The sequence below is a fragment of the Mastigoproctus giganteus genome, chromosome 4 (genome assembly GCF_048544385.1).
Source record: "Mastigoproctus giganteus isolate SK-2022 chromosome 4, ASM4854438v1, whole genome shotgun sequence".
NCBI classification, from domain to species: domain Eukaryota; kingdom Metazoa; phylum Arthropoda; class Arachnida; order Uropygi; family Thelyphonidae; genus Mastigoproctus; species Mastigoproctus giganteus.
The window spans coordinates 121,338,182-121,460,077 of NC_143578.1; the positions used below are offsets into that span (position 1 = coordinate 121,338,182).

Genomic DNA, 121,896 nt, shown 5'->3' on the forward strand with positions numbered 1-121,896 from the left:
ACATTTACGTCTGGCGATGGTGTTGGCCACTGAAGTCGTTGGATATCTTCAGTTTTAAGGTAAATGGCAAACTGCAGCCATTATCAATCCACTTCAGGATGGAAGCCTCCTCAACAATTCATGTTGGTTGAAATGGACCATAATCTGCCACGCTGATCCAGTGCGGGTTGGCATATTGATCGTGTTTAGCAGTCAGGGGCTTGAACCCCGGTATACTCAAAGAGCAGGTGCTACTGTACTTCCGCTCCTGACCACTCGGCTACGGAGGTCAGTTTAAAGGTATTCCTCCACTACTTGAGATCTATGTGCAGTGGCGTTGTCGTACATGAAAAGAAAATCTGGGCCTACTCACTCCTAACAAGTCGCCCATAGGGTTTCAGGATCTGTTCTCGGTATTTCTGCGCAGTTACGGTACCCTTATTAAAAAAATGAAGAGGGGTGCAGCCGTTGATCATTATTCCACCCCACACGACAACACCGCCTACACCATAAGTGTCACCTTCTCTGACGTTGGAGGGATAGTACCGCATTCCTCCTTGTCTCCAGATGAAATAACATCTAGAATCTGTTTGTAGGCTAAAATGAGATTCAACAGAGAACAGAATTGTACCCCATTTGTCAGGGCTCCAAGTCAGATGTCCATGGTGGCAGTTTTGTCGAGCTCTGCTGTGGTTTCGGGTTAATGGGACACAAAGAACTCGCTTCTTTACATAAAGTACACTTGAATTGAGTCTTAACACAGTCCGGTTGGAAAAGTTTTCACCTGTGGCTGCAGCAGCCTGAAGAGACAGTTGATGACAGGACATCGTAGGGTTCCATCTTACTGGTAGAGCCAGATAGCGGTCTGTTCTGGTCGGCATAACCCTCGAGCGACCGTGGCCAACTCTTCTTGTAATGGTTCCTGTCTCCTGAAACTGCTTTCATAGTGCCGAGATGACACTGCGTGACACATTAAGCCAGCGTGCCACCTCTTCCTGGGACTGCCCAGCTTCAAATAGTCCAACGGCCTGCCATTTCAAAGAAAATAATCTAAACGACGATGATTTGCCATCTTGAGTACTGAAGATGTGGCTGTCCCACTGAGCAAGATAAAAAACGGGAATGAAGTGATCTGGTTGCAACCCATGTTATTATAAAGTAAAAAAAAAAAAAAAAAAAAAGTAAAGTGCAGCCATTATTAACCCACTGCAGGATGGAAACCTCCTCAACAATTCATGCTGAGGGAAATGGACCATAATCTGCCACGCTGGTCCAGTGCGGGTTGGCAGATCGACCGTATTCAGCAGTCAGGGGCTTGAACCCCCGGTCTACTCAAAGAGCGTGTGCTACTGCACTCCCGCTCCTGCCCACTCGGCTACGGATAGGCATGAATAATATGCATAGTGTGCGGGTCTGTATGGTGATAGATCGATTTCTATTGGATACTCGCAATTGGCATGTCATGATGCCTATTATATCGAATATTCGCCTTCAGAGACACTGTTCACAATAAAATATTCATGAAAAACATTTTTTTCTGTTAATTTTGTCGAGCACTGTATTATAAAGTGCATAAAATAAACAATTTTATTTGAATAGTACCAGTATATAGTATTATATACTGGTACTATATACTGGTATATAGTATATAATACTATATACCAGTATATAGTATTATATACTGGTACATACGCAACATACCCACCATTGCATGTAACCAGCACATGGGCATTAATAAACAAAAAAATTATACTTAAAACATTACATATTATTATTGATATGAAATTAGATAATTTGATAAGATTGATAAAAGTTTCATATTAAGATAAACATGACCAATTAATAATCACGAGGATTCACGTATTTAGCATTGTTTGAATGATCACTGCCCTCCTCGCAAAACCGATGGAAACGACTTCAGTTAGAATCCTCTCAATGACGTGAGGCAATTTTTATGGCTGAGGCCTCTTTTTTTGCAAGCTGGCTGATTTAGTTGATCTCAGGAGAGGACTGCATTGTTTTTTTCTGTTCCGGAAAATGGGGTTCAGCAAATAGCAAATCGCCCACAGAACACACGCATTTTACAGACATAATATGTTACGGCAAAATATCGCCTGAGTTGCTGGTGTGCCTAGAACTCCAACAACCAACCAATAATCAGGAAAACGATTGAGAAAAAAAGATATTACATTAGTATATCCAATTTCTTGAATTTCTACTTCTCTCAGTTTGACCTGGAGTCTTCGATTTTAACAATGCCATGTCAGATTCTGAGTTTCCTATGACATAGAGTAAAAAATATGTGGAGGTCTAAAGTCTCGAAACTTTATTAGCGGGTCTCGACTACTCAAGTTGTCTGTCCAACTTGAGTAGTCGAGACCCGCTAATTTTCGTAAAATCGAACAAATGCTAATAATTTATTGTAATTTTTCTTGTCATTTCTCATACAATGGAAAAAATAAAATAAATTTCCATTTTGTTTTGAGGTGATTGTTCATATATGAGGAGTTGATAGCTTAAATAAATTCAAGGAGCAACTGAACAAACATTTAGAGGGAATGGTCGTTGATTTTTTTTTTTTTTTTTTTTTGGCTGATGCTACATAAGCTCATACGCTTGCTTTTTTGCATCACATGCCTCTATTACTATTACTATGACCGTGTCGCCGTCCCAGAGTATAAACAGAAGATTTCTTTATTTCATATATACTTTTTTCTTCGAATGTAATTTACAGAACTATGTAATACTTGTATCATATTACCACCTCCAGACCGGTGCAATAGTACCCGCGAGGCAGGGTACACAGTTGGTTTCGCGGCCCTTTCTATTTATTACATATCAATATTATAATTATCTAAGAAACATTTTATGGTCCACCTCCGAATTTTGGTGAGGATGCATTGCGTTCAGCGAACTCCCTTCCCACTTTTACGCGGTCCTGACACATCTTCCATAGCAGCTTACTTGGCACGAAGCATCGCATCCTACCACTCGTTTGGAGAGTTATGGGTTTGATTCCCGTCTGTGCCTGTGTTCCAGCCAGTATGTTTCCCACCTCTCTCTCTCTCTCTCTCTCTCTCTCTCTCTCTCTCTCTCTCTCTCTCTCTCTCTCTCTCAGTAATAGAAAGGTAATTAAATGAGATAATTAAATGCATGTATCTTGCAGTTCCTATCGTGTGGAGAGAATTGCGCAAACACATTGACGATTGCAATTTCTACAAGACAAAAATATCAGGAATGTTCAATAAAAAGCAAGTACAGCATCAAATATCCTAACATGTCATGTGCAATAAGGCCTGTTCCACAAAATGAAGACCTGGGGATTGCAGCATTAACATTAGTTGAGGCATATGATGCAAGAAAGAAAGCTTAAACAGCATCAGCCAAAAGAAAAAAAAAAAAAAAAAAAAAAACCCCTACTCAATTTCGCTCATCCAGTCACTACAAATGTTTGTCTAGTTCACCTTAAATTTATTTAAGCTATCACTTCCATAACAACAGATGGAAGTCTGTTCCAGCAATCAACTACCCGCTGACTGAAGGCCAACTTCCGCACATCTATTCTACAACTGTCTTTCCTTAATTTGAATTTGTGCCTTCTCAGGTGATTATTCTAAGCAAGCGGAAGTATCCCGTCAGCATTGAGCCTGCTCAAACTATTCAAGGCCTTATACACCTCAATCAGATCACCTCGCAGGTGCCTAGTCTCACAACTTGCAGAACCTAAGCCTTTCTTCGTAAGCGTACCCCTTTGTTCCTCTCATCAATCTTGCTGCCCTTCTCTGTACTCGTTCTAGCAACGCTACATCCTTCCTAAAATGAGGCATCCAGACTAGGGCTCACAATACCGGTCAAAATCTTAATACCGGTATTTTGGCATTTTTAATTTATGAAACCGGAATACCAGTATTACAAAAAAAAAAACATTTTTCGCAATAAATTTTAATGAAAATTAGGTGCAATAATGTAAGGAAAAAACAAGTAATTCTTGAATTCACATTTTTAAATAAAACTTTTATTACAATAATAAATATTCTAGCAAAAATTATTAAACATACAGTTATTCTAAAAACAAAAAAATAAGCATCCACGCTACCTGTCCGAATAAAGTGGAACAGGCCTTATTGTTCCACTTTATGGACGAAGTCCCCCTTCAATTTGATGTCCCAAGTAACAGAACTGTTGATAAGAAGGGGGTAAAAACTGTAACTGTGAAGACAAGTGGACATGAAAAGAGCCATTATACAGTTATTCTAGCTTGTTGTGCCGATGGAACCAAGCTGCCTCCTATGCTGATTTTCAAACGCAAAACAATGCCAAAAGAAGACATGCCTCGAGGAGTGATTGTCCACGTTTATGACAAGGGTGGATCAGGATGGGATGAAGATCTGGTTTTAGAAAGTTTGGAGCAAGAGACCAGGTGGGCTCTTACGCAAACCTGCCCTATTGATGCTTGATCAGCTTAGGGCACACAACAAAAAACACAAATAAGATTGCTGCAGATCAAAAAACGAAACTTGCCGTCCTGGGGCTTGACATCCCAGCTCCAACCACTTGATGTCAGCATTAACAAACCCTTCAAAGTTGCCATGAGAGATGAATGGAACCAATGGATGAAATCTTCTGGGGACAATTTGACACCAGCAGGAAGAGTAAAGAAACCAACTATAGGAGAAGTTTGTACCTGGGTGAAAAGATCCTGGGATAATATCAAGATTGAGATCGTTGTCAAGTTATTTAAGAAGTGTGGCATTTCAAATGCCATAGATGGAACTGAGGACGAGGCAATATATGAAGACAGTGATTCTTCATCAGACACAGATGAGGAAAAGCTAGTGGATGGGAGTTTTGACAGTGATGAGTTGTATGAATTTTATGATGAATAAAACTTGAGTTCAATAACTTTATGTAATACATTTTTTTTTTTTTTTCAAATTTCGGGCCCCAAAATTAAGGTGCGTCTTATACATGGGGAAATACGGTATATTATGCGTGAGCTGTCAGTTTCTCAAGAGCAATGACACAAATATAAAACAAAAGTCATTTTTCATACTGGTATTCATTTACATTTAATCTATTAATTTTTCTCATTTAATATGTTAATACATGCTATCATTTCAATAAAATTTTCTTTCAATCTCAACTCTCTCTACAGATTCAAAAACTAAACGACGAGTAAATTACTACAGTACAGTAAACTACGAGTAAACTACTACAGTACACTAAACTACTACAGTACACTGGCGCCTCCGTAGCCAGGTGGGAAGGAGCAGCAGTGCGTAACACACGCTTCTTGATTAGACCGGGGTTCCATCCCGTCACCACCAAATACGGAGGATGCGGAAATGACCACCGCGTATTCCCGGAGCAATATGGCCTTAGTTGCTAATGTTCCTAAAAACCAAATAACAAACAAACTACAGTACACTAAACTATAAGTAAACTACTACAGTACACTAAACTACTACTAGTACACTAAACTACAGCTTCAAACACTAAACTCGTAATTCAATCTTAATCACTTCTTCATATGTCTCTTAATCAGCAATATCTATTCTCTTCACAACAGCAATCCATAAGTCGCTAACTTAATGCTAACAATTCCATGTAATCTCTCTTAATTTAGCAATATCAATTTTTTTTACAACTTCAACCAATAAACCAACTCAATACTGAACATTTCCTTATTTCTCGTGTTTCTTCAACTTCAACCTTACTCTAAAATAATCTCCCACTTTATCTAAGTAACATTTCCAAAACAACACAGTTCAGATGACTTAACTTACCTTCCTTCACTTTCACGGTGGGATTCCTTTGTGCGGGTTCCTTCCATGGAGTGTGGTGATCTCTCTCTCTCTCTCTCTCTCTCTCTCTCTCTCTCTCTCTCTCTCTCTCTCTCTCTCTCTCTCTCTCTCTCTCTCTCTTCAGTTGAACTCTGCATCTCTGCTATATAGCTCTTCCGGTACTGTCTTATTTCGGGATTTCGAGAACAGTTCTCTGTTAATACTAAAGGAAATTACCACAGTAGTAGTAGAAACCAGGGCACTATCTGACTGGCTTGTTATTCAACTTTCGGATTAACTACTAGCATAGGAACATGCCCGGCGGAACCCTTCACTATATAGCTGGAACACCTCTAACATCAACCTTTCGCTGACCTTTGCAGTTTTGCCGTCAGGTCGTTGTTTGACCATTCTGACGCCAGTCCTGCTACACTTTAACAACGGTGGCTCTCGAACACCCCACCGTTCAGCCGTTTGGGAAATCCAGACACCAGCTCGTCGAGCACCCACAATCTGTCCTTTATCAAAGTCTGATAAATCCTTCCTTTTACCCATCACGCTCGGAATTTTACTACCTACTGAACCACTGACACCTTATCTATGCTACGTAGGTCGACTAACTCCGCACTCTCGTACCTCACGTGGTTAACGGGTGGCATTCAATTTTCATAGTGGTGGTCATAATTCAGTGATCACTCAATGTATATTATTATTATTATTATTATTATTATTAATGGCCATATGGTACAAGGAAGCCTGAGGCTTATGCTGCACCAGCCAAAAAAAAAAAAAAATTCCCAAGTTACCCCCTGAGAGAGAGAGAGAGAGAGAGAGAGAGAGAGAGAGAGAGAGAGAGAGAGAGAGTAGAAAGGAATCACCAAGAAAGAGAAGAATGATGATATCCAGCTCAGGACCCTGGGTTTGCCAAGCCCATACTCACCAGATGTGAGCCCCCGGGGTTAATTGTAACAGTATAGTGAGAATAAGAGTTGAATGACGAATTAGCATTTTGAATATTACTATATGAAACAGTATTGCATCCAGGAGTAAAGCAAGATGTAAAGTGAAGGTATAAGCGTTAGGAGTAAATTAGGAAATAAGCGAAGAAGAATGAATCATGTTTTTTATATAATTGTCTAATCAGATTAACTAGTGAAGGGGAAACTGTAATAAGACTAATATATGCTAGGTATCTCTGATCTAACTTTGTATGTTATGATTATATGATATCTGGCTCTGTTGTATATTATGTTGTTTATACTCTGTGCTGCCATTTTATTGGGTACACCCCTGCTGTGCACACAAATGGTTTGTCCCACAACGTTGCAAGTCACATAACTACAGTTGTGAATATAAATACAGCAGAACAATCTTTCTAGTATCAGTTAAGCATACAAACGTAGCAAGAATGGGGAAAAAGAGTGATCTAACGGACTTCGAACGTGGCATGGTAGCAGGCGCAAGACGTACTGGACAAAGTCTCTGAAACGGCAGTTCTCCTGAACTTTTTACGCACTACAGTTTCAAGGGTGAATCGAGAATGGTGCAACGAACAGAAAACATCCTCTGATCGGCACTCCTGTGGAAAAAAAATCGTTTGTTAATCAGAGAGGTCAGAGGAGGATGCCTAGAATTGAGCAAGCAAACAGACGAGCCACAAGGTCGCACATCACGTCAGAATACAACCTTGGTGCGCAGAACAAAATATCGCAACGGACCACTAGTCGCACTTTATCGCAAATGGGCTACAACAGCCGACGGCCACATCATGTACCTTTGTTATCAATGAAGAACAACAGAGCACGCCTCCTGTGGGCACAGCAACCCCTGCACCGGACTTTGGAGAATTGGAAAACAGTTTCTTGGTCTGACGTATCGAGGCTCAGAATTTGGCGAAAACAACATGAATCCCTGAACACGTCATGTCTGACGACTACTGTGCAACGTGGTGGGACGGTGTTATGGTGTGAGAATGTTTTCTTGGCACACGTTGGGTCCATTGATATCCATAGATTCACTTCTGATTGTCACATCGCATCGAACCTAAACATCGTTGCTGACCAAGTACATCCGTTCATGTTGACAGTTTATCCTCAGTCGGTTACTTTCAGCAGAATAATGTGCCGGTGCACAAAGCCCGAATCACTATGGAATGGTTCCAGGAACATGACAATGACTTTACTTTGCTGCAGTGGCCCGCTCAGTTCACGGATCTCAATCCTATTGAACATCTTCGCGATGAGCTGGAAAGGGCTGTTCGCTGCGGGCCTACACCTCCGTCGAATCTCAAGGAACTGCGTGACACACTCATGTCTGCACGGTATTCCATTCCTGCACAACGTTTTTAGCATCTTGTTCAATCCATGCCTAGACAAATTCGGGCTGTTTCGAAGGCTAAAGGAGGTTCAACACGCTACTTGGTAAGTGTACCTAATAAAGTGGCAGCACAGTGTATATAAGTATGTAATAAAATTCATTTTTTATTTCCACTTCGAGTCTTGTTATTCTAAGTAACACACACCTAGCTAGCTTAGTTAAAATTTGCTCTCCACAATGTCGCAAGTTTGTTTGTTTGTTATTTAGTTTTTAGGAGCATTAGCAACTAAGGCCATATTGCTCCGGAGATATGCGGTGGTCATTCCCGGACCTTTCCGCATCCTTCGTATTTGGTGGTCACGGGCTCGAAACCCAGTCTAATCAAGAAACTTCTGCTACGCTGCTGCTCCTGCCCATCTGGCTACGGAGGCGCCAATTTGGCAAGAGAATCATGGAAACTGGTGAAGTGGAAAGTGAAGAAATTACCCTCGTAATCCTGATAATCTTCTAGAAAATAAAACAGCATAGCAGTCAGATAGCGAAAGTGGGCCTTGGACGGTGTTAGGTTGCCTAAAATCTAGAAGAAAAAAAAAAAAAAAGATTTCCAAGGAAGGTAATAAAAAGGTAAAATATAAAACTCCTCCCCCTCACACAGGTAAAATGTGTAGTTAATGGAAATATGAAAAATCTCATATCCCATGGAAATGTAGGAAATATTTGGTGATCTGATAGAGGTGTATAAAGCCTTGAATGGTTTGAGCATGCCCAATGCTGATGGGATTCTTCCCCTTGCTCAGGATAATCACCTGAGAGGGCATAAATTCAAATTGAGGAAAGACAGATATAGGATAGATGTGCGGAAATTTGCCTTTAGCCATCGGATAGTTGGTTGGTGGAACAGACTTCCACAACAAGGGAAGTTGATAGCCTAAATAAATTTAAGGCTCAGCTGGACAGGTATTTCGAACGAACGGAGGGGTGAAATGGGAGTGGTTTTTTATTTTGGTTGATGCTGCATTAGCTTGCTTTCTTGCATCATATGCCTCTACTAATGCTAATGCTATTGCTAAATCATGCAAATGGCAATCATGACAACCAAACATACATTTTATTGCATTTACGTGTACAAACAGTATTATGTACTGTAAATCAGCAAAATAAGTCCTCAATATTTTTTTTGTTCCTCCTCAAGCTGCAATTACAGCCTTGCAACAATCTCGCATAGAGTTGATCAATTTCTGGATATATGGAAGCCCAATTTCGTGGTACTACACCCTTGCAATGCTCTCCTGCAGTTGAATCTTACTTGTTGATTTCTTCTGAGCAATTTTAGATGACATTATGTACTAGCAGTTTAACAGGGTTCAAATCTGTAATTTTGCCGGGGCAGTCCAACACTGTAATGCCAGCATTTCTGAGGTATGACTGCACCTCAAAGGGAAAAAACGATGGAACACATTGGTGTAAGTATGTTTTAAACCTTGTGAGACAAGAAGACAAAATCATTATTCAATCTAAATAGCATAAAACTTACCAATTTTGCTGTGTGGCAAGGTGCTGAGTCCTGTTGAAAAATGCAGTTTTGGACGTCTGTGTGGTGATCCCTAATAACGGGTTTCAGGCACTCTTCTAAGATAGCAGTGTAGATTTCTCCATTGAATTCGCCCCACACCTTTACTTGTTATGCATTCCCAGACCATCTGACTGGCGGAGAACTTTACAGTCGGTGTTATGCAGTCAGGATGGTCTGCCTTCGATTTTCGTGTTCTGACATATCGCTTCCTATCCGACCCATGCAGGTTGAATTTCGATTCGTCAGAAAAGAAGACTATGTCCCATTGCTCTTTTGTCCATGAAATATGCGTTTTAGTCCAAGTAAGTCGCTTCTTCCTCATTGGTTGGATCAACAAAAGCTTCTTCTTGGGCCGATATGCATGGAGATCACATTCTGAAATCCGTCTTTGGATAGTTTGTGTACTTGTTTCGACACCAGAGGCCATCTCAAAGTTCAGTTTCAGATCAGGAAGCCGTTTCAAATATCGATCTTCGGAAGGCGTAGTCATTACGGTCTGATCCAAGTATTCTCTTCACATAACGGTTTAACACTTTAATTTCAGCACCCAGGATACTTGTTGACTGGTGGTTGCCTATTTTATCAGCGCTAGCACGCGTTGAAAATCCCTTCCTGGGACAGAGCAAGAGCTACACTTTTTTTTTTTCTTGGTGTCAACTGAACATATGGCGCCATGCTTACACATTCGCAAAACAGGATACTAATGAGTGTGTATACCCGTCCAACGCCGTATTTATAGAAACAGCTGAGCCAATACCTTGTAATTACTGTATGATGCAATAGAAGCGTTATCTGACGCAATACCTTTGCTTTGTGACAAACAAAATGACTGTAATCAAACAATATCTTATATCTAAACAAGTGTCCCATTCACTACAAATATTACTTTTTTTTAAGGTGATGTAGTGTTTTTGGTCGCCACTGTGGGTATCTCGAAAGTTGAAATCACGTACATTGGCGTTAAAAAATAATTTTTCTATCTATTACAATTAATCGATAACTTCACAAAAACGGCATAGCGTAATATCTATAACGGAAACTCGATAATGTAATGTATAATATTATAATAATTTGCTTATGTTCCTCCAACTCCCTCTGTCCAAAACTCCCCATGAACTTGACTAACTCAAAAACTAAACAAAAAAAATCCAAAATATTTTCTGACCGATTTTCAAATCCCGAGAATTGACTTAGCTCCCAATGAAACTAACTTCGTTTACTTCGAAGAGAATATAATTTCTTAGCTTTTTCCATCTCAATCAACAAACCAGACGTTCAACAAAGTAGGCATTTTTGATCATGGACAACTTTACGTAGTAGGTTCGAAGTCCAGGTAATTTTTGTGAAATAATTGTAATTTTTAAAAGAACGATTTAGTAACTAATGTAAAACATTATCAAATTGCGCATTTGAGAGAGTCTGTTCCATTGACACCTTAGCTAGCAGCAAAGGGAGCTCAGGAAAAGGTTTTTGTAATTATTTCGATATTATCTTTATTTCTCTGAAACAATATTAGCAAAATATTCGCCACGGCTATTCTAGTACATACATATTTAATAAAAATACCTTGATAGTATAATACCTATTATTGCTGCTGGTGCATAGTGTTATTGCATTTTAGTATACACTGAAAGGACAGAATCCTGGGGACATCTAGTTCCTGGCCAATGCGACGCTGTCATCGTTCTCGCTAGTGGACGAACCCACCGCTTGGTAGGTATATAGGTACACTGCATCGCTGCATTCACGTAGACGGTAATTCGATGTCAGTATGGATAAACGTCGTGGGTTTATAGTGGGTGCCCGATGCATGGGTCACTCTATCGCGCAGGTGGTACAGAAATTGCACTGTCCCCGTTTGACAGTATCAAGAGTGTATCTGGAACACGCCATTTCCGGAATAACATCTCATCGTGGAGACCGCTGTGGACATGTGTTTTTGTAAAGGGCGGCTCCTAGAACGTGAGTTCTTCTCCACCTCGTATCTCTGTGAAGAACAGTATCACTACAAACGGGCCAGATATGTGTGTGACGGAGGTTTGTGTGTATTATGTGTGTGTTCTGTTATTCTGTTCTGGCCTCTTGGCTACCCAGAAGCATCAGTCACCTGGACAGATGATTCTGAGTACTCGTCCACACCACGGGAAGGTGGGCCAGTCCCAATGGAGCACGTACTGTCTCGATGATGCCTGATGTTGCCAAAAGGTGGGCCAGATTTCTCTGGGGGCCCACTTCAGAGAGGGAAAAAAAAATAAATAAAAAATAAAAAATAATAAATAAAAAGTAAATAAATAAATAAACTAAAAACAAAAACAAAATATATTTCCAGTGGTGAAAAAAAATAAATAAATAAAAAAAAAATAATAATGATAACTAAAAAAATAATAATAAAAATAATTAAAAATACTAATAATAAATAAATAATTATAATAATTCCCCGTGGTGAAAAAGAAAATATATTAAATAAATAAATAATTTTTTTTTAAAATAATAATAAAAAATAAAATAAATAAATAAATTCCCTGTGATAAAAAAAAAAGAAAGAGAGAGCTGTCTGGCACCAATGACAGCCCAAATCCCAGGTGTCAGAACAGAGCGCGAGTAAAAAAAAAAAAAAAAATTAAGCTAAGTAAATGAAAAAAAATAATAATAATTACAGAATAAATAAATAATTTTAATCCCACAGTGAAGAGGAAGATGTAAGTCGGGTGCCAGCAGAGAGAGAGTAAGAAAAAGAAAAAAAAAAAAAAATGGGAGAGTGGTTATCTATCCTGCACAGAGTGAGAAAGAAGAAAAGGTGAGCCAGGGCTGCTCCTAATTCCAGGGTAGGACCCGGAAACAGTGCAGAACGGAGGTTCGGAAAAAAAAAAAAAAAAAAACAGTCAGCAGAAGGAGTTACTTTCAGTTGGCAGTGGAATTGTTAATGATCGGCATTTCCACGTCGGTGATTGGCGATCAGTGTCCTCCTCCAGGCAAATACCTCAGCTGCAAAGGTCTGGAAGGCTTCGAGGTTGTTCTGGATACATATCAGTTGATGCAGATCTACTGGTGGGAAGTCCTGGACGGTTTCTGATGTCGTTGTAATGTACACACTCCAGAAGCAAGTGTTTCCAACTTTCACTTTGTCCGCAAAAGCAGTAGGGAGCGTCGATGAGTCCCAGCGTATGCAGTTTCTCATTTAGAGAACCGTGTCCGGTAATGAGAAAGGAAGATTCGAGGCTGAGGGAGAACCATCGGGCGTTATTTTTAGTGGTTGGAAAGGTTACCTCCGGAAGAAAACTCCGAGTTACAACCCCTACAGTAGAAGAATCCCATCTGGTCTGCCATACATTGAAGAGTTTATTGAGACATCGAGATTTCTCCTGCTTTATATCCGTAGTTAGTGAGAGTTCTATATCCAGGATCGTTGCCGGAATACTTTTTTTAATTCGATAGCAGAGCACCTTGTAGATTGTGTAATGGTCAAGAGGGAGGGTGCCTGCTATAACTTGGAGAGCTGCTGTAGAGACTGTACGGCAGATTCGATGGGTTGCCAGTAACATAGCTCTTTGTATAGAGTTTAGCTTTTCTTTCATCTTAATGATGGGAACTCTGTGAAACCAGACCCTGGCAGCATAGGTTACTATTGTGAGAAAGACAGCTTTATAATAAAGAAGGGTTCGTTTTGATAGTCCCCACTCTCTTCTTGAGATCCGTATAATTGCGGCGGAGAACTTTTTGGTCTTGGAACTCAGATGCTGTAGATGGGGGAAGAAAGACAGGCGGTTGTCTATTACTACTCCCAGGACTTTTGTCTGTTCTATGAAGGTTAGCTGGGTTCCATTGATTTTGACTTGGGGAGGCCTTCGTAAGTCGAGTTGGTTTTTAAACACCATCATCTTAGTTTTGGGGGTTAATTTGCAATTTGTTGATTGTTGTCCAGGTAGAGAGATGGTTGAGTACTCGCTGTGCTGTGGATTCGAGGGCTGCTCTGGAATGACCAGCGACCACGATGGTGAGGTCGTCGGCGAATGCTATGATTTTTGTTTTTTCAAAACTGCTACTGAGCCAGCTCTGGAGCACCATATTCCACACCAAGAGCCCCAGGACAGAGCCCTGGGGACACCCACGATGGATGGGTTTAAGAACTTGGCGTTATTTTGACTTAACTACTAATATACGTTGTGAGAAGTAGCTTCTGAACAGCCAGTAAAGATTGTTTGCACTTTCTGCTGTGGGAAGACGTTCCAGTGCACTTTCCCACCATACATTATCGAAGGCCCCTCGAAGTCAATAAACAGAGCGAGTTCATATTTGGATTGCGAAGTTTTCAGATGCAGGATCAAATCAGAGAGGGGCATCTTCACATGATCTGCCCTGGTGAATCCATATTGGGCTGGTGAAATTATACCTTTGGAGAGAAAGAGATTCGTGATTCGGATGGCCATTAGTCTTTCCAAGGTCTTGCCCAGATTTGCCAGCAGGGCAATTGGTCTGTACGAACGAGGGTTCGTTATTGGTTTATTTGGTTTTTGGTATTAGGCGGAGAAGTGCAACCTTCCAGGGCTGGGGGAACTTTGATTTTTGGAGGCATTTATTGTACAATAATAGATGTTCTGGCTTTAATTTGTGAAATCTAATGATGAAGGCATATTCAATTAAATCCAGTCCCGGGCACTTTTTGGTATTTACTTTTTTGAGGACTTGATTCAATTCCAGACTGGTGAAGGGTTCAGCTTGGGTCTGTGTTATATATTCGGCATTCTTCTTCCGGATACTTTTGTGTTCCGGCAAGTCATTCTGAGGGTTGTCGTCCGGGAAGAGCTTATTTATGATGGCACTGACAGAGTCAGTCTAGTTGGTGGTTTCATTTTGATCAGCCAGGACAGTGCCAGAGATATCTGTTGTGAAGGTTTTCCCCGTGTAATTTTATACAGTAACCCCCAGGGGTTTGACTTTCTAGATTCTAGGACGAATGTAGCCCAGGTTTCTCGCTTTATAGTTGCTATTGCCTTGGTGTATGTATTCTTTTTATTCAAGTATTCCCCTGTGTAGCCTTTCGACGTCTGCTGCTGGCCAGTTTCGTCGGTTCTGATACTGCTTTCATGCGCGGTGGACTTCCCTCCTTAGTGGGTTAGTGGGAAGTCCACGGCGCACGAAAGTAGAATCAGCTGTGGGCAGAGAAAGGTTGTGGATAAATGTGGCCGTCGACGTCTGTCTCGAGTTGTTTCAGCCACCTGGAGATCGACAGCAAATCTAATCCTGCTCCAGGAGCCCTATGTTCTCTCTGGGGTGATAATGGGCTACCCCTCATCATATAAAATTGTCCACTGTACAAATCACCAACCATGGGCTGCGATTGTCATCAGAAACCCTGATATCACAGCAATCAAGATCACCCCCACTATGCACTTCCATCAGTGCCTGTGCCCAAATCATGACACCTCTTGGATCACTGTTCATCCTCTCTCTCTACAGCCATCCAGGTGAAGACATCACTGCTGCGATCTCTCTGATTGAAATGGCACTCCAGCTCCTCCCGGGTGGGCAGCTACTGATAGGCATGGAGATCGACAGCGGCACAAATCAACGCCGAGTTCAATGAGGGAAGTGCCAGAAACGTCTCCACCAAGACCATCACGCGATCATTAGCTGTATTTAGGAGCCATTGACCCACCAAGAGTCCCATTGCTAACACTACGATACAGGAGTCTATGTTTCAACTGGGCAAAAAAGAACATCGACACTGGATCTTGAATGATTGGAGACGGATCTCCTGGTCCGATGAGCCTGGTTTCCAGTTATATCGAGCAGATGGGAGGGTGCGTATATGGCGGAAACTGCACGAAGCTATGCAACTGTCATGTCAACAAGGAACTGTTCAGGTAGGTGGAGGTCGGTAATGGTCTAGGCGTGATCAAGTGGCACACATTGGGACCTCTGGAACGTCTAGACACATCTCTGAACGGTCCAGGTTACGAGTCCATCCTTGCAGACCATATGCATCCCTTCATGGTCATCGTGCACCCACAGGGCATGAACTCTTCCAGCAGGACAATGCGCCTCCGCACAGAGCCGTGGTGACTAGAACGTGGTTCGAAGAGCATTCCACAGATTTTACCACCGGAATTACCTCCCTGTTCATTGGACATGAACCTTGTGGAGCATCTTTGGAAGGCTGTGGACAGGTCCCTTCGAGCTTTGGATCCTCAAACCAGGAATGTGACGCAATTATGGACAGCGGAGCAGCAAGCATGCATGGAAATATATGTGGAACGCTGTTGTGAACTAGTGGACTCAATGCTTGCGTTGTAACTGCCTTTATCTTGGCAAAAGGTGGATCTACCCGTTACTACGTAGGTATCCCATGATTTCTGTCTATTCGGTGCATTAGTTTAGTATAGAATTCTCAATTCAATAGAATTTAAAGAAATAATGGCTCAGGCCAGAGAAGCAAAGCAAAGTAGTGGGAGTGCTGTGGATTGGTGAATAACTAAGAGGGGGGGGGGGGGGTTGAGGGAGCATTGTCCTTCGAATCACTGCCTTACGAAGTGTACTACATGTTTGATGTTTATGGATCGAAAGACATGATACATCCAAGGGGGAAGTTTTTGTGTGTATCTATGTAAAGAGTGTGAAGGTATTAGGCATCAAATCAACTGATGAGCACTTAAAAGAGTTTGAAGAATAGAGTGGATAGCCCGAAAGAATTACACTGGGAACACATCAAGCTCTCAACTGCCCATCTGAACAACACAGTTTGCACTTGTGTATCAAGCAACATGGTGATAACCCCAGAGGCACAATGCACGTGTCCCACAGGAAATAGTTCTTGTGGGTGACTTTGTGCAAAAAGAATAGGTGGAATAGAAGCAGGGTAGGCCTACCAGGGGGAAAAGTTGATGACCTTGTAAAGCAGATATCATCTTTTAATGGCAAAAATGTGATATTGTTGTATACGCTGGCAATAATACCATTAGAGTAGGAGATCTGAGGTTGTTGATTTTGTATTGTTATCTGCGTCTAAGGCCTTATTGCTTCTTGTATACTAAAACTAAACTATTATACAGGGTGTCTCAAAAATATTGGTACAAAAATGTTTAGGGGAGGTAGGTAACACCTAAAGGAATGTGAATCGCTTAGGAACCCATAACCGTCCACCGTAAGTCGGTAGACGGCGCTGTTCATCAGTTCGCGAGAGGGAAAATTTCAATGTTTTGTTCACGGATGAGGCTTATTTCATTCGGCAAGGCTTATTCAATCAGCACAATGCTCATGTGTGGGCTCACGACAACCCACACGGTGTGCGCCTCCATGCGGCACAATATCGCTTCGCAATAAATGTGTGGGCAGGTATGGTCGGTGACTGCTTAGTCGGCCCATACCTGTTACCATCCCGCATGAACTCCGCTAAATATCGAATCTTTCTTGAACAAGTTCTACCAAGGTTACTTGACGATGTTCCAGCAAATGTGAGATGCAACATTTGGTTTCAACATGACGGGGCGCCTGCCAATTATGGAAGGTGTGTTCGTGACCATTTGACCAGGCGTTTTTGGCGTCGATGAATTGGCCGTGGTGGACCCGTTGCCTGGCTCCCACGCTCACCTGATTTATCGAGCCTTGATTTCTTTCTGTGGGGGCCCTCAAATCTATCGTGTATGAATCGCCTGTGGAGACGGAAATGAATCTTGTGGCGAGACTCGTCTGCGCTGCTGCTACTGTCAAAGAAACTCCAGTTGTGTTCGACCGTGTCTGACAATCCATGCTGTGTCGGTGTCACGCATGCATCGCGTCTCATGGTGGAACCTTCAAGCATCTGTTGTAACATCATGAAATGCATCCATCTCGTACTCCGTTGTTAATATTATGTCAAATAAATGTTTGCCATTAATTACTGTCTTGTGTCATTTCTGCTTTTTGTGCCTCTGCTACTACTTTCCCTTGACGTTTCCGGTAATGGGTTCCTATGCGGTTCACGTTCCTTTAGACGTTACCTACCTCCCTTAAACGTTTGTACCAATATTTTTGAGACAGCCTGTATTTATGCCACCCGAATAATTAAATTCATCTGCCGTGCTGTGTCTTATATCTGTTAATTGCGTGTGTTCTATGGCCGATTTGTCTGTTTGCTGAACGAAAAACCCCAGTTTCTGGGGAAAAAATCTTGCTATCTACGACTGAGACCGACTAACTCAGCTACAGAGTGCTTCTTATATACTGCATGTAAATTGCATGTGTTTTACTCGATTTTCTGTTTGCTGAAAAAAAAACTCGAGTTTCAGGGAGAAAGACCATGCTACCCTCGCCTGAGACCTACTAACTCAGCCACATTCTGAAAGGGCCATTAAAATTCCTCACTTCATAGTTGGGCCTCGAACTAAGGTCTTTTTCCCCCGATGTCGGGAGCACGGCGATTCTGCTAATTGTGCTACCTACGAAGGCTGGGATCTGAGAACTTACTTAACAAGAGTCCATAGTAAGCTGAGAAAACGTCGCAAAGAGAAGATTAATAGTAATAATAGTAGTAGTGGCAAATTATGCAAGAAAGTAACATTACATAGATCAGCCAAAAAAAAACAAAAAAACTACAGACTTCACTCTAAGAATTTGTCTAATTCTTCATTGAATTTAATCAAGCCATCCAATTTCACGAACACAAATGGAAGCCTGCTTCAACAATCACCCATCGATTGGCTGAAGGTAAACTTCCGTATATCTATCCAGCCAAAAAGGCACTAATGTTTGTGACATTTGAGGCAAAACCTCGTAACAGCGCCTCATTCATATCATATCTTAAAATGCACTGGCATTAGCATTAGTATTGGCATTAGTAGAGGCATATGATGCCAGAAAGCAAGCTTATGCAGCATCAGCCAAAAAAAAAAAAAAAAAACGCTCGCAATTCACCACTCCGTTCGTTCCAAATACTTGTCCAGCTAATCCTTAAATTTATTTGGGCTATCAACTTTCACAACAAAGGATGGAAGTCTGTACCACCAACCAACTACCCCCTGGCTAAAGACAAACTTCTGCACATCTGTCCTACATCTGTCTTTCCTCAATTTGAATTTATGCCTTCTCAGGTGATTATTCTGAGCAAGAGGAAGAATTCCATCAGCATTGAGCATGCTCAAACCATTCAAGGCTTTATACACCTCAATCAGATCACCTCGCAGGTGCCTAGTCTCCAGACACTGTAATCTGCAAAACGTACGCCTTTCGTTGTAACAGCAACCCTTTGTTTCATTCACTAATCTTGTTGCCCTTCTCTGTAGCTCTACATCCTTCTTAAAATGAGGCCTCCAGACCTGTATATAGTACTCAAGGTGTGGCCTGACCAATGGCTTTACAAGGGGACAATCATCTCCTTATCCCTACTAGAAAAATTCCTGTATATCATTGACAAGTCACCATGAGCTATTCTTGCAGACCGTCTGCACTGCTCAGAAAACTTCATATCTACCTGCACAATTATCCCCATGGGTCCTTTTCATCCTCTACTACTGTCAGTTTAGTACCACACAGTTGATGCGTTGCTCTAGGGGTTACTGCTTCTCACGTGCAGTACTTTACATTTGTCAATGTTAAACTTCAGTTTCCACCTCTCAGCCCATCTGCTCCAGTTTTCTAGATCCTGTTGCAGCAGCATACTGTTAATAGTGTCAATACCAACCCTGCCAACCTTCGTATCGTCTGCAAACTTGAACATGGAGCCTGATATACCATTGTCAATATCATTAATATACAGGGTGATTCACTACCAGTGCGACAAACTTGCAGGAGGTGTAGGGGACACAAAGACGAATCGGAATCACATAGCATTGCAGGGTCGAAATGCCTTCGTCATGCGGTAGAGGACGTTGAACGGGAGGTCGCGTGAACAGCGATCCCGCTGGAAGTCAGCATTTGCGAACCGTTTCTGTTGAAGAAACCAAGTAGCAAAAGTCCTCCGGAGTGCTCCGTGTAATCCGCAGGCTCCAATGATTGGACGCGTTGCAGATGGTATGAACTCATTTGGTCTGTTGACAGTATCCTCCATACAGTGGATTGGGAAATATCCAATCGTTGGCCTATCGCTCGAGTACCCGTACTGGGATTGCCTTCTGCAAGACGTAGGACATTCTAGTCATTGTTTGGCGTCCTCGTCGTTCGCTCTCGATTCATGGTACCTCTCGTGAAACAACCAGTCTCACGTAACCTTCTGTGCACACTTGCGAAAATCATATGATGAGGAGCACGCCTGTGCGGGAAACGTTCCTGTTACAAGCGCAGAGCGGCGCGCCCGTTACAGTCCGCAGCTTCATACGCGAGGTGCATGTCGGCCAGTTCAACGTTTGAATACTCGTCCATCCTACTGCCTCGAGAAACGGTTCGCAAATGCTGACTTCCAGCTGGATCGCTGTTCACGGGACCTCCCGTTCAACGTCCTCTACCGCATGACGAAGGCATTTCGGACCCTGCAATGCTATGTGATTCCGATTCGTCTTTGTGCCCCCTACACCTCCTGCAAGTTTGTCGCACTGGTAGTGAATCACCCTGTATACAGAAAACAACAATGCACCCAACACTGAACCCTGGAGGACTTCACTAATAACATTAATCCACGAAGAGCAGTGTCCATCAATTATCACCCTCTGTCTTCTCGCACTCAACCATCCCTTTGTCCATAGCAGAAATTTGCTTCCAATGACACACTGCTCCAATTTGTGCAGCAATCTTCCATGTGCAACAGTATTAAAAGCATTTATACGATCCAAATATATGATATCAAAATTATTCTTTGCATCCAGTTTCTTTGTGACCACATCATAGTATCCAATCAAATTGGTCAGACAAGACTTCCCATTAACAAAACCATGCCGGGTCCGACTTTAACTGAAGTCTTGGCTAGATGATCCTGCAGTGCTTTTTTTAACCAGTGCCGCCATTAATTTCCCTGGAACAGAAGTTAAACTAACAGGTCTGTAATTACTTGTGTTTGCCGGTGATCCTCCTTTGTCAATTGGGGTCACGTTTGCACATCTCCAGTCCATGGGTACCTCCCCTGAGTCCAAGGAAACTCTCATAATTAAAGATTTGGCGTAAAGACTCGTTTACGTCCGGTTCCTTTTTTCCTATCATCAGAACCAGTATTGTTGAGTTTGGAAAGAAATCTACTCACTGTCGACTGATTACAGCACACTCTATAAGCAATATGACGGGAAGGACATCGTTCCTCACGTTTTGAAGCGGTTATGCCTTGAAAACCGTAAAGCTTCTTTGCCTGAGCTGAAAATAGAATGAGAAGAACATACAGGAGTGGTAGCAAGTGCTGTAACAGTCAGAAGACGTCTCTTCAAAAATGGACTTGTAGCCCGTCGTCCTAAGAAGAAGCCCCTCCTCACAGAAAAAAATGAAAAAGCCCGATTATTTTGGTGTAAGGAGCATGTCAAATGGACATCCGAGCAGTGGAAGTCAGTTATTTTCTCGGATGAGAAGAAATTCAACCTGCATGGCTCTGATTGGGGACAAACGATCTGCCGTAGATGTGGTGAACAATATCATCTAGACTGTATGGTGTCTACAGCGAAATTCTCTACCAGCCAAATGATATGGGGGATGCTTTTCGTATCGCGGAGTAGGTCACCTGCAGTCTATAAAAGGTTCCGTAAATGCCAATGGATACCTGGCTCTATTGGAAGTCAAATTGCTGCCAACCATCAGAGACCATTTCTACCTGCCAAGTAACTTCATCTTTCAGGACGACTCTGCTCCTTGTCATCGGGCGAGAAGTGTAAGTAGACGCTTATGTGGTTATTTTATCTTCATTTCTGCATTAGAAGTTCGATAGTAAAGTGTTTACATTTGTTACAGTTGAAAAAATGGTTGCTAATAACTTAATAAAACTGTTTGGGCCATACTTGGTGTCAAAGAGTAGTAAGATATCTTACTTCTTTGTGTCATCACAGACCCAAAGCGAAATACTGTAATGCAAAATCTGCGGTGATGTAGTAACAGTAGTAGTAGTAGTAGTAGTAGTAGTAGTGGCATGTGATGCAAGAAAGCAAGTGTATGAGCTTATGCAGCATCAGCCAAAAAAAAAATCACACCATTCCCTCCAAATGCCTGTCCAGTTCCTCCTTAAATTTATTCAACCTATCAACTTCCACAACGACAGATGGAAGTTTGTTCCAGCAATTAACCACCCGCTGGCTAAAGGCAAATTTCCGCACATCTATTCTACATCTGTCCTTTCTTAATTTGAATTTATGCCCCCTTAGGTTCGTAATCTGAACAAGTGGAAGGATCCCATCAGAATTCAGCGTGCTCAACTCATTCAAGGCCTTATACACCTCAATCAGATCACCGCGCAGGTGCCTAGTCTCCAGTCACTGCAATTTGCAGAACTTAAGCCTCTCTTGGTAAGAGGATCCCTTCATTCTCCTCACCAATCTTGTTGCCCTTCTCTGTACACGCTCAAGCAAATCTACATCCTTCCTAAAATGAGGCCTCCAGACCTGTACGCAGTACTCAAGGCGTGGCCTGACCATTGCCCTATACAGAGGGATAATCACCTCCTTTTCCCTGCTAGCAAAATTCTCATATATCATTGACAAAACCCCATGACCTGCCCTGGCAGCCTGTCTGCATTGCTCAGAAAACTTCATATCTGACTGCACAATTACTCCCAGGTCTTTTTCATTTTCTACCACCTTAAGTGTAGTACCACACAGTTGGTACGTTTCTCTGGGGTTACTTCTACCCATATGCAGTACTTTGCATTTGTCAAGGTTAAACTTCAGTTGCCACTTCTTAGCCCATCTGCCCAAATTATATAGATCCTGTTGCAGTAGCACACTGCCATTACTGTCATTAACAACCCTGCCAATCTTTGTATCATCTGCAAACTTCGACATTAAGCCTGATGCGCATATTGATGTAATTTCTTGAAAATAATTGTCATAATTGAACAATTTTAAAGTGCCAGTGATTACGAGAAACATTTAGTCTTTTTTTTTTTTTAAATAATTTAAAAAGTAGGTATATATACACATTAATTGAATTTTAATTTTTATGTTTTGTTTTCGTTTTTCACATTTAGAATGACTAATAAATAGCATGAATGGATGCAATAATAGTATGAATTTTTTGTCGTTACAAGCGCAGATTTTAGTTTTGCCTTTTGTGATGCGATATGTTTATAGCTTTCTTTGGGTTCAAGGAGTATCGTCACGTTATATACAATAGAAACATTTTTTTATGAAATATGCTGAACGCGTTCATTCACTGTTAATTCAGATGTCGAAACGTGACTTCACACTACTCGAAGTCATTCATATTTTCGAGACATTTGCGCATTTATTGTTTGTCAGTAATCGTTAATAATTTTTTGAATAGGCTAAACGTTTTTCTTTCAAACGTTTAAAAAGAAGGTAATGAGTCCTTTTATAATTTAAAGTTGTGGCGATTTGTAAAAATATGCGAATTTGTTTAGTGTTAATTAAAATCTAAATTCATACTCGTTAGGCCTAGATTATGTTCGGCAAGAGGCTAAACAAGTTTCCTATTTTATGTATACATTGGTTGTTTTTGTCATTTATTGGTGAATTTTTGATCATATACACCGAGGTCCACAGTGTTGAAGAGCCAAAATAAACATCTTGAGGGTGGAAATATTTTTCGGCAAATTCAGTGTCGAGTGTCTCAAGAGAATTTTCTTTACGGTGATTTGGTATGTACCTGCATGGCTCTGCACCCACAAATGAACTTAATATGATAAACCAAAATGGAATTAAAAAGGTAATGCATACCAAGCATTTGTGTGATTAAGCTGTGCATGTGTGTAACAACGTAATGACTTTCTAAAGTATTTGACTTTGTACAGGTTTTAATAACCAAAATTATTTGTAGATGTAGACTAGTGTTTCTCAACCCTTTTTTTAATTATCGCCCCCTATAGGGCTTTTTTAGACATTTTTTTTTTTCCAAATCGCCCCCTCCCATTAAATTTTAAATAAGAAAATACTTTATACTTGCTCTTTTTATTCAATGGGATCCCTGAGCCTGATGCTTCTTAGCTAAAAGTTCGATGTTAGGTATGAAGTTAGTAAGTTTAATTCTGTCTTCTCTTGAACATATATCAATTCTATTTCTTTCCTCTGTTAATATTTTATTTACTGAACTAAAACCACTTTTAGTTCAGTAAATACAACCACATAAGACATTGGAAAACAAGGAGCTACTTTGGCCGTTTCAGACCACATTGTTGGATAAAGAAGTTTAGTTGTTTTTGATCCCCACAACTTAGCCATTCCACCTTTTTCGAATTTATATTTGCATTCTTCATTACATTTTTAATTCAATGAGTTCTCGAATTTTTTCACTAGCAGACCCGACATTGCATCTAACTGGATCTCACATCCATGGCTTCACTTCAAAAGAAAATAAATCTGAAAATCTATTTTTCATTTCACCTTTTAAAAAACACAAAGATCTGAATAATTCTTAAGATCATTTTCGGTGACAGATTCATTGATTTCAGCTAACTCTTGCATACCTATTATTATCTAATAATAATAATAATTATTATTATTGTTATTATCTTATCAAAAAGGTTTACAAATCATGTTAGACAGTTTACTTTAGAAAGCCATCTGATTTCTGTATGTAAAAGAAGCCTCGCATACTGTTTCATTAACAACAAAAAATTTCTGAAAAGGTGATCATATTTGCTGTGTGGCTTTATTTTATTGATGGCTTTAATAACTATACTGAGAGGTTGATAAAGAACTGGACTAATATTTTTTGCAACCGAATGATGTCGGTGCACAATGCAGTGTATTGCAAGAACTTTGGGATATACTTCCTTTGTCTTCCAACCATGGAGGTAGAACCATCAATGGCACAGGATACCAAATTTTCCAATGGTACTTGTTTTTCATCAAACCGTGTTTTTACAGCAGCAAAAATATATGCTCCAGTATGGTCAGTTTCTGTAGATTTTACAAACAACACATCTCTCCTTGTAATTTAAAATCATCAATGAAATAATGAACGTATGCCCTTAGAAGGACCTTATTGTCAGTAAATTTTCTTGTGTTTAGTTTGTCAATTAGCTGCTCTTCAATATCAGCTGATATCTCATCAAATTGTCTTTGAATTGAATCATTGCTCAATGGCAATGTTTTTAATATACTGGAAGGATTTTGATGCATCATTGTTGAAATTACAGTCTCTGATGCTGGTCGTATAAGTCTCAGCAACTGTATGAGCATTACCAGGTTTTGCAATCTACAGGGATGGGATACACTTAAATAGAAAGGGTGCAAGAATATTTGCTGATGCTATCGAGGCAGTGTTAGGTGGGTCGGAAAACTGCTAGCTTGGGGGGGAGACAAAGACCAATAGATTGACAGTAGCCACTGGCAGAGGTGAAAGAGATTCTTGCACTGCTTCTATTAGAATGAGCAGAAGCTTGAAAAACAAGATGCATGGTATTTCAGAGACTGCTGGGAGCCATTGCGGTACAAATAAACACATGGGTTGTGTTAGGGTAGCTAAGAATAGAAACAGGTGCAGGTATACTTGCGTTTACACCAATGCTAGGAGTTTAGTAAATAAATTTGATGAATTTGAGGTATTGCTCAAAACATCAAAGGCAGATATTGTTGGGATATCAGAGACGTGGTGTCACACAGATATAAGGGATGCAGAACTGCAATTTGGGGAGTACAACATCTACAGAAAGGATAGACAGGATAGGAAGGGGGGAGGGGTTATGCTATTAGTTAAGAAACACATAAAAACCAAGGAAGTGAAGCCAGTCGACATCGCTGGACAGTGCAGTGTTGAGTCAGTTTGGTGTGACATAAGCATTGGGAGATCAAAATTGAGAGTAGGAGTGTGCTATAGGCCTAATGACTCTGATGAGTATAATAAGGAACTGTACAGGGAAATAGAGTGGGCCAGTAAATCAGAGAGTCTTATAATGGGAGATTTTAATTTCCCAGATATTGACTGGAATTTGGGGGCTGGTTACTCACACACTAGCAGGGCTTTTGTGGATTTATTGGATGATTGTTTTCTACATCAGCATGTTCAGGAGGCAACTAGAGGGAGTAATACTCTTGATTTGATTATCAGCAGTGATTCTTCATGCATTAAGAATCTGCAGATAAATGAACCACTAGGTGGCAGTGATCACAGTGTGCTGAAGTGGGATTTACTCAAAGAGGTAACTACCATTAGGGGTAAAGGGAAGGGTTATTGCTTCCGTAAAGGCGACTACGATGGACTGAGACAGTATTTAAATTCTATACAGTGGAACCAACTGATGATGTTACCAACAGCAAATTCAAAATGGGAAGCATTCAAAGAACATATCTTGGAAGCTACTAGGCTTTACATACCAACTAAGAAATATTGTTCAAGGTTTAGGCCAAAATGGATGTCAGATGAACTAATGAGGCATATGGCAGAGAAGAAAAATGCATGGAATACTTACAAATTAACACATGACACAGAAGCCTATGATAGATACAAGTTGATATGCAACCAAATTACAAAGGAGGTTAGGCAGGCGAAGGCAGATTACGAGAAATCCTTGGCAAGGGATGCAAAGAAAAACAGCAAAGAGTTCTTTACTTATGTAAACTCTAGAAAGAAGGGGATGAATCAAATTGGTCCACTTGATATTGATGGGTCAACTGTTGATGATCCTGCTCAGGTAGCTAACAAACTAAATGAATATTTTGCATCGACATTCACACATGAGGAGTTATTCAGCAAGGGGAATGCCAGAGGTGTATTCAACTCTAGCAGTAAGCTACAGAATCTTGAAATAACTGGGAGTAAAGTGGAGGAGAAACTGTTGAAGATAAACACAAGAAAGGCACCCGGGGTGGATGGGATCTATCCAGTTATATTAAAGAAGGCAGCAAAGGAAGTAAGCAAACCCTTAGCCATAATTATGAGAGCTTCCTTGGACTCAGGGGAGGTACCCATAGACTGGAAATGTGCAAATGTGACCCCAATTCACAAAGGAGGATCAAAGGCTGACACAAGTAACTATAGACCTGTGAGCTTAACTTCTGTTCCAGGAAAATTAATGGAGGCACTGGTTAAAGAAGCACTGCAGGATCATTTAGACAAGACTTCAGTTATAGCTCAGACACAGCATGATTTTGTTAAGGGGAAGTCTTGCCTGACCAACTTGATTGGATACTATGATGCAGTCACAAAAGAACTGGATGCAGGGAATAACTTTGATATTATATACTTGGATCTTAGAAAGGCTTTTGATACTGTTGCACATGGAAGACTGCTACACAAATTGGAGCAGTGTGACATTGGAGGCAAATTGCTGCTATGGATAAAGGGGTGGTTGAGTGGGAGAAGACAGAGAGTGGTAATCAATGGACACTGCTCATCGTGGACTAATGTTATTAGTGGAGTCCCTCAGGGCTCAGTGTTGGGTCCATTATTGTTTTCTGTATTTATAAATGATATTGATGATGGTATATCAAGCTTAATGTCCAAGTTTGCAGATGATACAAAGGTTGGCAAGGTTGTCAAGGACACTACTGACACTACACTGCTGCAACAGGATCTGGAAAGGTTGAGCAGATGGGCTGAGAGGTGGCAAATGAAGTTTAACATTGACAAATGTAAAGTACTACACATGGGAAACAGCAACCCCAGGGCAACGTATCAACTCTGTGGTACTACACTGACAGTGGTAGAGAATGAAAGGGACTTGGGGGTGATTGTGCAGGCAGATATGAAGTTCTCTGAGCAGTGCAGACGGGCTGCAAGAGTAGCTCATGGAGTATTGTCAATGATATACAGGAATTTTTCCAGCAGGGATAAGGAGGTGATTATTCCATTGTACAAGGCAATGGTCAGGCCACACCTAGAGTACTGTATACAGGTCTGGAGGCCTCATTTCAAGAAGGATGTAGAGCTGCTGGAACGAGTACAGAGAAGGGCAACAAGATTTGTGAATGGAACAAAGGGGTGCTCTTACGAGGAAAGGCTTAAGTTTTGCAAATTACAGTGTCTGGAGACTAGGCACCAGCGAGGTGATCTGATAGAGGTGTATAAAGCCTTGAATGGTTTAAGCATGCTCAACGCTGATGGGATTCTTCCTCTAGCTCAGAAAAATCGCCTGAGAGGGCATAAATTCAAATTGAGGAAAGACAGATGTAGGATAGACGTGCGGAAATTTGCCTTTAGCCAGCGGGTGGTTGGTTGGTGGAACAGACTGCCATCCCTTGTGGTGGAGGTTGATAGCCTAAATAAGTTTAAGGCTCAGCTGGACAGGTATTTTGAACGAACAGAGGGGTGAAGTGGAAGTGGGTTTTTTTTTTTTTTTTGGCTGATGCTGCATAAGCTTGCTTTCTTGCATCAAATGCCTCTACTAATGCTAATCTCATCAAATTGTCTTTGAATTGAATCATTGCTCAATGGCAATGTTTTTAATATACTGGAAGGATTTTGATGCATCATTGTTGAAATTACAGTCTCTGATGCTGGTCGTATAAGTCTCAGCAACTGTATGAGCATTACCAGGTTTTGCAATGATTTCTGCAATTTTATAAGATGCAGTCATTCCATCGTCATTTCTTTGTGTGTTCTTCTTAAATAAGGAAGTAACAGTGTTACGTTGCTCAAAATTCTTTTTAAAATTTTTAAAATATTCAGTATGTTTACCAACTTTATCAGGATGTTTCCTTTTTAAGTTATCCAAAAGGCTTGATGGTTTCATAGCCTCATTTGAAAAAAACTATTACACATAAGACACATGGGCTGTCTTGAGTTGATTGGGCTTTCAATAAAACCATAAGCTAAATTCATCCAGATACTGTCAACACTTTTTCCTTTCAGCACTTGACATGATTGATGATGGGTTGAATAACTACAAAGAATTAAATAATAAAATATAGACTATTTTTATTTAACTCTCATAGCCCATGTCACTAACAAAAGCACTGTGGATCAAAAATAAACAACTTCCACAAGGAAACAATAAATCAATACTAATTGTCACTTAGAAAGTAGAAACAGTAGACTGAAACATTTCCTCCTTCCATTCATGCCTCATGTATTGACAAGCGAAACAAAAGAATAAATAAATAAACCACGTCCACCATGCTGCTGCAAAGGTCGCAGCTGTTGGAAAAGCACAAAGGCCAAGGATTGCAGAGACGGTACGTCTCTGCAATCCTTGGCCTTTGTGCCTGTGTAATCACTTAGTTATCTCTGAAAGCACTGAGGCATTTAATGCCTAAGAAAAGGTGGTTGAATTAAATCATGCCCACTATCTTCCTTTTATCAAAATTTCTCACTCACTCCTAATAAAATATACCTATATGTTAAAAATCAGTTGTCTCAGGGGAAAAGAAAACCCAATGAGAGAAATTAAATATTAAGGAATAAAATGTCGGGTTGGGTTGAACTTTGGAGGGGCCACAAACCATTGTAATACCCATGATTTTTTTGCCCCCCAAAAAACCAATTTTCACCTCCTTTGAGAACTCCTGGTGTAGACTAATTACCTGTAGAGCTTCTGTGTAGACAGTTTGAGCTGTTCTGCGAGAATTACCAAAGTATTCCACAAAATATTTCACCAGAAATTTGCCATTTTCTACATTTCGATTTTTTCTCTTTAAAGTGAAAGAAAAAAATTCTCAAAAGGCAATTCATATGAATTATTTTGTTTATTGACATGGACTTTTTTTTACTTAAGTTCACCTTCAGTAAAAAAAGTCTTCATGTCTATAAACAAAATAATACATTTTTTTTTTTTTTTTTACCTTTTCCAAAGTGTTCTACCAATGTCTTAAGCACACATCATTGTTATGAATTAGGAAAAATTCACTAAGAGTGATTTTTCTAGTGTTATCTAGTTTAAGCAGAATCTTAGTCATTACATAAAATACTGTCAGCTTCAACATTGTCATCTCCATCTTCATAATTATTTAGTTCCAGGGTCATTAATTGGGCTCAGTAAGGTTGTTGGTTCTAGGGCCCTAGAACAAACATCCTTACTGAGCCTTAAATACAGCCCACCTTTCCCCTCCAATCCCTCTTTTCTTTAACTCATTACTCTGTTTCAGTGCCCCTCCCACTCAATGTCCAGGCATAGGAAAGGCAGGCAGGTCAGGATAGCTGACCTGCCTGCCTTTCCTATGCTCATTTAGGTGTATAATGCTCATTTATGCTCATCTATGCTCATTTATGCTCATAATCTGTATATTCATTAATCCATTCTAGAAGTTTGCTCTCAGCACGAAAGTCACCTATTCTAATTCTTTTAGAATGCAGCATGATTGAGCAAAATGATTGCTCTGTAATCACTAAGTGATTACCACATCAAACAGCAGTGTTTCACTCTAGAATTGAATTGTACCAGAATAATAACTAGATATGAATAAAGTAATTGCATGATTATGCAGCAAACAAGAATGCTGCACTCCAAAGATGAAACTGGATTTATAAAGAGTGGTCATATGGATGACTGTTGTCCTCCAGAGCAGTTTGTTGCAAATTACTGACTCACAATTGTTTTGCAAATTACAGTGTCTGGAGACTAGGTACCGACGAGGTGATCTGATAGAGGTGTATAAAGTCTTGAATGGTTTGAGCATGTTCAATGCTGATGGGATTCTTCCTCTTGCTCAGAATAATCACCTGAGAAGGCATAAATTCAAATTGAGGAAAGGCAGATGTAGGATAGATGTGCGGAAATTTGCCTTTAGCCAGCGGGTAGTTGGTTGGTGGAACAGACTTCCATCCCTTGTTGTGGAAGTTGATAGCCTAAATAAATTTAAGGCTCAGCTGGACAGGTATTTCGAATGAACAGATGGGTGATGTGGAAGTTTTTTTTTTTGAGCAAGAGACAGAATTTCATCAGCATTGAGCATGCTCAAACCATTCAAGGCTTTATACACCTCTATCAGATCACCTCGCCGGTGCCTAGTCTCCAGACACTGTAATTTGCAAAACTTAACCCTTTGTTCCATTCACTAATCTTATTGCCCTTCTCTGTACTTGTTCCAGCAGCTCTACATCCTTCTTGAAATAACACTCTCCAGGATACTAGCATGGAAACCCAGCCATGGCTTTCCATGGCTACAGTACATATTGATAGACTTTTTCAGCAATGGGGAAAGAATAACTCCCCCGATATCAACATTAGACAAATACATATGGCTCACTCCACCGAATTTAGCAACTTCATTCAGCTATACACAGATGGATCCAAAACTGGTAATAAAGTTGGCACAGCTGTAGTACTACCAAATGCCACCATCTCCAGACAGCTCCCACCAGAATGCAGTACTTATACCTCAGAGTTATATGGTATTCTACTAGCCCTAGAGAATATAAAAGAAGCCTCGTACACTAAATCCATCATATATACGGACTCGTTAAGTGCTGTTAATGCTCTACAGTGTAAATCCTTCCCTAGTTATCCTCTGATACAGAAAATTTTAGCACAGTTATTAGCACTTCAATGACGTGGACAGCTCGTAATATTTTGCTGGATCCCTGGACACGTTGGAATCCTAGGAAACGAGCAGGCAGATTTAGCTGCTAAAATTGCTACAAATGTGATGCCCTCTAATTTCAGGACTCCTTATAGTGATCATAAGTCCTTTATCAAACAGACATATAAAGAAGTATGGACATACATGTGGAAAGATCAGACAAATAATAAACTTTTTGAAATCAAGAGAGAACCTAAACAGTTGCAATTCAGCCTGAGACGAAACAGAAAGGAAGAAACTATTCTAGCCAGATTACGCATCGGTCATACTTTCCTCACTCATAGCTATCTACTAACAAACAGTGACCCTCCACAATGCAGTAATTGTTTATGCCCACTAACAGTAAAGCATATCATCATAGAATGCCCGCAATATCAAAAAGAACGGAAAACAGCATTTTCCTCTAATTTTCATAATTACAATCATTTAACGCTACAGTGTGTCCTAGGAAATCGAGAGAACATGGATGAAATTTTTTTTTCTAAAATTTATTAATAAATATCACCTTATCTGAACTGCTATCTCCTGTAAGAAAAACGAAGGAAATACCAGACAGTAATTGGTGCATTATAGCCTAAGTTGCTGATGCACCAATAAACCTAAAAAACAACAACAACAACCTTCTTGAAATGAGACCTCCAGATCTGTATACAGTACTCAAGGTGTGGCCTGACCATTGCCTTATACAAGGGAGTAATCACCTCCTAATCCCTGCTAGAAAAATTCCTGTATATCGTTGATAAGACACCATGTGCTACTCTTGCAGCCCCTCTGCACTGCTCAGAAAACTTCATATCTGCCTGCACAATTACCCCCAGGTCCTTTTCATTCTCTACCACTGTCAGTGTAGTACTACACTGCTCTGGGGTTGCTGTTTCCCATATGTAGTACTTTACATTTGTCAATGTTAAACTTAATTTGCCACCTCTCCACCCATCTGCTCAACCTTTCCAGATCCTGTTGCAGCAGCGTAGTGTCAGTAGTGTCCTTAACAACCCTGACAATCTTTGTATCGTCTGCAAACTTGGACATTAAGCTTGATATACTATCATCAATATTATTTATAAATACAGAAAACAATAATGGACCCAATACTGAACCCTGAGGGACTCCACTAATAACATTAGTCCACAATGAGCAGTATCCATTGATTACCACTCTGTCTTCTCCCACTCAACCATCCCTTTATCCATAGCAGCAATTTGCCTCCAATGCCACACTGCTCCAATTTGTGCAGCAGTCTTCCATGTGCAACAGTATCAAAAGCCTTTCTAAGGTCCAAGTATATAATATCACAGTTATTCCCTGCATCCAGTTCCTTTGTGACTGCATCATAGTATCCAATCAAATTGGTCAGGCAAGACTTCCCCTTAACAAAACCATGGTGTGTTCAAGCTTTAACTGAAGTCTTGTCTAGATGATCCTGCAGTGCTTCTTTAACTAGTGCCTCCATTAATTTTCCTGGAACAGAAGTTAAACTCACGGGTCTATAATTACTTGTACTTGTGTCAGCCTTTGATCCTCCTTTGTGAATTGGCGTCACATTTGCACATGTCCAGTCTATGGGTACCTCCCCTGAGTCCAAGGAAGCTCTCATAATTATGGCTAAGGGTTTGCTTACTTCCTTTGCTGCCTCCTTTAATATAACTGGATAGATCCCATCCACCCCAGGTGCCTTTCTTGTGTTTATCTTCAACAATTTCTCCTCCACTTTACTCTCGGTTATTACAAGATTATCTAGCTTACTGCCAGAGTTGAATACACCTCTGGCATTCCCCTCGCTGAATAACTCCTCATGTATGAATGTCGATGCAAAATATTCATTTAGTTTGTTAGCTACCTGAGCAGGATCATCAACAGTTGAACCATCGATATCAAGTGGACCAATCTGATTCATCCCTTTCCTTCTCGAGTTTACATAAGTAAAGAACTCTTTGCTGTTTTTCTTTGCATCCCTTGCCAAATATTTCTCGTAATCTGCCTTCACCTACCTAACCTCCTTTGCAACTTATATCTATAATAGGCTTCTGTGTCACATGTTAATTTATATGTATACCATGCATTTTTCTTCTCTGCCCTATGTCTCATTAGTTCATCTGACATCCATTTAGACCTAAACCTTGAACAACATTTCTTAGTTGGTACGTAAAGCCTAGTATATCTTCCAAGATAAGTTCTTTGAATGCTTCCCATTTTGAATTTGTTGTTGGTAACATCATCAGTTGGTCCCACTGTATAGAATTTAAATACTGTCTCAGACCATCGTCGCCTTTACAAAAGCAATAACCCTTCCCCTTACCCTGATGGTAGTTACCTCTTTGAGTAGATCCCACTTCAGCACACTGTGATCACTGCCACCTAGTGGTTCCTCTATCTGAAGATTCTTAATGCATGAAGAATCACTGCTGATAATCAAATCAAGAGTATTACTCCCTCTAGTTGCCTCCTGAACATGCTGATGTAGAAAACAATCATCCAATAAATCCATAAAAGCCTTGCTAGTGTGTGATTGACCAACCCACAAATTCCAGTCAATATCTGGGAAATTAAAATCCCCCATTATAAGACTCTCTGATTTACTGGCCCACTCTATTTCCCTGTACAGTTTCTTATTATACTCATCAGAGTCATTAAGCCTATAGCACACTCCTACTCTCAAGTTTGATCTCCCAATGATTATGTCAGACCAAACTGACTCAACACTGCACTGTCCAGCGATGTCGACTGGCTTCACTTCCTTGGATTTTATGTGTTTCTTAACTAATAGCATAACCCCTCCTCCCTTCCTATCCTGTCTATCCTTTCTGTAGACGTTGTACTCCCCAAATTCCAGTTCTGCATTCCTTATATCTGTGTGACACCACGTCTCTGATATCCCAACAATATCCGTCTTTGATGCTTTAAGCAATATCTCAAATTCATCAAATTTATTTACCAAACTCCTAGCATTGGTGTACACGCAAGTATACATGCACCTGTTCTTTTTCTTAGCTATCCTAACACAACCCATGTGTTTACTTGTACCGCAATGACTCCCAGCAGTCTCTGAAATATCCTGCATCTTGTTTTCCAGGCTTCTGCGCATTCCAATAGAAGCAGTGCAAGAATCACTTTCACCTCTGCCAGTGGCTACTGTTAATCTATTTGTCCTTGTATCCCCCCCAAGCTAGCAGTTTTCCGACCCACCTAACACCGCCTCGATAGCATCAGCAAATATTCTTGCATCCTTTCTATTTAGTGTATCCCATCTCTGTAGAAGCAGTCCCTTCTGTTAACAAGTACAGACCAGGCTAAAAAAAATTCTACCCCTTGAGCCTTGCACAATCTTTCCAGGGCCGGATTGATCCACAAGGCTCTCATCATATACTCCCTCCTATCGTGTCTGGGCGGAATTGCAGACACTTTCAAATTCAACCCTAATTCACGGCTTTTTTTTCAACAGTGACCTGTACTTGTTAAGTAATTCTGCCAGTCTCCTACTCTTAATGTCATTATTAGCAGACACATTGTTTGCAGTGGCCTTCAAAACATAGATCTGTGTACATCCCAGTTTGCTTCCTAGTGTACATGAAAGCATAGATCTGTGGAATGTACTGTACTCATAAATGGGTAAAGAGTGATATGTTCTTTCTCCTTTAACATTGTAGTAGGAATGCCTGATGATGCCCTCACAAGGGCAACCATTTTCCCGTCAGTCAATCTTTTTCAAGCATATTGATTGAGAGCTTTGTTATATTTTGTTCATCAAATTTAAACAGTATTAGTTGGGAAAATTGTTAATCTGGACTGTTCCATTTGAACGTCTAGTGATGAGTTAGTTGAATTACAGCAGCTTTTTATTTGACCCTTTAATGGTGATCATCATTTATAAAATTGACATTAATTAATATCACTAAATTTCAGGGTAATTCTTTGTTTTTAAAAGATGTAACTTGTTTCATTTGTTAAGAGAAATTTACATCATGATTCATTTACAATATCGATGCTAATTAATATGAACTTGTTAAACAAATTGACTTTATTGATGGTGCTCCCTCTTGAGAAACGTGATGTAATGCTTAAAAATACAAATTATGGCTATCAAATAATAAGTCTTTTGAAATATTTTGTACCTTTAGTATTATAAGATGCAAGAAAGCAAGCTTACGCAGCATCAGCCAAAAAAAAGAAAAAAAAAAATGCTTCCAGTTCACTCCTTCGTTCGTTCCAAATACCTGTCCAGCTCAGCCTTAAATTTATTTAGGCTATCAACTTCCACTACCTTACAAGTTATTCCCTTCAAAATAATTACCTTGGGCTTGCACATATTGTTCCATACATTTCTTCCAAGCACAGAAACATTTCTGGAAGTTATCATCCGTAAGCATTTTTAACACTTTGATCATTTTTTTCTGAATGTCTTCAGTAGACTGAAAATGGGTTCCATTAAGTACACTTTTCAGTTTAGGGAAGAGAAAGTCACAAGGGACTAGATCTGGTGAGTAGGGTGCATGTTCACACACAAGGATTTGTTTTTTTGGCCAGAAATTGGGGCAAACAGAGAGCATATTGTGTGCTGGATAAACTGATGGTCATACAACCATCCTTTCACAATTCAGGTCTGAGGTTTTCATCTGATATTGAGGAAGTGGATAGCTTAAATAAACTCAGGAAAGAACTAGACAAACTGTTGGACAGGATGGATAATTGAAATAGAAAGGTTTTTTTTTTTTTTCTTTTTTTTTGGCTGATGCTGTATAATCTTGCTTTCTTTCATCATTTGCCACTACTAATAATACTAATATTATCCATTCAAATTGGTCTGACAAAATGCCACTTAAAAAAATCCGTGACAAAATGCCACTTAAAAAAATCTGCGTTCCTGTCTAATGATCATGCATTACTTTTTTAATCAGTGACTTATTTGTCCTGGAACAGAAGTTAACAGGTGACTGAATAATTATATAGCCCTTCGATCTCCCGCATGCAAATTAGAGTATGTATATTTGCATATCTCCAGTTCTTAGTAAAATAATAAGAGGAGTTTACCTCAATATAGTTCGTAGAACACTTCCCTATGATACCCTCCAGAAATTAAAACGGAAAAAAACGAAAAAATTGACAACTTACCCGTATATTAGAGTAAAATATAAATAATTAAATAATCAATTTAACACAAATCAAATCAATTTAAAACAATTAAAAATCAAATTAACGCAATTAAAAGAATCTAACGAAAATATTCAAAACGATTTTCCTTCCTGAAGCTGACAACGCTTTTCGACCGTATGTCGTGATCACAGGAATGAAAATTACCGAAACCTGTTTAACCTGATACTTAAATAGAGATTATTTGTCTTAGCGCATGCACGTAAAGTTCCACGCATTGGAGATCAAATCAAATATGGCCGCCGAACATTAACAGAATTCTCGTGTAATTTAATTTCAACGGTTTCTGCAATTAATAGTCACGTATAATTACGTTGAACGTTAAGTATTTTGGCCTCGTTAAATAAAAAAGTATGTTTTTCGTTAATGGCATGAAAGGCTAATTCTGACGCTGCTGAACGAGAAGCACGAACTGAGGCTTCATGTTGATTTACACGAATATTAAGAGAAAATCGGGTCGAACCTTGATAAGACAAGTCGCAATCACCGCAAGAAATGTTGTATACCAGATCATTAATTTGTGTTGCGAATGCTGAAAGAACCGAGCGATTGTTCAGTATAGTGTGTAACTTCCGTATTGGCCTAGCTACAATTTTAAATTCGGTATCTTTAAAGAATCTGTTAAGCTGTTTGTGCCACTGTTCAACATATGGGACAGAAATAAAGTATTTTTTGATATTACTATTGTTGATTGGTGTAGTATTTTGTATCTTATCCTTAGCTTGTACCCTAATTCGGTTTATTGTGGTAATGGAATAACCCCTGTTCAAGAATCTGCTAGTTAATATTTGTATTTCTGAGTCCAAAGCAGAATCCGTCGTTGAATATTTATAGGCATTAAGAAATTGATTAAAGATAATCATACGGTCGAAAAGCGTTGTCAGCTTCAGGAAGGAAAATCGTTTTGAATATTTTCGTTAGATTCTTTTAATTGCGTTAATTTGATTTTTAATTGTTTTAAATTGATTTGATTTGTGTTAAATTGATTATTTAATTATTTATATTTTACTCTAATGTACGGGTAAGTTGTCGATTTTTTTCGTTTTTTTCCGTTTTAATATTTCTGGAGGGTATCATAGGGAAGTGTTCTACGCACTATATTGAGGTAAACTCCTCTTATTATTTTACTAATATTATTATCAACGTAGAACATATTGAGCAGTACAGCTCTGATTCATACTATATCTTCAGTTCATAGGGATCCTCCCCTGAATCCAACGACACGCTCATAATTGAGGCAGAAGATTTGTTTGCGCTTTTGCTGCCTCCTTTAACATAATTGGATAGATTCCCCCTCCTCTCTCCCTCCCGGGCTCCATTTTTATACACATGCACACATATATATGTTGCATAAGCACTATTATCTTCACCATGTACTCAGCATATACTTTATATACTGTTTAAGATTTAGGCTTAAACGGATGTCAGATAAACTAATGAGACTCGTCGCAGAGAAGAAAAGTGCATGGGATGCATATAAATTATCAGGAGACAAAGAAGCCTATGGTAGATATAAGTTAGTCTATATTTAAGTCAAAAAGAAGTCAGGCAAGCAAAGGCAGATTATGAGAAACCTTTAGCAAAGGATGCAAAGAGAAACAGCAAAGATTTCTTTACTTATGTAAACTTTAGAAGGAAGGGGATGAATTAGATTGGTCCACTTGATATCAATGGTTCGAATCTTGATGAACCTTTTCAGGTAGCTGACAAACTGAATGAGTATTTTGCATCTACATTCACACATATGAATACTTTAGGGAAGTGAAGACCAGAAGTTTATCAAACTCTAACAGGGAACTAAGTGATATTGTAACAATTGAGAGCAAAGTGGAGGAGAAATTGTTGAACTTAAACATAAGAAAGACACCTGGGGTGGATAGGATATATCCAGTTATATTAAAGGAGACAGCAAAGGAAGTAAGCAAACCCTTAACCATAATTATGAAGCATCTTTGGATTAAGAGGAGATCCCCACTGACTGAAGATGTGCAAATGTATCCCCAAATCACAAGGGGGGGGGGGTCAAAGGGTGACATGAGTAATTACAGAGCTGTTAGTTTAACTTCTGTTCCGGACAAATTATTGGAGTCACTGGTTAAAGAAACATTGTAGGATCATCTAGACTAGACTGCAGTAATAATTCAGATACAGCTTGGGTTTGTTAAGGGGAAGTCTTGTCTGATCAATTTGATTGGATACTATGATGTGGTCACAAAGGAACCAGATGCAAAAAATAATTTTGATATCATGTACTTGGATTTCAGGAAAACTTTTGATACTGTCGCACATAAACGACTGCTGTACAAATTACAGCAGTATGGCTTTAAGGGCAAGTTGCTGCTACGGATAAAGGAATGGTTGAGTGGGAGAAGACGGAGTGTGATAATCAGTGGACACTGCTCTCTGTGGACTATTGTTATTAGTGGAGTCCACCAAGGTTTGGTGTTGGGGGCCCTTTGTTGTTTACTACATTTATCAATGATATTGATGAAGGTATATCAGGCTTAATGTCCAAGTGTGTGCAGATGATACGAAGATTGGCAGGTTTGTTAATGACAGTAATGACAGCATGCCACTGCAACAGGATCTAGAAAAGTTGAGCAGTTAGACTGAGATGTGGTAACTGAAGTTTAACATTGACAAAAGCAAAAGTACTGCATGTGTGGATGTAACCCCAAAGTAATGTACCGACTGTGCGGTACTACACCCAGGGAGGTGGAGAATGAAAAAGACCTGGGTGTAATCGTGCAGTCAGATATGAAGTTTTCTTAGCAGTGCAGACAGCCTGCAAGAATAGCTCATGGAATCTTGTCAATGATATACAGGAATATTGCTAGCACGGATAAGGAGACGATTATCTCCTTGTATAAGGTGATGGTCAGGCCACAACTTGAGTACTGCATACAGGTTTGGAGGCCTGATTTCAAGAAGCATTTAGAGCTGCTGGAATGAGTACAGAGGAGAGCAATGAGATTGTTGAGTGGAACAATGAGTTTTTCTAACCATGAAAGGCTTAAGTTCTGCAAATCGCAATGTCTGGAGACTAGGCACCTGCGAGGTGATCTGATTGAGATGTATAAGTCCTTGAATGGTTTGAACAAGCTCAATGCTGATGGGATTCTTCCTCTTGCTCAGATTATGCACCCAAAAGAGCATAAATTCAAATTGAGGAAAGACAGCTGTTGAATAGATGTCCAGAAATTGGCTCTTAGCCAGCGGGTAGTTGATTGCTGGAATTTCATCTGTTGTTGGGGAACTACACTCAGTCAATTTATTGAAATTGACAGCTTAAATAAATTCAGGGCAGAACTAGACAGACTTTTGGTGTGAATGTGTGGGTGAAATGGGAAGGTTTTTTTTTTTTTTGGCTGATGCAGTATAAGCATTCTTTCTTGCATCTTATGTCTGTAGTAATGAGATTCATCTTAATGTCTCATTAAGCTTTATGCTGTTCAAACTTTGAGTCTCTAGTAATGCTAATGTCCATCTGTCAGTTTGTCTGTCTGTCAGTCAGTCAGTGAGTCAGCATATAACAGAGGGACTTCAAGGAGTGGATGAATTTTCATGAAATTTTATATTTAAGCCTTTGAAAACTATTTATGAAGCTATTCCAAATTTCACTGAAATCAAAAAAATGGAAATTCTTTTCTTCATACAAATTTTATGGGATAAAAGAAATTCATAGATTAAATGTGTTTCACATGTATTGTTATCTTAGTAATTCACTGGAAAGGAGATAACTATGTTTACTTTTAACTTCTATAATAAATAGAAAGAAAATAAATACAATCAATAAATTTGAGGGAAAAAAATTTAATGTCTGAAATGTAATGCACTGCATATATTAACTAACTTGTTTACATTTAGCTTTAACAATTTCTCTTCCGCTTTTCATTTAGCTTCAACAATTTCTCTTCCGCTTTCGTTTCAGTTAACACAAAATCATTTAGCTCTCTAAAGAATTCCTCATATGTTAATGTAGATATGAGATACCTATTCAGTTTGTCAGCAACCTGAGCAGGATCATCAACAGTTAAACCATCAATATGAAGTGGACCAATCGGTTTTATCCCCTGCCTTCTAGTGTTTGCATGAGTAAAGGAGCCATTCCTGCTTTGTTGGAGACTTCTTGTAATCTGCCTTAGCTTGCCTCCTTTTTTGCTTGATTCCAGATTAGTTTATATCTAGTGTATTATAATAGGCTGTTAATTTCTATGCATACCTTGAATTTTTCTTCTCTGCCATTAGTTTCTTTAGTTCAACTGTTATCCATTTAGGTCTAAGCCCTGAACAGTATCTCTTGGTATAAAAAGCCTAGTTGCTTCCCTGGTTACTTCCATAAATGCTTCCCATTTAGAATTGCTATTAGTAACATCATTACTAATCATGGGGTAGAATTTTTCTCAGCGCGGTCTTTTCTTGTTAACAGGAGAGACTGCTTCTACAGGGATGGGATGCACTTAAATAGATGGGGTGCAAGAGTGTTTGCTGATGCTATTGAGGCACACATTAGGTGGGTCAGAAAACTGCTAGCTTGGAGGATTCACAGACTAAAAGGTTAATAGTAGTTGAAGGCAGAGGTGAAAGTGATTCTTGCACTGCTTCTATTAGAATGAGCAGTGGCCTGGTGGGCAGGGTGCTGGGGGTTAAGGGACTGGTGGGAGTCATCATGAAACAAATAAATACATCGGCTGTGTTAGGGTAACTGAAAATAAGAATAGGTGCATGTATAATTGCATGCACACCAAGGTTAGAAGTATAGTAAATAAATTTCATGAATTTGAAGTGCTGGTCAAGACATTTGCATCCTTTGTCAAAGATTTCTTGTAATCTGACTTTGCCTGCCTAACCTCCTTTGTGACTTGGTTTACAGACCAGCTTATATCTGTCATAGGCTTCTCTGTCACCCATTAATTTATATGTATCCCTTGCATTTTTCTTCTCTGCAACATGTCTCATTAGTTCATCTGACATCCATTTAGGCTTAAACCTTGAACAGTATTTCTTAGTTGGCATAAAAAGCCTAGTAGCTTCCAAGATTAATTCTTTGAATGCTTCCTATTTTGAATTGGCTGTTGGTAACATCATCAGTTGGTCCCACCGTATAAAATTCAAATACTATCTCAGACCACCGTAGTCAACTTTATGAAAGCAAAAACCCTTCTCTTTACCCCGATGGTAGTTACCTCTTTGAGTAAATCCCACTTCAGCACACTATGATCACTGCCACCTAGTGGTTCCTTTATCTGGAGATTCTTAATGCATGAAAAATAGTACTCACACCAGTTGCCTCCTGAGCATGCTGCTGTAGAAAACAATCATCCAATAAATCCACAAAAGCCATGCTAGTGTGTGAGTGATCAACCTACAAATTCCAATCAATATCTGGGAAATTAAAATCCCCCATTATAAGACACTGATTTACTGGCCCACTCTATTTCTCTGTACAGCTGTTTATTATACTCGTCAGTAGACCTATAACACACTTCTACTCTCAATTTTGCTTTCCCTGCACCTTATGTCACACCAAACTGACTCAACACTGCACTGTCCAGCCATGTCGACTAGCTGTACTTCCTTGGATTGTATGTGTTTCTTAACTAATAACATAACCCCTCCTCCCTTCCTATCCTGTCTATTCTTTCTGTACACATTGTACTCCCCAAATGTCAGTTCTGCATTCCTTATATCTGTGTGACACCACGTCTCTGATGTCCCAACAATATTTTCCTTTGATGTTTTGACCAACACCTCAAATTCATCAAATTTATTTACCAAACTCCTTACATTGGTGTACACGCAAGTATACATGCACCTGTTCCTATTCTTAGCTACTCTAACACAGCCCATGTACTTACTTGTTCCACAATGATTCCAAGCAGTCCCTGAAATCCCCTGCACCTTGTTTTCAAGGCTGCTGCTCATTCCAGTAGAAGCAGTGTAAGAATCACTTTCACCTCTGCCAGCAGCTACTATTAATCTATTAGTCCGTGTATCCCCCAAGCTAGCAGTTTTCTGACCCACTTAACGTTGCCTTGATATCATCAGCAAATATTCTTGCAACTTTTCTATTTAAGTGTATCCCATCCCTGTAGAAGCAGTCTCTCCTGTTAACAAGCACACACCATGCTGGGAAAAATTCTATCCCACTTGCCTTGCACAATCTCTTCATGCCAAATTCATTGACAAGGCTCTCATCATATGCTCTCTAATTCCACCTCTCACACAGATATAAGCATTCTGGAATTGGAATTTGGGGAGTACAATGTGTACAGAAAGGATAGAAATGGGAAGGGAGGAGGGGTTATGCTGTTAATTAAGAAAAACATAAAATCTAAGGAAGTGCATCCAGTTGACATAGATGGAAGTGCAATGTTGAGTCATTTTGGTGTGACATAAACACTGGGAAAACCAAGTTGAGAGTAGGAGTGTGTTATTGCCGTAATGAATCTGATATATTGAACAACTGTGTAGAGAAAGAGTGGGCCATCTTATAATGGGGGATTATAACTTCCCAGATATTGACTGGAACTTGTAGGTTGGTCACTTGCACACTAGCAAGACTTTTGTGGATTTATTGAATGATTGTTTTCTGTAACAGCATGTTCGAGAGGCAACCAGAGGGTAATACTCTTGATCTGGTTATCAGCAGTGATTATTTGTGATAAAGGAACCACTAGGTGGCAGTGATCACAGTGTATTGATGTGGGATTTACTTAAAGATATAATTACCATCAGGGGTAAAGGGAAGGGTTTTTGCTTCCATAAAGGTGAATACAGTGGCCTCAGACAAATTTTAAATTCTGTACAGTGGGACCAACTGATGATATCACCAACAGCAAATTCTAAGTGGGAAGCATTCAAGGAACTAATCGTGGAAGCTACTAGGCTTTTCGTACTGATTAAGATATATTGTTCAAGGTTTAGGCTTACATGGATGTCAGATGAACTAATGAGATTCGTCGTAGAGAAAAAAAATGAATGTGATGCATATAAATTATCAGGTTACACAAGAAGCCTATGGCAGATATGAGCTAATCTGTAATCAAGTCAGAAAAGACGTTAGGCAAGCAAAGGAAGATTACAAGAATCTTTGGCAAAGGATGCTAAGAAAAACAGCAGGGACTTCTTTACTTATATAAACTCTAGAAGGAAGGCAGATGAATCAGATTGGTCCACTTGATATCGATGTTTCAACTGTTGATGATCCTGCTCAGATAGCTGATAATCTGAATGAGTATTTTGCATCTATATTCACATATGAGGAGTTATTAAGGGAGGAAAATGCTAGAAGTTTATCAAACTGTAACAGGGTGCTTAATGATTTTGTAATAACTGAGAGCAAAATGGTGGAAGAAATGTTGAAGCTAAACATAAGAAAGGTACCTGGGGTAATGGAGGCATGTGATGCAAGAAAGCAAGAGAATGAGCTTATGTCGAATCAGCCAAAAAAAAAAAAAAAAAAAAACATCTATTTCCTCTAAGAGTTTGTCCAGTTCCTCCTTAAATTTATTTAAGCTATAACTACCACAATGACAGATGGAAATTTGTTTCAGCAATTAACCACCTGCTGACTAAAGGCAAATTTCCGCACATCTATTCTACATCTGTCTTTCCTCAATTTGAATTTATGCCACTCTCAGGTTCATAATCTGAGCAAAGGGAAGAATCCCATCATAATTCAGCTTGCTCAACCCATTCAAAGTCTTATATACCTAAATCGATCACCTTGCAGGTGCCTAGTTTCCAGCCACTGCAATTTGCAGAACTTAAGCCTTTCTTGGTAAGAGGATCCCTTTGTTCCCCTAACCAATCTTGTTGCCCTTCTCTGTACACGCTCAAGTAACTCCACGTCCTTCCTAAAATGAGGCCTCCAGACCTGTACACAGTACTCAAGATGTTGCCTGACCATTGTCTTATACAAAGAGATAATCGCCTCCTTTTCCCTACTAGCAAAATTCCTGTATATCATTGACAGGGTTCGAACCCGTCACCACCAAATACGGAGGATGCGGAAAGGTCAGGGAATGACCACCGCATATCCCGGAGCAATATGGCCTTAGTTGCTAATGCTCCTAAAAACCAAATAACAAACAAACAAACAATATCATTGACAATACCCCATGACCTGCTCTGGCAGTCTGTCTGCATTGCTTAGAAAACTTCATATCTCACTGCGCAATTACTCACAGATCTTTTTCATTCTCTACCACCCTAAATGTAGTACCACACAGTTGGTACGTTTCTCTGGGGTTACTTCTACCCATATGCAGTACTTTCCATTTGTCAATGTTAAACTTCAGTTGCCACTTCTCAGCCCTTCTGCCCAAATTTTCTAGATCCTGTTGCAGTAGCACACTGCCATTACTGTCATTAACAACCCTGCCAACCTTTGTATTGTGTATCATCTGAAAACTTTGACATTAAGCCTGATATACCTTCATCAATATCAGTGTTCTCCCCAGGACCTATTGAATAGGCGCACCGCCCAATGAATTTAACTGGCAGCCTGGCTAAATGTTTAGCGATTCTCGCTATACCATATGGTACTGATCTCGATCAATATTAATTCGAACCTACTATGTGATCGAGGTCAATGCAACAGGATCATATAATGTTAAATTATGCAATTAATTTTTGCTCTGGATCACTTAAGTCACATTTATAAGTAACGGAAAATTTTATAATATTGCAAAGTGTACACTCCAATTTGTACACTTCCCTACTTGGCTACTTTCATAATGCCACCCGGCCGTCAAACCTTTCTGGGGAAAACACTAAATATCATTCATAAATATACAAAACAATAGTGGGCCCAACACCGAACCCTGCGGGACTCCATGAAAAGCAGCATCCATTGATTACCACTCTGTCTTCTTCCACTCAACCACCCTTTTATCCATTGTAGCAAGTTACCCTTAATACCACACTGCTCCAATTTGTACAGTATTCTTCCATTTGCAACAGTGTCAAAAGCTTTCCTGAAATCCAGGTATATGAAATCAAAATTATTTTTTGCATTCAATTCCTTTGTAATCACATCATAGTATCCAATCAAATTTGTCAGACAAGACTTTCCCTTAAAAAAGCCATGCTGTGTCTGAATTATTGCTGCATTCTTGTCTAGATGATCCTGCAATGCATCTTTAACAAGTGACTCCATTATTTACCATGGAACAGAAGTTAGACTAACTGGTTTGAAATTACTCGTGTCACCCCTATATCCTCCTTTGTGAATTAAGGGTGCATTTCCACATCTCCAGTTCGTAGTACTTCCCGTGACTCCAAGGAAGCTCTCGTAATTATGGCTCAGGGTTTTGCTTTCTTCCTCTGCACCTCCTTTAATATATCTGGATAGATCCCATTCATCCCAAGTGCCTTTCTTATGTTTAACTTGAACAATTTCTCCTCCACTTTCCTCTCAGTTATTTCAAAATTATTAAGCACCCTGTTACAGTATGATAAACTTCTGGCATTTTCATCCCTTAATAACTCTTCATGTGAATGGGATCTATCCAGTTATATTAAAGGAGGCAGCAAAGGAAGTAAGCAAACCCTTGCCGAGTAATCTGAGCAAGAAGAATCCCATCAGCATTCAGCTTGCTCAAACCATTCAAGGCCTTATACACTTCAATTCGATCACCTCGCAGGTGCCTAGTCTCCAGAAGCTGGAATTTGCAGAATTTAAACTTTTCTTAGTAACAGCAATGCTTTTTTCCACTCACCAATCTTGTTGCCCTTCTCTGTTCTTGTTCCAGCAACTCTACAGCTTTCCTAAAAAAAACAGGCCTCCTGATCTGTATACAGTACTCAAGGTGTGGCCTGACCATTGTCTTATACAAGGGGAAAATCACCTCCTTATCCCTGCTAGCAAATTTCCTGTATATCTTTGAGAAGGCACCGTCACCCGCTCTGGCAGCCTGTCTGCACTGCTAAGAAAAACTTCAAATATGACTGCACAACTATCCTGAGGTCCTTTTGATTCTCCACTACCCTGAGTGTAGTACCACCCAGTTGATAGGTTACTCTGGGATTACTGCTACCCATATGCCGTTCTTTACATTTGTCAATGTTAAACTTCAGTTGCCACCTCTCAGCCCATCTGCTCAATTTTACCAGATCCTGTTGCAGAAGCATGCTATCATTATTGTCATTAACAACCCTGCCAACCTTCGTATCATCTGCAAACTTGGACATTAACCCTGATAAAACTTCATCAGTATCATTGATGAATACCGAAAACAACAATGGGCCCAACACCGAACCCCAGGGAACTCTACTAATAACATTAGTCTACGAAGAGCAGTATCTGTTGATTACCACTCTCTGTGTTCTCCCATTCAACCATCCTTTTATCTACTGTAACAACTTGCTCTGAATGCCATGCTGCTCCAGTTTGTGCAGTAGTCTTCCATGTGCCACAGTATCAAAAGCTTTCCTAAAATTCAAGTAGTAGTAGTAGTAGTAGTGGCATGTGATGCAAGAAAGCAAGTGTATGAGCTTATGCAGCATCAGCCAAAAAAAAAAAAGTATATGATTTCAAAATTATTTTTGTGAGCACATCATAATATCCAATCAAATTAGTTAGACAAGACCTCCTTTACAAAGCCATGCTGTGTCCGAACTATAACCAAAGTGTTGTCTAGACTAGATAATTCTGCAGTGCTTCTTTAACCAGTGCCTCCATTGATTTCTCCGGAACAGAAGTTAAACTAACAGGTCTGTAATTACTCATGTCACCCTTTGTGATTTGGGGATAGAGTTGCACATCTCCAGTCTGGGGGACCTCCTCTGAGTCCAAGGAAGCTTTCATAATTATGGCTAAGGGTTTGCTTACTTCCTTTGCTGCTTCCTTTAATATAACTGGATGGATCCTATCCACCTCAAGTGCCTTTCTTATGTTCAATTTCAACAATTTCTCCTCCACTTTGCTCTGTTATTGCAAAATCATTTAGTCCCTGGCAGAGTGATAAACTTCTGGCGTTCACCTCCTTGAATAATTCCTCATCTGTGAATAAATGCAAAATACTCATTCAGTTTTTCAGTTACCTCAGCAGGTGCATCAACAATTGAACCACCGATATCTAGTGGACCAGTCTAATTCATTCCCTTCCTTCTAGAGTTTACATAAGTAAAGATGTCTTTACTGTTTTTCTTTGTATTGTTTACCAAAGATTTCTTGTAATCTGCCTTTGCTTGCCTAATGTCCTTTCTGACTTTATTACAGACTATCTTATATCTACCATAGGCATCTGTGTCTCCTGATAATTTGTGTTCTATGTATTTTTCTTTTCTGCCACGAGTCTCACTAGGTCATTTGACATACCTTTAGGCCTAAACCGTGAACACTATTTCTTAATTGGTATGAAAAGCCTAGTAGCTTGCAAGATTAAATCCTTGAATGATTCCCAATTAGAATTTACTGTTGGTAACATCATCAGTTGGTCCCACTGTATAGAATTTAAAGAATCTCTGAGACCACTATACTCACCTTTATGAATGAAAAACCCTTCCCTAATGATGGTTACATCTTTAAGTAAATCTCACATCAATAAATTGTGATCACTGCCACCTAGTGGTTCCTTTATCTGCAGATTCTTAATGCATGAAGAATTATTGCTGATAATCAGATCAAGAGTATTACTCCCTCTGGTAGCATATTGAACATTTTCCTGTAGAAAACGATCATCCAATAAATCCACAAAAGTCTTTCTGGTGTGTCAGCGACTAACTCACAAGTTCCACTTCCCTATATCTGAGAAGTTATAATCCCCCATTATAAGACAGTCTGATCTACTGGCCCACTATTTCTCTGTACAGTTGTTCGCTGTACTCATCAGAGTCATTAGGGCTATAACACACTCCTACTCTCAGCTTGATTTTCCCAGTGCTTTTTTTGGAATGGTATGGCGTACTGGCATCTTTATTAACAGTGATGTGTGACCTTTGGATGCTGTACACTTCGAAATTTGTAATATTCCGTAAATTTTTTTCACATTTACCTGCTATTCAGTAAAATGCAAATTTATTTAAATAAATTAATTTTTAAATAAATTTGCATTTTTCACTGTCTGTTGTTAAGATATCTTTCTATATATTAAAATAAGTTTCCTCCTAATGATATTTATTTAGCCAATTTTAGATGAGAGATGCGGGTTACGTGGCAATACGTAACAAATACAAAAATACATAAGCTTCTGTTTAAGTGTGATCGCGTGCTATGGTTTCTCTAACATAATTAAGAGTTTAAGATTCCATATTTATATAATATCAGTGTAGATACACCATAGACAACTCTTAAAGAAAAACTACGATCGTAGTGTAAAAGGTGCCCATCAATGAAAAGTCAACTAGCTTTGAAATGGTGCCATCTTGGGTGGTGGTGGTGCCTACTGAGAATAAGTGACAATAGTCTTCTCTATTAGTGAAGAGTTACTTATTGGAGATAGTGCAATACATGGTAACTTGTTGAGAAGGATGAGCAGAATATGAGATAGAGAAGAAATGATGCCTTTTACACTACTATCGTAGTTTTCTATGATGTATCTACACTAATATTATAGAGATATAGTAATGGATTTATGCATTCATATCTGAAGAAGAGACATGCAGAGTCAAAAGCTTCTGTGATATTTTATTTTATCAAAAGAAGCGAGCAGGGAGCGAAGCCCCCTAGTTTTCTATATAAAAATTTATAACTATTTTTAGAATTCTAAATACTCAGTCAGACCGACCTCTGTTTATCGAACTCCTTTTATAGTGAATTTTTTTTGAATTCCCCTTGGAAGTTACATTTAAAATACAGTAGTTTCCATTGAGCGAAGAAAATTTTCATATAACAAATGCATTATTAGGACAGACTTAACTCAGAACGCACTATTTGCATTTCTGGCCTTCAGGCAATTTAGGCAGTTAGTTTTTCTGCATGGATTAAGAGAGCTAAAGGGATTACCATTCTACAACTTAGTGGTACTTGTAAAACCTATCCGACCACCTGTCCCACATACGGAAGAGTCACGCTGGTCAACAGTGAGCAGATCAAGGGGTATTCCGATGCTGACAATGGGCTTTGGTCAACCTTTTCCCGTACAGGGGCCATATTCAAAGTTAGATTTCTTTTGCGGGCCGCACTGAGTGATTCAAGAAAAATTAAGTGTGTTCCTTTTTCTATATCTTGTTACACGTAAAAGTAAAATTGAAACTATTTGAAAATTTCATTAAGTACAATGCACAATTACATTTACTGAACAAAACATTTAATGAGAATTTTTTTGCTAATTAACAAAATTTAAAATGCTCTTTTAGTTCACTTTCCATGCGGGCCGTAGGTTAGACACCACTGTGAATCAACTGTAAGCACCCTGTTTGAGAATTAGGAGGGATGATTTTCTTTTACCCCGAAGAATAATCATCTGTTGTTTTGTGGAATTGTGTTATCCACATTTTTCCGTAACTTTTTTCTATCTCTGTTAACATGGTCACAGTACCTAAATATCCGAATGACACTGACATTTGGACAGTTTCAAAAAAAAAAAAAAAAAGAGAGAGAAAGAAAATTCAAATTTAACAAGTAGTTCAAAAAACTAGTGACGGTATCGATGAGGAGAGAAGGAAAATGTGGATAATGAAGGTATTAAACTTTCTAAACAGGAAATGTTAGCATTTCGTGAAAATATAGTTTGAAAATTGTCAATTAGGTTACAGTTAAATGAAAGAGATGCAATTCGTTGATTTCGGGGATACCTAATTGATAAGGTTTCGAAAGAATTGAAGCATTCTTCACTACTATTTCTTAAAATTGTAGGCCCACCTCTGACACGCTTCGATTCAGCAAAATATGTCAATTCGTGGCTGCTTCGGAAACGGCATTCAGCAACAGACACAAACAGTAAGAAAAGAAGTTAGCATAGTCAGAATGAGAACTTACTAAAAAATTTAAATATTCTACAAAAAACTTTATTATAAAATTATTTTTACTTATTTTACTCACATTTTACTTATTTTTTTTATATACTTGAATAATAAATTTATGCCTAATAAACTGTATTAATATACACCAATGAGCCAAAACATTATGACCATCTACTTAATATGATGTTGGTCCTCCACGTGCAGCCAAAACAGCTCATATCCAGCGAGGCATGGATGCTACAAGATTTCTAAATGTGTCTTGTGGTATCTGGTACCAACACGTAATCAGCAGATGCTTGAACTCCTGTAAGGTCAATGGTTGAGATGTGGCAGATCGGAGTTGCTGTTCCAACACAAACCACAGATGCTAGATGGGATTGATGTCTGTGGAATTTGGAGGCCAGGGCAATACTTGGAAGTCCTCCTCATGTTCTGCGAACCAGTCTTGAACAATCCGGGCGGTGAGGCATGCCGCATTATCCTGCTGAAAAATGGCACCGCCAGATTGCAAAACTGTTGCCAAGAAATGGTGTATCTGGTCAGCAATGATGTTTAGGTAGGTGGTAGACATCAGAGTGCCCGGCACATGGATGACTGGACCCGGGGTATCCCAGCAGAACATCACTCAAAGCATGACACTTCCGCTACCAGCTTGTTTTCGTCCCACGGTGCATTCAGACGCCATCACTTCCCCAGGTAAACGAAGCACGTGTACCCAGACAACCTTTTTCCAATCACTCGAGGTCCAGTTTTGATGCTCACGTGCCCATTGCAGACATCATCAGTGAACTGTGGTTAACGTGGGCACTTGGAGCAGCCTGCAGCTATGCAGCCCCATTTTCAACAGGGTTCGATGTACTGTGTGTTGTGACACATTACTCCTGTCATCGGCATTCCAATTACTGGCGAGTTCCACCACAGTTGCCCTTCTGTTGCCATGTACCATCCGGGAGAGCCTTCGCTCGCTTCGAGCATTGATGAGCCGTGGTTGTCCAATACCTCGCCAGCGGTTCGTGGGTTTTACCTCCCCGGACCACCTTTGGTAGGTACTAACCACGGCTGACCGTGAGCATTCCACCAGCCATGCCGTTTCAGATATGCTCTGACCGAGTCGTCTGGCCATTGCAATTTGGCCTTTGTCAAGCTTGCTTCCAATTCTGCATTGCTTATCTCTGTGTGACACCATGTCTCTGATATCCCAGTTCTGTTATATTTCAGAACTTCCAGTTCCAGAATTTATATTTCCAAAAGAGAAAAAAGTCAGTGCAGAAGGAGATTTCAAATTGAAACCAATGCTTGTTTATTGTTCATAGAGGTTACAATCAGTGATCGCTTCCAGTTTTTTTCCATTCTGATAAGAAAGCATGGGTGACCAAAGCTCTTTTTGAAGACTGGTCTTCAACATATTTTTGCCCAGCTGTTGAAAATAATTGTAATAACAATATTGCTTTTAAAGCATTATTGATTTTAGGTAATGCTCCTGGTCATCTGACTACACTTTGTACACTGTGAGAATGTAAAAGTCATTTTTTTACCAGCAAACCCAACATCTTTATTGCAGCCCATGGATCAAGGAATAATCATTACATTTAGAGCCTACTACCTAAAAAGCATGAATTGTTGAGGAGGCTTCCATCCTGCAGTGGGTTGATAATGGCTGTACTTTACCTTTTTTTTACCTAAGAAGAGCTTTTGCACAGGGAATTGCTCAAACAACAAGTGACAATGCAATTTCTTTAATTGACTTCTGGAAAAAATATAGCAACAAATTGCTATATTAATTGAAAATATTTCCCATGATTGGGAAGAATTAACTGCAAGCAATATGCATGCAGTGTGGAAACACATTGTGCCTCATTGAACATAGAATTTTGATGGCTTTCCCTCTCAAGTGCAAGCTGTTGAAAAAATAACAGGCATTAGAAGACAGTTTGGTTTAGATGAACTGGACACTACAAATGTCTGTGACTTGCTTGAATCACACTTGAAAGAAATGACTGATGGAGACCTTAATTTAGATCAACAGCATGCATTTGAAGAAGTAGACAATGTGCAAATGAAGGAGTTCACCATCAAAGAATAAAAAAATTCAAACTCTGGAAGCTTTAAAACAACAAGTTATGGATACTGACCCCAACACCAACTGAGCATGCAAGTCTGCCGAGATATGGATAAAGTTTTCAACTACAAGTGCATGTATGAAGACTTATAAAGAAAGAAAAGACAGTTCAGTCTAGCCTGCTAAAATATTTTAATAAAATGTAATAATGTTTTGTTTTGTTTTGTTTGCTTAGTTTATAATAATAAACTTGAATCAGAAATACATTTTTATTATCCTTTGGTAATAAACAGATAAGAAACTTGTGCTTAAAAATTTTTATTGCATATTTTCAATTGGGTGGGACCAATTATCATACTTTGTTATAATAGCTTCGAATACTATGAATTCATTTAATTCTATGGTTTCATGTGATTCATTATTCATACTAATCGAAGCTTTGCTGTAATAGAAAGATGTCTGGAAATGCAACAAGATGTCTATGCTTGTTTCATAGACTATGGAAAACATTTAGCATTAGCATTAGCATAGGCATTTGATGCAAGAAAGCAAGCTTATGCAGCATCAGCCAAAAAAAAAAAAAAAAAAACCCACTTCCACTTCACCCCTCTGTTCGTTCAAAATACCTGTCCAGCTGAGCCTTAAACTTATTTAGGCTATCAACCTCCACTACAAGGGATGCAAGTCTGTTCCACCAACCAACCACCCGCTGGCTAAAGGCAAATTTCCGCACGTCTATCGTACATCTGTCTTTCCTCAATTTGAATTTATGCCCTCTCAGGTGATTATTCTGAGCTAGAGGAAGAATCCCATCAGCATTGAGCATGCTCAAACAATTCAAGGCTTTATACACCTCTATCAGATCACCTCGCTGGTGCCTAGTCTCCAGACACTGTAATTTGCAAAACTTAAGCCATTCTTCGTAAGAGCACCCCTTTGTTCCATTCACTAATCTTGTTGCCCTTCTCTGTACTCGTTCCAGCAGCTCTACATCCTTCTTGAAATGAAGCCTTTGACAAAGTTCAACATGGTGAACTGTTTGCTATCCTGCAAATAAACTTAGACAGATAAACTTCAGATAATCGAGAATTTGTGCTATAATCAGAGTGCTGTGGTGAGAGTAGAAGATGAGCTGACAGAAGAAATTATGATCCCGAGAGGTGTTCAACAGGGGTGCATTCTTCTCCATTACTGTTTAATGTCTATTCTGAAAAAATTATGAAGAAGGCATTGGAAGATAGAGCAGAAGGAATTGCTTTAAATAGAGTAGTCATCAATTATATATACCAGGGGTGGCCAACTTAATTTGTGATGCGATCTACTTTTTTTCTTCAAAATGCGCCGCGACTACTATCTCAAGAATTTCATTGCACGTGGTTAATAAAGTTAATCAACACATATTGAAAAATGTTGTTTATAAATTTTAAAATTAAATACACTTCAGAATTCTTATTTTAAAGTCATGTATTTAAATTTTTTATGTATGTGAAGTTTGTGTCTTCATGTCATCTCCCAAGCTTTCAAAATCGGGGATATACTGTGATAAGGCCAACCGTAAAGAATCTTCTGTATGCAAGTCTGTAAGAGTAGAGTGATTCTTCATCTTTGTTTGTTTCAAATACGAAAAGGCCAATTCACTTAGATATGTGGAACCAAAACATGAATTTAAAAGTTCACTGCATTATTTTACATTTGGGTACTTTTCTCGGCAAACATATTTCCAAAAGTCTTTTTCTGATGATCCTAAAAGCCAATTCCAGTTGGCTTTTAGGAAGATATTGTTTTGCAATGTAATAATTTCATTTTCAAGTAATATTTTCTCCATGTGAAAAAAAATCAGCGATTTTTTTCTGTAATTTGTTTCGTATCTGAGTTGACATTAAATGGATAAGAAATATATTAAATAATGTCTTCAATTGTTTTAAAATCACTGAATCTGGTTTCAAAATCATCTGCAACTTTCTCAATTTCGGAAACATATTTCTTAGTATTAAATTCAAAAACAGGATATTTTTGCAAATGATCTTGCATCTTTGCAAAATGATCGAATTTTTTTTCTTTGAGATCCTTAGTCATTGCCAAAAATTGATATTTATATGCAGAAATACTACTAATCATGTCACCCACATTCTTATATTTTCCTTAATTCCAAATTCAGATCACTTAATTTACTGTTAAAACCTGCCAAAAAAACCAGATCACACAACCACTCTGTATTTTGTAGCTGCTGATAATCATCTCCCCTCTGATCAACAAATTTTTTAATTTCATTCAGCAAATTTCGAAATCTCTGTAGAAACTTACTCCGACTCAGCCACCTCACATCTGTGTGTGATATCAGATCTGGTTCATTTTTATCGAGTTGCATTTTGAAGTCTCCTTTGAAGAGATTATTCTCTGATGGAATTCACAATTTTGAAAGCTATGTCCATAACACTTTTAGTATTTATGTACTTAATCTTTTGCTGGCTAACACATGTTAGCCAGTAAAATATGATACAGTACTGTGGTAACTCAAAAAATCTGGGAATTCATCGTCCTTTTGGCAAAATGCGATGAATCCGTTAAGATGCCCCATCATTGCTTTAGCTCCACCTGTTGTTATTGATACGAGCTTAAATAGTGGTAATTTATTTTTTTCAATAAAATTTTTAATGCATTAAATATATCAAGACCTCTAGTGTGTTTCTTTTAATGAAACCATACCCAGCAATTTTTCTCTAGTGGCAGAATCATCAAAACCCAAACAAATAAAAACGAGCAATTCAGCTGTATCACTGATGTCTTTAGATTTATCCAATTGTAAAGAAAAGGACACAAAATTAGTAGTATGAGCATGCAATTGTTCACTCACATTTTTACTCATTTTTTTGATGCATTAATTGCAGATCTTGAAGAGCACTTTTAATTTCATTTTTTTCCTTAAAATTTTCAAAAAGAGAATCTGTTAATTCTAAAAATACATCTGATGAACTGACCATCAGAAAATGGTTTGTATTTTTTTTTGCAAGAAGATGACTCTTTAAATGATGCAAATGTTACTGCGTTAGATTGTAAATTAGGTGTCACGAAGAAATTTTGTTGTGCGAATAATCTGGATTTAAGTTCTTTTAATTTATTTTTTCTAAGGTCATTATTAGGCAGAAAATCTGATTAGTATTTACCATGGAGTGTGCTGAAGTGTCTTTCTAAATTTCCTTTTTTGGGTATGGCCACGGAAGCATTGCAAATCAAACAACAACATTTTTCTTTTGTCATTACAAAAAAGTATTCTAGTTCCCACCCTTGATGAAAATGATATGTTTTACTCTTTTTTGTAGTGTTCATTTTAAGTCAAATATTAAAGTAACGTGTAAGTACTGTCCGGTTATTAATATTGAGTAAGCTAAATAAGGATTCGACGCATACACTATGCTCTCCACAACGAAACTGCATGAATTTTCACTAAACAAGCGCACTGGCTGCGTGCAACAAGAATAGTCGTGTGGTTCAACAGATTTGTAATAAGCTTATGCAGTGGGATGCATAATAATAATAATATGTAGATTGACTATTCTGTTTTTTATATATATTTAAAATTCGTCGTGATCAACCAAAATTAAAGCTGTGATCGACTTGTTGGCCACCCCTGATATATACTATGCTGATAATACAGTCATCATTGCAGGAAGCAATTCTGATCTTCAAACACTTATGGAGATAGTTAATGCAAATGAGTCTTCAGATAAATCCCAGTAAAACTAAATGAATGGTAGTTGGCTCCAAGAATTATACAATTCTCGCACTTACTGTTGATGGGAGACTGACTGAAAAAGTACCTCCAAAAAATCTCTTTAGGAAGATAAATTAATGACAAAGGGGATGATTCAACTGAAATTAAAAGAAGGGTTGAAATTGCAAGATCTGCTGCCTTTTGCAAAATGAAAAGTATTTTATGTAATCTGCAATTGGATTTAAATCTTCGATTGAGAGTAATGGAGTGTTACATCTGCTCTACACTATGTGGTTGCGAGACTTGGACATTAAAGAAAGCAACGGCACCTAGTGTACTGGAGGTGACCACCCAGGTGTGAACCAAAGTAAGCACGAATAGAGGTGTGGTATCCACACCACATGGAGGAATGCTGCCCCTCTTTGTTACCAGGCAATACTAAGTGTTAGATGACTCATCAACTGGGGCAATACCACCACTTTGCTTATTGTGGTGGCTTGGAGTGGTGGAAACCATGTTTATTCTCTAGAGTAAAGCTCTGGCAAATCCGTCGTGCAGTATGATTGATGCCTTTTGAGGTTATGATGGACATCACGGCAAGATCCAGTCTTTGGTACGTTTCGAGGGTACAGCTCTAAAATGGTGTTCGCAGGCAGACTGCTAGGAGGTTTCCAGATCAGCTAGTGTATAATTTACTCTGCCGAATGGTGACTGGAGGGAGACCGAATAATGTGAATGCAAGGGACATTGTCAAGGCCATGTTATGTCAAGGAACTGGGTATATCCTTGCCATGTGTATGGTATATCCAAAAATTTCATTACCTCATATAGTATTGTCCTCCCCACCTTTTCTTAGTACTGAATACATCATGAATAGTCAAACTAATAGAACAACTTACCTGTGAAAAGATCTAAACCTTCCAAACACTTCCTCATTCATTTCACAAATATACATGGTCTCAATTCTAATCTCGATGTCATTTCCACTTAGTCTGGCAAATCCCATGTACTTTTTCCGACAGAATCCTAGTTATTGGTTGATTCAACCACTTCTCATCTCTGTTCAAATTATTAGCTGTATGATTCCTTTCGCTTCTAAGGTGTTACTGGTGCATATGTCCATTCTGATATTACCTCTCAGAGACTGTAATTTGGAATCTCCTCTTTGCAATCTTCTCTGGCTTAAAATCTCTCTACCACATTCTGTCAAATTCATCTGTTGACTCTATTGTTCTCCCAACTCCACTAATCACTTAGAGCTCTTTGACTTCCTCTCTTTGAAACTCAACTTTCTCCAGTCCAACTTTTCTCACAGTAAGGTAATTTTTCTTGGTTATTTTAACGTTCACAATTCCAGTTGGCTTCCGTTTTCTAGTCGCACGGACCCAGTTGGTCGAGGTGCTGAGGCTTTTGCAATTACTAATGACCTCACACAGATTGTTCATTTACCTTCCAGAATACCAAATAATCCTAACCACGTAGTCAACACGCTTGATCCTTTTCTCACAAAGAACCCTTCTAAGTACATGGTCGAGATGAATGGTCCTTAGTCACCTCAGATCACAACTTGGTGATGGCCTCTTCCCCAATTGGGCCTTTCTCTGGTGGCCATTCTCAACTTCATGTTGTTTGGCATTACAAAAATGCAAAATGAGATGAATCTTCGAGATTTCTTTTCCTTGGTTGGATTACTGTTTTGAATCTTCTGGCATTAACGTTTGCTCAGATTGTGTCAGTGAAATTATTCTTATAGGACTCAGATCCTTTATTCCATACTCCACCTTAAAATCTCGTCCTTTTTTCTAAACTTGATTTTCCAATAAATTTGCTAAGGCCGTTCAAGAGAACAGTGTTGCATATTGTAATTGGCTTGTATCGAAATCTCCAGGTCCGTTTTCTGCCGCACCAAAGCTCACAACAATTGTAAAGCAGTTATTAATTAGTCCAAACTAGATTTTGAATAGGCTAAGAGTATAAAACTTGCTTCTTGTCCAAATGATAGTCAAGCATTCTGGTCTCTTGCCAAAGCTATTGGCTGCATTTTGCTCATCTCTGTTCCCACCTCTGTCAAAACCAGATGATTCTATTGCCATTTCACAAAGATAAAACTGACCTGCTAGCATCCTACTTTTCTTTCAACTCTTGTATTGATGATCTTGGTAAACCACCTCCTACCATTCCCAGTACAGTGCATTCAATTGCTCCTGTCATCTTCCATTAAAAGGATGTCAGAAGTATTTTGAATAATCATGATGCTAAAAAAGCTCCAGGTCCTGATGGCATCTCTCCGCTTGTTCTCAAAACCTGTGCTCCCGAACTTGCTCATGGGCTTTTTTCAATTTCTTATTCAACAGATGTTTTCCCTTCTGCTTGGAAATTTGCTCATATCCAGACAGTTCCTAAAAAGGGTTACAAAGCCCTTCCATCCAATTATTGTCCTATTACATTTACTTCTACCCTTTCTAAAGTAATAGAGAAATCAATTAATTGCCAATTCTTAAACTACAGTCAGTCAGTTCTGCTATAACAGGTTACATCTGTTCCTAAAAATCACCATGTTATGGTATTTTGCACATTAAAAGCACAGGGCTTATGGGAAAAATAGGGATGGGGCAGAGCACTAAAAAAAATGTTCAGTCTGGTAAGTAATACTCTAAAAAAAGTTAGAAATCCAATAAAATTGCTAACACAGGTTTAAACATCTTAAATTTTTAATAAATATTACAGTAAATTTAGCACTTTACCTTGACAATATATGAAGTTTGCTTGTTGGAAGTGGGTGTGGTGAAGGGTTGTAGCTGGTGAGTTATAGTGATGAGGTAGAAGGAGGGTTATCATTCTTAGGACGAAGTGTTGTTGCACCCAGTGTGGAAGGGTGTGAGTCACTGGCCTGCTTTTCTTTCTTCTGCACTGGCTTAAAATAGCTATCTAGCTTTTGTTGCTTTTTCTGCCTTCTTCTTTTGTACAGGAGTTGCCTGCGTGGATCCGAATCCATGAAGCGCTATCCTACTATGTTCAGCATTATAATCATTATCCTAAATCCGCTGCAGGTGCTTTTCAATCCCCCTTAAAGAAGCTGATAACTCTGCTGTTTTAAGTTCTCATGGGGAAGCCTACTGGACTTCGTCATCCTTCTCATCTTCACTTTCCACTTGGCTGGCTGCAACAAGTTGTTGCAAAGTCTTTAGTAGATGACTCCTAACTCCTCATTTTGAGACTCTAGAAGCTCTTCTACATCTTCATTTTCTACTTCCTTGAAACTAACTTCTTTTGCAAGCACAACACAACTTGCTTTGATTTGTTTTAGTTTCTTCAAAATCGTGAATTAAATTAGGATAATTTCTGCCACACACGATGCAAGCAGTCTTTTGTTACATCATTCCAGGCTTCTACAGTCATATCAATGGCAACTTTGATGTTAAATCTCCTCCGAAATTCTATAACAGTTTGTGCTTCTACATCTTCATTTTCTACTTCCTTGAAACTAACTTCTTTTGCAAGCGCAACACAACTTGCTTAACTAGCAGCAATTAACATCTTGAATGTTCGCCTTAAAATGCTGCTGTCACACTCTGGTCAAGGGGCTGTAGTAGAGAGCGGTGTTCGGAAGTAAAAAGATGACTGATATTTGGAGAGAGTTTGGCAACTGTCTGAGGATGACTTGGTGCATTATCAAGGATTATAAAAATTTTAAAATCTATGTTCCTCTTCTTGCAGTAATTCTTGAAAATGCCATGGTTAGCTTCAACTAAAATATCAGTGAAGATTTGCCCAGTCATCCAACTTTTCTTGCTAGACCTATAGTGAACACCAAAGCTGGATTTCATAATTATTTTTAAAGCTCGTAGGTTGGCAGAGTGATAAATCACTACTAGTCTCCACTGGCATTGTCAGTGAATATCACAGTTAAGTGATCTTTTGCAGCCTTAAATCCTCAGGCATGTGCTTCTGCCTTAGGTCCTTGAAGGCATACGTTTCCAACAAAGTCCTGTTTCATCAAAATTGAAAATCTGATCCAGTGTGCCTGTACGGCTTCCTCATCTGCACTTGCAGCTTCGCCAGACAGCTTAACATTGTGAAAAGCATAGTGGTGTTTGAAGCAAACTAATTTGGACAAAGGAAATCAAATTGATTTGCTTTTCTGTGATATTTCACATGCATTTGACTCTGTCCACATCTATCTTTTGCTGTTCAAGCTGTCATCTTATGGTCTACAATCCCCTTTACTAGATTTGCTTGATTCACTGTTTAGAAATCGTAAACTATCTGTAATAATTGGTGGTACTTCAATTTTGTTGCTTTTGCTCGAATCGTGTAGTTAGACCCTTCGTCCTTACTGATTATTATATTAGAAACTCTTTAATTGCAGGTACTGATACATTCAAGAATTTAGGTGTCCTATTTCGATCTGACCATCCCTTTTCCCATGCTGATCATGTAATATGTCACACTTCTAAACTTCTTGGATTAATCAAGCATTCTTCCTCTGTTTTCAAGAGTGACCAAGTTATAATTCTTCTCTACAAGCAGCTTATACTTCCCATTTTTGTTTATTGTGATATTATCTGGTCCTCACAACAGTAATATCTTTCTCACAAACTTGAGAGAATTCAAATTAAATTCATTAAATTCTTATGCCATTGAAATCACATTGCCTTTGACCATCGAAATTATGGAGCTTTTGTGGTCGCTTCAGAATCATTCCTCTTCACTCTAGTTGACAACTCCATGGGTCTCTTTTTGTCTACCATATCATAAACTCTGTTATCGATTCTCCATTTCTTCCTGAACAAATACCTTTCGCTATATCCCGTTTGAATTCTCGTTATAAAATTAATATCTCACTGCCTGTTCCTTGTACTCATCACTTACTTGGTAGTCCTCTGTTTTGTTTCCTTCAGGTAATGAATAACTACAATATTGATTTTACTCTTAATCCATCTATCTATAAGAATTTGCTCCTTACTCTGTTTTCTTAATGTAAATTTTTTATATATTTTAATTCTAGTTTTGTATTACTGTTTTGTATTTTCTGTAATTCCTAGCGTTCTCACCTTTTTTAGGATCTGTGTGCCCTGGTGTGAGAAACATGTATATATAAATGAATAAGCCACTAAGCCAGCCACTACTAGCATTAAAAGGAGCCATTTTGTTTTAAGGTTTTCACATATATAGCTAGTGCTTTCTCTTTCACTGTGAGAAAGCTTGCTCCTGATTTGTTGGTTTTGGTTTGGTTTTCAATCCATATTCTTAGTAGTCTTTCCATTTCTTCTATTTCTTTAGGCCTTGTTCTAATTGACTTTGTGTCACTTGAAGTTGTTCCAGCTATACGCTTGGTTTTTATTTTCGTGGCATTGTCTCTGATGGTGCACAATGTGGATTCACTTAAGCCTGTTGCTCTTGAGATATCACTTTTTGTCATTTCTTTCAAAACGTTTTATTATTTCAAATTTATCTACTGTACTTAATGCTTTCCTTTTGCACTCACTGCTTGGATCCTTGGAACCAGAATGCTTACCCATATCTGGGATTGCTGTTTGAATACTTTTTTATAAAGAAAAGGCAACAAATGCGGAAGAACAATCCAAGACACACACTCGTAGGTAAGAAATTACCTCGGTGAACTGAGGTAAGAAATACACAAGATTTGTGTGTGTGTGTTTTACATATTGCTGCACAGGTCGCTATGTTCAGCTTGTGCCGGGTTTTGCATTCACCTGGTACTTGCAGATGAAAACGTGCATGAGCCAATGCGAAAATCATGTTATGCTCGATTTCTTTCCCTACTACAGGGTGTTTCAAAAATTATGGTCAATAATTTAAAGGTGAAAAGTACAAACTAAAATAAGCAAAAAGGTCCCAGTGAACAGCGGGCCGCAAATGAACCATTTTCGAGGTAATGCACATTTTCTGTTAAGATCCGCCACTGACTATGGCAGCACTAGTTTAGCAAAAAGCTGTGAATCCTTTGCTAATGTTAGTTTTGTTAAACATAAGATAATATATAGGTTAGTGCAAATGCATCATTTTAACATAGCTATCTACCAAAGTAGTTAAATTAATTAAATTGGCATCGTTTTGGTTATATCTCATATTGTGACTGCCTTCATAACGAGTTGCCATGGTATTGTACTACCCAAATAAATAACACTTCACCAGTGGAGAAGACTATTGTTATTTATTCTCAGCGGATACCACCACACATAAGATAATACATTTTTAATTTTTGGTTTCAACACCACAGGATTTTACAGATGTTACAAAAGGTGTTAAAAATGCTGTCCTTGCATCCCTATGCAGCTTTGTTGTCTTCTCTACATTGAGTTGCGAATCCTCTCAGGCATTCCTCGATCATTTCTGATTTGCTGAAAGGCTCCTTCAACCTGACATTGCAATTCCTCAACTGTGTTAATGTCAGAAGTGTACACCAAGTTTTTTACATGACAAAAAAGATACAAAAATCCATAGGATTTGAGTCTGGTGATCTGAGAGGCCACATTACAGGCCCACCTCTACCTATCCACCGTTGACCATTCTTTCTAGTTAGATACTGAGTCACAACTCAAGCAAAATGTGCTGCTGCACCATCATGCATGCACATGTTTTGGCATTGCTGAAGTAGAACATTATTATCATCAAGGAGGTCTGGAAGAACATTCTGCAGGAACTGAAGGTACAGCTCTCCTGTTAGCCTGTTTGGCAGAAAGTGTGGTCCAATTAGACGGTTTCCTAGTAGTCCTACCAGGAAATTCAACGAGAAATGTTGCTGATGTCATGATTCGTGAATTGCATTAGGATTTTCGTTGCACGAAACGTGACAGTTATGAAAATTAAAAATACCATCACAAGTAAATCCAGCTTCGTTAGTGAACAAAATGTTATTTAAAAATTGGGGGTTCAGGACACACTGTTGTTGCATCCACTGGTAGAAGTTCACTCTGGGAGGGTAGTCAGTATTGTTGAGACCTTGTATGCTCTGTATATGGTAGGGGTGCAGTAACTGGCGATTTATTAGTACCCTGTATGTAAGCGTAAATTAATTTTTATTTTGCTAACTGGAAAATATGGAGGGGTGAAATGGGAGGGTATTTTTTTTTTTGGCTGATGCTACATAAGCTTGCTTTCTTGCATCATATGCCTCTACTAATGCCAATGCTAATATTCCTTACAATTTTTCCGTATCATTTAAAGCAGGGGTCCACTGTATTTTGTTGGGAGATCCCTGGGTTAGGTTCTGTGCTATTGAACTTGTGCTTGTTTGAGACCATAAAAATAATTGTGACTTTGAAGAGTGCAGTTCGTGACTTTTAAAGAGAACAGAAGGTACACAAAATCTGGATGCTGCATAAGAGATTGTGCTTAGCAGCGATGAAGAGGAAGAAAATTAAATGAATGTACATTATCTCACATATAAGTATCACAGTTTGTAAGGTAAAACGTTTGTTCAATTATTACTATTTAAGTTACTACTATTATAAAAATAAAGTTAAAATATTAAGTTATTACTACTATAAAAATTAAGCTTCCGATAGTTATAAAAAAAATTGCACATTTTTGTTAGCTTTTGGAACGTAACCCCCCTTTTTGTACTGGTTCTTAGTCCCGTATAACACAGTTTCTAATTACACAAGATTTTGTAGGAACCAAACTATCATGTTATACAAGGGTTACCTGTATATATCATATAAAAGCAGCTTCTGCATTTACAGTTTTTCTATCCAAACCTAATCCACATTGCTTGCTTAGCCTGTATGTAGCTTACATAGGCTTGCAGAAACTATATAGGAGAATTTTAGCAAAGTCAGTAAAGTTGTTTCTTGTATGAAAAGATCATAATAATCTCTACACTCAAAGCTATTTACAGAGATATGCAACCTGGCCTACCTCTTCCTCCAAAGCTTATTTTCACAAGGTGGGAAAAAATGGTTGTGCAGCAGAAAAGCTTGTCTGTGCTTTAAATACTCCAGATATTGAAGCCATTGTCACTTCTAAGGAAATTGTTTCTGATTCTTTAGTTAGAAAACATTTGTTCATTAAGACTTTTGTTTGGTTACCTTATTCTGTGAATAAACTTGATAATGGGAAATCTCTGAGCAGTTAAATTGTGAAGAGGTGGAGAAACCTTAGTTAGAAATTTCAACCATTCCTGTAGACTTTAAGAGATTAAATGAGAAATAAATTTTATAATGTTTTAAAAAAGAATCCTGGATTTCATATTTTAAGAAAAATGGGTGACTTTGCTGATGGACAAGAACAGGAAATTCCATTTCAAATGAGTCTTCAAAAGGCTCACATTTTTAAATTTAGTTCTATTAAGCTTAAATTTAGCATTTATATTAAATTTAAAAATGCTTTACATTTTTAAATTTAGCTCTATTTTCTGTAACTTCTATTGATGTGGAAAGATTATCTATTTTTTAAATGATTTTGATGATGAACATCACAGAATTACAGTGGACCACATTGAAAAATATGTTGTTTACTATGGCAAAATTATCTTTGTTCTAAAAGTTTTCATTAATGGTTTTGTTACTTTTGAATACTGATTAAATGATAATTCAATTAATTGTGATAAACTGGTAATAGATGTAAAAATGTTTTTTCATGTAAAAGCATTTTGGTGCCTATTTTCATATTTTATTGCATATTTGCATTCATATTTTGCCTATTTTTAGTGCATATCATCCAGTGTCTTTTAATTACATTTATAGTAACAATGTGCTTACACATGTGTTAATATGTGAAGTCCACAATTTTGTTCTGAAAATGCAGAAGCCAGTCATTTAAAAGGAGAGCCATGGAACAACTTTGAAAAATAGCTTAAGTTCATCTGTTAAAAACAACACCTGGCTGTCAAATAAGTCGCATATTATGACAAGTAAGTCATTCCTATGTACTTATTAATGTATTATTGAAAAGTATTATTATTGCATAATCATTTACTTTTTTTTTAAATTATGAATACAGCTAATAAGGTGACAAAATTTTAAGTCATTTTTATGTGTGTATTGCAGTAATTTGCTACGTTGAAAAGTTGATGCAAAAACTGATAGGTTTATGGGGAGGGGCTATCATTTTAAGCATGTTTCCTTGCTTAGAGAAACTGACAGAAACTTCATGAAAGATACTGTAAATTTTCTGAATGAATTCAGTAGAACCTTAAAAAAGAATGATCTTACATACCTACTAACTGGTTAAAATAAATACAGAAAGAAAAGAAGCCCGAATCAAGCTGAAAGCTAATTGTTTCAGTAAACATTTACTTAGAAGAAAAGAAAATGCAGTATGGGATACATGGTTGAGTAAAGCAATTATGCAAAACGGTATAAAAAAAGAAGTAAAACAAGGTTTAAATCCAACCATTAACAGAAAAGCATAAAGTCTCAGTAAAGGTTGAACCATTTTAGTTGCATTTACTTCTGCAGAGGTAGAAGGAAAAGTAAATAAAATGAATGTCTGGACAGCTGAGTGCCTTGTAATTTCATTGTAACTGTTTTACTGCAGTTGACATAACAGTACAGCAACTAACATTGGGCTGTGCACTTTTTGGAGTAGTGTACTGGCCTCATCTCACAATGTGAAAATTGCATCTGTGCATGTTATTCCAGGGTCACAGCCCTTTCTGCCTCCTCTGTTGAAAGTATTCTTTTTGTTGTCTACATTGCATAGAGTTTGAATCCTTAACACAACAGAAGTGATGCCTGGTCAGATACCACCCTCTGTAAAGTATTTAATGTGCACTATTTTCCAGTTTAAGATTAGAGACTGTTCCTTATGGTGTTACTTGAGTAGTTCTTTATAATTTCACTAAAACAATAACACATCATTGTTTTAGTGAAATTATAAATGGAAGTGGTCTGATAAATCCCATGCTATCCTGTGATTGCTGTTTTGGTTTACAGATTTGCATAAACAAAGTACAGTTCTTTGAAAATTTGGAAATTACATTTATAGTAACAATGTGCTTACACATGTGTTAATATGTGAAGTCCACAATTTTGTTCTGAAAATGCAGAAGCCAGTCATTTAAAAGGAGAGCCATGGAACAACTTTGAAAAATAGCTTAAGTTCATCTGTTAAAAACAACACCTGGCTGTCAAATAAGTCGCCCTTCTATTCTATAAAATTTGATGTTATTGTTGTAGAATGAACCTACACTTGCACTAATAACATTAGTCCACGAAGAGCAGTATCCATTGATTACCACTCTGTCTTCTCCCATTCAACCATCCCTTTATCCATAGCAGCAACTTGTCCTTAATACCATACTGCTCTAATTTGTACAGCAGTCTTTTAGGTGCAACCGTATCAAAAGCTTTCCTGAAATCCGAGTATATGATATCAAAATTATTTTTTGCATCTGGTTCCTTTGTGACCACATCGTAGTATCCAATCAAATTGGTCAGACAAGATTTCTCCTTAAAAAACCCATGCCATGTGTGAACTAACTGCAGCCTTGTCTAGATGATATTGCATTGCTTCTTTAACCAGTGACGCCGTTATTTTCCCCAGAACAGAAATTGAACTAACAGGTCTGTAATTACTCTTGTCACCGTTTGTGAATTGGGGATACATTTGCACATCTCTAGTCAGTGGGGACTTGCCCTGAATCCAAAGATGCTTCATAATTATGGCTAAGGATTTGCTTACTTCCTTTACTGTCTCCTTTAATATAACTGGATAGATCCTATCCACCCCAGGTGTCTTTCTTATTTTAACTTCAACAATTTCTCCTCCACTTTGCTTTCAGTTGTTACAAAATCATTTAGCTCCCTGTTAGAGTTTGATTAACTTCTGGCCTCCACTTCAATACAGAATTCCTCATGCATTAAATGTAGATGCAGAATGCTCACTCAGTTTGTCAGCTATTTGAGGAAGATCGTCAACAGTTGAATCATCGATATCAAGTGGACCAATCTGATTAATCCTGTTCCTTCTAGAGTTTACATAAGTAAAGAAGTCTTTGCTGTTTTTCTTTGCATTCTTTACCAAAGATTTCTCATAATCTCCCTTCACTTGCCTAATCTTTTTTGACTTGATTACAGACTAGTTTATATCTACCATAGACTACTGTGTCGCCTGATAATTTATATTCATCCCATGCATTTTTCTTCTCTGCCACAAGTCTCATTACTTCATTTGATATCCATTTAGGCCTAAAACTTAAAACAGTATTTCTTAGTTGTTATAGTAGTAGTAGTAGTAGTGGCATGTGATGCAAGAAAGCAAATGTATGAGCTTATGCAGCATCAGCCAAAAAAAAAAAAAAAAATCACACCATTCCCTCCAAATGCCTGTCCAGTTCCTCCTTAAATTTATTCAACCTATCAACTTCCACAACGACAGATGGAAGTTTGTTCCAGCAATTAACCACCCGCTGGCTAAAGGCAAATTTCCGCACATCTATTCTACATCTGTCCTTTCTTAATTTGAATTTATGCCCCCTTAGGTTCGTAATCTGAACAAGTGGAAGGATCCCATCAGAATTCAGCGTGCTGAACCCATTCAAGGCCTTATACACCTCAATCAGATCACCGCGCAGGTGCCTAGTCTCCAGCCACTGCAATTTGCAGAACTTAAGCCTCTCTTGATAAGAGGATCCCTTCATTCTCCTCACCAATCTTGTTGCCCTTCTCTGTACACGCTCAAGTAAATCTACATCCTTCCTAAAATGAGGCCTCCAGACCTGTACGCAGTACTCAAGACGTGGTCTGACCATTGCCTTATACAGAGGGATAATCACCTCCTTTTCCCTGCTAGCAAAATTCCTATATATCATTCACAAAACCCCATGACCTGCCCTGGCAGCCTGTCTGCATTGCTCAGAAAACTTCATATCTGACTGCACAATTACTCCCAGGTCTTTTTCATTTTCTACCACCTTAAGTGTAGTACCACACAGTTGGTACGTTTCACTGGGGTTACTTCTACCCATATGCAGTACTTTGCATTTGTCAAGGTTAAACTTCAGTTGCCACTTCTTAGCCCATCTGCCCAAATTATCTAGATCCTGTTGCAGTAGCACACTGCCATTACTGTCATTAAGAACCCTGCCAACCTTTGTATCATCTGCAAACTTCAACACTAATCCTGATATACCTTCATCAATATCATTGATAAATATACAAAACAACAGTGGACCCAACACCGAACCCTGTGGGACTCCACTAATAACATTAGTCCAAGAAGAGCAGCACCCATTGATTACCACCCTCTGTCTTCTCGCACTTAACCATCCTTTTATCCATTGTAGCAACTTACCCTTAATACCATTCTGCTCCAATTTGTACAATAGTCTTCCATGCGCAACAGTGTCAAAAGCTTTCCTGAAATCCAAATATATGATATCAAAATTATTTTTTGCATCCAGTTCCTTTGTAACCACATAATAATATCCTATCAAATTTGTCAGACAAGACTTTCCCTTAACAAACCCATTCTGTGTCTGAATTATTGCTGCAGTCTTGTCTAGATGATCCTGCAATGCATCTTTAACCAGCGACTCCATTATTTTACCCGGAACAGAAGTTAAACTTATGAAAAGCCTAGTAGCTTTCAAGATTAATTTCTTGAATGCTTTCCATTTATAATTTGCTTTTGGTTACACAATGAGTTGTTCCCACTGTATAGATTTTAAAAATTGTCTCAGACTACAGTCACCTTTACAAAAGCAAAAAACCTTTCCTTTGCCTCTGATGGTGCCATCAGTTACAAAGATGTAACTGATGGCAGGTAAATTTTTAAGTAAATCCCACATCAGTACACTCTGATCACTACCACCTAGCGGTTCCTTTATGTGTAGATTATTAATGCATGAATAATCACTGTTGATAATCAGATCAAGAGTATTACCCCCTCTAGTTGCCTCTCAGACATGCTGCTGTAGAAAACAATCATTCAATAAATCCACTAAAGTCTTGCAAGTGTCGAACCCAGAATTTCCAGTCAATATCTGGGAAGTTAAAATCCCCCATTATAAGACATTCTGATTTACTGACCCACTATTTCTATGTACAGTTCATTGTACTCATCAGTGTCATTAGTCCTATTCTCATTTTTGCTTTCCCAATGCTTATGTCACATTAAACTGACTCAACACTGCACTGTCCACCGATGTCAACTGGATTCTTAAATAACGGCATCATTGCTGCTACCTTTGTATCCTGTCTGTCCTTTCTGTATACACTGCACTCCCCAAATTCCAATTCTGCATTCCTTTTGTCTGTGTGGCACCACGTCTCTGATATCCTCCTTTGATGTCTTGACCAGCACTTGAAATTCATCAAATTTATTTACTATACTCCTAGCATTGGTGTACATGCAAGTATACATGCACCTGTTCTTAGTATTAGTAGAGGCATTTGATGCAAGAAAGCCAGCTTATGCAGCATCAGCCAAAAAAAAAAAAAAAAAACACTTCCACTTCACCCCTCTGTTCGTTCGAAATACCCATCCAGCTGAGCCTTAAACTTATTTAGGCTATCAACTTCCACGACAAGAAATGGAAGTCTGTTCCTGATCTCACAGGTGTTATCTATTCTGAGCAAGAGAGAATCCCATCAGCATTGAGCATGCTCAAACCATTCAAGGCTTTATACACCTCTATCAGATCACCTCGCCGGTGCCTAGTCTCCAGACACTGTAATTTGCAAAACTTAAGCCTTTCTTCATAAGAGCACCCCTTTGTTCCATTCACTAATCTTGTTGCCCTTCTCTGTACTCGTTCCAGCAGCTCTACATCCTTCTTGAAATGAGGCCTCTAGACCTGTATACATTACTCTAGGTGTGGCCTGACCATTGCCTTATACAAGGGAATAATCACCTCCTTATCCCTGCTAGAAAAATTCCTATATATCATTGACAATGCACCATGAGCTACTCTTGCAGCCCGTCTGCACTGCTCAGAGAACTTCATATCTGCCTGCACAACCACCCCCAGGTTACTCTTAGTTATCCGGATACAGCTGATGTATTTACGTGTTCCACGATGACTCCCAGCTGTTCTAGAAATCCCTAGCACCTTGCTTCCAGGCTGCCTGCTCGTTCCAATAGAAGCAGTTTCAAGAATCACTTTCACCTCTGTGTGTGGCCATTGTTAATCTATTAGTCTGTGTATCCCCAAACGTTTTCTGGTCCACCTAATGCTGCCTCGATAGCATCAGTAAATATTCTTGCAACCTTTCTATTTAAGTGTATCCCATCTCTGTAGAAGCGGTCTCTCCTCTTAACACGCACAGACCATGCTGAGAAAAATTCTACCCCATGAGCCTTGCACAATCTCTCCATGACTGAATTGGTTGACAAGGCTCTCATCATGTACTCTCTCCTATCGTGTCTGGGGAGAATTGTAGACACTTTCAAATTAACCTTAACTTGTGACTTATTTTTCATCATTGGTGCGTACTTGTTAAGTAAGTCTGCAGATTTCATACTGTAATGAAATTAGTGCCAATGCATTGTGCAATTGTGGAGAGATTGTGCAAGGCTCATGAAGTAGAATTTTTCTCAGTGCATCTGTGGTTGTTAAAAGGAGAGATTAATTCGACAGGGATGGGATACACTTAAACAGAAGGGTGTGCAATAATATTTGCTGATGCTATTGAGAAAATGTTAGGTGAGTCGGAAAACTGCTAGGTTGGGGGGAATACACAGGGCTAATAGATTAACAATAGTTGCAGGTAGAGGTGAAAGTGATTCTGACACTGCTTCTATATCAACATGCAGCAGTCTGGAAAGCAAGGTGTTAGGAATTTCAAGCCCTGCTGTGAGTCATCACGGAACAAGTAAATATGTGAGCTTTGTCGTCGTAACTAAGAGTAAGAACAGGTGTATGTATACTTGCATGTACACTAATGCTAGGAGCATAGTAAATAAATTTGATGAATTTGAAGAACTGATGATGCCATCAGATGCAGATAATGTAGGAATATTAGACATGGCATTACTCAGTCATAAAGATGCAAAATTCAGATAAACTGATGAGACTTGTGGCAGAGAAGAAAAATGTGTGGGATGCACATAAAATAACAGGTGATACAGAAGCCTGGTATTTATAAATTAGTCTGTAATCAAGTCACAAAGGAGGTTAGGAAAGATAAGGCAGATTATGAGAAGTCTCTGGCAAAGAATACAAAGAACAACAGAAAAAATGACTTCTATGCTTATATTAACAGTAGAAGAAAGGGATTGAATCATATTGGGCCACTTGATATCAGTGTGTTAATTGCTGATGACCCTGCTCAGGTTGCTGACAAATTGAATAGGTATTTTGCATTTACATATGAGGAATTCTTTATGGTGACGAAGTTTATCAAACTCTAATGGGAAGCTAAATGATTTTGTAATAACTGAAGGAAAGTGGAAGAGAAATTGCTGAAGCTGAACATAAAAAAGGCTCCTGATGTCAATTGAATCTATTGTATATTAAGGGAGGCAGCAAAGGAGGTAAGCAAACCCTTGGCCATAATTATGAGAGAAATCTTGGATTTGGTGGTGGTCCCTATGGACTAGAGATGTGCGAATGTGCACAAAGGTGATCAAAGGTGACATGAGTAATTAGAGACCTATTAGCTTAGCATCTGTTTATGAGAAAATAATGGAGTCACTCGTTAAAGAAGTAATTTAGGAACATCTAGACAGGAATGGAATTATACTGCAGTCCACAGCATGGATTTGTTAAGGGGAAGCTTTGTCTGACCAATCTGATTGGATACTATGATGTTGGTGACCAAGAAACTGGAAGCAAAAAAAAAAAATTATCTTATACTTGGATTTCAGGAAGGCCTTTAATGCTGTTGCACATAAGACTGCTATACAAACTGGAGCAATGTTGCATTAAGGGCAAGTTACTGCTATGGATAAAGAGATGTTTGAGTGGGAGAAGACAGAGTGGTTATCATTGGCACTGCCTTTGTGGACTAATGTTATTAGTAGAGTCCCCCAGGGTTCAGTGCTGGTCCCATTGTTGTTTTCTGTATTTGTTAATGATATTGATGAAGATATATAAAGCTTATTGCCTAAGTTTGCAGATATTACAAAGGTTAGTAAGGTGGTGAAGGACATTAATCAGGGTGAGGTAATGCAATGAGATCTAGGAAAACTAGGTCAAAGGCAGTTGAAGTTTAACATTGACAAATGCAAGGTACTGCATATGGGTAACAGTTATCCCAGATTAATATACCATCTGTGTGGTACTGCACTCAGGGATTCTAGTACACAGTTGGTATGTTAAAATATGGAAAATGAAAAAAACCTGGGAGTATTTGTGCAGTCAGATATGAAATTCTTTGAGCAGTGTTGCCAGGACAGTTCATAGGGTTTTGTCAACAATATACAGAAACTTTGCTAGCAGGGATAAGGCGGTGATTACCTTTTTTTTTGAGGGCCATTGTTAGCCTGCACCTTGAGTACCGTATACAAGAAAATTCACTTTTGGAACGATGTAGACCTGCTAGAACAGGTGCAGAAAAATTCACCCAGATTGCTGAAGGGAACAAAAGAGTGCTCTTACCAAGAATGGCTTCATTTAAGCAAATTGCAATATCTGGAGACTAGGCACCTGAGGGGTGATCTGGTTGAGGTGTTAAAGGCTTTGATTGGATTGAGTAAGCTAAATATTGATGGCATTCTTCTTCTTTTTGAGATTACACACAGGAAGGTGGCATAAATTCAAGTTGAGGAAGGATGGCTGTGGGGTAGATGTGTGGAAGTTTGTCTTCAGTCAGTGGGTAGTTGATTGTTGGAACAAACTTCCATCTGTTGTTGAAGAGGATGGTTTGAATAAATTCAAGGAAGAACTAGACAGATTCTTAGAGGGTATGAATGGGTGAAGTGTGTATTTTTTTTTGTCTGATACTTTATAAGCTTGTTTTCTTGCATTTACCACTACTAATACTAATTTGAAAATGGGGAGTACAGTGTGTACACAAAGAACAAAGAGGGGATGGGGGGGAGTTATGCACTTAGTTAATAAGTACATAAAATCTAAGGCAGTGCATCCAGTTGACAAGGATGGCTACTGAAATGTTGAGTCAGTTTGGTGTGATATAACCACTGGGAAAACAAAAATGAGAACAAGTGTTTTATAGGCCTAATGACTGTGATGAGTGTAACAGACAACTATATAGAATTAGGGTGGGTTTGTATATCAGAAAGTCTTTTTAATGGGAGATTTTAACCTTCCAGATATTGACTGGAATTTGTTGGTTGATGACTAACATATGCACAAGGCTTTTTGGATTTATTGGATGACTGTTTTCTACAGCAGCATTTCAGAGAGGTAATGCTCTTGATCTAATTATCAGCAGTGATTCTTCGTGCATTTAGAATCTGCAAGTAAAAGTTCCACTGGGTAGGTAGCAGTGATCACAGTACACTGATGTGGGATATACTTTTAAAGACATAAGAACTGTCAAGGTAAAGTGAGTGGAAGGGCTTTCGTAAGGGTGACCACCACATTACTCTCAGACAGTTTTTAAATTCTGTGCAGTTGGGACCAGTCGATGATGTCACCAAAAACAAATTCTAAAAGGTAAGAAGCATTCAGAGATGTAATTGTAGAAGTTACTAGGCTTTTTGTACCAACTAAGAAATACTTTTCAATACTTAAACCTAAATTGCTGTCAGATGAACTGATGAAATTTCTGGCAGAGAGGAAAAATTCATGGAATGCATATACAAGGTCAGACAATTAAGTTTTGAGACTAAAATTTTAAAAATTTATTTTTAATCATGCAAATACGAAATAGTTAAAAAGTTTCAAAGTACTCTTCCCCCTAATTCAATGCACTTTGTCCAACGCTTCTGCCACTTACTGAAACAGCTGCCAAAGTCATCAACTGTGAGGTCCTTCAAAATTTGTTTTACGATTTTGATTTTCTGTGTCTGCAAAATCCTCCCTTTCGGGTAATTTTTTGATTTTGGAAAAGACCAAAAATTGCATAATGCCAAATCTGGTAAATATGCAGGGTGATCCATGACCATAATTTGTTTCTGGAACAGCGAGTGGTGAGTGCACTGGAGCGTTGTCATGATGCAAAAACCATCTCTTGTCAAAAGAAAAAAAGACCATAAGTCTGGTCTTTTTCTTTAATCGGGTAAAATTTCTGATTAACCGTACATCCCTCTGCTACAAATGTGTATTCACTCAGAACTTCGAATATCAAAGTAAATATCAGCATCATCTTTGTTTTTGACTTTGATATTTGAAGGTTTTTTGGTCTGAGCGAGTTTGATGTTCTCCATTCCATTGATTGATGTTTTGTTTCTGGATTGTACTGATAACAGCAACTTTTATTCTCTGTGATAACATGGATCAGAAAATTATCTTTTTCGATCTGTTCATAAATTTCTTTACATAAGTTCGTTTGCTGTTGTTTTTGTTCCAACATCAAGTGCAGAACCAATTTTGCTGCCAACTTTCTCGTGCCCAGTTTTTCATGTAAAAATTGACACTCTTTCCCTGTTCATATCAACTTTAGCAGCCAACATGGTACATGTTAACCAATGATCAGACCTCACCAGTGTTGCAAATTTCTCTAAGTTTTTGTCCATTGATTTGGTAACCGGCATACCATACCATTCATAGTCTTCCACTGCTTATCTCCCTTCATGAAACCTTTTGTGCCAATTCATAACATTATTTTTAGAATTGGAGGACTCACCGCATGCTTGTCTTATCATTTCCACAGGTGACTTACCACCAATTTAACACAACATATTACATTTGTTCTTTGCTCAATCGTTCTTTCCATTTTTAACGGTTACAAAATTTAGACATGTGCAACTTCACAAGGCTCTTATTTGCTTACTAATAAACATAGTGAATTGAAGCTTGGTTGAGTAGTCTCCTATTATGTAACGAATACACAGCTAGTGCAACATTACCAAACCAATTGGCAATAAATAAAAAAAACAGTCTTGAAATTTAATTGTCTGACTTTGTAAATTATCAGGTGACACAGAAATCTGTGGTAGATATGAACTAGTCTATAATCAAGTCAGAAAGGAGGTTAGGCTGAGGTTTGTAGGCTGAGGAAACCCATTGTAAATGGAAACACTCCTCTTGAAGAAGAAGAAAGGAGGTTAGGCAAGCTAAGTGGGTATTATGAGAAATCTCCTGCAAAGGATGCAAAGAAAAGCAACAAAGACTTCTTTACTTATAGTGGAAGGAACAGGTTGAATCACATTACTCCACTTGATGTTTAACTGTTGATGATCCTGCTCAGGTTGCTGACAAACTGATTAAGTATTTTGCATCAACATTCACACACTGATAACAGAAAATTTCATTTCTGTCCATCTTCCATGTTGTCCATTTATTCTTCCACTAATTGCACAGCAACAAATATAACATTCATTGCTTCAGCTGCTATGGATACCCTATGTGATATGTATGAAAATAAGAAATAATAATTTCTATATTTCTGTTTGTCCAATTTTGATGAAATTTGGAATGGCTCAGCAAGTCTTTTTAAAAAAGCTAAATAATATAATTTCATCATTTCCTTAAAAGAATAACCTATGTGAGTTGTAGTCGAGTGGTCAGACGTGAGGATGCACAAGTACATGTGCCTTGAGTGACTAGGGTTCAAGCCTGTGACTACTGAATACGGTACTGTTTGTTGTATTTTCTGTCTTGTGAACTCCTCTGACTGTGCGATCGTCCTGGAGTATAAACAGAAAATTTATTTATTTATTTAATGCAAGGGTGGATCAATAAGTAATACACTATAAGCTGTAACATCTTTATCTGAGATATTGTGACCATACTTCACATACATAAAATACAATCTTTCAACTGTGAGAAAATATTACTCAATGTAAGAACCAGCAGATTTGCTGCATTTTCTCTAGCGTTCTTTCCAGTCAGTGAATGCACTTTGCTAAAAATCAGGAGGCTGATGTTTACACCAATGTTTAATGTCAGAAACAAGTTCCATATCACTCTCAAGCACCTTACCATGCAGGTATGCCTTCAGTCTACTAAACAAAAAAATATATATAATAAAAATAACGGATGGGGCAAGGTCAGGACTATATAGGGTAAGTGAGGCATTATGTTCTATCCCAGCTGGGTGGTCTTTCATAGTATTGTCTGTGCTGTGTGCGACCTTGTGTGTTATACCAATGAAAGTTGATGTCCTGCCAATTCACTTTAGGTCTTTTGGTTGTCAGAGCTCGATTAAGCATTTCCAAGGACAATCATCTTTCTTTGTTAATGGTTGTTCCACCTTCCAAGAAATTGATAAAAATGAAGAAGGTTGTCATAAGTTTTATCGAAGATTTGAAAAGTTTTAGCTTTTTGTTTACAGTTGATGTCAGGTGTGCTTATTTCATGGATTGTCATTTAGTTTATGGGTCATAATCGAAGAGCCATGTTTCATCAAATGTGATGACCCCTTTAAAGGACTCAGGACTGCCAGAACCAAACCTCTCCAGAAGATCTTCATAGATCTTTTTCCTCCCAGCCACTTCCATTTCTCATGTGAGCAGCTTAGGCACCCACTGAGAACAGATATTTCTGTAAAGCAGTCTGTTTATAATGGTCAAAACACTTCCCTTTGACATTTTTGCATCCATTACTTGTCTGGTTATGAATTTGTCATTTCAAATGAGCTGGTCACTGAGTTCTCCATTTTCACTGTTTGTGACAGATGCTAGTCTTCTTGGCTCTTAGTTTTCCCTTGATGCCGAAATCACCTTCCTGAAACCATTGGAGCCATATCTGGACATTACCTCACTCAATTATCTGGTCCCTATAGGCTGTCAGGAGTTTTTCATAGATGTGGCCGACTGCTCACCTGACAAAGGGATGTGTATCCAAATAAATAAATGGACAATTGGTACGATAAGTGTACATCATAAATTCTCCTCTCTTCCTTATGGATGCACATGTGTGAGTAATTGCACATTACTTATTGACTCACTGTATATATGTGAAAATAATAATTGATGGATTTCTATTTGTGTGATTTTAAATTTGGGATGGCTTGACAAATTGTTCAAAAAGGTGCAAATAAAAAATTTCAAAAATTACCAGGATTGGAATCATTGCTTTTAGGCAGACAGATGTGGTGAAGACAACAGGCACTTATGCATATATATGTGTGAATGTGCCTAAAACAGACTGGGGTTCTATAAATTGAATCTCCAGAAATTGGACATCTTCATGGTGTCCTAACTGAAGTGTATAAAGCTCTGAAAGTGTTACATAAACTAAATGCTGATGGCATATTTACTCTTTCTCATATGATAAGCACCAAGGTAGCATACATTTGAATTGAAAAGGATATTTAAATATACAGGGTGTCTCAAAAATATTGGTACAAACGTTTAGGGGGCGGGGAGGTAGGTAACATCTAAAGGAATGTGAATCGCATAGGAATCCATAACTGGAAATGTCACGGGAAAGTGGTAGCAGAGGCACAAGAAGCAGAAATGACACAAGACAGTAATTAGTGGTAAACATTTATTTGGCATAATATTAACAATGGAGTACGAGATGGATGCATTTCATGATGTTACAACAGATGCTCAAAGGTTCCACCATGAAACGTGATGCATGCATGACACCGACACAGCATGGATTGGTGGACATGGTCGAATACACCTGGAGTTTCTTTGACAGTAGCAGCAGCGCAGACAAGTCTTGCCACGAGATCCATTTCCGTCTCCACAGGCGATTCATACACAATATATTTGAGGGCTCCCACAGAAAGAAATCAAGGCTCAATAAATCAGGTGAGCGTGGGGGCCAGGCAACGGGGTCCACCACAGCCAATCCATCGATGCCCAAAACGCCTGTTCAAATGGTCACGAACACACCTTCCATAATGGGCAGGCACCCCGTCATGTTGAAACCAAATTTTGCGTCTCACATTTGCTGGAACATCGTCAAGTAACCCTGGTAGAACTTGTTCAAGAAAGATCCGATATTTAGCAGAGTTCATGCGGGATGGTAACAGGTGTGGACCGACCATACCTGCCCACACATTTATTGCGAAGCGATGTTGTGCCAAGAAACGCACACCGTGTGGGTTGTCGTGGGCCCACACATGAGCATTGTGCTGATTGAATAAGCCTTCCCGAGTGAAATAAGCCTCATCCATGAACAAAATATAGGCTGGAAAATTCAAGTCTTGAACACTTTCTTGGAGAAACCACTGCACAAAAGCCACACGTGCAGGATGATCTTGGGGGAGCAGTAACTGAACCCTTTGGAGATGAAAGGAGTGTAAGGAATCGTTGTGCCAGACACGCTGTACACTGCAACGAGACACTCCTAAAGCAGAGGCAATGGCACGTGTGCTGGTAGTAGGATTATTCTGGACGTCATTCAACACACTTTCTTCTATGGTCGCAAACACGATGCAAACACGTTCGCGTCGAGCGTGTTTGCCCGCATTACTCCTGTTACCTCTAAATGACCCATAATCGCACAAATTTTGATGCTCACGTGCAAACAAATGGTGGTCCGGTACATGTCTGTCTGGGAAGCTTTCTCCATAAATTCGTTGAGCGGCTCGTCCATTGCCCTCTGCTAATCCATACACTAGGTGCACATCTGCCAGCTCACAGTTTGTATATTGATATATGCTCTTCGTGTGGTGACTACTGCTTGAATGAGTAAACCAGAAATTTTCCCTCTCGCGAACTGATGAACAGCGCCGTCTACCGACTTATGGTGACTTTTCTGGTTATGGGTTCCTATGCAATTCACATTCCTTTAGATGTTACTTACCTCCCCTAAACGTTTGTACCAATATATTTGAAACACCCTGTAGATATGTGTAAATTTTTCATTTATCCAGAAAGTAATTGAACGATTACTTTCTTTTATTAACTGATGGAAGTTGGCGTAAACTTCCATTTGTTATTGTGGAAGTAGGTACTTGGAATAAATATAAAGGTTTGAACAAATTTTTAGATGGAATGGGTAAGTTTTTTTTTTTTTTTTGCTAACCTTTGTTTCCTTATACTACGTTGGTAATACTAATACAGTGGCGGACAAAAAAACTGCATCACCTTAAAAAAATAAATAATAAATAAAATAAAATAACATAACATTTGTAGTGAAACGTATAAGATAGTTTGATTACAGTTGTTTTGTTTGTCACAAAGCAAAGGTATTGCATCAGCCGTTTCTATAAATATGCCATTGGAAGGGTATACATGTGTGGAGGTGTGTCAGCATGGCTCCATACGTTCAGTTAACACTAAGAAAAAAGGTGTAGCTGTTGGTTTGTCCCAGGAAGAGCTTTCTATGCGTGCTATCACTGATAAAATAGGTTGTTGATAAAATAGTCAACAGTATCCCGGATGCTGAAATTAAAGCTTGAAACCTGTGATGTGAAGAGAAGACCTGGATCAGGCCGTAAGAGTGTGACTATGCCTTCCCAAGATCAATATTTGAAACGGCTATGCCTTTGTAATCGCCATGCTAGTGCTTCTGATCGAAAACTGGACTTTGAGATGGCCTCTGGTGTTGAAACAAGTGCAAGGTATTGCATCTATTGCAAGACCATCCTGCCTGCATAACACCGACTGTAAAGTTCCTCACCGGTCAGATGGTCTGGAGATGCAAAACAAGCAAAGGGATGGGGCGAATTAAGTTTATTAATGGAACGGTGAATGCAGAAAGTGCAAGGTATTGCAACTATCCGAGGCGCCTCCATAGCCAGGTGGGAGCAGCAGTGCATAGCACACGCTTCTTGATTAGACCGGGGTTCGAGCCCGTCACCACCAAATACGGAGGATGCGGAAAGGTCAGGGAATGACCACCGCATATTCCCAGAGCAATATGGCCTTAGTTGCTAATGCTCCTAAAAAACCAAAATAACAACATAACAGCAACTATCCAAAGACAGCTTTTGGAATGTGCATGCCTATCGGCCCAAGAAGAAGCCTTTGTTGACCCAACAAATGAGGAAAAGCAACTTGCTTGGGTTAAAATGCATGTTTCATGGACAAAAGAGCAATGGAGCATATTCTTCTTTTCTGACGAATCTAAATTCAACCTGCATGACTCGGATAGGAAGCGATATGTCAGAAGACGAAAATCGGAAGCAGACCATCCTGACTGCATAACACCAATTGTAAAGTTCCCTGCCAGTCAGATGGTCTGGGGATGCATAACAAGCAAAGGGATGGGGTGAATTAAGTTTATTAACGGAACGGTGAATGCAGAAACCTACACTGCTATCTTGATGGAGTGCCTGAAACCCATTATTAGGGATCACCACACAGACGCCCAAAACTGCATTTTTCAACAGGACTCAGCACCTTGCCACACAGCAAAATTGGTAAGTTTTATGCTATTTAGATTTAATGATGAGTTTGTCTTCTTGTCTCACAAGGCTTAAAACATACTTACACCAATGTTTTCCATCGTTTTTTCCCCTTAAGGTACAGTCATACCTCAGAAATGCTGGCATCACAGTGTTGGACTGGCCCGGAAAAATTACAGATTTGAACCCTGTTAAATTGCTGGTACATAATGTCATCTAAAATTGCTCAGAAGAAACCAACAAGTAAGATTCAACTGCAGGAGAGCATTGCAAGGATGTGGTACCATGAAATTGGGCTTCCGTATATCCAAAAGTTGATCAACTCTATGCCAGATTGTTGCAAGGCTGTAATTGCAGTTTGAGGAGGAACAAAAAATATTGAGGACTTATTTTGCTGATTTACGGTACATAATACTATTACGTTAACTTGTCATTTCAGTTTGTACACATAAATGCATTAAAATGTATGTTTGGTTGTCATGATTGCCATTTGCATGATTTCTCATATTTCCATTAATTATGCATTTTACCCTTTGGGAAGATATTTATGGCAGTTAGGTATATCAGGTGGAGTCTTTTTATTGGATTTCATTCACAGAGATATATATCTCATCTAACAAATGCATTTTGAACATTTCTGCAACCTGCAATGCAGTGCAAAACACATTATTTGCAAAATTCACAGGTTTTTTTGTCTGCCACTGTATATGAATAATATTATATTGTGCCTTTTGAATATAATATAATATTATATTATATTCAAAAGGTGATTGCAAGATCTTTGAGCATCACCTGAAGAAATTAGATTGTAGAGAATTTGGTATGAAAATTGGTTACACGCTAATACAAAAACAAAGTTATGAAAGTTGCTAAGAAATTTAAAATGTAGACAAAATCGACAAAAATCATAGTAATCTAATAAATTTTTTTTTGACAGCCTTAATTGAGCAGTTTTTAATGACAATGTAAGACAGATCGTGGAAATGAACAGTAGAACAAAGCAGAATAGGAAGTTAGCTAACATGTTAATCCCCACAAGACGGTGTTCATGCCTTACTTTCTTTAAGTGTTAGACTACTTACACAACATTTATGTTATAGTTCACCTTACTGCTCAAGCCATGTGGCTATGTAACATCACAGGTAGCATATTTCTTAGTGCAAAATGAATTTAGATGCCTGACAGACCCAAATAATGGTTTCAGTTTTTTTTTTTTTTTTTTTGAATAGGTCAAGGTATGTTGATTATAGTATAATTATATTTGAAAAAAAATAAATTTGTGGTCTTGGAATCTATTTTTAATTAACAACATAGCAATTAGCATGTTAAGCAAATTCATATGGAGCAAAAGTCAAAATAACTACATTGCAATCTTGATATACTGTTCTTGGTTATACTACAGGTTCTGATATAGTGTATGTGCAGTCAGATATGAAGTTTTCTGAGCAGTGCAGAGAGGATGCATGAGCAACTCATTGGCTCTTATCAATTGAGGTACAGGAATTTTGCTAGCAGGGATAAGGAGATGATTATACCCCTGTACAAGACAATGGTCAGGCCACTCCTTGAGTACTGCATACAGGTCTGGAGGATGGATGTAGAGCTGCTGGAACGAGAAGGGCAATGAGATCGGTGGAGGGAACAAAGGGTTGCTCTTACCAAGAAAGGCTTAAATTCTGCAAATTGCAGCATCTGGAGACTAGGCACCTGCAAGGTGATCTGATTGAACTGTGTAAGGCCTTGAATGGTGATGGGATTCTTCCTCTTGTTCAGATTATGCACCTGAGGGAGCATAAATTCAAATTGAGGAAAAACAGTTATAGATGTGCGGAAATTTCCCTTTAGCCAGCAGATAGTTGATTGCTATAACAAACTTCCAATGACAGCATTGTGGAAGTTGACAGCTTAAATAAAATAAATTCAAGGCAGAACTAGACAAACTTTTGGACTGAATGGATGGGTGAAATGTTTTTTTTTTTTTTTTTGGTTGATGCTATATAAGCTTGCTTTCTTGCATCATATGCCTCTACTAATGCTAATGTGTGATCATGTCTTCTGAGAGGGACATAAAAAATGCATTTTATGACAAAAACAAATTTCACAGTAGACACTAGTAGAGCAGCTACTGTAATAGTTTTCAAAGTGGACCACTGAGCTATCATATTCTCTTCTGCGATATATTCCCTCATTCAGTTTTGCCCATCCCATCTCACCTCAGTTAGAGATGCAATAAAAAATACATCAACAAAACATTAAATTGCACACAGGACACTCACAAAACTAAACATTTTCCTCTGAGAGGGAAACCAGCTACCGGATTTATATATATTTCGATATAAATTTCGATATAAATTTTTGTAAACAACAGCATGTAACATTCTTTTCGAGGATAAATTCATATTTAGAATGGCCAAAACAGCTAAAGGCAGAATGCAAAGTGTACATGAATTGATGAACAGTTTGTATATTTTTATGAGTTGCTGCTACTTACTGCAGTACTATAATATTCACTTGTTAGATTTATGGGCAATTAGAAGTAAGTGAAGCAAATTTAAAAATGGTATGGACATGCAGAGAACTGAAGATGGGAAACTAGTTAAGCAAATTTTTGATAATAAAGAAGAATTTCGATTGATGGTATCAAGCAAGCGAGTATTAGTAGAAAGAGGGCTTGATGTGGCTAGACCTAATAGGAAATAGGATATCATGAATGAAATGGTGAATGGAAGCCCTGATAATCCAGAATAGCTGATTTTTTTTTTTTTTTTTTGTCAGAGTAGTCTTGTACACCCACTGGATGTAACAGATTTGCTTGATCAATGATGAATTTTCTGAATGCCATTCCTCCACATTTCAGTAGAATAATAGATATATATTAAGTTTTATAGATTCCCATTTCTGAAATTTAATGGGTATTTTTATGCAGGATAAGTGAAAAGCAGCTTCACAACTTCCCAACTTTGTAAATGTGTTCACTACGGTCAACGGGCTGACAGATGTAAAAGTAGATATAGATAACTTGGAATTTTCATGCTCATTTGTTGTTGATTACTGAAGTAATGCCCCCCCCCACACACACACACACATCACTGTAGTGTAAACCTAAATAGTGACATACACTGGTGCAGCAAGAGCACAGGGCGTTTTTTGGATAGAAGAAATGACATTGTTAATTATTTCTTCTATCCATATCCATAATTTCTATTCGAGTGAAGTGAAAACTTTGTACAAAGTTTGATAAAATTCTGCTGAGAAGTTATTCATTTTATGATTGGCATAAGCTTAGATACCAGGTGTTTTGTGCACCATGTTAAGAAGGCTTTTAGTGATGTCATAACTGAAGAAACTTGAGGAAATTAGGAGTTTCATGCATAGGCCACGATGTATTGAACCAGCATAGAACTTCGTGTACTGCAAAATAAAACAGTATGGAGAGTATTGTGAAGGTGGTTGCATCCAAAACCATACAAGTTGAAAATAATACGAGCTAGTACAGCTAACAAGTTCAGATGTCAAATATTCTGTGTAGATACTCTTTATCAAGATGGCAAAAGGGGAAGAGCTGCTTAAACTTTTTTTTTTTTAGCATCATGTGCACTTCCCATGTTGCAGGCAAAGTGAACACACAATGTGAGAGTGTGGAAAAATGAAAAACCCAAAATAGTTTTGGAACATAGCTATCTCAAAGTTAATGTTTTGTCCCTCAAGTTGCAAAAAAGGTGGTTTGCAGCTTGTTCTTCACAGAAAAAATATTCATTGGTTCTTTCTGATCCCACAAATTGCCCAAGGTGATCCAAGTAGCAGTGTCTTCTGCCAGCAACATGGTTCACCCCCTTAACATTCTATAAGAATGTGGAACCAAAAATGCTGGTCCCATTTTTTGGCCAGCTTGTTTGCTGTACCTTACACCATCAGACTTCTTTTTGTGGGATTACGTTGAGAGCCAGATGTACACCAATGAGCCAAAACATTGACCAGCGAGTCGTTATGCAAATCGAAGCAGCTGCAGGTGAACTACAGCGCAGGATGGGACATGGTATAAAAAATACCTGATACTGAGCTCCATTAATCAGCATTACTTTTGTTCTTCAGATGGGAAAGGTAGCGGACTTAAGTGAGTTTGACAAAAGCCAAATTGTAATGGCCAGACGACTGGGTCAGAGCATATCCAAAACGGCACTGCTGGTGGGATGCTCACGGTCAGCCATGGGTTTCCCTCCTCAGACCTACCGAAAGTGTTCTGAGGAGGGAAAACCCACGAACTCCCTGTGAGGTGTTGGATGACCATGGCTCGAGATGAGCGAAGGCTCTCCCAGATGGTATGTGGCAACAGAAGGGCAACTGTGGCGCAACTCCTGGTAATTGGAATGTTGGTGACGGGAGTAAAGTGTCACAACATGCAGTACATCGAACCCTGCTGAAAATGGAGCTGCGTAGCCACAGGCCACTCAGAGTGCCCATGCTAACCACAGTTCACCGGTGACAGCACCTACAATGGGCACGCGAGCATCGAAACTGGACCTTGAGTGATTGGAAGAAGGTCGTTTGGTCCGATGAATCACATTTCCTGTTGCACCATGTGGACAGCCGGGTACGTGTGCGTCATTTACCTGAGGAATTGATGCCGCCTGGATGCACCGTGGGATGAAAACAAACTGGTGGCAGAGGTGTCATGCTTTGGGCTATGTTCTGCTGGGATATCCTGGGTCCAGACATCCATGTGCTGGGCACTCTGACGTCTACCTAAACATCATTGCTGACCAGGTACACCCTTTCATGGCAACAGTCTTCTCCTCTGGTGGTACTGTCTTTCAGCAGGATAATGCGCCATGCCACACTGCCCAGATTGTTCAACACTGGTTTGCGGAACATGAGGAAGACTTCCGGGTATTGCCCAGGCCTCCAAATTCTCTAGACATCAATCCCATCGAGCATGGTCTGTATTCGAACAGCAACTCTGATCTGCAGTGTCTCAACCACAGACCTTACAGGAGTTAAAGGATCTGCTGGTTACGTGTTGTTACCAGATACCACAAGACACATTTAGGAATCTTGTAGCATCCATGCCTCACCGGGTACGAGCTGTTTTGGCTGCACGTGTAGGACCAACGTCATATTAGGTAGGTGGTCATAATGTTTTGGCTCATCGGTGTATAAGTCTACCTCTTGCAACTGTTGTTAATATGAAGAGGATGATCATTACATTGATTAACACATGTTAGCCATGTTAGAGCACATCTGGCATGAAATTGGTTATGATATTGACATTAATGTAGATTTATCGAATGACTATGTTCTACAGCAGCATGATAGAGAGAGCAATATTCTTCATCTGATTATCAGCATTTATCACAGTGTATTGATGTTGAATTTACTTAAAGATGTAACTACCATCAAGGGTAAAGGGAAGGGTTTTTGCTTTTGCAAAGGTCTATACAGTGGGACCAACTATTGATGTTATCAACAACAAATTCTAAATGGAATCATTCAGGGAAAATCCACTTATTTCTAAATGGGAATCATTTAGAATTCCCATTTAGAACCAACAAATTCTAAATGGGAATCATTTAGGGAAAATCCACTTAGGGCTAAGCCTCTTCAAGGTTTAGCCCTAAGTGGATTTCAGATATGATCTAATGAGATACATGGCAGAGAATAAAAATGTGCAGGATGCATATAAATTATCAGGTGATGCAGAAGACTATGGCAGATATAAATTTGTCTGCAATCAAGTCACAAAGGAGATTAGTCAAGCCAATGCAAATTATGAGAAATCTTTGGCAAAGGATGCAAAGAAACTCTACTTATGTAAAGTAGTTTCTTTGCATAAGTAAAGAAGGGGATGAATTACATTGTCCACTTGATATCAGTGGTTTTGCTGTTGCTGACAAACTGAATAAGTATTTTGCATCTATATTCACACAGGAGGAATTCTTTAAGGAGGAGAATGGCAGAAGTTTATCAGACTAATAGAGAGCTGAATGATTTTGTGTTCAATTACTGCAAGGAAAGTGGAAGAGAAATTGTTGAAGTTAAACATAAATATGGCACCTGGACAAATGGATCCAGTTATATTAAAGAAGGCTGTAAAGGAAGTAAGCAAACCCTTAGCCGTAATTTGGATTCAGGGAAGGTCTCTATGGAATGGAGATGTGCAAATTGTATCCCCAATTCATAAAAGGGGAACTAAAAGTGACATCAGTAATTTAAAGACCTGTTAGCTGAACAATTATGTTCCCAGGAAAATATTGGAGTAACTGGTTAAAGAAGTAATGTAGGACCAGCTAGACAGGAGTGTAGTTATGGTTCTGTCATTAGGGTTCATTAAGGGAAGATCCTGTCTGACCAATTTGATTGTATATTATGATGAAGCGACAAAGGAATGGGATGCAAAAAATAATTTTGATATCATATACTTGGATTTCAGGAAAGCTTTTGAACACATAAGACTGCTGTACAAATTGGAGCTGTGCAGCATTATGGAAAAGTTACTGCTGTGGTTAAAGGGATGTTTGAGTGGAGAAGACAGAGAATGCTTATCAATGGAACAATATTATTAGTGAAGTTCGACAAGATCGAACTGGGCCCATTGTGGTCAGGAGCGAGAGTGCAATAGCATGCGGTCTTTGAGTGGACTGGAGTTCAAGTCTGTGACTGCTAAATACAATTAATGTTTATATTGATGATTTATTGTAAACTTTACTGACCTGATGGTCATGTCAGAGTATAAACAAGAACATATTTTAAACATATATCAGGCTTAATGTCTAATTTTGCAGATGATACTAAGGTTGACAGGGTGGCTAATGACAGTAATAAAGGTATGCTGCTGCAACATGATCTAGAAAAATTAGGCAGATGACTTGGAAATGGCAATTGAAGTTTAACATTGACAAATGCAAAGTACTGTATATGGAAAGCAGTAATCCCAGAGTAATATACCATCTGTATGGTACTAGACTCAGGGTAGTATAGAATGAAAAGTACCTGGGGTAATTGTACAGTCAGATATGAAATTTTCTCAGCAGTGAGACAGGCTGCCTGGACAGCTCATGGGGTTTTATTTCAATAATATACACAAATTTTGCTAGCAGGGATAAGGAGGTGATTACCCCATTGTTATAAGGCAATGGTCAGGCCACATTGTGTGGTGGAGATCTCATTTCAGGAAGGATGTAGAACTGCTGGAATGGGTACAGAGAAGGGCAATGAGATTGATGAGGGGAAACAAAGGGGTGCTGTTACCAGGAATTTCTTCAGTTTTGTTAATTGTAGTATCTGTAGACTGGACACCTGCAAGATTATTTGATTGAGATGTTTAAGGGTCTGAATGGCTCAAGCAAGCTCAATACAGTTGGGATTTTTCCTCTTGCTCAGACTGCACTTGAGGGGGCATAAATTCAAATTCAGGAAGGATGGTTGCAGAATCGATGTGTTGAAGTATGCCTTCAGCCAATAAGTTGTTGATTGCCAAAACAAGCTTCCATGTTTTGTTCTGGATATGGGTAGTTTGAATAAATTCAAGGAAGAACTAGACAAACTATTGGGGGCAATATCTCTTGGCTCATGTAGTATAAACTTGCTTTCTTGCATCATTTGCCACTACTAATACTATTGTGATGTGTGCTGCATTACTGCTGGTTGTCTATCTATGCAAATTGATTGTTTAATTTGCAGAATGGACCCACCTTAATTTTAATATTTTTCACTGAGGTCTGCCAGTGCTCTCTCCTTTTTAAAATACTCTTTATACACTTGTGGCATTGATGAACCTGCTTGTGGAAGCAGTCCCTGAAATCATTTCATGATAAGTCTGAAAGCGATTATTTTGGCCACAGATTCTCAACCAGTAATACACCTGTGCCACTTAAATTGCTGTTCTCATTATTGCAAGTTTTCGTTGAACTTGCAACAGTGTCAGCATATTCTTGGATATACACATTCCTGCCATCTACTACTACAGTTTGCTGAAACTTCAGTGCTACTGCTGTTCTGCAAATAAAATGATCAGCCTGTATAAATGTTATCTGTTTCACTACAGCTATGAGTGTAGTTTCTTCCTGTGAACATAATAAAATGTCGAGGATTGAAGCTATTTTTGACTTACCCCGTGTAAATATGTGTGGAAAAACTTTCATCAATTCAATTTTATCGTTAAAATATATGATACAATACAGTGGACCCCACTTTACGATTGGTTTCCTATACGATATGTAGTAAGCACTGGTCATTGTGATCACATTTGTGAATTGAATTTTAATTCTATTAAATGGCAATTCTAGTAAGCGAAAATAGGAGGAATATTATCCACAGGTTATAAAAGTAAAGATATAAAGAACAAATTTACATTTTTTTACCTTATCAATTAAAGCTTAAAAAATAGGAATGAAGAGATTCTGAAAATTTATTTATGTTCTTTATATGACTGAAAGTTTCATGGAAGGTGATTTCACCATGATAATGCAAAAACTCAGAATTACAGCTATCGGTATTATCGCAAATGCAATAAGATCGAGTTTACTATCCATTTATAATAGATTGCACTAACATCAAAGCCCAATAAACTGGAAAGTGCAAATTGTTTTTATTGTTTTATGGTAGTGCACTCCAGAAATGTGCTTTAGAAAAATATCACAAAGGCATTCAAAGTTCGTTCTTATAACCGAACATATGATAACGATGGAAATGTAGTGCATTTGAATTGGTTTTTGTTGATTTGAATTCGTTTTTTTGAAATTTAATTATATTTGTTAACCGGCACCTACTTATTTCACTTTACGATGGGCTTACAATTGTTTCCGACTGGACCATGTGGTCCTTCCTCTTAGCCAACAGCAACATTTGTAAATGTGTTGGCTGCATGTTTTGTTTTTGCGTCCTTTAGTTAAAGTGATTTTTTTATGTTGTGCTTATTTGACATAAATTTACTGTATTGAATTCGCATACAACATTGTGTAAACTGATAAATCACCTTTTAGAGGGATAAATAGCTTTGTTATATAGTGAAAATTTCAACTTCCGAAGGCTTGGAACGAATTACCAAAAAACAATGTATTATTGGGTTCACATTACAATATTTTCACTATACGATGGTGTCTCTGGAATGGATTAATATTGTAAAGCAGGGATCCACTGTATTTATGATACATTTCTGCGACAATATACCATAACTCAGTGTTAACTTTTTTGCAGCCTGCTTAAAAATTTTTGCAACCTACCAGCTGAGTGACAGTTATAGAACATTACATGGATTTAATTTATACATTTGTTATTAACAAATGATATATTGATATTTACTCTTGTTAACCTGGCAGCAGTTGCACCACTGTTTGTTACAAACACAGTCACACAGAACCTGATAAGTACCCAGATTTTGTTTAGGGAAAAATTAAATTTTGCTTGACTACGACATATAATAAGTACTACAATCCATTAAGAAATTTAAAAAAATACTGTTGCAGTATTTTTTTATTTCTTAATGGATTGTAGTACTTATTATATGTAGTTTTTAATAAAAAAAAATTAAAATATCAAAAATGCTGTTTTTACATGTCATTTAAAAATATATATATTGCTGAAAATGAAAATACAAAGTTAGTAAAAAATATACATTATTTGAACCTAGCAATCACTTCATTTTCTAGTTCAGAGAACTGTTAAGAATACAAAATTTATCTTAACATTTGCACACATTATGCTTTGTCAAACAAATAAAGGAATAAACAGCTTAATAATAGCTCAAGCAAGAAACCATTTTACGTCAGTTAGCATTAGTAGAGGCATACGATGCAAGAAAGCAAGCATATGCAGCATCAGCAAAAAAAAAAAAAAAACCTCAAATTTCACCCCTCCATTCGTTCCAAATGCCTGTCCAGCTTAGCCTTAAATTTATTTAGGCTATCAACTTCCACAACAAAAGATGGAAGTCTGTTCCACCAATCAACTACCCACTGGCTAAAGGAAAATTTCTGCACATCTATTCTACAACTGTCTTTCCTCAGTTTGAATCTGTGCCCCCTCAGGTTCTTAATCTGAGCAAGAGGAAGAATCCCATCAGAATTCTTCTGTAAAATTATTATTAAAATAAAAGTTATTATTAATAATAATAACTGAGACAGAAAATAATTTTGTACAACAGTTAAACATAAAACCTACAAAGAGGAAGTACTTTCCATTGCAGACACTTCCTACACATGTGAGCAACATGTTTACAAGATGCTGAAAGCGAAACTAGTACAGTCTGTCCTCGTATAGCACGATAGTTGCGTTCCTAGAAACCCTCGTGCAATGCGAAATCGTGCAATATAAACAACAGGCCCTATGGGAAAAGTAGGGTTAGGTGCCGACCACCCAAGATTGAACACACATTTGGAACCAAAACATTACCAAACAATAAATAATCGGGTAATTTTAATCGTTATGAAATACTTAACGTATTTTATAACTTAAAATACTTAATGTATTTTATAACGATTAAAATACGTAATAAAAATATTATAATAAAGTATTTTTAGTATTTTTTAATACTAAAAAAGTATTTTTTACGAATAAAATACGTATTTTATTCGTAAAAAATTTATTATATTAAATAAAATAGTCGTAATAAAATACTTACGTATTTTATAATACGTAAGTATAAATTATAATACGTAAGTCGTAATAAAATATTGCTAATGCTTTTGCTTCTATCGTAAGCAAACTTGCTTTTTGTTTGATTTTCTATCCAAACAGATGACAGCCGTTCCATCTCTTCCAATTCTTGTGTCTTAATCTAATGGATTTTAATTATACTGAGTTGTTCCTGCTATGAAAGTTGTTTTTATTTTCTCTGCATTCTTTGTAATTCTCGGCGTTGCCTGATTTAGGTCTATAGCACGTGCAATATCACATGGCCTTTCATTTCGCTCAAAGCGTTTCACAATTTCATATTTTTTGTCTATCGACAGAGGCGGACAGAAGCCTTACGGGGGAAACCACGGTGGGCCAGAGGCCAGTGTGAGTTTGGCCATAAACCGTAGTATGAGGCCACTATAAATTTTCCCGGTTAAGAATTTTTGATCCAGTCCGCCTGTTTATCGATATTGCTTTCTTTTTTTTTTTCTCTGAATCTGCAGTGTCTTAGCCAGAACGCTTCCTTTTCACACCTTTTAAGTATTTTACTAATTTTTAGGGAATAAAGCACAATTACAAAATGAGGAGGCACGCTTGATACACATAAACAAAGCTGCGCGCGTGTAGCAACTGAATAAACAACACCGTAAAGGCCGAGATACACTATTAACACCTCACATTTTACTAAAGCACATTTCTGGGGGTTACTACCATAAAACAATAAAAACAATTTACAGTTGTGTTTCTGCTAGTGAAATCTGTTATAAACTGGTAGTAAACTCCATCTAATTGCATTTGCTATTATATCGATAACTGGAATTGTGTTGGTTTTTACGTTATTATGGTGAAATGTGTTTCCCCTTCACTGATATAAAACACACAAATACATTTTCAGAATCTTCTTCATTCCTATCGTGTTGCGTTCAGTTGGGGTGATTCCGCGTTCGACTGCCATTTCTTGTAAACACAAAGGCGAATCGTGTATAAGCGAATTCGGTTCGTGTTATATAAGATAGCGTTCCCCTATTTATAAATCGTGTATGATCGAATTCGTGTAATGTAAACACGTGTTATACGAGGACCGACTGTACCGTGAAGCAAAAGGTAAAATCAGTAAATAATCATGTGAAACCTGATAAGGTTCTTGTTTTTTTAATTCCTAGTAAACAATTTTTTTACTTTCTGAACATTTTAATTGGTACATTGGCAGTGTTCTCCCCAGGACATATTGAATGGGTGCACCACCCGGTGAATTTAACTGACCGCCCAGCTGAAATTTAAGCGATTCTTGCGGTACCGTATGGTACTACTCACTGATCTCGATCAATATTAATTTGAACATGCCATGCAATTGAGATCAATGTGACAGGAGCATATAATGTTAAATTATGCAATTAATTTTTGCTCTGGATCGCTTAAGTCACATTTATAAATACGTAACAGAAAATTTTATAATATTGTGAAGTATTACACTTCCTCACTTGGCTACTTCATAATGTCACCTGGCTGGCAAAATTTTCTTGGGAGAACACTGATCGGTACATGTTGGACAGACAACAATTACACAAGTTGTCTGTCCAACCTGTCAAAACAGTTTGAATGAAAGTTTTTCGGAAGGTTAAAAAACCTTCCTAAAAAAGGAAGATAGAAAAAAATTTCATTGTTTTAATTATTAATTAATGATTTATACATAACACGTTTTTGGGAGGCAGCTGTCAGGTGTTGTGTAACTGACGGTAGGTTAAATCAGAATAGTTAAACAGTGTTAAATTTTAAAAACCTCTGACATTTCTCAGAGAATTAAGAGACCTTGATAGTGTAAAAGCAGAGGTTTTAACACTGTCCTTGCAAATTAAACACATTTAACAAATTAAAGATAGTGTTAAAATCTCTGCCATCATGTTTTGTTGTAACACTTATGATCCTGTTTTTTTATATGCATTTAAGTCAATTTATATAGGGTGTTCCATAATATGGCCTATACTTTCAAGAGGGCCTGAAAGCAATGAAAATAAGTTTTTAAACTTGGGTCTAGTTCTGAATGGTTATGGAGTTATGGCTGTTTGATTTTAAAAAAATTGTATGGAGTTTTCAGTCATAAACATGTACCCATGAATAAACATTTAATAGGGATTACTTCTTATTCTGACCTTATTTCATTCCTGTGAATTCCCTCTTGCCTTAGCTGTCTTGAGGTGCAAATATTTTTATATATTGTATATCTTTTTGTAACTAATCATATTTTCAAATAAAGTAATAACTATTACTGCTATTTTTTTTTAACTATTAAACTCACTAGCCTTTTTTTTTTTTTTTTTAATTCAAACATTCATAGTTCCTTTACTGCTCAGAATTGACACGTTTACATAAACTTCTTTCATTGTTTTCAGGTCCTGAACCAGTCCTGAAAGTATATACAGGTCGACCATCACTAATCCGGCCACCAATAATCCGGTTCCACCGCTAATTCGGACATAATTTCCATGAACATAATTTCAAATTTCCTGGGTCAGTGCACCGACCTGCCGCTTTGGTGGCGTTGGTTGCAGCATTAGCTGTTGGCGCAAACTCATAAACATTGGCAAACTATTCCCACTTGTTTTTCTGCATTTATTATTATAACCTGCTCACATTTAGCCCCAGCCATGGTTCCAATATATAAAGGAAGTGCCTCTCGTGGTGTAAAGTGCAAACACCATACATAACAGATAAAGTTGAACTTCTGAGAAAACTCGACAGCGGTGTATCTGTGAGAAGTTTAACTCTGCTTAATTGTAAATTCCAGCAATTTCTCTCAGTTCCTCTTATCTTAGTAAGAAAATTATTATTATTAATAATAATTTTCTTTTAGTCATTCCTTTTTAGATTTTTTTTTTTTTTTTTTTACAACACAACACAATATGATGGATGCTGTAATAGCGTCACATGTATGTGGCCGACACGGCTTCACAAGAAGTAAAGTAACTAACTTATGTCTTTATTCATGTCACATATATGTGACATGAATAAAAACTTTTTTTTTTTTTTTTTTATATTTTAAGCGAAAAAAACAAAACACTGGCATTGCAATATTTATTTTAGAATTACTAATCAAACTATTTCTTAAATATTTTTGGTCACTGGGGAATTTTTTTCTTAAACTAGCTTGGCAGTCAACGTAGAAGAAGGTGGTTAACTGTTGGATAAAATGTATGTGCTAAAATAACCACCAATCCCAACACTGCCGGATTAGTGATGGTCGACCTGTATTATTAAACAACAACAACCAGTGACCACCCTGTATACTGATAGTAGCATCTAATTCAAAACTTAGTCTTCTAAACATTAAATTTTATTCTATATTGGTTAGAAATCCATTTCTGAATTATATGTATAGTTCTTGTTTTTAATTCACATAGGTGGACATGTGTCTCATGAAAAGGAGAGGCTCGTTCTTGTTAACCGACACAGACATCAGGAGAATTGTCAACGGTTGAGATCAAGTTATTCGTCAACATTTAGTGACTATTTAAAGAGGCATCCGAGTCAAGAGGAACATACAATAATACCAAGGAAAATCCCTCCACAGAATGTCATATTACGGTTGATAAGACGGGAAACATATCCTGCCAAGCAATCTGTTGCCCACTTTTACGTAGCCAGAGCTTTCCATCAAAATGTATTTCCTAATTTTACTGTGATCAATGTAGAAAAACCTCCTTGTTTCTTGAGAAAGTTCTGTCCGGATGGTCGGTACTTTGTTGCCTTTTCATCAGATCAGACTTCTATAGAAATTTATGAATATAGAGGACCTGCTGCTGCTGAAGAACTGTTAAAGGATGCTCAGGGAGAACATACAGCATGTGGACCAGATCCTGAATCTTCAAAAATAAGGAATGAAATTTTTGAGCATTTCTTTAGATTGAAACATGCTGTTAAAGTGGCTCCTAGTGGAGAACAGTTAAATAGGGAGTGCAGTCTATTCACAGATGATGGTAAATATGTCATTGTTGGTTCAGCTGCCTATGTTTCTGATGCACTTCCTCCACCTTTCTTTGACATTTATAGAAATAATGAATCACTTTCACCAAACCAAAGGTCTCCCCTTGAAGACTATTCATTACATCTTGTAGATATACAAAATGGCAAATTGTGCGATAAAAGAACTTTTAAAACTGATAAGATTTTTCTTTCTCATAATCAAGGCTTATACCTCTATAAGGATACTCTAGCTGTTCTTTCAGTACAACATCAAACAATACACATATTTCAGGTAACTTCTGAGGGAAAATTTGTAAATGTTCGAATGATTGGAAGGTTTTGCCATGAAGATGATGATTTTCTAGTTACATCTGCAATGTTACATGAATGTACTTCCAGAAAACATTATCGCCCTTATAGAGAACTTGCAATAAGTGCATTGAAACATCGTCTGTTAGGTTTTCTTTATCACAGAGCAGCAGCTGAAAGCCAAAAAACATATTCTCCCCAACCTTTGAGAAGGTTTTTCCAACATTTTGATCAACTTTGTCAGTTACGAATGTGGAAAATGCAACTTCTGGATGAAAATCACTTGCTTATCAAGTATGCCAGTGAAGACGTGATCACTCTTCGTGTTAGCTATCCAAATTCCCAGCCAGCATTTTTTGTTATATATAACCTTTTGACAACTGAGGTATTGGCAGTTTATGAGAATACATCAGAAGAACTATTAGAACTCTTTGAAAATTTCTGTGACTTGTTTCGAAATGCAGCACTTCATTCAGAATCCCAGCTTGCCTGCTCACCATCCAATAATATTCATGCACGTCTTTTGCAACAGCGATCTAAACAGACTATAATTAATGCTCGTTATGGGGGGCACACTGAAGCTGTGAAACGACTCCTTGCCCAGTTACCAATAAGTTCACAGTCATACAGTAGTAGTCCTTACCTTGACCTGTCACTTTTTAGTTATGATGATAAATGGGTATCTGTCTTGGAAAGACCAAAGGCTTGTGGTGATCATCCAATCAGGTAAGATAATTATTTTCCTTCAGCATACACTATATTCCATCATTTACTGGAGCTCTAGGGGCAGGAAACAAATTATAGTTAAAGAAAGCAAAATTCTATATCTGTTGCAACTATCATGGGTTTTAAATTATGACAAAGTCATAATGCAGGATACACTCAGCAAGATTTTTTTTTATGTAGATACTGGAGTTCCATGCCACTCAGTTCTCAGTACAGTAGTAGCTAGGTCATTCACAAACATTGTGTACCCTGATCTGACTTGCAGTTGTTATCCTGTAACATCTCAAATTAGATTATAATCATAACTGTGGGCTACTAAAGTATTTTCCACAATATTTTCTTCAAATATGTTAGCGAACAAGTTTGCATGACACAGAGCATTGCCGTTCTGATATAGGTACCCTTTTCTATAGAATTCCAAAAATGTAGATAGCATAAAAGTTTTTTTTTTTTTTTTTTTTATGAGAACCCCAAACACGAAAGGTATCAAAACCTATAGTACTTAGTACCGTGCATGGGTTGAAGGAGAAGTATGGGGAGAGGGGGATGCCGGAAACTTTGCTCTAGAGACTAAACATGGGTTTCACCACTTCAAGCCTCCAATAAGCAAAGTGGTGGTATTTCACCGGTTGATGAAAGTCATCTACCACCTCCAGGATGTCACATAGACATTAGAATTACTAGCTTGTGCAAAACAGTCAGTGGCTATAATCATGTAATCAACCTAACATAATGCAACTGAACTTTATTGGATTTATTTATTGTTGTATGCACCAAACTATTCTTTGAGCTTACACCACACCCAGGTGCATCTATGTAATTTGTGAATTATGCAATATGATTTGTCAAGTTATTTTACCTTTTGGTTACTTATGCAAGGTTCATTGTTCAGCTCTATTTGCCATAGTAGACTAGAGTTTAAGGGGAAAAGCTTTGATTGTGAATCAAAGCTTTTCCCCTTTAAGGAAAGCACATTATTCCATCATATTTCATCGTATTCTAGTAATTAGTTGGTAAAACCTTCATCATTCCCTTGCATAGTTTGTCCTATGAGTGCAAACAAGGATGGCTTTGGTGGCTTGTTACAGCATAGTTTAACAGCTAGTGGGCTATGAAAATCATTAGTAGTTGCATTATCAGAGATTGGGTGAATGGTGATATTTCCTTCTGTTTTCCACTACATTAAAATTCTGGCAATGGTTGACTTGGGACGACTGACTTGATTTTATATCTGATAAATGGACACGTCTGCAGTGTAGTGTCCTGTCATTGTGCCTCTTTGAAAATAGTCTAGATTTTTTCCAAAACTGAATTTAACATTGCCCATTTAATTTGACCTTTGACCTTTTACTGTTTTCCAAACTTGAATTGATGTAGCATGTATGGAGGATTAGGGAAAAAAATTTAGTGTACTGTACTGTAAGTTTAGTGTACTATTGGGAATTTGGGTGGGGGGGGATTCTTTACAATCTACGGTTCTGCAGGATTTATAATTAAAGTATCCCTATTCACAGATGTCTGGATCATTAATCAGATTGAAGTGAAATTTGGTGCACACATGTAGTCCACAGTGCCTCCGTAGCCAGGTGGGCAGGAGCGGCAGTGCGTAGCACACGCTTCTTGATTAGACCGGGGTTCGAGCCCGTGGCCACCAAATACTGAGGATGCAGAAAGGTCAGAGGAATGACCACCGCATATCCTCGGAGCAATATGGCCATAGTTGCTAATGCTCCTAAAAACCAAATAACAACAACATGTAGTCCATAATGTACAAGAGAATAGCAGGGAAAAATAAACAAAAAAAAAAAAGTTACACACACACACACACACAAGGTATTTCAATTAAAATGCACCAGTATCTGTCTCTCTTATTTTTAGGTTTAGGCTATATGTTATTTGGACATTTTTTGTCATATTTGGGATGACATTTTTGAATTTGATGTTTAAATTAGACTAAGTATTGCCAGTTAAATTTTGCCTGCTTTTTTTTTTCCCATTGGGAAAGTTGTTCCCCGTCCTTAGTTTAGTGTAAAAACTGAGGACGTGTATTTCTGAAATGAACATAAACCATTTTATTTGTGGGGGGGGAGGAATACAACAGTTGTATGCGGTGGTTGCTTTTCGATAGGTACATATAACCATGTCAAACAGCCAGCTGCACGAGGACAGTTGTGTTACATCTCCTCTTGCAAATAATGAAAGAAAATAAACTGGAAATTCGTAAAATAATGGGCACTTAAACCTGTGGAAGTATAATCTGCCTTTAATTTCTTAAAGAATTATTACAGATTATTCTCAGACATTTCATGGTGCTTCCTGTACCACTTCTTCAGTGACTGTTGGCAAACATCAGCTTGGATACAAACAATCTGAAGAAAAATAGATTGAGAGATTGTTTGTATCCAAGAGTGCTACACCTGTGGCATGGGGGGGGTTTCAGGGATACCCTAGATAGAATCCACCATGGACACCATGTGGGCAATAGTAATAAAAAAAAAAATCACAGTGACAGGATAAACAATCTATGTACAGGCACTCCCCAGCTTGCATAATATTCGACTTATGGAAATTCGACTTTATATAAGTTTTTGCCAGCCAGTGCAAACAAAAAAATCATGGAAATGTATTTTGCATCCCATAGGAATAAATGGAGGTATCATGAAAATATCGTAATGTGAACCCAATAACACTTTTTTTTTTTTTTTTTTTTTTGTAATTCATTCCAAGAAGTTGAAATTTTTCCTATATAAATAAACTATTTAAATTTAAATAGCTAAAAGGTCATTTTTATAATGGAAATTGCACTACACTTTCATTGTTATCATATGTTCAATTATAAGAATCAATTTTGAATGCCTTTGTGATATTTTTCTAAAACACATTTCTGGAGATCACTACCATAAAACAATAAAAGCAATTTGCACTTTCTTGCACTTTATTGGGCTTTTCTCTTGGCGCAGTCTATTATAAACAGGTAGTAAGCTGTGCGATAATACCGATAACTGGAATTCTGTGGGTTTTTATGTTATGGTATTATTGGTGAAATGAGTTCCCCTTCACTGAAATCTTCAATCATATAAAAAACATAAATTTTCAGAATATTCTCTTCATTCCTATTTACTTATTACAATGGTGAAGGGAAAGGGATCAGCAGAAAGTGCAAGTGCTGGCAGTGCTAGGAAACAAAATGAAATTGATTTAGAAATGAAGATGATTAAGAAGTGGGAAGCAGGACAAAGTTTGTCATCTATTGCATGGATGGAATTAGATCTCGCTGCTTCAACAGTGAATACTATTTTAAGGGACAGTGCGTGGATAAAAGAATGTGTTAAAGGATCAATGCATTTAAGATCAACAGTGATCACAAAAAGCATTCGGATGCTATATCAAAAATGGAAAAGCTATTAATATGGATGGAAAGTCAGATTCAGAAGCAAGTGCCCCTAAGTCCAATGGCCATTCAAGCAAAAGCAAGAAGTATTTAAGAAGATTTTAAGGATAAGTATGACGAACCCCAAGTCAAGTTCATGGCAAGCAATGGGTGATTTAATAGGTTCAAGCACCGTGCTAGTTTCCAAAACGTTAAAGTATGTGGTGAAGTCGCCAGTGCCAATTCTGCAGCTGCAGAGAAATTTTGTGATGTGTTGGAAAAAATCCCTTATAAATCTCCACAGCCCTCAACTTCAGCAGCTGCATGCTTATCAGCTGGAGACATTGATGCTCAAAATGTAAAACTTATCCCTATCTCCTCTCTCTTTTTGTAATTTTGTACACTTCTTTTTGTACATTTTTCCTGCACATGAGATAAAAACATTGAATAAATAATTCTATTTTTTGCTTCAATCAAATTCAGTGTGCATAGTTGCGAGTGCTGCATAAGCATTTAGGGAAATTCCGACTTACATAAAATTTGACTTACTTAGAGTTCCATAGAACGCAACCGTTGCGTAAGTTGGGAAGTGGCTATTACTCCCATGCAGCCTGTGTCCACATTACTTCCCCTTTGGGGTCATTTCACATCATATCACTTTACTATGGGCTAGACAAAAGCATTGGCCCGAGTGTACAATACAAACAACTCTCAACCTACTACCTGGCACTAGAATAATAGTCTAAATCCTGTCCTATGCCCAGTAAATTTCAAATGTGGGCAGATGTTTGTTTGTTATTTGGTTTTTAGGAGCATTAGCAACTAAGGCCATATTTGCTCCAGGGATATGCAGTTTTCATTCCCTGACCTTTCCACATCCTCCATATATGGTGGTCATGGGCTCGAACTCCGGTCTAATCAAGAAGTGTGTGCTACGCACTGCTGCTCCTGCCCACCTGGAGGCACCATGTGGGCAGATGTTCACAGTGCTCTTTAGACAATTTTGACAAATGTATGTTCCATAACATGAATAATGATTTTTACATGTTGTTATTATTTGGTTTTTAGGAGCATTAGCAACTAAGGCCATATTTCTCCGGGGATATGCGATGCCCATTCCCTGACGTTTCCGCATCCTCTGTATTTGGTGGTCAAGGGCTCGAACCCCGGTCTAATCAAGAAGCGTCTGTTACGCACTGCTGCTCCTGCCCACCTGGCTACAGAGGCGCCATTTTTACATGTCAACAAAAATAGTTCCAATAGTATAAAAGCTGCTACCCACGTTAAAGGAAAGGAAAAATTTTGTATATTTCAATGATTTAATTTTTGTAATTCGATAACATAACAAAAATACATTAATGAAAAAAGTTTCTATTATTAGTTTTCATACTTCGAAACTCATGTTGCTGTGTTCTTTTTACATATCAGATCACATCACACCTATTTCTTTTAACAAATTTGACCATTGAATTAATTACTTTGAGCTTTAATATCTGATGAAAATGTGAAATTTAGATAAACAATCCTTACAAAAGCAATGATGAGCAGATAAACTTTTGAACAAATGTTTAAGGTTGAATAGATGAACAGTATTAGTTTCCCTTGAACACCTGTTCATAAGTTTTGAACATATGTTCAAGGTAAACTAACACATTTTCAGATTTTAATTACTTGCTTGTATAATGAACCAGTTTCTTCACTAGCTTCATGACAATGCTAATCAGGTTGAGCACCTTAAAGAGGGCTATAACATGATGGGTGTGATGGTAATCACATGGAAAGTGATGCTTTTCTACCAGGTTGGTGAAGGTACAATAACTTCATGCTACTCCCATAGCCAGAAATCACAGGGGTTGAGATTAGGTGAACAGGGTGGCCACAATTTTGGGCAGGATTGACCAGTCCTTTTGTCACTGGGGAAATGCTTTCAGAAGAGCTTTGCACAGATCAAGTAATATTAGATGGTGCTTTGCTCTGCATAAACATCAGTTTCTGTTGATAACTCCATTGTTGGAGCACAGGAATAACAGCGATTTCTGACATGTTCCATTGTTAGAAATCGCTAACATGTTGGACATTTAAAAAATCTGGTGTGGCCCTCCAGGTTGAACATTTTCAATAAGGAATGATACAGTGAGCAAGGAAACTGAAGTCTACATAATAGTTAATTTCAGGGAGTACAGTAGGACTGTGTGTGTGTTTGTGCATTGCATCTTATGTAGGTCAGCTCCTGAACATTGGTTCAACTCTGCCATGTTACATTGTAATGAATACGTAACTGTAAAATGGCTAAAAGTGTGTGTGTGTGTGTGTGTGTGTGTGTGTGTGTGTGTGTGTGTGTGTGTGTGTGTGTGTGTGTGTGTGTGTGTGTGTGTGTGTGTGTTCATTTGTTTCTGACCACTTTGCTCCCATGAAGTAGTTGTCATTAGAAAGCTGCATCCTATTGTCCCTCAAACACTTTAAAAAAAAGAGATTATTTCTGGGAGAATGACCCTGACATGGAACGAAGTTCCAAGGTAATAAGAAATTTAAAGAAAGAAATGAATCCCTACGTGATTTTGTATGAGTGGAAGAGGGACAAAGTATAACCCAAAATCAACGTGTGTTTCAGTTCAAAGATACGAAAACTCAGCAGCCCAGGGCCATCAGAATAATAAATTCAGGATTTTAATTGGCATCTATATATTTAATACAGAAGGCATTTTCTTTTGACAGTCAATGTGAACGATGGGCTTAACCAATCAGGCTGAAAGTGGTCTCAAATTGAAGTTGTTTCTTCCTAGGTGTATACAAAGTTGTTAAAATTTAAAAATTCCAAATAGTTATGGAACAGGACAGTTTTGTACTACAAACGAGAATAGTTCAACATTCATTTCATAGATGGAGCCACAGGAAGATGTTAACTGTTAAACAAACAGTTGTCTAAGTTGATATGGCATTTTTTTCTGATTAACAATTTGCACTTTAGTTATTTAAATGATTAACAATTTGCATGTTCGCACAGTGGTGTCCTTTGTTCCAAAAGAGAAAAAATATATATATAATAATAATAAAAAAACTGCTACCAAATGCAAAATTGCCTACCTCAAAAGAAAGAACTAATTGTTAGGATTCCATTGCACTGCTCGCTCACCGTATGTCCCCACGTTGCACATGCGAGCTCATACAACCATTGCCATTCCTTACATTTAATACATTCGGAAGTCATCATTTTATTGTTATCAACTTTTGTTTGTTTTTTTGTTTTATAAGGTGAGTAATAATATAAGGATTTAGAATTATGTCACAGTCAGAAAGACGTGTCCACTGCTACTATGATTGGTCGTGTTGAATGTACCTTGCAGTGAAGAAGAAACAAGCCTTTTCGTGTTTCTGCAAATGTATTCAGGATTGGTCTGAAATGGTAAAATCAAAGAAAATTTATGAGTTTCCTGAGATACAAGAAATGACAAAAGATTTGACGCTTACTGGCCTACCTGCTTACAACATAAGGATTCGACGCATACTGGCTTACAACAAAACATGCACTACATTTCTTTAGAACAACTAGAGAAAACTTTAAATTTGCATACTAATAAAGGAACGAAATTTAAAAGAGAAATTCAGGTATGCATTAGTTTTGGGTCTGCGATTGAGAATTTTTTAGAGAACAATAAAGATCCGGACTACCAGACTACAGTCGAAAATATGTTGGCAAACTTCAAGAAGTTGGGCTGCAACGTGATTGTCATGGTACATTTTTACACTTCCACCTTTGGAAGTGTAAGTGAACAGGAAGTGTAAGTAAACAGGACATTAAACACATGGAGATGAGGTACCAGGGGAGTTGAAATGTCAGCATCAGGGCTGATGCTTGCTGGATACTGAAGAGGTACTGTACAGTAGAAAAAACATCTGCAAGAAAATGAAAGAAACGAAACACTAATAATGAAAGTTTGACCGAGTTTTTAAAGTGAAAGGTGAGCTTTTAGTGTACTTTTTAATATTCTGCCCTTTTCAGCAGTATTTTATAAAGGTGACAATGAATTTTCCAAAAAAATTTGGGAAAATATCAGGCAATAAAAACTGTGCTACCAATTGCAAAATTTTTGCAATGGGTACAGCTAAAATATGGCTATTTGCATAGAGAATTAGGTTTTAGTGTATTTTTTAATATTCTTCCCTTTTCAGTAGTATTTTATAGAGATGACAATGAATTATCCAAAAATTTTGGGAAAATATCAGGAAATAAAAACAACAAAACATGGACTACATTTCTTTAGGACAGCTAGAGAAAAACTCTGCTACCAATTGTGAAATTTTTGCAATGGGTACTGCTAGTTTTAAGTTTAATTTTGATATGTAATGAAGTCATTACTTAATTATATACATATGTAATATGGAATATTTTATATGTACAAATTTTTGAATATTAAATATTTTGACCGACATTTGTATGTCTTTTCATTACATTTATTATTGGTTATGAAATATCCTATGGCATAGACCACAACTCACAAATACACATTACCTTATGGGAATGCGGTGCTTGCTTAGCACTGATTCACTTATTGCTGTTTTTCCGGAATGAATTATCAGCGTTAACCGGGGGTTGCCTGTATGTGAATTTTGTACAGATATCAAACCCCTTCCATATTGTGAAAGCAGACATGTCTGAATGGTCTAATGATTTTGTTGATGTGCAAAAAAGCTAATACCATTGCTGCACTATGACTGTTGCTGTCCTATGGTCACCTCAACAGTTGCAATCTCCTTCACATGCTTTGTTAATAGTTCCCCCCCCCCCAATTCACTATGCCAGAGCTCATTGTTTCTCATAAAACTTCAGTGGTCATTGCAAAGGTACTTGAATACACATGCTTTATTATGGTTGGAGCCTACATGGTTAGTAAATATAGTGCTGTTTCTTGTATTATCTCTACCTTCTGAATTCCTCTGAATATGTGGTCGTTCCATAGTGCAAACAGAAAATTTCTTTATCCATCCATTCACAGACCTTTCGGAATAGTTTTCTGATGTTGGTATTTCCAAAGCACTGCTGCCTTCACTAGAAGTGTGTGGAAGGGTGGGGGGGAACAGGAGAGAGAGAGAGAGAGAGAGAGAGAGAGAGAGCTATTCCATAGTTTGCACACAAACAGTAGATTTAATTCCACACAACCAAGGTGGGTTTTTTTTTTTTTTTTTTTTGCTGCCATTATAGCTAGTTTATACTCGTCAGATGCATGACTAAAGTAGAGAGAAAAGCAACCGGTGGGCAGGATTACCCACTTGGCTTTCCACTACACTAATGCTGTTGAATGACGATGAGCCACCTGTTGCTTTTTGTTCTGCTATAATTATAATGGAGGCAAAAAATGAAACTTAATGATCTTTGTTGTTATGTAGAGAAATTCAATCAATTTCTTGATCAGTGCATTATTAGAAACAAATTGCCATGTAAACTGATAAAACTGTGGTGCCTTGTTAAAATAATTATTCCTCAAGAACAATATTTAATTTTTTCTTATTCTCCATTTTGAGATTTTTTTTTTTTTTTTTTCTCTCTGAAGCACATCCATTGATATCCTGAAAACATTTATCGTGACTATGTTAAATGTCATTTGGTCATATTTAACAAGTTGAACTCTCATTTATGTTTTAACCACTAGTGCCATCTTATAATCTATATAAACATTTACAGATATATATAAGTTCAGTTGTTAGTCATTGTTGAAATGCACCTCTACAAAACTTCACCACCACTAGGTATACCTCTCTAAAATCAGGCATTATTATTAGGATCCAAAATATGTCTGAAACTGCTTTATTTTGGAGTTATTACATTAAAACATATAAAGCTAAGAACTTAAGCATAATCTGAATGTCATAACTCATTCATTGAATGAGTTACGATGTCATAAAATTAGTAACAAATGTGCATATAAAAATGCTTTAGTTTTGGAGTTATTACATTAAGACAGACATACAAGGCTGCTGTAGTCAAGTAGCCAAAAGCAAGGGTAAGTAAATATGATGCTTGAGTGACCATGGTTTAAGCCTGCTTGACTACTAAATATGGTGCTGTTTTTGTATTCTTTCTGTCTTGTGAACTCGTCTGACCTTGTAGTCGTTCCAGCATATAACAGAATTTTTTTTTTATTTTAAAAATAACTGAATATTGTAACCCATTCATTTTTTAGGTGCTTCATCCCTTCCCCATCTTATGTTAACATATTACTATTAAGTAATATATTACTTAATAGTAACATTACTATTAAATTACTACAGTAAAATCCTGTTAAGTGGAACTTGTCTGAGGTGCACAAATTATTTCAAAGGAATCATATTTGTATAAATAAATTCTGCTGCACTTAAAATCAATAATAAATAAATGTAATGATGAAATATATGCACTACAAAAAAAAAGTAAAAAATGTGTTTTTAAAACTTGTTTGAAATCATTTTATTATTTATAAGAAATATCACACATTCGAAATACAGAACAGTACAACTTCCTATTCTCCATCTTGTAGTAACATATTATGATTACAATAACTTTATATGATTATTATTATGTGAATAATGATTACAGTAAAGTCAAAATTATTTCAAAATATTCATTATTTTATAAATAAATTCTACACTTTTCTAATATATACAAATAGTAATTTATGGTTTATTTCACTTAAATAAATTACTGTGATGAGTATGATGAACAGCTATACAGACAAATATAGTATGCCAGCAAATCAGAATGCCTTAACATGGATATTTTTAACTTTCCAGATTGGAATCCATGGGTTGGCAATTCATTACTCAGTAGCAAAACCTAGATTTGCTAGATGACTGCTTTCTGTACCAACATGTTAGAGAAAGAACAAAAGAAAGTGATATTCTTGATCTGGTTTTCTGCAGTGATCATAGAGTATTGATGTGGGATTTATTTAATGATTAATTCAAAGAAGGGCGCCTCCGTAGCCAGGTGGGAAGGAGCAGCAGTGCGTAGCACACGCTTCTTGATTAGACCGGGGTTCGAGCCCATCACCACCAAATACGGAGGATGCGGAAAGGTCAAGGGAATGACCACCGCATATTCCCGGAACAATATGGCCTTAGTTGCTAATGCTCCTAAAAACCAAATAACAAACAACAAACAATTCAAAGAAATAGCTACTGGCAGGGGTAAAGGAAAGGGATTTTGTTTTTGCAGATGTGATTACAGTTGCTACAGACTTTTTTTTTAAAAAAAACTTCAGTGAGACCAACTGATGCTATTAAAAAATATAAATGCCAAAAGTGTTCAGAGAGTTAATTATAGAGGCCACTAAGTGTTTTATGCCAGCCAAGAGATTATTCAAGATTTTAAACCAAACTGGATGTCAGATGAATGGATGAGCTTAGTGGTAGAGAAGAAAAAATACATGGTGACTATAAATTGGCAGGGGACAAGGACCTATTTTAAATACAAACTTGTCTGTAATCAAATTACTTATGAGTTAGGCATTGCTAGTCCTTGGCTGACAGTGCAAAGAAAAAATACCAAAGAGTTCTTTGCATATGTGAACACTAGAAAGAAAAGGATGAACCTCAGATTGCTGACAAACTGAAATTCTTCATGAGAGTACAGTAAACCCCCGCTATTCGCGGGGGTTACGTTCCTGAGAAATACCGCGAATACTGAGTTATGGCTCCCATAGTAATAAAGGGGTTCCATTCCAAAGTATGAAATATATAAGAAAAACTAGTCTAAAATTTTATCTATGTATGTATTATGTGTACCTTCATAATATGACTATGTACATAGACAGTACATAGTGAAATGCAAGCATAAGGCATCGAATGAAAATAAGAAACAATTTAATATTAAATGTAATATTTATTAGAAATTTCAAACAAATCTTTCAATCCGGCGGCTTTGCTATAGCTAAAAAACTTATCCTGCCAGTGCTATCACCAGTTTCGCTAAAGTGTTGATAAAGGAGTTTTGCCTTTTCACGAATGATGAGTGAACTAATGTTTTGCCACTGAGGAGACACTTTCACCATTACAAATTTTATCTAATAACTCAATTTTATTCACTAATGTCATCACCTTCTTTGATATTTTTGCATTTCTCTTGTTATTCGTAGCCATATTTTTGTATGGGTTAGAAAGAACTTGTCGACAACAAAGTCACTTTCTTCCGTTAACACACTCGAAAATGTCTGTTTTACACTGCAAAATGGTAGATTTATCACTTTTGTAAGCATATCAATTTAAATTGATAAATTTATTCAATTTATAAGCATATAAATCAAAAGCAAACGACGAAACCTTCCATGACAAGCGCATAACACATAATGAACAAGGATTAGCGAGAAACATCCACGTTCGCGATTTTGTCACCCCTCTCCCCCCACCCAATGAGCGCTGTTTTGACCGGGAAAGATAATTTTAGCCAACCCATGTTTTTTTATGGTGGAAAATGTTCATGGCGCTTTAAAATTCACATTTTTTTAGGTTCCATTTTATATTAAATCAGCGACTGCGAATAGCGGGGGTTTACTGTATAGTGGTTTCACCACTTGTCGCTAATTTGATGTTTGGGTTTGATTCCCATCTATGACTGATGTAATTTCTAAAGCCCTCTTCAATTGAGGCAGCAGTTATCTGATCTCAGGTGAAGGGAGTACAGGAACTCCTCGACTTATGTACTTAATCGTTTTTGTTTTTTTTTTTCATGTCCGTAAGTCCAACTTCGGTCTTGTAGATACAAAGTATATATACAGTACAGTACAATGCACCAAGATTATAACCCCCGACAAACTTCATGTACAGTATTTTACGATTTGTAACAGTTAAATGAGGCTAAAAAAACATACAATGAATAATAATGTAGAGTACAGTATTTATTGGAAACTAATTTAATCTAAATACGATACGTCATATTTAGATTAAATTAGTTTTGATACATCGTACAGTAATTTAATCTATGATCAAATTACTGTATGATGGACTCTCCAAAATAAAATCCCGTTGACCATACGATGCGCCTCCGTAGCCAGGTGGGAAGGAGCAGCAGTGCGTAGCTACACGCTTCTTGATTAGACCGGGGTTCGAGCCCGTCACCACCAAATACGGAAGATGCGGAAAAGTCAGGGAATGACCACCGCATATCCCGGAGCAATATGGCCTTAGTTGCCAATGCTCCTAAAAACCAAACAATCCTGACCATACGATATATAGTAAGCACTGGTCATTGTGATCACGTTTGCGAACTGAATTTTAATTCTATTAAACAGCTATTCTAATAAGCGAAAATATGAAAAATATTATCCATAGCTATAAAATTAAAGATATAGAACACAAATTTACACTTTACTTCCTCCAATTGACAAAATTAAATGATGTGTGAAAATAGGAAGAATATTTCCCACAGGTTAGCAAAAGAAAAATAAATTTACATTTACGTACTAGCTTAATTAATAGTTTGAACTAATTTATTTCTGTTCACTGACATTTTTTTTTTTTTTTTTTTTTTTTTGGTCCTAAAATTTAAATCAGTAAGAAAATAAGCAATCAATAACAAAGAACACAGCATGCACAAATTGCAACTAACACGATATGAGATATGGGGTAACAACTTTACAAAGCTCAAAAAATAGGAATGAAGAGAAGATTCTGAAAATTTATTTGTTTTTTATATGATTGAAGATTTCAGTGAAGGGGGAACCACATTTCACCATAATAATGTAAAATTCCACAGAATTCCAGCTATCAGTATCATTGCAAATGCAATAAGATCTAGTTTACTACCCTTTATAATTACATTGCACTAACAGAAAAGCCCAATAAACCAAAAACTGCAAATTGTTTTTATTTTATGGTAGTGACCTTCAGAAATCAGCTTTAGAAAAATATCACAAAGGTGTTCAAAATTGTTTCTTATAACTGAACATAGTAACTGCTTTGTGCTTTGTACGTAATGCAAGTTGTACGTAAGTCGAGGAGTGCCTGTATATGGTTTCCCTAATGACATTCTGAGTTTTACAGCCCACAACATGGATATCAGCCCATGAATGCACTTGTTCAGACAGCAGTACAGTACAATCTAAGTTACTGATGCACCCAAAACCCTACAACTGAATAAGTATTTTGTATCAACATCCACACATGAAGTCTGGAGATGGGGGTTACCTGGCATCTGTTCTAATACTGGTTGGGAGTTAAATGATTTTATGATAACTTAAAAATGATGGAAAAGAGAGTAAACTAAAAATGAACAAGTGCCTGAGTGGCATTTATATTTTTTAATAGCATCAGTTTGTCTCACTGAAAAGTTTTTTTTTAAAAAAGTCTGTATCAACTGTAATCACATCTGCAAAAACAAAATCCCTTTCCTTTACCTCTATCATTAAATATATCCCACATCAATACTCTATGATCACTGCAGAAAAACAGATCAAGAATATTACTTTCTCTTGTTGCTTCTCTAACTTGTTGGTACAGAAAGCAGTCATCTAGGAATCTATTAAAAGAAGCTGCAAAGTAAACCTTTATCCATAATAATATTAAACTTATATTTATTTAACTTATTAATAATTAAACTTCATTATTAATAATAATAAACATTTAGCCATAATAATGAAAGCATCCTTAGATTCAGGGAAAGTCTCTATAGATTAGAGATGTGTATATGTATCTCTTATTTTTAAAGGTGGTTGAAAGGGTGAAGTGGATAACTGCTGACCTGTAAAAAAATAAATAAATACTAATAACAGTAAATAAAATTAAAAAAAATAACTATTTACACTCACTCAATTTTCTTCCATTGCCAGTAAAAAAACAGTTCAGCCTTGAACTCTGCAGAATGTGCTCCACTTTGGGTGCTAATTTATTCCATTAATCTACAACACATTGCCAGAGATAAACTTCATGAGATCCAGTTTTCTGTTACTCCCTGAGATTTTATAATTGTGCTCTTTTTTTTTTTTTTTTTTTTTTTGGCACTTTTACCAGTGAGAAAGTACCTTACCTCTCTCATTCATTTCATCCCCTTCAGCTCTTTATGCACCTCATCAGGTCCTCCCTAAGGTGTTTTCGTTACCAGTCTTTGTAGCCTGCATCTCCTCCGAGGGATATTGCTTGGCTCTCCTCTCCAATTTGCTGCAGCTTTTCCCCACAGAGAAAGAATTGGCCTAGCCACTAAATCCTTGGCTACATTCAGGTTAAACTAGATATTTTTTTGGTAACAATTAGGGCTTCTTTCTAGGGATCCAGCATGTTTTTATTGGTTTTTTAATTCCTGGGAATTAAAAAAATTCTGGAAATTTCCGAGGAACATTAAATTGTTTTAAATTTATTTTTTAATATAACGATATGCAATAATGAGTTATGAGATATTGATTATGGATTATGAAAGAGTTATTGCAATTCCAGGCATCTCATCTATCCTCAAGTAACACTTGACAACTGACACCATGATTGTCAAGTCTCGTGCTTGGTGTACTACCAAATTCTCGATTTTATTACCAATTACTCAAAAAAAAAAAAAAAAAGTATATATATTGAATTGAATTCACTCTGCTAGTCACAGTCCGCAGCACCGCACGAAAACTACGTACGTAGCATGTTCAAGTATGTATTGTGGTATCCTATGATATGTCAGCAAACAGGAGTGCTAACTGTTATTCAGTCTTGCGAATAGAATAAGAATATTTAAATGATTTGACTTTTTTGCAGGATTTAAAATCTTAGTTGATATATTACTTTATTATTATCAAAATCACCATTTTCATTACCAGTATACCAAATGATTTATTTTCATTGCCAAACAAATTTTTAATTACCAAATTTGATTAAATTTGGAAAATTAATGAGCTGCCATCATCACTTATGTTATGCACATGGCATACACCTGGCTGTGTGTGTGATGTATTTTATACGAAAGTAATCGATTCAGGTAGAAATCAAGCAGAAAACAAGTCAGATGACGATCATGAAAGTGAATTAGATGATTTGAATACAGCAATTGAAATTAAGGAGTTAGCTTTTGACAATAAAATAGATCTAAATTGCCAATGTAGATGAAGAAAGCAGCATCAAAAAATTTACAGACGTTAGTGAAACGATAAAACGGTAAGAAAAATTGTAAAAATATTCAGGATATCCCCTCTCAAGAATGAAATTCTTCTAAACTACGTAAAGACAGAACATGGTTCCAAAATGTTGCTAATTTTAGATTCGAAAAAGTGCTGGGACAATTTATTGGGTATGATGGAGAGATTTTTAGAAACAAGAGCAGCAGTTTTTAAAGCATTAATTGATATTAAAGAAAAGCAAAGTTTAACTAATGAGGAATTTGATGTCCTGCAAAATAGTTTCAACTCTGCAGCCAGTAAAAATTGGTGCAGGTAAATTATGCAGCTGTGATGCAACTCTGCTAACTGCTGAAGGAGTATTTGCTTTCATTATTAATGAGTTACAACAACAAAAGTCAGAATTTGCCAAGAAGATGAAAAACTCTTATAAAACGAATTAATGAGAGAATGAATACAATTTTGGTTGGCCTGCTTTAGTATTTAAATACTGAGAAAAATTATGTGAATTCTGCGGTGACTACTGGCTTCCCATCATTACCAAACAAAGAATCATTATTTGTATTTGCTAAGGTGACATTGATTAACCTTTCCAAAGAAGACGAATCTCTAGCCCCAACTCTTCACAATCAGTAGATGAAGAAAATCAAGAAATTAGCATTAGTTGAGGCATATGATGCAAGAAAGCAAGCTTATACAGCATTCAGCCAAAAAAAAAAAAAAAAACTTACCATTTTGCCCATCTGGTCACTCCAAATGTAAGTCTGTTCCAGCTCTCAACTACCTGCTGGCTAAAGGAAAACTTCCACACATCTATTCTACAACTGTCTTTCCTCAATTTGAATCTATGCCCCCTCAGGCATAGATTCAAATTGCACAACCCATGGGTCTCAGGACATTGAGAGGCAATTTAGAAGCAGCAATTTAATCTAAGACAAAACTTGTGGAATTTTAAACTTTTTCTCAGGATCACAGTGTTTAGGCCTGGTTTTGAAGCAAGAATTTGCAATTATTCGAGGCAACTGGGGACAGAGCTCCCAACGTTATGCATTTAGTTGATTCACTAAAAACCATTCCACCGACCTCTGTTGAATCAGAGTGAGCATTTTCTGCAGTCGGTTTATCACAAAGATGAGAACTAGCTTTAGTGATAGGAGTATTGATGCTTTGTGTTTAAGGAGTTATTATCAAAATACATAAAAAAAATTAATTTTTGATTGTAAATGTTGATATTTTAAATAAAAAGGTTTCGGCTTCATTTTTTAAAAGAAATTTATTTTAGTTGGAAATAAAGAAATATAATGTTCTAGTCTTTCTGTTTCCTGTAAATTGTTTAATTTTTAAATATATAAACATAAACAGTCGATTTTCCTAAATTTATTCAACCATTTCCGGAAAATCCCAGGAAGAAAAAACTATATTTGAGAAGCCCTAGTAACAATACATGTTTGCTTGCTGTCATAGTGGACAAAAACAGTCAAAAATCATAATGATATTATTTATAATTTTCTTTTAAATTCAAGACTCCATTTATCTTATTAACACTTGCAGCTGTTTGAAAGCCATTCACACAAACTGTCAGATGACACATGTGCAAAGTGGTTAAGTTTCTAGTTTTATATTAAGCCACTGGGGATACTTCTGCGTGTGTATGTTATGCTTGATATCATATGTGTGTGATGCTTGTTCACCTATGTTTATGTTTACAGAAACTTCTCTTTTACTGTGGCACCTCTGTAGCCAGGTGGGCAAGATCAGCAGTGCGTAACACACGCTTCTTGATTAGACCGGGGTTCGAGCCCGTGACCACAAAATATGGAGGATGCGGAAAGGTCAGGGAATGACCGGAGCAATATGGCCTTAGTTGCTAATGCTCCTAAAAACCAAATAAACTAACAAACAAGCAATCTCTTTTTCTGCTGTTCACATTCCAGTAGAGAGCAGACAGCCGAAGCAAACAACTTAGTGGAAACATTTTGTTATGGCCTACCCTTCAGTTCAGCAGAGCTCTGTTGAGAGAGTGCCAGATTAATTTGCAGTATAAAAAATTGTTTTTTGGGGACTGGAATGAGCTTGGAATGGATGCTGCATTACTGTTCTTGTTCATAATATGCATCAGTAATATTATGTACACATGGTTACTGCCTTCTTCAACATGTATTATCCAGATGACCATTCCATTTCATAAAATTTTACATTTTGATGAGCCTTAATGGGGAAATGGAATAGGGGATTTTGTTTATGAAATTGTATTTTGAAAAAAAAAAAAAAAAAAAAAAAAAATACTAATATGAATGATAAGAGAAAAAAATAAATAAGAAACACAGAAATGGCTGCACACTAGTAAACCTCTCACACAGTCAACTTACATCCATACACCATTTGAGGTGTAAAAGGAAACAGGTGCTGCTCTCTTGGTAGGTCTGAAAGGGTACATAATTTCCTGTACACCTCAGGTGGTGTTGTCTGTGTAAATGTCAGTTTTGGGGATTGAAACACGTCCAACACATATTTTTAAAATCATTATGCCCAATGGCTGGTTAAAATTAGGAAAGAAAATCTGTTTATATTTACTTTTTGTTAATTAATTTTGATTCTTACCAGTATGTCATTTTTTTTAATAACTTAGACATAGCAACTTACAAATTGGGTTTTCGGAAAATTTATGAAATTTAAATTTGAATAAAAATATTTTAACAGGTTGGTGCCTTTGAAGCAGTACAGTATTAATGTTTTTGATCTCAGCTTCTGTTTTTTTATTATCAATTTTTTAAAAGTTTATTTCATTTAAATTTAATTTTAATGCTATTGCTCTTTTACTAACTCATTGAATTTAGATCATTTTTGAGAACTGTGTTCTAATTCTTTGCTCTGTCAAATTGAAGATAATATTATTACTTTGAATGCTGTTTCAAATTCCTTAAACAGATTACTGACCACTTTCATAAGCTTTTAAGTATTATGCCTTTTGTTTACACAAATTTTAATTTACTTTCTAATGTACCCTCTTGGAACTTTGCTTACTCTGCTAATTGTGTTTGTGGGACACTCAACACAAGGTCACCAGATGTCATGAGATAAAGCACTGCTGTAAGCAGCATGTGTTTACTGACGTTAAAATTTTTATTTTATGAAATTACTTCCTTGACTGACTCTTCCTTGGTGTTCACTGTGGTGGCCTATATGGACCTATACAAAACATCAGGCTTTTGAAATCATAAGCTAGGTATATATTCAATGTCGTCTATATTGTCTTTCATTTTTTTGTGTGGTTGTTACACTTACATCATTTTAAATTACATTAATTCTACTTAAAATCAACCAAATCTTCAAATAGGCCTCTGGAGTTGGGAATATTCATATTCATAATAATTACACAATACACCAACCAATGTTATAAATAGTGTTATGTTTATTAAAATAATGTAAATAAAATAAAATAAAATTCCAATAAAAACTGACTGTACAATATAATATGAATTTAAACTGCAAAGAATTATTTACAATAAAACAATGTAGATGAAACATAGGATGATAAAAGTGCTAAAATACTGTAGTTTTCAGAGGCATCCGTCTCCTTTTTCAACAGTGAGGCTTATGGTACGGCACATCCTTAAATATCAGCAGGCTCACGTTCTCAGCAGATGGTTCCACAGGAGCATGGGCAGCGCTTCCCCATGTGCACTGGAACCGGAAATGGCTCGGGAGCATGCCAGCCGGAACCACTCATCCTGTCCAAGAACCACTGCCTCGAAGAGGGGATAAATGCAGATTCCCCTGTATCTATTAATGGTATTGCTCTCAGAGGAACAAATACGCAAGCTCTCGAGCCACTTGCAGTCCCAAAATCTATGTGCCTGGTGGTTCTTGGACAGGATGAGCGGTTCTGCCTGGCAGGCTCCCAAGCCGTTTCCAGTGCACACAGGGAAGTGCTGCCCATGCTCCTGTGGAACCACGTGGTATTTTAGCATTTTATCATCCTGTGTTTCATCTACATTGTTTTATTGTAAATAATTCTTTGCAGTTTAAATTCGTATTATATTGTACAGTCAGTTTTTATTGGCATTTTATTTTATTTTATTTACAACATTATTTTAATAAACATAACACTATTTATAACATCTGTTGGTGTATTGTGTAATTATTATGAATAAAATCAACCAGAGTTAAGGAAGAAAAGTTATCTCACAGCCATAGTACCATTCAAGTTCAATGCTTCTAGTACCATTCAGGTTCAATGCTTCTACTTAAATTAATTTTTAAAACTTGAAATTGAGCTGTATTTCTATATGTAAGGTAGGTAGTGACAAGGTAAAAATATTTGTTAAAATAGTGAAATTGGGTGTACAGATTTTGACTGAAAACAAAATCTTGCTTATTAGTTACTTTTCTGTGAGTAATATTTCTTCATTTACCATAGGTTCTATGCTCGTGATTCAGGATTACTAAAATACAAGATCTATGCTGGTGTACAGGAGAGAAGTCCTCCACCTTCAGCTCATAAAAGTCGACTAGTTGCTTTTACATTCCATCCCCACGATCCGTTTGCTATAAGTGTGCAAAGAACAAATGCTGAATATGTTGTAAATTTTCATGTTCGTCACACTGCAACAGAATAATACTGTAATTAGAAATATGCTAGCATCGAACCTAGCGAGTTACATAATCAGTCAATAGACAATTATCAGAAAATAAAGGTCTGTATTTTATTATATATGCTGAATTGGTGTAATATTGGAACACCCAGTGCATTTCATGTTAAGCACATTGATTGGGTACAAACTTATTTTTAATTCTTACCAGGACAGTGGTGCTTTCCATTTGTGGCATATTTTATCTTCACTTTCAGTAATTTCATAGCAAGTTATAAGGAAGGGTTAATGAAAGAAAGGCGCCTCCGTAGCCAGGTGGGAAGGAGCAGCAGTGCATAGCACACGTTTCTTGATTAGACCGGAGTTCGAGCCCGTCGCCACCAAATACAGAGGATGCGGAAAGGTCAGGGAATGACCACCGCATATCCCGGAGCAATATGGCCTTAGTTGCTAATGCTCCTAAAAACCAAATAACAAACAACAATAAAAGAAATCAGTTGGAGCTTAGCATTCAAAAACATATCACTCTGATCTTGTATGTGTGGGTATATATATATATATATATATGCATCAGCACATTACACAACTAATCTGACTGTAGTGTCAGGGTAGTTGTGTAATGTGTCTGAAAGCAGATGATAAGCTGCAGTGACATGTGGGAGGTCATGCATTACAGTTAATCAGATTGTCTATCTACAGCCATTAAGTTCATATATGGTCAGAGGGAACCTTCCTCCTTTATGACCATGCTCATTCACATGCAGAAAACTCAATCAAGATGCATGGTTATCAAAAGTATTGGGACATCATATATGTGACTTAAAGCAGTTTTAATATGGTGTTAGCTCAACTTCAATCTTCAATACAGCAGGTGATCCATATGACTAACTTCTCACCAATTTTTGGCGAGTTTCAAAGGAAACTAGTTGCCATCATACAGGAAATCTTTAAATGCAGCTTTTTGAAGATGGCACCAATGGTCAGTTTCACACACTTACACAATTTTTTCCACAGTTGTTTAGCTGGGTGAAGACCGGGGACTCCAAGCTAACCATTCTAGTGTTAGCACAGTTTTCTTAAAATCAGGTCATTATGCATTGCATCAGTGGCATAACTATGCCAATACAGCCAAATCCCAAAACATAAAAAAATTTTATTGATTAAAATGTAAGTTTTTTTTTTTTTTTAGTTATGTTTATGATAAAATTTACTATGTCTATGAAAAATAATTTTTTTCACACAAAGCATGTTTATTGTCAGCTAGCTGCACAGCACGAACAAAACTGCAGTAAATAGAGGTGAAATGGTATTAGCATAGCTACTGCTTCCAGGGCAATTTTTAAGGATTTCTGACTGCTGGGGTCAAAGTCAAATAGGGGCCCATTTATTGGGGATCATTATTATCGAGTATAGTATTACTATTGCACCTTTCTGAGTATTACTGGAGGGGGATGACCATGCAGTTGGGTCTCCGGAGACTTTCCCCCCCAGTTTATATGTCAAAAAAAGTCCACATTTTTCCATCATTGCTGATACAACACATATCTCAGCAATGGATCAACTAAGCTTTATGTACCATTTTGTCCATATTGTAAAAGATCCATATGACAACAGACCTAAATGTATAGATATCAGAGAAATGTTCCTTGGTTTTTCTCACCATTACTGATGGATCAGCTGCTGGAATAATGTCAGTTATTTGCGACTCCATAAATTCAAACGATTTAGATCTTTCAAAATGTCGTGGACAAGGGTACAATGGAGCAAACACAATCAGTGGTGCATATTCAGGAGTACAATCCTGCCTAAAAGAATTACAACCAAATGCGTTGTACATACATTGTGTGGCACACAGTCTCAATCTAGTTATTAATGATGCAGTAAATGGAGTACCAAAAATATCCAACAATTGTTCAAAGTATGCATGTGTTTTTTGGCTACAGTATCAACCTTTGGGACTTGTTATCTCAAATTACAGGTGAATGCTATATATATTAAAGAAATTAAGTCCAACTCATTAGTCTAGTCAGCTTGCATCTATAAATTGCTATAAAATTGAGATTTCCTGATTTGCTAATGGCATTAAATAAAATTATCATACAATCATCAAAAAGTGACGAAAAGTTAGAAGCCATCCGGTTTAAAAATAATATTGAAAATTTTGATTTTGTGTTAACCACCGTACTGATAGAAAAAATCTTGTCGAATATTAATTCAGCATCAACAATTTTGCAAAGAACGAATATGGATATTGTTCAAGCTGCATTGGTCATAGAAACATCGTATAATCAAGTGAAAAAATTAAGAAATGAATTTGAAAATATCATCAAGGAAGCATCATCTGTTGCACAGAAATGGAGTATACCTTGTCAATTTGCAAATGAACGGAGGCAATTTGTTAAGAAACATTTTGATGAACTGGCAGATGACTACCAATTTTAAAATGCTGAACTGCTGTTTCAAGTCAACATTTTTTATCGTGTAATTGACTTACACTACCCAACTGCACAAAAAGTTTCAAGGAGTAAATACATTTTCTGACTTGTTTGCATTTCTTACTCCAACTCAATTAATCCAAATGAATGAAAATTCCATTATAAAAAATGCAGAGAAGGTGCAAAAGAAATTTTCAAGTGACTTTTCAGAATAATTTTCGATGAACTTACTACTTTGTGTAAAGTTGCTAAAAAGTGAAATTGCAAAAATGAAAACTATTCGTAAATTTATAGAACTAGTAGTAAAATACTATGATATGAGTGCTAGTTTTTTGGAAGTATCATCCTTACTGATATTATTTTTGACAATTCTCATTACTGTATCAACTGCAGAACACTCTTTCTTGAAATTAAAATTAATTAAGAATTATTTGAGAAACACCTTGGGACATGTCAGTGCTAGCCACTGCTTAGCATAGAAGCACAAGAAACTGAAAGAATGGACATTTCTAAATTAATTAATGATTTTGTCAATGCCAAATCTTGACGAAAACCATTCTAAATTATGTAAGTCAACATATTACTTCATTTAATTTTCAGAATTTAATATTATTTTTGTTTTTATATAGATTTTAAATACACATTTACTGTTGTATTGTTAATTTTTTATTTTTACCAAAACAAATATTTTCAGGGGCACCCACACTAAACTACATTGGGGCCCACTTTTTCTGGTTATGCCACTGCATTGCATTCTATGGCAAGGAGCATTGCCCTTCTGAAATGTGTATGGCCTCTTTCCATAAAATTCCATCATTTCAAGTAGTACAGTGCATCTTCCTAGAGGTATGCTAAAGAATTGCTTCTCAAACTTTTTCTCAGAAATTGCTATTAATACTGATTCTCATTCATGTACACAATTGTAAGATGGGATGTGAGGGTCATTGCACATTGATGGTAAATGTTATAAAGAAATGTCTTTAAGCCACATATACCTGTAGTTTCAAGAGCAGGTCTATTAACACCATTTTAGGAAATGGTTATTAATGGACAAATCGAGAAACAATTTCTCTTTCTGCAGTCACTGAGAAAGAATTGTTTCTTGTGCAATGAAAAATAGTTATTAACATACTCTGTCCCATTTAAAAATGCTTTCGTGCCTCTCACAATTTGAGAACCATTGTTTTGTGTGATTATGTCAGATGTCTCTGCATGCCAATTCGTACAAGGATATATATGTGCATTGGCCAGCACAGACTAATTCACACATATCCATACTGTTTTGCAGCATGTTCTCTAAGCTAAGAAGAGGTATACTGAATGAGGTCTGAGCAGAATTTTTTCCCCACAGTATACTACTATAATTACTTGTACGGAAATAAACATCGGACACTGGATAAATTTAAGTTATGCACTGGATAAAGGAAACAAAGCTCTTTAGGTAAGTATTGGTCTGGCAAGTTGTATATAGTGTGTTTATCATATGTTATAATCAGGTCCACAAACAAAAACCTGCAAAAGAGGTTAAGATAGGGATCTTGAATATAGGGTGAAAGATCTTCCATAGCCCATTAAATTTGCACTTAAAAAGTCAGAACAAAATCTATTTACCATTGTTAAGTTTGCCTGCATCAGACCGTATCCAATTATTGTTATTCCAGGAATTTGAAAATTATATGCCTTTAATTTCTATCTTTGAGGACACCGGTGTATCAGTGATCATATTTCACATTCCTAAAAGTATCTAATCCTCAGGCTGTTTCAGATTTTCATCCAGTTTTAGTGTGCTCTTTGTTAGTTATGTTTAATATGGGAACGTTTTGGCTGTACTGTTCATAACATCAGTAGTGAAACAAGAGACCATACAAAAGAAGCACAACACATATACAGTATAATAACAACAACAAACCTTTATTAACCTTTTTAAAAATTCCAAATAAAATATATCAAAGATTTAATAGTTAAAAATTAAAATTAAACAGTCTAATTACAAAAATAGAGCATTATACAGTGACTTAAAATGAACTTAAAAATAGTTTATAAAGTAATAAACTATTTTTATACAAAGTGAACATGGAAATAATTTATAAATTTCTTTTCGATAAAAAAAAATCAGTGGAATTTTTTTTTTAAAACCCCCAAATGAGCACTAATATTTATACCTTTATGGACTTGAGAATAAACAAACATTTGCTCCAGTTTCAAAATATTAAATAATTTTTGACTTTACACAATTAGCTTTTAGGACAAGATTTCTTCTTAACCTAGAGTCAACCAAATGCCTCCTTTGTTTGTGTTTTATGCTTTTAATTTGTTATGGTACATTGATTCACCATTCTCAATGACAGTATTATATAATGGGCTCATCACTCACTTGGAAAAGTTTGATTTCCATTGGAGACATTCTTAAAGACCTCTTCACTTGGGGCTTAGCCAATCTCAGGTAGTAGGTTTTCACTACAAGTTATTCCAGGTTTTAGGCATGCACATTGTTCACCCCAGCAGCTATCCTTCAAGATGCAGTGGGTTGGGAATCCAGACTGAGAGTCTGTTCTAATCAGTGTTGTCACTAAATAACTATACTTTAATTTGGTAACTATAGTGTAGTATAGACCAGTGCATGATTTACTAATTATTTGCACACCTACACACCTTTAATTAATAGATTACAGTTTATTTTTTACATGTTCATTTACACTTGGAAGTTTATGTGACCAAACACACACACACACAAATATTATTTTATAATATATTTATACTCAGAAATGTAATGTAACACTATAGGTGTGATCCACAATCCAGAAATCTCAGGTCCTGAGGTTGCCAGTTTTTGGACAATAAATCTAACCAAACACGGTGTCAAAATCAAGCACAGATAATGGGACAATGCATTAGTAGTATACATCTACTTTTTGATAATTTTTTTTATGTGGTTATTTTTATTAACTACATTATTTTATTTTTATTTTCCTTTATCTTTATTATAAAAGAATAAATATTACTGGTGAACAAAATTTAAATAAAACAAGTAATGATTGCTTTCCATTTAAAAAATAAATAAAATTGAGAAAAAAAAATAGACAAATGAATTAGGCACAGTATTTTTTAGAGGATTTTTTTTATATGTTTTAGGAATAAAAGTAAAGGTTTTTAGATTTTCCCCATTATCAGCAGTGAACACTTTCCAGTTTTTATCAGCTATGGAAAAGCATACTGAAACTGTTGGAACATCTTCAAATTGCCTTGAAAGCAATGCAAAAAAACAAAAGTCATTCAAAAGAAACACTTTTTTTTTTTTTATTCAGATTGCAGAGAGATGATAATCTTTTGCAAGTGAAACTTTCTCATCTTTGAGATAGGAAACAAACCAGTTTCCTATCTCAAATACAGTATAGGTTTTCTGAACCTGTACTGTATCATTGGCCTATTGTACTCTCAAATGTCAGATGAAAGAGGCAGTCCTGAACAAAATTATCCATAGCTGTGTTTAGATAACTTTAATACAGTATGCACATATCTTTTACTTACCAAAGTATTTAACAGCTATACAGTATATA

At 37.4% G+C, this 121,896-nt stretch overlaps 1 protein-coding gene across 4 annotated transcripts; it reads left to right on the forward strand.

The window, feature by feature from the left end:
* The first annotated feature begins 22,931 nt into the window (after window positions 1-22,931).
* On the forward strand, window positions 22,932-116,024 carry LOC150087028 (DET1 homolog). 4 transcript variants are annotated; one of them, XM_090371758.1, is made up of 4 exons: window positions 22,932-23,045; window positions 64,705-64,871; window positions 94,290-95,886; window positions 115,733-116,024. In XM_090371758.1, exons 2-4 carry the CDS (start codon window positions 64,865-64,867, stop codon window positions 115,929-115,931), a joined length of 1,803 nt encoding a protein of 600 aa, XP_090227884.1. In that variant the 5' UTR covers window positions 22,932-23,045; window positions 64,705-64,864; the 3' UTR covers window positions 115,932-116,024. The 4 variants fall into 4 exon arrangements, with proteins under 4 accessions (XP_090227884.1, XP_090227887.1, XP_090227885.1 ...); XM_090371761.1 differs by having other exon boundaries at window positions 64,766-64,871; XM_090371759.1 differs by lacking the exon at window positions 22,932-23,045 and adding an exon at window positions 61,529-61,622.
* The last annotated feature ends 5,872 nt before the right edge of the window (window positions 116,025-121,896 follow it).

What these genes read in the sequence shown, in the direction of transcription:
- LOC150087028 (XM_090371758.1), top strand. An exon ending in TGTGGTGATCATCCAATCAG is followed by an intron (nt 95,887 to 115,732) that starts GTAAGATAATTA and finishes CATTTACCATAG; the next exon opens with GTTCTATGCTCGTGATTCAG.